This window comes from Miniopterus schreibersii (assembly GCF_964146895.1).
Source record: "Miniopterus schreibersii genome assembly, chromosome: 2".
NCBI lineage: Eukaryota > Metazoa > Chordata > Mammalia > Chiroptera > Miniopteridae > Miniopterus > Miniopterus schreibersii.
In genome coordinates, this window is record NC_138102.1 from 66160413 (window position 1) to 66304591 (window position 144179).

Consider the following 144179-nt stretch of genomic DNA (forward strand, 5'->3'; position numbering starts at 1 on the left):
TATGGAATTTTGTTCTCCTTATGGAATTAGCTTTATTTATTTATTTTGTTAATATGTCTTTGTTGATTTCAGAGAGAGGAAGGGAGAGGGAGAGAGAGAGAGAAACATCAATGATGAGAGAGTCATTGATCGGCTGCCTCCTGCACGCCCCCTACTGGGGATCGAGCCCTCAACCCGGGCATGTGCCCTGACGGGGAATCGAACCTCAATCTCCTGGATCACAGGTTGATGCTCAAACTCTGAGCCATGCTGGCTGGGCTGGAATCAGCTTTAAACTGCTTCAGCAGAAGCGAAGAAAATAGCCATCCCAAGCAACACCCTTCTCTTTCATTCCATGGAGACTCCCCCAATATATGTTCTGTTGGAACTGACTGAAGTCTGAGATAATACTCTCAGCTGCAAGAAGACACCAGCTCTGCCAATCTCTAGAGCAAAATATACCCACGAGAAGTTGGAAATATGTCCTTATGCTAAGGAATTTAGGAGTATTTCCAGGACTCCTCTTAAAACTCTGGAAGAAAGCATGTCAATCCATTTAGTATGCAATGCCCATTATCTAAACCTCAATGTTATTCACTACTCTTTTTTTAAAGCAGGGTTTTTCAACTGGACATTATTGACATTTTAACAGGAAAAATCTGGGGAGGGGAGTTGTACTGTGCATTGCAGGATGTTTGGTTGCTACTAGGTGCCAGTTGCAACACAACCGCCCCCCACACGCACACTTCTTGAACCGAAATTGTCAGGGATTTTCAAATATCCCTGGGAGTAAAAATTGCCCCCAATTCAAGACCACTAATCAAAAGTCATCATTCCCTACATTGCCTAAATAATCAATAATCACAAGCTTTTCTACTGATATGCATATAACATTATGGAAGCATTACGATAGGACATATATATCATCAGCAGCCTTGGGGTTCCTGGGACAGTGAACACAGCCAAAAAATTCTTAGTGATAGAATTATTCTGCCCAACAGAAATCACACAGCAGATACCAGGAGATGCTTGGAGGATCTGGGAATATTTTAAAAAAACAAACAAATAAACAAACAACAACATAACAATTTTCCAGAGATGAAAATCATCCATGCTCTCGATCTTCACCTATTTCTTCTGTCTCTTTTTGCTTCCCAGAGCTTCAAACACGATTACAGATTTCAAAGGAAGAATTATTTCTGGGAAGTTGGAAACATACACATAAATACTCTGCTGAGGGCTTGAAGCTGAGAATTGCAAGATTCAGCAAAGTTGGCATTGCCTTTAGATAGTTGGATGCAACCCAAGAACAAGGTGCTATTAGGCAGCATCTTATAAAGAATGGCTCACCAGGCAGCAGCAAGCTGTCCTAGTGTTATTTTCCTGAATTCATGTTCAGCTTGGCAGGCCTCTCACAGAGCTCCCCCAGCCAGTGAGCCTAATTCAGGTGTCCTCAAGTCTGTTCTTCCTTGGAATAGGCGTTTGTGTGACATCTCATCTCAGCATTCAGGACGATTTCCAACTGGACCTATCCCACCATTCAACCCTTTCTAATTTCTAACCAGAAAATATTCTGACTTATTTAAATGTTTTTGCACACACTGCCTCTCTTCTTCCTGAATGCATTTCCTGTACATCCCCGCTGCCAAAATCCTGTCCCACCTTAAATGCTCAATTCAAATGCTGCCTCTCTAAGAAGCTGTTACTGATTCCCTCAGCAGCCACCTCGCATTCCCCCAGCTGAAAGGACTTTCTCTTTCTCTCTCTCCCTCTCTCTCTCACTACAAGTTGTACTTCTCTCACAGTATCAACTACAAACTGTATTTGTGCAAATATCTTCGTTTCATTTCCCAGATTATTTTAAATTCTATACAGAGACTGCATTTTGTTAATATCTGTGTGCTCCATTGTATTAAAAAACACAATACATGCTCCGTAAATTAGTGTTGAATTCAATTGGGATGTCACATTCCCAGGAAGGAAAATCGCCAGAGAAGCCGCATTTAGCCCATTCATTTATTTCCTTTCCTCCTCTGGACAGAAAGTAAATTTTCGTTGTTATCCAAAATGAAAGTAATGATGAAATATGTATAAAAGTTGAAATTTAGAGGTGGCTGGGGGAGAGGTGCAGATTGAGATGTCATGAGCACATAATCTCAGAGGAAAGGGTCTTTTCTTATCTTCATTCAAAGCCAATTATTTCACATGATGAGATATGAAAATGGCTATTCCTTAACATGTAGTAATTAATAATAATAGAGGAAGATGATTCACTTTCCACCTTTCATTGAATTAGCTAAGCACTCTTGCATAAAGATTTTAAAAGATCCTACATTCTTACCTATTTGCCACTTTGCGTGCCTGTTATATTTTATTATGCATTTTGTTGATTTTAACACTCCATGTAGATTACATCCTAAAGATATTATTAGTTTTCCTATAGGTTAATAAAAGCAGTTTGGACACTTATCACCTTATGTAATTATTGAGCGAGATATTACTGCCTCCATAATTGATCCATAAACATGAAGACATACGAAAATATATATAAATATTAACACATATAATAGAAAAATGAATGAGAAAGACTACATAATAGTCGATATTGAGAAAAAATTATGAAATAAAGATAAAATAAGAGAATAGTCACATACAAGACAGTAGATAAATACTATAGAATGATTAATACATTAAAACAGATAAAGACAAAATATGATTTTAAAAGAGAAAGCATAAAGTTAAAAGATCAAAAGCCTTATCTCTAACCACATTATTATATTGAAGACATAGCCTTTCAGCTGCAATAGTAAGGAAGAATAATATCAAAATATGATTTAATTTGCTAAAAATGCAGTAGATATATTCAGCCGATCGACAGAACAAGTTAATATCACATCCCACCTATTTGAACTTAGATTTCAAAAATAAAAAGATAGCTTATTCGTGTTAAAAGAACTTTGGAATTTATTTCTGGATCTCTTGAGAATAGGTTGGTTTTCCATAAACTGTAAAAAGAGATATTAAACAGTGTATTAGTAAGTTAAATTCAGGCAGAATCAGAACAGCTTCATTAACCAGCCTGAGAATGACTTTAATGGCATTTGCAATTTCTCTTTTTCATGTGATCCTTGAAGAGGTGAATGATATTTTATCCAACGTAGATGAGGCAGGTTATAATTTTTTTTAAATGTGTTGTTCATCCCTTAGCCATATTACTGCTGCTTAAATTCCCTCTCTCCTTAACTTTGTGATACTAGCTTTTGAAATTATTTGACTCTCATGCCTGTAGATATGTATATTAATTCACATGTAAGGATGTACTGTTTTAAAGTCTCTTCAGTATTACTAGAGATTATGTAATTATTTCTAAGAAGCTAATTAGTAATCTTATTAATTTAGTACATGCAAAACTTAATGATATAAAGGAATTCAGTAAAGCCTGTATGACTGCTTTCAGGTGAGAATATATCAGTTCAAGGAAAAAATAATGTTTTATGCAAAAATAATATTATTTTAAAATATTTTGGAGAACATAATACCAATGTTGTGAAACACATTTATAGATGGAAATAAAAAAAGTTGAGGGCAATCTTAAGAGAAGCACAATTCTTATGTCTTTTCATTTTCTTGGAAATTGCCTCCCCTATTCTCTGTTTTTCAAATTTTTTAATACTGTTATGTATTAACATAGAGACTACCTAAATTCTATGATGTCAATGTCAATTTAAAGGGGAAGGAATATTACTAGCATAATATAATTTTTCAGATAATAAATTTAAGATACTAGATAGGGCAATGTTGCAAAGTTCAGAAAATCTGAAGCAAGTGCAGGAACTGAACTTTTAGTTCAAGTGTGGTCTCAGGACTTCCTAGCTTAACGCCTTTGAATAAGTGCATTTGTCCTTTTGAGCTTCAGAATCCTTACCTCTGTACTGTCTTATAATTTTGGGAAAATGCTCTGTAAATTGGAAAGTTCTCCACAAGCATAATTTGTCTGTATTAATTTAGATTTATGTGACTCTTCTTTAAGTTGGCCTGCCAGATGCTGAAAACCCTTAGGGAAACAAGCACGATTTTCATGTAAGCAATGCTGAACACCAATATTTTTGACAAAATATGACAATCTGTATCAAGTGAACAAAAAGAGGTTTCCAAATTTAGTTCTGTTTGTTTTTTAACAATCTTGGAAAATATTATGAAATAATTTGACGAGAAACATAACTTCAAGAAACTAGATTTTTAAATATAAATCGTAATCAAAATTTAGTTTATTAAAATGCTACAGGTAATTTAATGTGTATAAAAAAGGTTTGGAACAAATAATAAGTCATTCCTCTCAAAGTGAGCTGTTTCATTTCTAAGACAAAAATAGAATAGCTACTTTGGGCGGTGTCAACCTGTGTGATACACAGTTTGCAAAAGTTCACTGAAATCTTCCCTCCTTAATCCATTTTTGCATGCAAGATACTCATTACCATTTAAAATAGTTTGAAAAAACTGTGTAATTTTTTTATGACTCTAAAGTACTAAAAAGGGGGAAGAGTAAAAGAACTGCACCTTCTTTAAAGAATACTGAGAATTTAATCTCTAACGTACAGCAGCTTGTCCAGTATTATAGTGTCTGAAATGAGCACAAAGTGATATATTTCCTTGGTGAACCATGTGCAGCCACCTCCAAAAGCACATACTAAAGAGGTCTGAGGATGGTCCATTAACTTGCTGATTTATTTCCACGTGCCGTATTGATGAACTTTAACAATGGGTTCTGTTCATATTTTACAAAGAATTGTTGTCTGTGATTGTCAAATAATTGTAACGTGTGAGCATATCTACATTAAAAAAAAAACAAACATAATTGAAGGGATTTTGGTAGTTCATTGACATGAAGTGAGCCTGTAAGATACACCCATTCATCACTTCCTCCTGACTGCAGCATGGCCGGGTAGGGTTCTTCATTTGAACAACTCAACCCAGTGCTCCCTCAACCCTGGTCAGATGGTTCAGTTGAGTCCATGAACAGCTTGCTCTCCTCTCACTCTTGAAAGCAGCGAATGACAGGGTAGGCATGTGGGTTTTACTCTTCTTAAGAATGAAATTATTTTGATTATGAAAAAGTAATAATGTCATGGCAACATAAGCCAATTCCTACTTTAGTGTGTATGACCTAGGCACAAACTATAAGTACTCTGCGGGTAAATGTAATTGGCTTAGTTCTTTGTCCCTTAGGGTCTTGGTGAAGCATCTGACATCTAAGTGGTGCCCAATGAAAAAAAAACAAAACAGAAGTCAACAAATAAATGAGCAGAAGACTGAGGAGATAAGCCACTTAGTCTATCCCAATGACTCTAAAACATAAAGATCTCAAACACAAAAATGCAATGCACTTTTCTTGATATGTTATGCTTTCAGAAAAGTAAAATTAAAAGAAAAAACTCTAAATGGACCGACTATTATGTTGATTTATAATTTAGGAGACGCCCCTGACTGAGAGTGTGACCTGTGGGGTGACTGAGGAAAACGTAAGCAACTAAATCCAATTTACAAACAGTAATTTGTATTAGAACTCACCTATTTGTTTCTCTCACCAGACTGTGACTCAGTCATCATTCCTTGTTTACTGCTTTACCCTGGGGCATAACAGCTCAGGGCAAACACAGAACAGAAACTCAGTAGATGCTTGTTGAATGAGTAGAAAGAGGAGCTTGTTGTTTTAAGTTGCCATGATAAACATATTTACTTTAAAATGCCATTTATAAATATGTGCTTTCAAAAATCAAGTAAGATTATGAGAGGGCTTATAAAAATGATTTTTCTGAAGTCCTTTAGGATCTTGTACTAAATTATCCTTAAATCAATTATGAAAATTAAAAATCACAAGTATCCTTAGGCTATGACTGCCTGATAATTATTTGACTAGCCAACAAATCTAGGCTATCTGGATGATTGTTAACCCATTTCTGAGAAAACCTAGTGACATTGTTGTTACATAAAGTTTTTAAAAATCTCATTTTACTGGCAAACAAATAACTAGCAAAAACAGTTTTGATGCTACAGTTGCTTTTCAAATTAATTATGACCAGGATCCCTGGGGTATGCAGCGTGTAACACATCACTTGTGTGTTAATGAACTCAAGGTAAGGCAATGCCACTATTAGTAATAGCTTTTTATTCGGAGTCCTCATTTTCCAGATAGGTCACATTAAACACAGCCATTGAACAATAGCATTGAGATAAATCCATACAATGTATGCTGCTTTTGTCGTTGTTGTCTTTGTTCACCAATCACTTGGTGCAGCTAAGAACCTTATGGTGTGATGGAGTTGATATATGGGAATAGCCAACCTGCAAAACAATGGGGCCAGGAAAGTCAGGCTTTAATCAGGTCTCATTCAATTATGTTTCGAAACAACACATCTTGATAGCCAAAGCTCTCATTTGAATTAATGCTCTGATAAATGCTGTCTGTTGTCAAAATAATATAATTAGACAATAATGAGTGGGCATATATTATGCCAGACCTCAGTTTACCTGTTGACCTCAGCAACTTCTGCTCCATTAGGCAACAAACAGCTTTTAAACTGGTTGTAACAAAGCACACTGCCCTGTTACTACATGACTTTATTTTTACAGTGTCATTTTTTAAATTGAGCAGTGCCTAGATCTTTTAAAGGGAAGTCATGTTCTACAAGATCTCAGCTAATTTTGGAAAACAAAACAAGTCAATTGCCCAACCAGGAATTCTATTAATTCAGAGAGCAGTGAGACAATCTTTGTATATTGCCTGCAATACGGGTAAGTATGTCAGGTTAAGAAATAATGTGAAAGCATTGTTTGAAATTGTGTGAAATGTCCCTCTAATGTTCACTTTGGTATAGGTATAACTAACTCTGATTCTTACTACTTTTAACGTTGATGAAAAGATCTTCCATCATTAGCATGTAATGAAAAGATTGTTTTGTTAACTGATTTTTTTTAGTTCAACAGTAAACAATTTTTAAAACTTTGACTTTCATATGAAAATTTCTATAAATTCTTATTCTGTGCTTGACTTCAGTTATTTAAGAACCTAAACGAAAAAGTATCATGAAATTATTCATTTTGAGGGTGTGGGATTTTTTTTTCTTTTTGAGGGGTTAATAATTGGAGGATGTGAATTAAGACAATTTTCCACATTCTGAATTATGCTGAAACCCCTTGAAACATCACTGTTTGATCACATATCACCCCTTAGAGCAAGTTGCTCCTAAAAAGGGTGATTTTGGCATCTCATGACTTCCTTGGAAGTCAAGCACCAGAGGTCTGTGATAAAGGCAGTTGCCAGCCAAATGAATAAAAGCGAGATTCCCTCAACTCAACTATAAAAGCTTAGAGTCCTCACTGCTGAATTACCACCAACTTGTAAATAAATAATTACTACTAAATACAGATAACGTGTTAAACAGCTAACACTAGTAAATCACTGGTGACAGAGAGCCTAAAGGTAAATCCCTCACACATTGGCACAACCAATTCTTAAAATCTTATAGCATTTTAATGTCTTCAGACACATACACTAAATTGAACAACTGGTTACTCAAAGTTAAGAATGTTTTAAAAATAAACCCTACTCTCTTTGTTGATTTCATTTACATACTGCCTTAGATTTTACTAAGTGGCTATCTGTCTAGTAAGAGAGAGGCAACACTTGGTAAGACTAAATGGAAAGCCATCAAATGTCTGCTATCAAACTAAATCAACCTGTAGTCTCCTGGCAAAAAATAACATCATAACAGAGACAACACATTTCCGATACATAAATTGTCCAAAATATAGAGAGTCAATTAGGTTTCACATGTACAAGATCCCTACTTTTCTAATTTAAACATTTACAAATGATAAAAACCAAGAGTAGAGCTTTGGAAAGGCTGTTACTGGGAACCAAATACAGTTCTCGAGAGAATAAGGCTGATGGGAGTTGTTCACTCTTCCTTTCAAAGCAGTTTTGCAAACGAGGTACAGTCTATAATCTTGACAGCATTTGAAGGAAATATTTTCAGCTGAATTTGTCGAGGTTTAAAATTACAAAACTTAATTCAGTTCAATGTTTGTTTTTACTCTTGTTTTCGTTAATATAAGGATTTTATGACATTTACGCTGTTTCTACACTGGCTTGGTGGCCAGAAAAGAAGGCACAGAATTCTCCACCAGTTTGCAAATAATGCATTTTTCTGCTCCAGTGCACAGACAGCCTTTATTTAACTCAGCACCACATTTTCTAAGGTATGGGCTGGAAGCTGTTTGTCATGAAGCTGTAAAATGCCAAAAATTTTTAACACTGAAGGAAAATGTCAATCAAGGCATTTTCCCATCTGTTGCTACTTCTGCAAGTGCTAATTTTATTATTCCCAATTCCTGAAATTTGAGGTTTCCTAGCCTCACGTGGAAGTAAGTTAGAAACTTGCTAAATAACACAAGAGAAAGATGCAACCAAATGAAGGAATAGAAGGTGTATTGTTCTCAAAGGACACCAATAAAAAGAGGCAAAAGAGCATTGAGAAAAATGGAAAACATTCTGTTAAGACCCAGACGTCTTGAAAAACACTACACAATGCAAGTAACCAGGGCTGGTATCACACATGCATTAAAGCATTTTTCATGGTTTTGAAATAAATGGGAACACACATCTTGAACCACATAAGATACTTTTAAGAACCAATCAACAGTATGATATCTACAGAGGCAGAAACTGTATGTTATTGAGAAAACACGAAGAAATTTCAGGTATTGGTACAAATGCAATTCTTGTGATTTAGCGTGACTTTAATAAAAGCTTCTACAAGGACTTGCACATAACCATGACTGACAGATGTATTTCTTGACCTTTCAGATAGCTCCATCGGCTCACTCAAACACATTTTGAACAGATTATGTACTGTAGTACTTGGTAGACTATACATTAAACAAGAGACTCTGCTCTGAGGCACTGCTTCCCACACTCCACGGGGAAAAGGAAGCAGGAAAAAACAAAACTCATAGAGTTCGACAGCTACCGAGGCAACACTTGCCATTTACAATATAAGCCCAAATATTTTTGCAACACAACTATATATTAATTTAATAAAATACACAATATAGCTCTTATACACTCAACAATTTGGCTCATATGCACTGAATCTGCAATAAATCAATAAAAAATATGTCATTTGATGTAAACACATTGAATCTTCTTACATTTGCACATATAAATGGTCAGGTGATTTGTGTATGTCTAAGACATTTGCACTTTCCTGAGCTATTTTAGTGTCCACAAATGAGTAAAACACATCAATCCTGTTAATTTCCTCTGAATATTATTACTCAATGGTAACTATTTTTCAGAACCTTTCCAGGTCAAATTAAAAACATATCCATCATTATTTATATGTTTGTTGGACACTAAAATGCTAAAGAGGCATTTTAAAACTTTAAATTTCCTTCTCCTTTGATGAAGTGAATTAGTCTGTGTGTGTGCAGGACAAAATGGACTATATCTTTTTACACTTAACTTTTATACGACATGAAGTGTCTTACAAATGATCAAGTTTTTTGTTTTGTGTTTTTTTTTAACTTTTTTTCAACTAGTGATATGGAATGTTTTTTGTGTTTATATGTGTGGCAGGTAACTTTATACAGAAATGCTTACCACAAATATGTGTTAATGTTTGGTGTAGCTTGGACTACTGCAAGGTCTTTTCAGGACTTTCAGTAGAAGCCTGTGATGACTGCTAGAAATCCACCACAGATCACAAAGTAGGACCCTGCTTTGTATGGGGTTTATAGGTAAACAGTGAAGTCAGCGTAAATCACGGAGGACAGTCCTGGAGTTAACTCAGAAACACTTCAATCCTCACACCGCATACCTTCCTAACAGATTGTCAAAAGGTAACTCTTCTCCTCCTTCTTCTTCTCTGTTTTTCTTTCCTCTTTGAGCATCATTAATTCTGTCCTAATATAAGTTTGGTCAGAACAAAACCATTGTTATCTCTGAAAAAGAAATAGCAGTGAAAAGAACATACTTGTGGGCACTTCAGATGTTCATGAAAAGCCTTAAAGCGGCATTGGTCTCTCTTCATCCCTACACACCAGGTTGTCACCAGGAGGGATCATTTTTAAATCAACAGAAGAGACAAGAAAATGCCAATGCTTTTTTTTTTTTTTTCCTCTCCCCCTCACTTTCTCACAGCCACAGGGTCATTTCCCCGGCAGTCCTGCAGAAGCTTATCAATTTCTCTCACGACTTCCTCCGCATCCACCGACTCCCGGCCCAGCTCCCTGCTGGGGTGGTCAAGCTGCTCGAGAACGGCGCCCATCTCGCTGGAATCCCGGCTGGCCCTGGAGTGCACATCTGCGAAGACCCTGGCCACCTGGTCGGAAGCCATGAAGGGAGGGTCTCTTGGCTGCTTACTGGGCGACAGGTACTGACTGTCAGTGGGCAAGTACTGGCTGCTTGCTTCGGCCAGGCCTCCTGGTTTTGCTTCACAGCCATCCTGAGAGCCTTTGGTTGAGGTGCAAGGCTCCATGCATGCCTTGGTGGGGCTGCTTGATGCTGAGGGGACCTCTTGGAGGAGAGGGCTCAGGGCACGTTTGGCTTTTAAATAAGGTTTAACATTGGCAATGAGAATAGTGTGCTCTCGCTTGTCTTTTCCAAATGTACAAAAAGTCTTTTTCCCGGTGGGATTCACAGTTTCGTAAGTCTCAGTCTCAACGTTAGCTTCCACTGTGGGTACAAAGAGATTTGTGCGGTAATCGGCATTTTCAGCCTGATTGGCTGCAGGGAACTGCGGCATCCAGCACCTGTCAGAATGACCAAGCACTCGGCATTCGTCTGTGCAGTTAACACACTCCTCTGGCTCTGCAAGACAGAAAACGGCAAAGTCAGTCACTGGGGCTGCCTCTCCGTCTCCAAGGCCGCGCTCAGCTCTCAGTGGGCTTGCTTGACCTCAGGTTTCTTCATCAAAAAGGAAAAGAAAACAATAATTAAAACATTTCAGGATGGTTGCGTAAACCTGCTGGTTGAGACAATGGTTTTATTTAAGTCTATTCTCTAGATATTAACAAATTCCCATAGCCCTGGAAGAAGATGGAGTGGCCACTGGAGAATAATTCTCAGCAGAACAGAGCATCACTGTAAGCTAATTTCCTGGGGATATCAGTTCTGTATAACCCATCCTGGAAACAGTGAACTTCAAAAAGGATTACCAGGATTAATTTTTCAAATCAAATAACAGGGCAAACACTGGATTGCAAACTTCTATAACAAGTCCTAAGCTCCTTTAAAAAAAAAAGTTTTATCTTTACTTTGCTTGTAATTGTTATTTTGGTGACAGTCATAAAATAAAAGGTTTCCTTTAAAAGCCGATTTTTCCTACAGAGTAGCAAATGGAATTTTCTATCAGAATGTGTTATGAATAAGCCTGTCCGAAAGTGCACATTTCTATTTTATTAGGTATAGGTATGGATCACGTAATCTGTTTTCTTCACTTTAGCTATTTGTTTTTGGTGTAAGTAGGTGAAAATGGATTTAGTCAACAGATACAGTTCAGAGTGAATGACAAATCAGGCTTTCCTATTTTAAATGATAATGCTTTCTGTGAGGATTTTTCCTTTTCTCTTTTGCCACTAGGCATATAGAGAATCTAAATAAAGCATTCTTTAATGATCCCTATTTCAAAGATGCTGAACAAGAAAGTATAAAAGAAAGTCCCTTCATTACAACAGCTGCACACTTTCGTGACCCCAATATTTTAAACTATAACTCTGAGCTACGTCTTCTTAGTTGTCTTTTTCATTTATAAATTGCTGTTCCCTTAATGTTTAATGATCCTTTCTAATCATAAACTTCTTTTTTTTTTAAGGAAAGGATATTTACAATTTACCTCTCTGTGATGGGAATACAATTCCCTACACATTCAGGAACCCTTGGGATCGACATTTAATTGATGCAAGAGGATCCTGACACATTTACAGTGCCATGTGCGAGGAGAAAAATGAGCACATGAAGGATATTTAAAATAGGAAGCAACAAATTTAATAGTATTGGTAAATTTATACAGTTACTTTTCAGAGTCATAAATAAAATCTGAGTTCATATTTAAAACACATAAATAATTCCTTCTCCAAAAAAAATAAATAAATAAGCCAAAACTTGATTTACTTCAGAAGGTTTCAGTATAAAATCATTTCCTATGAGATGAACATTTTTTTAGAAAGTTATCAAAATGGTGTATTGACAGAAAAAAAATGCTCTGGTATTTCATAGCATTTAGCATTAACACTTGTGAAATATTTTAATGTATTTATGTAGTTTGCCTATACTTTAGTTTTGTCATGTTTTAAAAAATATATTTACCTGTAAGTAAATGAAATATGTTAAGTATATTATGTAATGCAGGTTAGACTGCTGAAATGCAGGTTCCAACTGAACTTTCAGCCAGAGACTCAAATATTATCTGAACTTGAAGTTGTTAGACAAGTGGACACAAACAGAAGCAGAAGAATAGTGGCACATAAAATTTTCTAAAACACCTTCCTATACAGATTTAGAGTAGAAATTTTTTAAAACTATTATCCTGAAAAGTTTAATATCTGGTATCTATTTTCTTTACCTATTCTGAATGGGAATTATAACAATTACCTCTACATCTGTGTCAGGAAGTGTTAGAAAAAAAATAGGTATCATTTCATTCAACCAATTGTGTCCTTCAAAGATACAGTAGAAAACTTTACTATCTTGGTGATACTTTTGAAGCTTCTAGAGTCAAAATCTTTAAAAAATCCATTTACAACCCATACACTCTCTTTGAAACATACTGACATGGTTTTATATTCCAATCTTGACTGGCCTTCAATTTCAGCCATTTAGATAGCCTACCACTGAATAAATTCAATATGAATTTAAAAAGACAGTGAAAGTGATAGAATAACGCAGATATATGAAAGTGCAAATCGACCTTGAATTTGAAACCATCATCATAAAATGATTGTTTGCACTTTATTGCTGAAAATCTGCAGCTTTTTACTTGACTCCTTTATGTCACATCCTGGGGAGCAAATTTTGAGCATTGATTGTGATACATTATAAGCTGTTCACCTTGTGATTAGACTGCAATTTTGATGGCAGCAGTTCACAGACAGTGAAGAAAATAGAATGGACACTTTTGTACAAGTAGCAGAAACTATGAGCATAAACTAAACAATAACTGCCAAGGGTCAAATACAAATTTATGAGTAAAATTATTTTTGAAGTAATAAAAACAAATAGATAAGTAAGTAGGTACATAAAAGAGACATAAGTAGTATATAATAAATGACTAGCTAGACCAAAAAAAAAAAAAGGGAATAAAAAAAGGGAAGAACTAAAGGAAGGGAGATAAGCAGAGAAGGAGGAAAGTAGGAAGGGAGGAAGGGGCAGGGGTTTAAAGAAAGGGAGTTGTATTAGGAGGATTTCTGCCATGTGTACCTCTTATTATATGTTTTCAAAATCCCCTCAATAAACAAAGTGTGTATAATAAAGAATAATAGTATGGAGTGCTTTCTGAAGCCCTAGAACTATTAAAGCAGATAAACTTCTGCACCTTAGAGAAAACTGACCCTTAGAATAGATATAATGAATTATAAGCTGTAGAATTTTTTTTAAAGCAAATTATAAGGACTGCCACTATTTGCATAAATTAGTGTATCAGAAAACAAATATTTTTATCAGAAAACAAATTTAGAGACCCTGGACAGAAGAAATCAAAGTAATAATTGATCTAAGATTTGCTTCTGTCTTCTGGACTAATCTGGGATTGTAAGGAATCATTTACCTTTATTTATATCCTTTCCTCAATACAACATGATTACCCTTCAACAGAATGCACCCTCTGCCAAAAAAATGGCATAATCCAAATGGCATGCAAATGAGAAAAATTGAGAAATAGGCATGTTCATATTGCAAAGAGAAAACAATTCTGAAGTCCAACAGCTAGAAATCTGGACAGTTCTGCCCATAGGAAGAGTTTGCAATGTCTAATTTTTAAAATGTATGATTGCCTGAGGATGATGGGACAGTCAGAAAATTTTAAATACTTGTTTAGTATTAAGAATAATTTTCTATACCCATATAGCACTATCCAACTATTCCACAAGCTCCCATAGGGACGGATCTAAATACTGTCATCTTAATTAGCTCAATTTTGCATCTTAATTTGTATTTTCAAATGACATAAAGTCAATCAAATGACTACAGTATTCGCAGTTCAGCTGTACCATAAACCATACACACACACCACAGATCTTAATCTGCATGTCTGTGCATGACAAAATTGAGCTTTCTCCAAGATATAGTCCAGACAAATTTTAAAAACTCAAATACGTAGCCCATGCATTCCTAAAAATTAACTATCGGTAATTGCCATAAGCAAAGTACAGGTGAATCAATAAAACACACAAGAATGTTCAATATTCATAATATAAGGATAATATAAAAATGTATGAAATACATATTAAATTATTTATATATAAAACCTTATATAATGGATATATAGATACACACACACACACACACACACACACACATATAACTCATTTTATTTAAAATCTATGATTGGACCAACAACTTGACTACCTCTGATTTTAGAATGCAATGCAAATTGAGAAATATTTGAATCAGAATGATGCCTGAAATATACATATTTTCATTGGCTGACATCTAAAAGCTCTTTTTAACATAGACTAAACAGTTTAACAACAGTCTTAGAGATAGTAGGCAAGCAATCATTTTGTACCAAATATATCTTCAAAAGAACTGTCATTGTGGATGTTACATGTAGGTAAGGAAAAATATTTAGGCAAAACATCAAATTACTTGCTCTTAAATTATTGGATTTTAGCAATCTTCCATAAAGGACACCATAGTTAATGTTTACAGTGTGATTTTAACATTGTAATATCACTATACCAATTAGGAATGCATAGCCATTTCAACGATGGGTAATAGGTGCCAACAATTACTATCTATAAGATTAAAATTTAAAGTCAAAACATTATTTAAACCAACAAAGATTCACAAAGATTATGGAACCCTCTGCTGAAGATGGTTATTTGGGAAAAGTCAGGGGAGAATCCTTGAATGTTATGAATCTGTGATGCTGACTGCAAAGGAAACATGTTGAGAAACCAGTACATAAAATGTCTTACTTCAGAGTAAATCTATGTCTTTATTCTAATCTGCCTCATTCTCAGGTGAGAATTTATCACAAATCAGGAGTTAAATTTATTTTCCGGGTCTTGGAAACACTAAACCACACCACCCAAAGAGAGATACTTGAGAACTAATTTGTTACCACTTAGGGAAATATTAGAAAACATAAAAGGATGTCCTCCCCTTAGTTTCATACTTGCTTGCTGTCTCTGGAACCCACATATTTGTACACCTGAAAACATGCATATAGTTTCTAGCACTAGAATTTCAAGCATGCATCGGATTTAATTTTTATAATGAGGAAATAATTGAGTGTCAGAAATGTGAAAACCAAAATCTGTAAGTCAGGGCATCAATGAGCAAGTTCTAAAGGGCTGTGGCTGTGGGGAAAGGACATTTGAGAGTTTTCTCTGCTTAATGACTGTTAACAAAATGGTTTTATTTCTGCTTTAAATAGGAATAGTGCTCCTCTATTAGTGTGGTGGTTGTTAATGTTTCTAGCAGCATCTTAAAATTAGAGTTGTTTCCAAGTAGGCAACTCTATAAATGGAAGTCCATTTTTTATTTGTTCTCATTTTTCTTTTTTATTTCAAATTTACCTTTTTTTCACTAACGTAAGCTTTCACAACACCTAATTAGCTGTCTAGAAAAGCACAGAGCAGAAAACATCTCCACTTATGGCTGGCACAAGTGTTCTGGAGATTAATGCTACAGAATGTAAACTAGGCACCAACTGCAGATTATCTACCCCCAAAGAGAGGAGCCAAAAACTCAGACTGGCAGCTCACCTATACCACTTTTCTATGAAAAGGCTCTACGGGTGTAACAACAGTTTGCTTTTACTGCCTTTTTCTTCTTCAGCAAACACACACACATTCTCTATAAGCACAACCAATTGTGATTTATCCAAATATAGTCTAACATATCAGATAAAAAAAATATCAATACTAAAATAGAAATCTCATCAGAATACAGTCTAACAAAGCCCTAATAAATTTTCCAATAAGTTGAGTCAATTTGCAACATCCTGTGAACTGACACTTTTCCAACAAACAGTTCTTTCTTTTTTTGGTGACAGTGATTATTATTCACTTACTACCCTTTACCATCTTATAAGCCCTTGTTATAATAGGGAGAATCACTCCATAAAATGGCTCCTTAACAATCTATATTCATGCAAATTATTTCCATTTATGATTTCTATGTCCCATTTACTAGCATATTAGTTAAAAATAAACCTGATTTCACTCTATCTGACTGAGAGGGGTACAAATTTCACTTTCAATATTATTTCTAGAGACAGTGTTGGAAAGTTGTCTCAAAACTTTTTTTCTGTGTCAGAATAAAAAAAGAAAGTAGTATTCTAATATTACAATTTTATCACATGCTTTTTTTCCTGCTAGTGTTCACATGACTGCCAGCCTTAATTTTAGCACAATTTTTAATAAGCTTGGTGTATCCTTTATGCAGGGAAGAAAAGAGGAGGAAGGGTAAGGGAAAAAGTCACATCTGAGAACCAGTCACTTTTTTTTTAGCTAAGTGGTGTTTCATCTATTACATTGTATTTCCTGTGTTTCTTACTGTGCAAATGGATCTATGTTGTTTTACTAATCAGGTAAATTTGATACACAAATACACAGGTGGGGGATGTGCTTTTGCTTCTTTTATTTCTTAATGTGAGGGGAATCATGCATTTTGCTACAATATGCTCATTTGCTCATTTTATGAGGATGCCTGTTCCCATTGGCAATGACATAATGGTGAAACACTAGGCATAAGACTGCAGAAACTTAAATTATTTCCTAATTATTGGCCATAAGAAGTCAAAATTTAGAAAGAGTACACATGATAAAAATGCTATGAGAGAAACATATGTATTTTCAGGTGGATGCACTGTAAATCTGACTTCCAGATTTACCTCAATAGTGAAATGCCATCCTAACTGCTTTCGATGGGCGGAGAGCACATTGTGAAGAGGAACTTATATTACTACCAATAGTCAAACAACGCAGCTTTGAAGTACTAATCCTCTAGCTGCCCCTGCGCTGCGCAAAGCTCTGAATGTATGGTCAGGGCTGCATTCAGACGCCGGAAGCCACTGGCCTATATCACAGCAACCGAATCCAACTGCAGCTGGGGGGGGCCTGGCACTCTGCACTCACCAGGCAGCGCAGCTCTACACCTTCAGGGACGGTTTCCAGTGCTTGGACCCTTTGGACATAACATGTCTACCTGAGTGAACTTTTTGGCATATATATTGACAACCTATAGATAATGCTCTGAGATAAAGAAAACCTAAATTAAATGAAAAGTTATGTTGAGGAATGAAAGCAAAATGATAAAAGGAAATTTGATGTGACAGCACCAGAAATATATTTTTTTTAAAAAAGTATCTAAACCATGCGCGTTGGGAATCTATGGCACAAACGTAATTATGTCCCATGGCACACTGCTCTGAGATCAACATTCAAAATTTAGCTGCCTGCCTCCCCCAATCCCGTGCTGTAGTTGCCGCCATCACCTGGGGCAGCAGCAGATGCTTGGAAGGGAAGGCCCAGATAAATGGAGCCATCTCTTTCTTAACAGGTGCCCCGAGGAGAACTGGCTCTGAAGCTCAATACTATTATAATGGAGCAAGTTTTTGCTTTGTTTGGTTTTGAAAAAAAGGGCTCTGAAAGAGTCTCTCAAGTGAAAATAATGCAGCTCAAATGCCCAAGGAGAGTAAGACAGCTCAAATTCAGTGGGGGCATTAGGTGTGCGTAGTTCAGCAGTTAGTTTAAAGAAGTTAGACCAAGTCATTCATTAGGCAGTTTTCAAGGAAAGGTATCTTGAACAGAATACGGTACAATAGGTGTTCTGTCAAGTCAAGATTTGTGGCAAATGAACCTATGTCTATCCACCTCTAAAATCCTCCAGTCTCTACGATCATATCTCTTCACCAAGGAGTTTACACTTTGAATGGAAACTAGGAAAAGGCTTTGAAACCAGCATGGGGGAAATAACTCACGATAAATTACATTTTATCACAGAGAAAAGTGTAACCTGTGATATTATGAAAGGCTTTGCCCAAGAGATGGTATTTGATCTGTAATTCAAAGGATGATCAGGGTTTTAACAGATAGTGGAGAGCAGGAAGAGAGTGATCCAGGTGAAGAAATTAGAAAATGAAACAATCACCACACACATTTCTCAGGGTGATAAGAAACCAGCTTTATAAGTCAAAAGACATATGTTGCCATGCCAAAAAATAAAATAATAATTTAGGGGAAATTGGCTGGGATTTACAAGAGAATGGAAAAACTCTAAATAAAGGACCAAATTTAATGTAGCAGACAATGGGGCACAAATACAGGTATTTGAGAAGTATTGCCTGACTCAGAAAATTCTTGAAACATTTAGGTGCTTGATTGGGAAGGTACTGGACAACATTTATGAACATGCAAAATTGGGATGAGCCACAGGGCGTGTAGTATTCAAATCAGCATTATTTCTAAATAGAGATATCTAGAGTTTTGGCCACAAACAAGGATATCTCCAACAGAGCACAATAGGCCCTGGCATGGTTCATTGGCTTAGTCACTCTGACCCCAATGAGACCCCATTCTGCATGCATCTCATCAGACTTCTCTGAAACTGCAGAAAGCTTTAATGCGTGTTTGTTCAACCAGTATTTTATATTAATAGTATAAATGTTTCATTTTATAATTCTGCGTTAGAAAAACATGTCTTTTCCTTACATCTAATTTATCCCTCTTCCTCTAATTTGTTATTATTAACCAAGCATAAGAATGCACATGATCACATATCTGAAAGATCAAAGAATTCCTTCAGAGGGCCAATAGAGGGAAAATCTGAGAAAAAGAAGATACTTTTAGGTTATCTAAGAGAGAGAGATAATAAATACTCTTAGAAGGCACAGAGAATGGCCACAAATAAGGTAGATATTGAATCTCAGGAACCTTTCAAAGTTGATTCTGGATATCAAGAAGAATAAATCATTAAAGTCCTGAAAATTTCCTCCGAAACAAGCATTTCTGTTTTGAATGAAGATAATGTCACCATTTCCCTATTGAATTAAATATTTTAACATGGTTCCTTAACTCCTATTACTTTTTATCCTGTTTGCCTCTCACTGAGGTCTTTATGCCCCTTGAGGATCCTTGAGTACACAGAATGCAATATTCACTCTTCTGAATTTGAACAAAGTACTGTAATTAATGTAATAAAAAACATTAAATTTAAAAAGTATCAAATACTATTGATAATCTATAATAGAAGTGACTACCCCATACAAATGATCCATTTCAAAATCATTCATATGAGGTTGTAATGTCAGTTACAACTGACATATACAGTAAAGTAACATCAGATCTGTTTGTTCAATGCCATGTTTATATAAAAATCCAAAGTTTTTTTATTTATTATTGAGGGTATCATTTTAAATAAAATAAATCCTGCCTGACATATGTCCACCTAAAACGTGGAAGTCAAAATATTTTCAAAAATTTTAAAACTGGTGACACTATTAGGCATTATTAAAATTAATGCCTATATTTAAATAATCACCTCTTTATAATTTTAAATTATGGAAAACAGTGAGTATCTTGAAAAACTACACCTCAGCATCTGTAGGTTTGTTTCTTCTCTCCTAGATTTTTCCTTTTGTCCTATTTTGATTCTACTGCATTATCATGTCAAATGTGTCATTTTCTCTCTTGTTTTAGTTTGCTGTCTTTGTCTCTGATATTTTATCTGGCAGCTACCATCAACATATGAATTAATTTAAAAATTTTGTAATTTTAGAGTCTTGCAAGGGTTAATGCAGCTTCCAAAGCACCTGATTTTATATGCAGTGAGAAACCTATGCTCTGGCATGCAATAATTAGTAAAAGCTGTTCGGTTTACAAGGACAAATTTAAAATTTAGCAACTTCACACTGTGAATTTCAGACCCAAGACTATTTAAATATGCTACTATTCTTCATCTTTAGAGAGGATATTTTCCTTATGCTTTTACTGCCTGTGTAAGCTGACCCTATCTCTGATAAGGACACCATTTTTGATGACATGGATGAATACATCTAAAATTCAAGCCATTCTCCTAGCAAAGTGGTAATCCTGTAAGGAAGGTCAATGAAAACATGCCTATTAAGCCAAACTCTGTGTAAGAAGCAAGCAAGATAGTCTTAGTGATTTTTCTCTCATGCTTGCTATCTGATTTCTACTGGGATCTTTATCTATTTACCAGGTTAAATCCCCTTGTTCATCTTGTTTCTAGCACCCATTTGTTTTCAATTATTAGAGACAAGTAAACAGAATCAAGTATCATATTTGACATTCTCAGAAAACAGTTAATTCAGATGCAACTAATCCTCCCCTGTTTATTATTTAGTAATCAACAATTGCCAATAAGATTTGGGAATCCCAGAAGATAGATTTAAAAAATAAAAAGATTTTAACATTTTTATATTTTTATGACATTCTAATCTCCAAAAGTTATTCATTAAATTTATAGACTCTACTCTAGAAATAGATCTAAAGTTTTAATTAAGTTACCTTAAATTAGATGGACATGGTTCCAAAATAACAGATAGGTGTTTCTCAGATCAGTTATATAAAAATATATTTAAAGAGAAAAGTAATACAAAATATATTTTCTTTTAAGAGTTAAAGGAGTGGGAAATATTATATATATGAAGCTATACCTCTCCATAAATGATTCCTACAAAAATTACTACAATGAAAAATAAACCGAAGCTAAATGTCCTCAATGTGTATGCAAACACATACACAAATGGATAATATGTACTTTGACCAAAAATGCCTCTTGTAAAATGAAGGTTTTTTTTTCTGATAGAACTATTAAAATTGATAGGGAATCAAAGAAAACTTTAGAATAAAATACAGAAAGTTCATACCTAAGCAATTTAGTCCTAATATTAATAAAACAACTCCTACCACTAAGCTGCTATTACTACCACTATTGTTGCTATTATAATTATTATTATTGTTATAGTTTTAAAATATATAAAGAACAGGAGAAGAAAGATAACTGACATTTCAAATGAAGCCTGTTCTGAAAGTTTTCTAAAGCCATTGTGCTATTACCTTTAGTGTACTGTAAGTTTATTGAAAGCTGATGTTTTTTATCCTGTATGACTGGGTCATTTCAAGAATGAAAATTTGAGCAAAATCAATACACTCAATATCCATGTACTAGAGTAAATATACAGAAGTGTTTCTTGTAATGGATTTTACTGGCAGTGACAAACCATTTTTCTAGTAACAGCTTTAATAATTTGTAATCATTAAAACACACCGAAGCAATGAAGAATTAGGAAAAGAGGTCAGGAAACACATATAGAAAGACAGGAGACTGGCCCTCTGGATCACCCTGCTATGTAATCAAACCAAGGGTCAAAAAGCTATTGGACTAGGCCATCCTTCAATCAGAGTAAATACAAAAATGTGTTTCTAAAGGATATGAAAGCCTACCCATACATAATGCAGCATGAAGATTAAAGGGTGTCTTCAGTGGTGTTTTCAATACTTTCTTACCTTAGAGAGTACTTTCAGTGATTTAATTGATAATCAACCACTCCCAGACAATGAGGAAACAATGAAAGCACAGTGCATTGCTCATGAGTGATAATAATAGGGAAATAAATATAATATAGAAGAACGTATTCAGACTTTTAATCTAAACCTAATCTAGAGGAAATTCATATTGACATCACAGGGAGCATTCATTGAGTTGGACATTTTTTTATCTCGGGCATGGTCTATGTGAGTACTTCCATGTAAGCATCTGCATGCTCAGTCTCAGAAAGAAGTAATCCTTGTGCTGCTAAACTTATTTTTAATAGCTGCTTAATAATTTCAAAGGTCATTACTGAAAAAGGTTGTAACCTGCACCACTAAATTTGGTGTTCAAAGCACTCCATAATCTGGTTCAAATAAATTTTTTAGGCAATTCTACCATATAAGAAAACAGTAAACAAATTCTAAGAAGTCAAATTTGTACACTTTCTTTTACAGCAAATCTCTCTGTAATCTTTAGAAAAATGGCAGCACTTTTCTGATTGAATCTTTGCATGCCCTTAGAATGCTGAAGGACTTAAGTCAATCGGAGAATGTGTAACCTGCTACTGGACATGTAGCTGATCATAAAGTATCTGCCCAAAAGAGAAAGCAATTTAAGTTGAGAAGGTGTCACGCTAACCTTAAATTATAAGTGACTTATTTTAATTTTTTAGGTTCAGATGAGTGTGTGCCTTGATCTAAAATTATCTAGTACCCGGCCGGGCGTGGCTCAGCGGTTGAGCGTCGACCTAGGGATCCAGGCGATCAGGGTTCGATTCCCGGTCAGGGCACATGCCCGGGTTGTGAGCTTGACCAATGGCCCTCTCATCATTGATGTTTCTATCTCTCTCTCTCCCTCTCTTTCCTCTCTCTGAAATCAATAAAGATATATTTTTTTTAAAAATTTAAAAACTAAAAAAAAAAAATTATCTAGTATTAAAATCCAAGGTCTACCAAGATATAGAATAAAATTTAACTATGTGATTTGGTAAATTAAAAATATGTATATTTAATATTTTTTCATTGAATTAATAAAAATATACATGATCACAAAATAAAATTATCTAACTAATTACTATTGTAAATATGGTCATTTTGGTAAGCATTATTACAAAATGGAAAAATTATTCATTTAGAGCTATGTAGAAAATAGAAACTACCTATCTATTGGGTATGGTTGTTTTATTACTAAAAACATACAGATCTGCACATAATTTTGTAAAATTACAAATATAAATGATGTGTTGTAAGATTAGGCATTTATTTAAAAAATGCACAGTCTAACATATCTAACTCATTGATCTAATTATTATCCATAAGCATAATGGTTGAATCTATATGGTTCATATGCTTGGGAGGTAATAGTGACTTAAACAAAAAAATATAGTTATTCTGATTATTTTATAGCATACACATAAAATGATTATATCATATGTAATAATTCTAGAATAATAATAATCAAAGAAATATATATACAAAAATAGAAAAAGATTACATTAAGAAAGCTCTGGTAAGTGAGTTCTAAATCTAAGAGTTTTATTATGGCATATATATTAATGAAAAGTATTCACAAGCTTCACTATCTTGATACTTTGTGAAAGATATGATAGCTTCCAATACCTCAGATAACTATCAACAAAGAAATACAACTAAAAACCATGCATATCCTTATGTAAGTACCCTTTGTACACATGATAAAACCACACATTCCTATATAGATGGAAATGAATGGAAGGAGCCTTGCCTAAGGACAAAATTCTTCTAGAACCAGTGAGTAGCTAAAAAAATAAAGGCCTAAACCTCTAACAACAGTTTCTGGTTTTCTGAGGGTCAGTCATAGCTCTCAGATAGCTTTGTGTTTCAAGTTGGTAGACGGTCATGGTAAAGCACAGGTGTGTACATGCACAGACATACATGCAAGGAGCATACACATGTATATGAGAAGAAATCAGATGTGAGATCTAGAGAGAGATTTTCAAGAGCACAAAAAATAATGTACAAAAATCTATACTCTAAAAACTAAAATGCTTTATTGGCATGGATGTTATCCTTGAGTTTAATTTCTACAGAATTATAAAATAACTCCTTTTCACAGCTGATTATAATTTAATGAAGGTGAACTCACAACTATTTAAGTTAAGTAACAGGAATATTTTATAGGGATGTGTGTGTGTGCATGTACACATCTTAAACTTTCCATGTAACCCCCCCCAAAAAATCACTAACAAGTATAACTGTCCTAACTCTAACATTATATAAGGCTTTTGCTTGTATTTTCTCCTCAATTTCCATTCATTTCCATACAGAAAATAATGCAAGCACTTCTCTTTATTCTGGCAGGAGTAAAGCAACACAGATCATTGTAACAGTGATTGTCAGATTGCTCTAACATACATGTATATATTTCAAGCACAGCAACAACCTGATACACTAGTTTTCTCCACAGGCTTGTCTCTTATATAGAGATTAAACTACTGAGGAACCGAACAAAGCCCTCTAAAGCATTCAAATGACTCAAAGGCTTGGACTATATAGTCTCTAGCCATAGAAAAATATGTGGTAAGCTAAAATTTCAGCTGAGATAGATAATACTCCTTCCTGCCTTTTACTTAATCCATCCAGTTATTTCAAATTTCATTGCGTTTTCCCAGAGTATCTGAGTCACATCCAGAGCATATTTAGAGATTAAAATATATTGGCAAAATTTATCGAGTTCGGGGATTTTAATATTGAGCTTCACTAGCTATTACAATTCATATGAATCTCGTTCTGCCCTGCCTTTAGGAATCTATATTAAGGTGGTGTGTAAAGATTTTACAAAGTAATGTGTAAAGAAGCCTTTAATACATTTCCACAAAACAACACTTATCTAATGTGGAGTGCAATTGCCTGTTCAAAAGAAAAGAGGAATTTGGGGACCCAGTTTCTCAGGTAAAACACAGTTCTCCAGGCTGTAACAGTGAAGCAGGTTGCTTTACACCCACACTAACATAAAAAAAAAATTAAAAATCACTGCCCTTTCTTCTACCAGCCCACTTTTCATTCCATCATTTTTTTCTTTAACATTTCCTGCACTGTTTCCAAAAGTAAAATTACCGAGTGCTAGATTTTTTATTAAATAATTGGGAATTGGGCCACTTAAAACTCATTTAAGAATAATAAACATGAAAAACCTCCATATAAATTAATATTTAGATTCTCTTTTCAACTCCTAACACTGAACAGCTTTCCCTGAAATACTAATAGTACCAAAGCAAGTATAGTATAATAAATTATTTATTTACTATGATATTTTTCTTTAAAAAGTAAAGTCTACAAGTTCTGTATGGCTATAGAGAGAGAGAGCCATTTTTGTGTATATAGTTTTATGAGTGCCATCATCTAACAAGTAAAATTCAGATCACAGAGAAGAAAGCTAACAGATGAAGAAATTGCTCACCTGTAGGAAGTGGATCAACAGACTGAAGTCTACTTGTGATGGTGTGTAGGGTGAGGATAGCAAAGGAAAGCAAAGTCGGGAATGCTTGAAAAATAAAATATTTTTAGTTAACAATTAGAAAAGCCAAGTGGGAAATAAAGGGCCAACTGAATCATGAATCCTTTATTGATTTCAATGTCTATTAAAATTATTTAGATTGACCAAGTCCTAAATAATTGGTATTTGCCCAGAAACATAAGGCTTAATCTTATTGGAAGAAAATTCCAGGAGTATTTCCATTTAGATGAGATAGAAACAGTACAAAGTAACTACATGAATGCCTAGGGCAATGAGAAAAATACTCTCATGATGATGATGGGTTCATTTATCCCAAATAAAAAGTAAAAACTTTACTGCAATAGTGGGTAGATGTAAACAAGCAGGCTACCAAAATTAAAGTTGTAAACTGTTTATTTTTTAATATCCCTAGAAAGCAAGGCTTTAATAAAAAAGTTTACTGAATCCTAATTTAGTTACACAAATATATGTTGTAGGAAACTTGAAACAACAGACTACTTATAATTTAGTTCTTTAATCAATCACCTAGAAACCTTCAATTTTTAAAAGCATATGGACTTTAGTAATAAGAATATGTATATTTCTTTAACAATGTCTACTCTATTTTTGCCAACATAAAACATGTATGTAATATAAAATTAAGAAAATATTTCATTTTTTTGTTTTGCTTTTTATGAACATCTATCTTAAGTGCATTATGGGTGTGTATAACTAATCAATTCCTTAGACTTTAAAAGAGCACATTTTGTTTGCATTAATTTATTGATATGTGCAGTGAATATATGAAAGTGAGTGTTGTATGCAAGTGCTGCCAAAAAAAAGTCAGTGAGCAAAATTAGCTCTATATTTTAAATGTTCTCACTTTCTTATTTTCCACCTTATTCAGCATCTGTTGTTTGCCCCTCCCCTGGAAAGTAATTATGCAGGATTTCAATGTAAAACAGGTTGAGTTAGTTAATAACAGGCAGCTCGAACATTTTTTCCGCATTGTTGGCCTACAGATGTTTCTTTCATTATTTTTCTTTTATCCCCTGGCTTCTTGTTTAATTTGTGTATGTTTCTCTCCTATTCTTAAAGTATATTCCCACAACAGATGGAAACACCTGAAAATAAGTCTGCCTCATGCACTCCTTTAAATGTTGCCTATTGTGATATTTAACATAATAAAGAGTGTAGAGAATATGCAGAATATTTGTTTAGGGGAAGGGAAATAACTAATATGTAAATTACCTTGTTACTATGCTCAATTTAAAATTCAGAAGAGACAATCTAGTTCTTGCCAAAGACATAAGAGGAATAGTTTATAGTATACAACCTACATTTCTTCTTCTTCTTTTTTTTTTATTAGACTGGTTTGTTGTTTTTGCATTTGACACAATACTCTTAAATTTTCGGTACTACCAGAAATTGAACATTTTCTATCCACTGACCATTTTACCACATAAAAGGCACTTTACATTCTCTTTAAAAACTCAGTAATCAACATCTAAAATATTTTAGACATATTTAAAATATGTCATATATTGTTTAAATAATATAACCAAAGTCACATAAGGTATAGAACTCCTTTATTCAGAAAAATATATTCCATCCAAATTGCAGAATAAAAAATGGCATAGGTTATGCATTGGGCTGGATATTGTCTCTCCCAGTAGCCATCCCTTGTAACAAAAGAATATGATCTAATTTGAAAATAGGGTCTTTGCAGATTAATTACTTAGAATGAGGTCATACTGGATTCGAGTACGCCTTGATCCTAAATTTGGTGTCCTTATAAAAAGAGTAAACTGAGACAAAGAGTTGCACAGGGAGAATGTCACATGATAATGAAAGTAGAGATTAGAGCATGGTGTCTAGGCTTGCTGGCTAGAGACAAGGGAGACTCCCCACCTGGAGCCATCAGAGAGCATGGTCCTGCTGAAGCCTTGATCTTGTACTTCTAGCCTTCAGAACTGGGAGAGAATATGTTTCTGTTCCTTTAAGCCACCCAGTTTATGGTTTTTTCCTCTGGTAGACCTAGGAAACCAATACTGATTTTGGTAGCGGGAAGTCAGGTGCTATGGCAACAAATACCTAAGGCTGTGGCAAGTGGCAGTGACTTTTGGAATTGGGTAACGGGAATAAGCTGGAAGAGTTTTGAGATGCATATTTTTAAAAGCCTGGATTGCCTTAAAGAGACTATTAAAAATATATGGACATTAAAGGTGATTCAGCTGATATCTCAGAAAGAATAATAGCTGTAGAGAAAAGTATCTATCATCTTATAGGATAAATTTATGGCTGTATTATCATGAACAGAATGTAGATAGAAATATGAATGTTGAAGGTGCTTCTCGTGAAGAATGTTAATGGAAACTGTGAGGCAGTCCTTGTTATAAAGTGGCAGGAAGCTTGGCCAAATAAATTGCTGGGTGGAAAGTAGAACTTATCAGCAATGAACTTGACTACTGAGCTGAAGAGATTTCCAAGTAAAGAGTGATATGTGAGGCTGGGTTTCTCTTTGTTGGTTACAGTAAAATGTGAGAGGAAAGAGATTAATTGAGGTCTGAACTTTTAAGCAAAAAGGAACCAGCACTTGATTTGCAAAAATTTCTGTCTATCCAGTAAGCATGCTCTGGAAACAAAGGCAAAGGTGGGCCTGCACAGTAATTTGCTATAGTGAGTAAGCCTGCAATTTAGGGGTCCAATCACCCATCTCAAGATAAGTCAGGATTAGAGAAGGGGTTATTGATGAAGGATCTGTGGAGGACACTCTTGTCTAATGGTGTGGATTACCTCAATGTCCACAGAAGAGAAAGTTAATGAGAATTTTATACTAGCAGAAACACTGCTAACGTGGACTGAGATGGGCAGTGATGGGACAAAATGAAAGAAAAATGACCCCAAGAATACTGATACAGGGACTAGGAAAGACAGGTTACTGCCCCAGAGGGTCAAGTGAGCGTAAAGGTATAGAGAATGTTAAGACATAAAGAATTACTCTCAGGCCCTGGCCGGTGTAGCTCAGTGGATTGAGCATTGTGCTGAGCACTGAGGTGTTGCGGGTTTGATTCCCAGTCAGGCACCTGAGATGTGGGCTCTCTCTCTCTAATCAAAAATCTTTAAAAAAAATAAAAAGAATTACTCTCAGGCCTTGAAACCTAATGAAATTTGCCCTGCTGCATTGCCAGCTTCCTTTAGACTAGTAACCCCTGTAACTTGCTTTCTACTTTGCTAGGTCTATGGTAGGAGCAGAATGTTGTCCCAGAGGGACCCACATCCAGAGTCTCACCACACCTGATTTAAGTGGTGAAATTTGGGACTTTTGAGTTAATATTTAGATGAGATTTGGGACTTAAGAGTTCATGCTGGAAAGAGTTAAGACATTTAGATGATGTTGGGAGGGGGGTGAATGAATTTTGTAACTGGGATGGACATGAGTTTGGGGGTCCAGAGGGTAGGCTGGGCTGAATAATACTCCCTCAAAACTTATGTCCATCTAGAAAATCAGAATGTGATCTTATTTGAAAATAAGGTCTTTGCAGATATAATTACTTAAGATGAAGTCACTTAAATTAATAGTTGGGTGTGTCCTAATCCAACGACTGCTGTCCTTATAAGAGAGGAAACAAGAGACACAGAGACAGCCATACAAGAACACCATGCCAAAAGAGAGGTTGAAATAGGAGTGTCTAGGATTACAAGCAACCACCAGAAGCTAGGAAGAAGCAAAGAATCCATTCTTAGAGCCGTGAGAGAGCATGGCCCTGCTGACACCTTGACTTTGGATTCTAGTTTCCAGAACTGTGACAGAATAAATGCCTGTTATTGTAAGCCACCCACTTAGTAGTATTTTGTTACAACAGCCCTAGGAATCTAATACAGACTGCCAAAAAAGAAACTTCAAGACATAAAATATCCAGATAGCAAAGCAATACTGTCATGAGTGAAAATGGGACAAATTAAAAAGTAGATTCTAGGAAAGTAAAACAAGATTAATGTGACTAAATTAAAATGTTGTCTTCTATATTATGATTCATAAATAAACTAAATTTGGCACAAGAGATAAGTACACATGCCAGTAAAATTGATGTTGCTGCCACTGAGCATAAAACTCAACTGATCTCTTTTTTGTGGAGCCTTGGAGGCAGTCGGCTGCCTCAGGATGAAGCTGAACATCTCTTTCCCAGGCACTGGCTGCGGGAAACTCAATGAAGTGGACAATGAATGAAAACTTCATAACTTTTTTTGAGAAGCATATGGCCACAGAAGTTACTGCTGACACTCTGGGTGAAGAATGGAAGGGTTATGGGGTTCAAATCAGGGTTGGGAACCACAAACAAGGTTTCCCCATGAGCAAGTATTTGGCTCATGGCCATGTCTGCCTATTGCTGAGTAAGGGGCATTCTTGTTGCAGACCAAGGAGGACAGGAGACAGAAAGTGCAAATCTGTTTAGGGTTGCACGTGGATGCCAGTTTCAGTGTTCTCAACTTGGTTATTGTAAAAAAACGGGGAGAAAGATTCCTGGTCTCACTAATACTAAAGTGCCTCATACTCTGGGGCCAAAAAAGAGCTAACAGAACCCCAAAACTTTGTAATCATTCTAAAGAAGATGATGTACACCAATATGTTGTGAGAAAGCCCCTAAACAAAGATGATAAGAAACCTAGGACCGAAGCGCCTAAGATTGAGAGTCTTGTTACTCCACGTGTCCTGCAACACAAACGTCAATGTATTGCTCTGAAGAAACAGCGTACTAAGAAAAATAAGGAAAAGGCCGCAGAATATTCTAAACTTTTGTCTAAGAGAATGAAGGAGACCAAAGAAAAAATGCAGGAACAGACTGCCCAGAGACGGAGGCTGACGTCTCTGCGAGCTTCTACCTCTGAGTCTAGTCAAAAGTGAGATTTTCTAAGACTAACAAATAAATCAGAACAAAAATTTAAAAAAAAAAAAACTCAGCTGAAATCACCTAGAAAAAGTGTGTATGTGTGTAAGATTGTTCCAAATCCTACCAAATAATTAGAAAGAGACTATTTTCTTAAAATACCTGCTCTTTGTGCTTATCTTATAAGATAGCTGACTTCTTTTTTCAGTTTGTATTATTTTTTATTTTATGTATATTAATTATGTTTTTAGTACCATCTGTATAGCAACCTTGCTTAAAATTTCCATGTATAGACTGGCCAGGTGGCTCAGTTTGTTGGAGCATTGTCCCGTACACCAAAAGGTTGTGTGTTCATTCCCAGCCAGGGCACCTACCTAGGTTGTGGGTTTGACCCCAGATTGGGGCACATTCAAGAGGCAACCAACAAATGTTTCTCTCTCACATCAATGTTTCTCTCTCTCTTTCTTTCTCTCTCTCTCAAAATCAGTAAAATCATATCCTAGGGTAAGGATTTAAAAAAACAATTTCCATGTATACTAGTGGGCTATTAAAATGTGTGACTGTAGGTATGTGTACATATGTGCATGAGTATTTGAATTAACAATAAAATAGTCTCTTGTAAGGAAAAAAGATATCTCCATATTTGTAAATATGGCTTCAAACTGCATGAATGTGTTTAGCTAGAAACTTACTATGGATAAAGTAGATAGATGATTCAAATGCACAGAAACTCAACATTATCTCAAGGCATATATTAATGCATTTTTTCCACTTTTGGGGGGAATAAATACACAAACATTAAAATATTCAATTTTTATACATTTAGTAGGAGACATCTGACTACATTTTTCATTTAAATAAAAAATATATTTCCCTTAAAACATATGATCCTAAATTTCACAAAAATATATTGTGCATCAGCAGTAGTTACATGCATGATTACCGAAGGCATTTCTTTTTACATTAATTTAGTACACACACACATACACACATTCATTATGTTTGCTCTGCATGTTATGTGCCAATATATTGATATTAAATCATCTATTTTTCTATGTGACACTTGTATTAGTCCTTTGGGCTGCTAAAACAAACTACTATAGACTGGGTGCTTATAAACAACAGAAATTTATTTCTCACCATTCTGAAGGCTGAGAAAATGTCCAAGATCAAGCCACCTACAGATTCCGTGTTGGGAGAAAACCCACTTCCTGGTTCACGAAGGCTGTCTTTCCCAAGTACCTTCACATGGTGAAAGGGAGTCACTTTTATAAGGGCACTAATCCCAATCTTGAGGGCTCTACTCTTATGATATAATCACCTACCAAAGGCCTCACCTCCTAATACCATTACATTGGGTTGTACCTTTCAACATATGAATTTCAGAGGGGTGCAAACATTCAGTTAATAAAAACACTCTGCTTAATATAAACACACTACTTGTTAAAAGAAAATAAATGCTGTTGAAGGGAGAAAACTCAATGTCAAGTAGTTCTAAGAAGAAATGGAGCCAAATCTCACAGCTGGCCTGTTGTAGAAATACCTAAGACTGAAACAAACAAGCAAAGAAACAAACAAACCTGCTACATATTACATATGTATATGTGTCTGTGTATATATGTACATATATATAGGTTATTTATTAGTATTTATGTGCCCTTTGCAAGTGCAAAGCTTAAGGACCAATCCATCCAAGTCACACACTAAATCTATGTATAAGCACTGACAGGACCTTATACACAAATGCAAGAAAATGTCTCTCATTGTTTTGTTGTATTGTTCACAGTAGAATTTTTCTGCCAAGTTATTTCAGTTTCTTTAAATGAAAAAAAAAATCAATTCATGCTTTATTGTAGCATAGCAAATTATCTCTTGTCACTTTGTTTCAAATAATATCTTCAAAATGCCATGCCTACATCTTAGGTTTCCATGGGTTCTTGGTAGGGATTTCAGTCACCGAGCCAGGCTTTACAATGGGAAACAGCTATTAAATTATTTTTTTCTTGATATTTAGCTCTCAATCATTATGCTGACCCAGAAAAATAATGCAAAGTTAGATTCTAAAAACTGACATAGTATCAGAACTATAATCAAAGGGGAAAAATGCTCAATACACTTTGGGTTTTATACAAAATTTCTGCTGACTACTAGACTGCTTTAATGAGCAGATTTTGTAATCTGTAATGCTTACCAAAAAGTCAGGAAGACATAATAAGCCCTGTAATCATCATTATCCTTGACGATGGCTACAGAGAAGAGGGAAATCATTTAATCCATATTACTTTGATGTCAAAACAAAGTGACAAACTGACAGGTACAGGCTGGGTGGTGATTAAATTTCTAGAGATTACAAACCTCTACAGCTGAATTCTCATTCATTTTAGACTTGGAATCAGAGGACAGGTATCTAAGAATATTAAAACATCAAGCTAATTCAGAAATAAGTCTTATTTGAAATTTTTTCTGTGAATGTCCTTAACAACAGTAACAATAACAGAAAAAAGATAAGTCACTATTCTTATTACAGAAAACAAACTTCACTAGTGGTCTGTACAATCAAAACTACCAAACATATATTTCACAATCACCAATGAGTTATGTTCTATAAGTTTTTTCATTATTCTGACGCTGGAAATCCAAAATAGATTTTATTACTTTAAAAAATCATAGTGCCCTAGCCTGTGCGGCTCAGGTGGTTGGAGCACTGTCCCGCACACCAGAAGGTCCCAGGTTCAATTCCAGGTTGGGGAACACACCTAAATTTTGGGATCGATCCCAAGTTGGGGGCACATGGGAGGCAACTGATTGATGTATCTCTCTCATTGATATTTCTCACTTTCTTTCCCTTCCTCCTCCTCTAAAAAAAAAAAAATCAATTTTTAAAAAGTCATAGTAAAATAGATTCTTTTTTTAATTTACAAAAACCTGCTAAACTCATAGGGTGGCTCACTATAGTACTAAGAATACCAACTTGGCTTTAATATGAAGTCCTACCAACAGGTAACAATAAAACAGTGGCAGTGTTCCCTCCCTCCCAGACACAGCAGTGATTCTATGAATATATAAGAAATAAGAGTTTGTTTTACTCCAATCTCCTTTGCTCTCCCTTCCTTATGTTTCCTGCACTTAACACTCTTTCACCCCTCCCCCTGTAGTTCACTATGCTCCCAAATCACCTAAAGATTTTCCCTCCCTCAAGAAAACTTTGTTTTATGCTAAGCAGTTCTCTGCTGTATGTTATGGATACAAGCATGAAAGCAAGGTGATTAAATCACATCCAAATTCATGTGACTTAACACACCCAAAATTTTCTCAAAATTTAGATAAAAATAACGCACCTTTTATGCATTTTCTAATGAATTTCTTGGCCAAAGAGTCCACATCTTCACAAAACGGAAACATTTACAAAACGAGTTAACTGTCTCAGTTGTGAAATTTTAAATAAACTGATGATATAAAAACACACTTAAGGCAGAATACACAAACACACACGTGCCTCTGCACGCACACATGCACGCACACTTCTGCAAGGAAACCAAACGACCAGTGTCACGCGGGAGCCTGCCAGCATCCTTCGCTGTGCCTGCTTCTACTAGCTCCTTCCTTTTCCTACTTTTTGAAGACACAGTGAGCAGCAGGGGTTTGGAATGTGTCAGACAATGAGGCAGGGAGAGTGTCCTGGGTATGTGGGTCATTTATGAGTCAGACACTGCCTGTTTTGCTACACACAGCTGCATATTGTACCGTCAGAGGCCACTGGAGGCCATGAGAGAGTAGTCATACCATTTTTTTACTTTAGCTACCTGCTCTGTCTCGGGAGCTGAAAACTTCCATCTCTAAAGCTGGATCCCTACAAATATCAATAATGTTGGGCAGTTAGAATATTGGGGAAGCAGAGATTGAATTTAGCAAACCTCATCTCTGGATCTAAAACCTCACTACATGTTTTCTAGGTCAAACTGTGTAACTTCTGTATCTTTCACTTCCTTATTTTTAAAATGGAGATATTCTTACAAGGCTGTCGTGGGGATTAAATGAGCACCTACATGTAAAGCACTTAGAACAGTTCAAGAAAACCACTCAATGAATGCTACCATTAGGTTATGCTAGGGCAGAAATGGCAAGTCGAGGAAGCACAATACAATTTGGACACAAACTCACTTTGAATACATAGCCTCTGGCAAGTGAAAGCTACTCATTTTGGGATTCTATGTTTCAGCATCACAGAGCGAAAACCATAGTTATTGCTGTTGCTTTTTTTAATATGCTCAATATAACATTTCTCACCCACACTTAAGCATATAATGAGTAACATATATAATCTTTTGGAGGTTGTATTAATTTACAGTCTAGGTTACAAGGTCACAAATATACTATTCTTTCCTTCTAGGGTATTTTTGTAAGGAATGGAATCAGAATTCCTGAGCTGTTGATTATCTATCTCTATGCTTTTCTTTCAGGAAAGTGTGTTCAAGATACACAAAACTAAAGGTAGACAGGACACATTTTCCTGAAGAATAAAATTACTAAATGGAAAATAACTTAAAACATTCCTTTCTGTTAAAACAAATATTATTATAAAACAGAAAGAAAAAGTATGGGTATCTCTAGCAGTTGTTAGAAGACTCACAAGTATGCATTTACTACCCAATGAATTTAGGGATCATTTAGTGGGAAAACCTGAGAAATATCAAAATGGTAAGGCAATTTGACTTGGGCCACACACAAATCAGAAATAAATTAGGGCCCTGGCCAGTGTGGCTCATTTGGTTGGAGCACCGCCCCAAACACCGAAAGGTCTAGGATTCTATTTCTGGTCAGGGCACATACCCAGGTTGCAGGTTTGATCCCCAGTTGGGGTGCATGCATGTAGGAGGCAACTGATCAATGTTTCTATCTTTTCCTCTCTCTTCCTCTCTTTCCCTCTCCCTAAAATCAATTTTAAAATTTTAATAAAAAAAAAAAAAGTAGGATTAGAACGTATTCCCATGTCTAACATACAGATTCTTTTACCACCATCCACTTCTACAAATTATGTAATAAAAATCCCAGAGGCAAAGAATAAAGTAATATTGTGACAAGGTAATTTGATAAACTGAAAAGGGATGCTAGCTTTTGTCTTTCTTTGATTGTTTTACTAAACTAAATTCCATTTTTAAAATTTTTCCATCAAATCTTAATACTAGAAGAGAAAAATAAGGTTTATTTTTAGATTGCCTTCTATTCATAATTTACATATGCTTTACTGACATTCTAAGAAATGGTGACACAGAAAAAGCACATCTTATTTAACTCTTAATTGAACACTGTAGAGAAACCCCTATTTTGAGAACTGTTTCGCCTGAACTTTTCTTAGAGGTTCAGGTTTCCAAGTGTGTGACTCACTGCTCACACAAATAATAGTTATATTAATAAATTTATTTTATATTTTCTAAAAGTATTTGGACAATAGCAACATAACTCCAAACAAAAGAAAGCAAATATTCACACAGTCAGGTCATTTCTTAAATCAAGTATATCCACCTAAGCTTCTTTACTTGCAGCTATTGTTTATGTGCATATACAGTCTTTGCGTAGTTTGAATCTCAAAAAAGATGTAATCATGTCTGATACTTTATATTTTAGGGAAGAGAGAAAGTTTAAAGACCATGCAATGCAAAGTCTTTATTTTCCAGGTAAGAACACTGAGGTCCAGAATAGTGGCAAAACAAAAATTATCCCCCTTTTCCCAGGTACAGTTCTTTTCCCACACTACGTGTGTCTAAATGTATTTTTTCTTTTTATGTTTTTTTGTTGTATACACCCACAGCAGGATGACCACATAATGTATTGTCCAAACAAGGGTCTTTTTGAAAATGATAGGGGCCACTATTAATAATTATGCCTGGACAACAGGTGTAGACAGCTAGTAAAAACAATGCATAAAGATAAAAGGATAAAAGACATTATATTCAGAATCAATAGACAAGTATGCAAAGAGACAGTGTGAATTAATCATGCAAATCAGAAAGGAGAAATACAATGTGCAAATTTAATGAAGGGATTCTGGTGGTGCTCACTTGAGTAATCAAAGAATGACAGATCAATAATTAAAATTAGATAGATAGCTGAGAGAATAGTTTGTTTAAAATTCAGGAAATTAATAGAAAGGAACTTTCACCCTATTTTTAATTTGGGGAAGAAAAAACCAGAGATATGAAACATTTCTCTCTCACACACACACAAATCAATGAAATGTCACTAAATATAGGCCTTCTAATACCTCTTCTGACACATCAATGCCTCCAAGGGAATGCACACATTATAATAATAAAAGCCGAAACCATTCAGATTTACCATGGCTAGTAATTATCTAGGACACTAAAAGATCCCCACAAAAGTTAATCTAATAAATCTGCCATTATCTCTAATACTTCAATTCTGTGCCTTGAGCTAAGCAGTTGCCAAAATGGAGCTCTGTTTACACAGAACTGAATCTGAGTGGGGGGGAAATGATGTCGAAGCTTTCCTAATTATTTTCTTTTTTTTTTTCCTTTCAACTGTGGACATGAAATGGTTAGCTGGTATTTTCTGATTTTCCACAAGGTTCCAAAGACCACTTGAACAGGAAGGTTGCTGCTCACGTGAGTTCCTGAGCTCTGAAAGCTGTCTGGCAGGGTTCAAGGCCATTCTGCAAGGCAACCTTTCCGATTATTATGTCGCTATGACCTGAATGGAAGCTGAGTCAGCTTCAGAATAAGAGACAATCTTTTGGAAGATTTTTGAAGGGTTCACATTATTCAATGATTTCTGCAAAATAAGTGAATTCATTTTGATAGATGATCAAAGTTAGTAATTGAAATTGCAGAACACAATTCAGTCACATGAGCAGGAAAACTTGCCTGAATTCTATTATGTGTTTCTCAGGAAGATTAGAATAAAGCCCTGTGATATTTATAAACCACTGAAAACCAATGTTTGAGCCCCGATTTTCCTTCAGAACTGTGACTCTATGCGTGTATGTGCTCTGTTGCCTCAATTTCTCTACCAGGTCAACTTGATCTTTCCCGTGACTATCACCCAGCAATGACACTTAAAATAAGCACATAAACAAAGGATCTTGTGTTATTTAAAAACAAACAAACAACTAAATAAAACAAATAAAAAGCCTTCTCTTCTTCCTACATGCATCCCTCTATAGCTTTTTCATATTTATATATAGAAATGCAATCAATTCAATAAATTCAGAGCATTTTGTAAGGCCTATGACACCACAAAAGATACCAGGTCAAGCTAAAAACTGTAATTGATGAGATCTTTGTACACTGATACACCAAAATATACATTTTACTACTTTATCAAGATTATAAATGTTCACTCTCATTGAATTCAGACGCTCCATAGCTATGACGTGGCTCTCCATGGGAGACACTGAAGAGTATCTGGGATACTAGAGTATATTTTAATTTATTAGAAAGAACAATGGAAATCCTAAATAGATTATGATCTACTTGATTTCATATAATAAAGGTAATACAAATTCATTTCATGTGAAGTACATCGCACTCAGAGTTTTGGTTCTGCTTGTTTTTGACCTCCTTTCAAACTTGCTTTGTGGCCTTTAAAAGAAATCACACTTCTTTTGAGCTGTAGGATGAGACTCTGTATATTGTATCATTGTTAGTGTTCTATGATCTTTAAAAAAAATGTTCTAGAATGTCTGACTTTGGAAGCTATATATAGAGCATATAGAGACAGTTATTCTTATCCAAGCAGTACGATTTGGTAACAAGTGGTTCATAGTTCACTTTTGGTAGAAATGTGGCATCATAAAACCTAAATAGCAGATAACATTGTAACAGAGCTATTCATGTTGGGTATGAGAAACAATTTGACTTCTTAACATCATTCTCCTTATTTTGCTTATTTGGCAAAATCTCTGCATTCTTTTTTTTTCTCTATGAGTTGTATATTGTAGAAGTAAAACATATTAACATAAATCTAAAAAGGTGATTTAAAAAATTAATATCTCTTTAAGTATAAAGAAAATCATAGATTTCTAGCACAATACACTCAAGCAGAAATTTGCTAAATCACTCTTATGCAAAATGGCTAATACTCATAAAAACCATTTTATTTTATTAAGAAATAAGAGGTACTCTGAATAGCCATGAAGGGCTAAAAAGAATCAAAAGCCAGCCTGAATTCATGGGGTTTACTTAATGAAAACAAGTGCAAGCAGTTCAATGGAGAGAAAGGCATCTGAAAATTTAAGCAGGTGCTGAAATGAATAGAAGATTGTTTCTATAAAAAGCTGGATCCCCTACCATAAAAAAGTGGTGTCTCTAAAAAATTAAAGTTTCAATAATAAATAAATACATACGTACATGTAAAAATAAAAGATAAAAAAATAAAACCCAACAAATGATTCCACTTGATGCAAGTATTTCCTAATAATTTCTTCAAATCTACTTCAAAAATCTCCAAAATTTATGAATTATTTAAAACAAATTAAGTGGGCAATTATCAGTTTGTTGAGAGTGTCAATCAACAGTAAATGTGGGAGGAATTTAATAGATAAAAGAGCTACCAACCTTTATATTTGACTTCTTGCTTCTACTGACACAGATAAAACTTCAGCAGTTTCACTGCCATTTAAAGCAAAAATGATTTTTATCTTATTGTGAATTTGAATTTATAATTCTTTTCTAATCTCTATTGTTATTACTCAATATGTGTGAAATCTCATACCTGGCTTTAAAAAAAACCCACTAACTTCCTCTATTCAGTATAAATGATAAAAATAAATTTTAATCTCACTATTAATGCTTTGAAATATGTAATATTTTGCTGCAGACAGTTTAAGCTAGAGTCCAAAGAATTAATTCTAAGGAGTTTAAAAACAACCCAATTATTTTCTTCATTTTTTATATGCAAAAGAGTATATATCTGTATTTTTCTTTGTTAAAGTAACCTATTTGAAATTACATTGACATCTTCTACTGATATTATATTTTAATAAGTTTCTCTATAAAGTAAACTGGTTTTAAAAATCAAAGTAATAGTTAAAAATAAAATATAAAAGTCAACCATCTATTCCTAGTTTTTGTTCAGAACAACTGCTATAATAATATCATACATGTATAGAGTTATGGAGTTTACATACTTTGCTCACATATCTCAATACACTTCACTTTATCTCTAAAGAAGGTAGGATTTACACGTAAGTTGTTATCAGTTCCTGATTTCAAGAGTATACTAACATACAGGGTGAAAAGGGCAAGTGGCAAAAATAACCCAGAACCCTGGTTTTCTGCTTCACTGTCTATTTCTACATGAAACAAAATATCTTAAGCAGACTTAAAATCAAAAATATGTGCTAAGCGATAATCATGTTTTGAGTAATAAGGGAAAAACATCTAGATTGCAGGGATTTTTTTTTTTATCTTTGAGGACACTAATGATATTCGTAAAGAGTTGATACAGAATAGAAACATGGTAAATGGCAGATAGGTATTCCACCACACAGTAAGTCTATGATACTTAAATCTGGCCCAAATATCCTATCCACAATTAACTTTACTTCAGAAAAGCTTAGATTTAGGGGGAATATATGACATCAGAAAACTATAATTTAAAAATGTGTTGGTTTTCATTGAAAAAAAAATGAGTAAATATAATTTCCCTTTAAAACATAATTTACTTTCAAAAACAATGTTTCCCTTCCTTCCCCTCTCCTTCAGTCCTTCCCTTTTTCTTCTTTCCTAACTTGTAACTGAAATTTTATATTGTTTTTTTATATGAAAGCTTTGTTTGTGGCAGCATCTCAAAAACAAGCTATTGCTTAACAAGCAACAATTACTTACAAGGAACCTAAATGTGGTGTCCTTCCTTTTTGAGAAATACTTAATTTTTTAACATATAAATTATCAACATACTTGCAGCCATTGTTTTATACCAAATACTTTGCAACAGAGAAAAGATAACTCAACTTTCTCTTCTTCTCCATATAACCGATTTTAATTTATTTGAAAAGGAAAAACATAGTTGATTTCATTTCTTGAGGCTGTGGGAAACTTTTCTCAAAATTATATTAAATTGGAAAATGAGACTTTCACTTTCTGGAACAAAAGTGTGTCCTACTTATCAAGTACACTGAGCAGCAATCTAGTGGTTAATAAAATACAAAACACTGAAGTTTATATAGCACAAAAGACCAATATCTTTCTATTCCTCATAAGGGAATTATAGAAACATCCTGACCCAGCTCCTTCAACACACAGGAGTTACCATCCTGATTCAGAACCTTGATTAATATACTCTAGAATGATACATCTGGCAATGGCCTACATAAGATCTCTCTGAGGACTGGGGAAAAAATAGACCCTATGAAAATGGAACAATTATACTACCTTATACTGCAACTGTATTTTTGGTTTTCTGCAAAGTAAAATAAAACAAAACAAAGGTTACAAATTTTAAAATAATCAAATACCGATCTCAAGGGAAGAGACTTCACCTCAGGATAGTGTTAAATAAGGGGAAGATACTATCTTTACATAGTTTATTTTAAAGATTGACACTAATATCAGGTATGTTTATACAATAATAAGTGAAACCACAGACTTCATTTTGAAAGTTAAAGTTCTAACTTCTGAATTAGCTTATGCTTAATAACATTTTTCCTAATGCCATTTCACAGGAAAACCTCTGCATGTCAGAGGAAAACTCAACACAAGATAGTCCTTTATTCTCACCAATATCTTTTCATATTTATTACTTATTGGATTTTCACAATTGCTCTCCATGATAAGTATGCAAGTCACTGCTGACATAATTTTACAGAGAAGACAGTAGCTATTATAATGAGGCAATTTCATTGTGCCCCCAAACCTAATGCAGAGATACCCCCTCCATGAGGCATCTTTAACAAACACATTTGGCTAAAAAAACATAGCATACATCTCATACAAGGGATGGTTTAGTTACTTCTAATTTCACATCTTAATAACTACGTCAAGATTCAACTTTTGCCACATCAAGGTAAGATTGATTTCATTTTGTCTCTTACTTTATCCAGAAAGAAAATATAAAATTTGGCTATGAAATAGCCGAGATGTGTTGCCATCAATTATCTGGACCTCCTTACTCTGGCATTCTTTATGTAGATTGCCTTTAAAAAATACTTCACTGAATGCTGCATTATGGTCTCTAAAATTTATGTATCTACAGTTTATAAATTGGAGGTATTCTTACAAATTACTTTGACTTTAATTGGTCTCTGAAGACATGACTTGAATTGTTATAAAAGAATATAGGACATAAAATTATAAAAATGCAACAGTTAGATTTTTCACTTAAATCAGAGACTTACAAAACTGTATTAGTTTTTTTTTCCTGACAATATGTATACCCTCTAAAGACAATAAAAGATCATAAAATGTGAGAAAATAACATAAAAAAAACTTATATAATTAAGAAAACTTATTAGACTGCAGAGAAGTGCTGTGTAACAATTTAAGCCTTCATATAAAATATATTTCTGTGTAGCTAAACATTAAAAAATAAAGCAATGTTGAATTACTGTGTCTCTCACAGCAATATATGAAAAATAAGATCCCAGTGATTTTAAAATAATTTCATTTCATTTACCATTTCCAAATAAAATGTATAGGATCCATCTCCACTCTGATCTACCGGCAGTTCCTCTAATAGCACGCTGAAAGTTAAATAATAAAGTATTAAAGAATAATGCAAAAAATATTAGTGGATATTAATCTCAAAACTTGAGTATTATTTGAGAAAATATATTTTGTGTCCTGACTCCCTGATATATCTTTGAAAGTAAGCAAATACATCATGTTCCTTTAAAAAAAAAAATTACTTTAAATGCTATTTCAATTCACAATGAACTATCACATTGAAATAAATAAACTGTTGATCTGCACTCAAGTGTTCACCTTCACTACTTCAAGAGCAGTAGCTTCCTTAGTATTTGAAAATTGTGGAAATATCTTAAAGAGGAAGTGCTGACAACAGGCACATCTCTGAGGAGTCAGGAATTACAACCTCCCGTCCAAGCTGTGTCATGGATTTCTTTTCAACTATGGAAAAGTTGAAAAATGCCAATGTCTTTATTTCTTTACTTGAAGAAATACTTAAATCTTATAAAATTTTTATTTATACGAGAAATAGACATTTAAATATTTGATTTTAAAAGACGTTCAAATGAATATAAAATCAAATATTGCATCACATAGATATTACTGCCAAATATGTTTGTATGTGCTTGCTTTTTAATTGAAATGGAAATCTGAAAAATGAGATTTACTTTTATACCCTGAGCTGGAAAAATTAAATAAGCAGTTTGTCCCCTACTCTTTGACAGTGACAACATGAAAGAAGACTAAAAAGATAAAGAAAAAAAAAGAAAGTAATCTACAATAAGTGAATGTTAAATACAATATGTGGTTTTCCTTTCTGTGCTAGATTATATAAGTTCATCTACAGCATTGTCTTATTTCAATACAAGTAAAATTGCCAAATATTAGCTTAGTTAAGCTCTAAGCATATTACAATATTAAAAAATATTGATGAAAAGTTTTATTTTATTAAAAATAAAAATGAAAAGTTAATTCAGATATAATTAACTATTGGTAAACTAAGAGAGCAACTAGCTAAAGTAACATTCAATCGATGTATAAAAATGAAAACTGCCAGTATGCTTCCTGGGCAGGGATGAAAAAATGGAAAAATCTCTCACTTATTTATCTATAACATTGCAGATAATTTAGAAATAAGTATAAAACTGTGTTCAAAGCATGAAAATTCTAAATATCAATGTCTGAATTCCAGAAAATAGACAATTAAAAAAAAAAATGGTAGGAGAGAATTTTATCAGTCTGCACCATGAAACACTATCAAGTTGAAATTATCTTCCTGAATTTTATATTTTAACTTTATGTTCTCACTGGCATTTATTAAACCATAAGTCTCCTTAAATTGGTTTACTTGTATTAAAATTTAATAAGCTCTAGTATACATTCAAAATAGAAAGACATAGTCTGATATGCATTCAAATATGGGTTTTTCCATTAATTCAAAAATCAATTAGTTTATTAATTGGCATATTAATAGATTTATTGATTTAGACAAAGACAAATATGTAAAGACAATATACTTTCATTTTTGAAGCAATTAAAATCATTCTAGATAGATTGTTTATCTATGAATTAAATTTTAAAGAATCTTCTTTCTCATGGATTCCATTTCAAGCAACCCATTTCCACATCTAATTACACAGGGGAGATGTGCAAAGCCATCTGTAAAGCCATTAAACTTTTAATTGATGTGTACAAATACTATATCTGTGAGTAACAAAAATAGCTTGCATTTTTTAAAAATTAAAATACAAGTGTTAGACACTGTAACAATAAAAGATAATCGCAGAGAGGCCCAAAAGAACAATATTAACTTTATTTATCACTTTTTATCTCAATTGTACTTATGTTTTGGTTTAACTGAAAAGTCACTGTTTATTCCATTATTTTAAAAATTCCTATACTAGGCTGACCATAGGTTTAGATTTGCCCTGAAAAATCTGTCTCAAAGTGTTTTCACCCTAAAACATAAGCAACTTTGGATAATAAATCAGGGTCAACCCACTAAATTCTGTCACTAGGTGCTGTTAAAATGGTTATGAGGTAAGGAGTTAATGAAGCTCATTTCAAATGACAAAAAGTTTATTTCATATTCTTTCTGTACATATATTTTCATTTAATAGGATATTAATAAATCACAAGCATATTCAGTAAGATAATTAAGCAGGAATTGTGCCCTTTCCATTGTCTCTGACTATATGGTCCTATCTATCTATCTACTACCTTCTTCCTTCCCTACCTGGTGCCTTCTTCTCTCTCAAACTCACCTCCTCTGCTCCAGCCATGCTGGATTTTGCTCTTTTTATTCAGTATGCCAGACAAGCAGGGATGGCACTGGGAGAAAGAATCTACTTGGGACCCTCTCCCATAGAAAACGGCCTGGCCGTCCCTCTCATTGCATTATGCGTTAACCAGAAAGCCCTCTTCTCCACAAGGACTCCTATCTATGCTTTCTACAATATATTTCGTTTGAAGTGAATGAATTTTATTGCTCAGAAATAGTTTTAATTATTAATATATCATCATCTTTCTTAGCAACAACAGCAGGATTGATGAAAATTTGAAATGATACAAATAAATTCCCTCTCTAACAAATTCTTAGGTTTTGGTATTACCTATGTAGAATGAATCATATTGCTATATTGAAAAATCATTGGAAGAACTGAGTAGAGGCTGCAAAATCAGTCTTACAATTGGAAACCTTTTCAATTTTCATATATGTGTAAATACACAGCATGATAAGGTGGTAAGACATTTTACAGATAATATGGCTTAGTCTTTTTGTTTATAGATAAGGCATTTAAGACCTAGAACATTAGGGTCATAGCCAAAGAGGTAGATATGTAACTGGTATTATAGTACTGAGCCAATACTAGAGCCATGTCTACTAATTTCAGATCTAACAGTTATTACAATGGTGTGGAAAGTTTCAAGCTTTCTGTGTATATGATGTTACATTAAAGCAACTTTATATAAAAAATAGCATTTCTGCAAATAATCATGCAACTGATTATTAAGCTGATACTTAAATGTCAGTAGGTATTTGTAAAAAAAAAAAAAAATCTTAAAGAGAAAAATCAACCTCAGATATAACAGCCTTCTAATCTTGCTGTTTTCTGACCAAAACAATAAATAAAAAGCATGTGTTGGTTAGTATAAAAATGGAAATTTTGTTATGCTTGCTATATACAGATACAACTTTTCCCAAATTTTTTTTAAATGCACCAAATGTCTAACTATCCCAGAAGGAAAAGATCCATAACCTCTAAAGATTTCAGAATAAAAGTGGGGGGAGAGTAGGGGGATAGCTGGATTAAGCTTTTTTAGCAGGGGGAATTATTTTCAAAGATGCTTGTATCTCACTGTACTATGACTGATGTAAATAAACAGCCCCTCTCTACACAGTTTATCCTAACCAAACAGTCTTAGAAGATTCCAGTCATCCTGAAAATATTTTCACTGGATGGGGAAAATAATCTATCATGTTCCAGGACTTTGCTCCCCTGAAGGAGTGTCTCCACAGCTTAAGACTTAGACAACACTGGCAGTGTGGTAGGAGAAAACTGTTCATCACAGGAAAGGCGGTGATATCCATCCTCTTGTGTGAACAAAAATTCTATTATTATTTTCAGGTATTCATGGTCAAATTGGTAGTCAAATGTATACATCTTTTATCTATTTTAATCATAAATTATTATAAGTCACACTCTACTGAATCTTAATGAAAGGCACTGTACACAGCAACAATAAACGTGGGTTCCCTTCCCCCACCCAGTGAACTACATCATAGCTATTCTTTTGATGACGTAACTTAATTTTTTTTTAATGAAGAGCTAGTTTCCTTAATAAGAATTACCCCAAAGAGCCAGTCAAGTCTATAGAATACAAATTTAAATGGAGTTGAGATTGTGTTTAATCTAACAGTTATTTCTAATTTGAACTCGTCAAATCGCCTATGAAAACATTCTAGGAACTTCCATCGACATCATCAGCTCTCGCTTTCAAGTCATAACTGGTGTTTCATGGGTCACTTTCAAATATGATAATTCTAGCCATTTATTCTAATTTAAAAGTTTCAAAAGTGATTTATTTTTCACTTGTAAAATATGGGACAGAAAATTATTTTTAATAATCAAAAGTATACATGTAAATGAGAATAAAATAGAAGTGCCTAAAATTTCATTTGATCAAATGAATTTGAGATTGTAGCCATGTTCCTTTTTTATACTTCTATTATCACCATTAATTAATATTCTGAATACATATTAGTGATTACTGATTAAGTGATAGTATGGCAGCTGACAATTTTCCAGTTTTACCTCTTGTTCATGCATTAAGAGGATATGTCACACAATGTGCTTATGAAAAAATGTTAATATTTCAAATAAGAACACAATAATCATAAAAAAAAAATTGTGAAAGAGACCACAGTGACATTCTAGGCTCAAAATTTCCAAACATTCCTTATTCACTGGTCAAAAGTTTCAAATTATTAACCCTGGGACATTCCTGGAGGATATGATTAAAATTTCATTTAGCTTTGGAAATTCAAATATATCTTCTTTACCCTATTTTAGCACCACCAGCAACTGCAGTTTCTAAACCTAAAATTATATTATTTCCCTATTCTATATCGTTAATTATGTTGTATCTTTTCTACATCACCCACACTTTGTTTCTCCAGTAGACTTTATATCCAATAAATTGCCAATATTGTTAATTATTTATACTGTGTGAAACCTTAAACTTTCCATTCACACTAACCACATGAATCCTGGTCTTTATCATTTTATATGGAAGTTTATTGACCAGATTTGCTACCTTCCCTTCCCTTCCCTTCCCTTCCCTACAATTTGTCTCTGCAGTCATAGAAAAAGTTTCCTTAAGTAACCGCATTAATTATGCTGTATTCCTGCCCACACATTCTCAAAGGTTTCCTACTGGTCATTAAAATTGCTCAAATTCTTAGTTTAACATCTAAGGTTCTGCATAATTTGGTCTCAATTTCCCCCCCTGCTGATTTTACAATTTTTAAATAAACTTTAAAATTTTTAAAGTTTTAGATTTAGAAAAATTGAGGAGATACTACAGAGAGGTCCATGTATCTTGTACCCAATTGGCTCTACATTAACATTTTACATTCACATAGTATATTTGTCACAAATAATTAAACAATATTAATATATTATTATTAACTAAAGTCCATGTTTTATCCAGATTCCCTTAGATTTTATCTTATGTTTTCTCCTGTTCAATGATTCCATGTAGGATATCCTTCATTCCTTAATATTTTTATTTAAATAGAGATAAAAAGTCCATTCCTACAACTCTCACAGCTACAGATAAGGTAAATTTTTACCCCACCCTCTTTTAAAAGTTCACTCCCATATTCATTGCATGCTAGATCTATCGTATCTTTTTCAGGCTGGTAGTCTTCACTGACCTGAAGTCAAATTAAATTTTTGTAACTTTGTATGGTAATGGATGGTAAGTAGACTTTGTTGTGGCATTCATTTTGCAATGTGCACAAATATCAAATCATTATGTGTATGCTTGAAACTAATATAATGTTATATGTCAATCATAATTTAATTTTAAAAAGTCAAATTAGATGTTGATCTAAGAGCTTTCAAGAACACAAAACTCTACTGGGGTAAACTTACAAGAGATCAGGACTTAGGTTTGTTTTGTGCACAATTTCATTCCTTAGTGCCTTACACAGTCAATGTCTGGCAAAAAGAAATGTTGAATCATTTAATGCAAAAAATATTTGTATACCACTTTGAAACATCAATAATGCTTTATACATCAGTATAATTATTACTGAGTAGATATTTTCCTTTGTCCAATATCTTTAATAGATATTTCTCATTAAGAGCATAAACATAATTATAAAAGGATACTTACAGTACTAAGGGAACAAACTACTTTTAGTCTCCCTCAAATCAATTAGAAGCAAATTATAGATAACATAGTAATTACTATCTAACATATCTATTCATCTTTGAAGATTTTAAAAAGGATTTATATGGCAACATACTATTGACTCTTTTTGAATTTCATACATCTTTAAATCAAAGCAAAATAGAGATCTAACTTTTTTAAAGTAATTAATGATGCAGATAGGTCCCCCCTGATAGAATTAATGACTGTGCCATGTTATTAAAGTGAATTTGAGTACTGCACTGATAACAGAGAAAAAACTGTTTACATTTGAAGAAAATAATATAAGTCAAACATTGATGGTATTAACAAACATACCCAGAGTGTTCAAATAAATTGGTAATATGTAAGCAATAAATATACTGAAATGAATGTACATATGTATATTCATAACACCATAGTTCCAAAAACTAATTAAGCAAAATATAGAACCTCTATCAGTAAAAACATATCATTCATAACCTAGAAAATAACTTGCCCTATGACTTAAAAGAAAGCTTTGAAAAAGCTTTTTCTTTCATTTTTTTCATCATTCAAAATTTTTTAAATAATAGTTAATAAAATATTCTCATGTAAATACCGAAATAATTAAGTTGTTTGTGGGTTTTGAATACTAGTGCTAAAAATTCTATGTAAAATGCATTATTATATGTTGTTTATATATTCTGTAATTTTAAGGACAAGTCTTTAGTAACCTGGTATAATTTCCAGACACAATCACAATACATTTGAGAAGTTAATGATATCCTGGTGCATATAAGCTAAGTGTAATTTAAAAAATAAAAAGAGCTTTTGCTATTCAAATAGTGAAGATAAATGTAGGTGTACACATAAACTCAAGTATGTTTTCACACTTATATGTGTGAGTATATAGCAAAAAATAAGCTTAGTAATCAAAATATTGAAAGTCAGTTATAGCTCATAAAAACAAGTCTCATAGATGTATTTTCTAATCTCTAGAGTTTTATGGAGCCTTTTTTGTTGTTGTTGTTTTAATCTCAGTATTTCATAGAAGAAAACAGGAACCAGAAATATAGTAATGTCATCCTCGGTAAAATGCAAAAAAAGAATCTGGGAAACTTTGGCTTCTAGAGAGTTGTTTCTTTAATCTTTATTATTTTAAATATATATTCTTCTAAGTGTATAAACTCAAGGGGATCTCACATCATGCTCTGATGAGGTACACTTATCCTTCTGTTTAGAAACTATTTAATATGTTAGTACTTTCCTGCTATTGTTTTATTTAGTGTTGTCTATTATCCATTTGGACAAAACTTTCATTTTCACCGTGCCTCCACCATTTTAGATGAACTTATCTAAAGTGATGATTTTTAAAACCAGTATATATGTATGGTGAATTGTATTGTTATTTCACAAATAACTAAACACTACTCTCTGTGTATTCAAATCTAACTATTTTATTGTAAACATGGCTTCTGGGTCCAGTAACGTGAAAGACCACTTCTGAGCCCTGTGGAATCTTGACCTGCCTTATCTAAGGCTCTGTATTAATTTAATTGCAAGATGCTTTAATTTTACTCATTTATCTTGTGTGTTTCATACTAGCAATTTGCCTTACTCTTTTCCTGAATGTGTCAGTTTATCCACTTGCTCTAAATTTTGTACATACTTTGTATAACCCCAATTTATCAATTTCCCCTCAATATTACAGTATATTCTGTCTTCAGTCATATTTCAAATGTAGCTGTCATGTATTTCAAACAGACTGTACTCACTCTTTGCACTGTCCCATTTCTTTTCACCCTTTCCTATTGCACCACATGCTTACTCTACATTTCACTTTAACTAGCCAATTCTACTCAATGCCCCAACAATATTCTTAAGGCCTGATAAAAGTTTTTAATGTTCAAAAATTGATGACTCTCTCTCTATGAAGATGTTACAGTCTCTAATGTTCCAAATAACTTTGTTAGAACTTAGTTATTTCTCATGTAACTATTGCCACTGTGAAGCAATGAAATTAGAATCAGATACCCCAGGCTAAAAATTTTGGATCAGCCACATAGAAGCTCAGTGACCTTAGACTGTTCATTTTCTCTATTAAAAATGGAAATGGCAATGTCTGTCTTATAAAATTATTCAAAACTGTGTATGTTAAATAAGATAACAAGTAAATGTGCATAATTCAGCTATTTAAAGTTATTAAATGTTTGTTGGATTGTTTCTAACTGCAACAGAAATGGTTTCCCTATAGATTAATACAATATCATGTTCTTTGCCTGATCAAGATCCTTTAACATTTACTCAGTGACTTCAGTTCTCTAAAATCTTCTTAATCTGTGGTTTTCATCTTTTTCACCCTTTTTAACTAAACATTGGGAATAAATTGGAGAATACGAGAACTATCTCCTTTGCACATGCAGTGTGCAGACTACTGAGGGAGACGAGTTAGTGCAAAAGGTCTCAGCACTAGAAACTCTTTCTTGAGGAAGAAACGAAGAAACTGCAGGACCCCTGGCAGCTGGTGTATAGTGAGCTCGCAGAGGAGGGTGCATGGGCCGAGGTTAAAAGTTCAGATATTTTTTCAACCACACTGTGGTTTTAATTGGGGGAAAATTATTTAATTTCCGTTACAAACATGACAACAGAGAAGCAGATAACCACCTACCTGGAAGGGCGCTGTGATGAGAAAGAGAGGTAGCCTCAGGGATGGGTAAACACACTGGAGGTAAGTGAACTGAAGAAATGTCAAGTAGAATTGGCTGGTGTTAACAGCAGGATTTAATGACATGCTGGGATAAGGGAAAAAAGGCAGAAGAGTTCCTTTGTTTCTAACTGGATTGATGAGGTAGATGGTGATACCATTTACTGAGAATAGAAGGGAGCTGGCCTAGAGGGCTTGGGGAAGTGGAGAGAGAATGTTGGCAGGTTTGGGATGGAGAAATAAAATAAGGGGAATTTAGTCAAGTTTTCTCACCATTTTTATTGTACAAAAACTTTGATACCTGGAGAACTGTGAAATGTATATGGACCACAGTGTCTTGAAAATGAAATTAAATTTGTGTATCCAACTTAGATATGTCTGAGTAGTCTGTCATAGTTCTAAAAGTAACACTAACTCTAGAGCTTAATACATACAGCATTTACAAAACAAAATTAATTTTATTTATAGCTTAAAAATAGAAGTACCATTCGTCAAACTTGAGAGGCAATGATTGGGGGAATAGAACACATAACTAGAACTGTCTTACATCCTATTTTTACCAGTGATTATACATTAATAAGCTAGACAAGGATGACTTTGGGGAATATATGGAAAAGAAATTAATTTCCAAGTGGTATCAATGTGTTAGCAAGGGAAGTTTTGTGCTTTATGTCCATTTTTAATAAAACAAATTAGGGTTAACTGAAAAATCTGTAGCAATGAGATAAAGGTTATGATTGTGCGTAAAGATCAAAAAACAATAGTGTTGGTACTAGATGCTGCTGCAGAGCAAGTCAAAATAATAACAACAACAGTAATAATAATAATTAATAATGGCAACTAATCAGGTAACTATATGTGGTTCTGAAAACCCTTCACAACTCTATACACTTAGATGTAAAGAATCAGATTCAATTCTAATTTCAAAAGTAAGAAACCTACTTTCAACTTAGAAATACTAGTATAACCACCTTGCAAACTCTCTGTTAAAGACTAAATAAGGAAAAGTGACTAGAGTGGAAAAAGCACAGACATTGCATCAGGCAGACATGCTGCACTGCTAAGGTCAGCAACCATGGGCAAGTTAATTCAGTTCTCTGATGCTCAGGCTGGTCATCTAATAAAAGAGATACATCTGTAATATTTTCAACAATAAAGATAATTTTTTTAAAAAAAGAGTGATAACAGTCATCTCATCAGCTTGCCATGAGGACAAATTTGTTTAAAAGTGCTTTGTGCAGTGATTGAATTTTAATAGATGTTTAATAAATGTTATTTTCTTTTTAATTCCTTATTACTACTAACTGATCTTTTGTTATCTGATTGAATAAGTTCACACGGTCTGTCATACATTCATAAGCTTTCAAGAATTTCATTAGAATTTATATTTAAGGTAAGGCTCCTAGCTCTGCTTTAAAATAAAAATGAAAGGAAAAATCAACTGTGATCATTATCAACAAATATAAATAGGTGATACTTTGAAGAGTAATATTTCTTTTGAGTTATGTTTATTACTCAGAATAATTTCAGTAAAAAACTATTGGGCACAGCAATGAAGTTACAAGACATTATGATATACAAAAAATTAGAAAGTGTTAAACATGCCTCTGCCTTTTTGAAACTTAGTGAACGATCCCTTTGGACATTGGTCTCCTCTAGTCTATTATTAATTGATACTAGAAATAAACTCTAATCAGGCAACTCCAATCAAAATAATTTTTTGTATTACCTATATAATTATATTCAAACTCTTTAGTATGGTATTCAAGGTCTTTCGTAATCTGAACCTAACCCATTCATTTGGTCCAATTTCTCTCCATTATAAATCTATACCGAATATTCCAATAAAAATATATCTATTTACTTGCCATTCCTGGATTATACTCTGGTTTGCCACATCTCTAAATCTTTTTTGATTATGGAATTATCCCAGCTTCTAATATTCAGTTCACCCTGTATCTTGTAACCCTATTCTACTTTCAAGACCCTATTAAAAGCACATTTGATTTGTGAAGTAATGCCTTATTCATGTCTTTAGCAGAATTAATTTTACTTATATCATAGTATTTAACTAATGGAATTACAACTAGATGGACAGAGGAGTGACACCTTCAAAGATAAGCACCTTGAAGGCAGAGTGTCATCTACATGAGTGCTGAAACAAAACTTAGTGAATTAATTTATTCATGTATTAATTAATGGTAATGAGATCTGCCCTGAGCAAGAGCCACAATATAACTCCATGAGTTAAAAAAAATTATCAGACATATTTAGTTAAGATTCACTCTATTGTCTATTGTTTTCCTACAGAGTAGAATAATTCTCATGAACATCATGAAGTCATCCTGCATGTATTAAAATTTTCTATAGTTTTATTGCCATCTTCCCTTAAATACTTAAAAAATGTTAGTTTGTAGGGGTTAAATATCAGATGTCTATGTAAATTATATCATGTAATAAACAATAATTAAAATTAGACAGGAAATGACTCAAGACAAAAAAATAAATACAACAATTTCATTCCTCAATCTGAATTCTCAAAACCTCAAAGAAAATAAAATCCAGGGCAGACAAATCAATATCCATGAAATATGTATTGTGTTTCAAAACTATACCTTGTATCAGATGCAGGGGTGCATTTGTTATCAGTCTGCAAATCATAAAAGTACTACTCAAAATGATCTTATGAACTGATTAAACATTTAAATGTTCCCAGATTACTCTGGGTTTCCAAAGTAAATATTTATAATATTAAAACTATTACAGGGATAATAGACTTTTTTTTCTATATTTGGCCTAAGGCAAGAGACCAACTTCAAATTTTTAATCTGATTTAATAGGAAACTATTTAATATCACTTCTATTGGTGGTAGATATTTTTTTCATAATGTTACTACTTGAATCATCATCAGTGCAACACATTGTCAAAAATTTAAGGGAGCAAAAACCACAACGTGAAAATTAAGTACAAGTCTACAATTCCTTGTCCATATTTTTTAAAACCCCAAAATCCAGATCTGGCAGTTATTTACTTACTTGATGGTAAAAACTGACTTGCACTGACACGGCCTATTTAAATTATTCTTTACTCCATTTAGTATGAATATTTAGCTTTTCCCTATAAAATCGTCACTGCATTTGATTGTGAGTACTGCCACAGATCCTAGTAGAAATCTTACATAATATATGGTGAATATATTACATCACACTTGTAAAATCTGAAAAATTATTAACTCTGGAAAACTTCTGATTCTAAGAGTTGTAGGCCTACACACCAAAACATTAGCTTTCAAAAGTTCAGGTGGGCTATGAAATTGAAACGTACTGGAGGAGTTAATTTGAATATGTTAAATGTTTGATTTGATATAGTACACATTCTTGTATCTTGTGTCTTAATAATTATGAATGAAATAATGGTTATAACTCTTTACGACAAACATGCACCTTCTACCTCCTGACTTCTCCAACTGCCATACAACTTCCAGCTGCCTCTTCTAATGTTCACTTAAACTCTTCTTTTACTTCTCAAATGTTCCCCTTGGTGACCTCACCCTGTCTTCACCACTTTAGTAAACTGAACTCAGTCATAATTCTAAGATTCATTATCACATAATTTTAAACTACCTCACTACGTTCCTGAAGTTCTCTCAAAGATCTGGTTAACTAAAGTTTTTGTTTTTGTTTTCTCCTGGAAACTTTGAACCGTAAAGTTTCTTTAGTAAGTCAATTCCAGTATGCAAACAAGCATTAGTCATTTAGAGAAAATGATAAAAGTTTAAATTTCAAACATATATGTGTTAATTTAATATATGCGGTATATAGGTACTACATAAAAACTTAAAGACCTTAGACAATTCAAGTAATAGTCCATTTATTTCTATATAAAATAATTTTTTCCTTTAGAAACCTTTATCTCAAAATCAATTTTAAATGAATACTAAGCAATTTATTATCATTATAAAAGTATTGGTATTTAGTAAAAAAAGTTTTCAATCTTTCCTTGGTTCTATTCTTATAACCTCTTTCCTACCCTGGGCCTTATTTTATCTTGTCCTGAATTACTTCTCCAGCTTCCTAACTGTATCCCCATCTCCCCAGACATTGGCATAAAAACCATCTCTTTAAAATGAAACTTTGAACCATTACTTCCTGAATTTCCAATGGTTCCCTCTTAGTCAACCCATCACTGGTTTCTCATATTCTTGCCATTCACATACCCACCAATCCTGGTCTCACACATCACTATTCGCCTGCACCTAACAGCAACTTGCCATACAGCGCTTCACTGCCTTGCTTCTGAGAGTGCTTTTTCTCCCTCTCCCAGCTGCACTCCGCCAAGTGAGCTAATCATCATCTAAAGGATCAGCTCAAAGGCCTCCTGCTCCAGAAATTTTCTTTGATTACCCCAAATCTGGTCTGGGTGTTCATTCTCATGATACCATTAGTACTTAGGGCATATCTCCCAGTGCATGAAACTCACAGTTTGTATGACAAATTCTTTTAATACAGTCTGAGCCCCTTGAGAACCCACTCTGTACCTTAGCTTATGTTTTTATCCCTGGTACAGTTGTTTATTAAAAGAAAAAATAAGTGAATCAATAAATGAACAAATGAAAAGCTCTCCTAGAACTACCGTTCTTTAATGCACTAAAAAATTATCAGGGAACCACAGTTAAGAAGTCAAGAGTATTGTAAGTAATATGCCCAGATTGAAGATTTTTTCTTGTGCTTGGTGACAACACAGCAGTGTCAATATCTGCACTTGAAATGACACATTCTACTGACCTATTGAAGCTTTTATTCAATATATATAAAGTATATGAATATATTAAATATTTATTCAAAATATATGAAATAATCAAGAATCAAGCTCTCAAGCATGCTGCTGACATCTTCAGACTAATATGGAAAGGAAATGTGAGGACAAGTCTAAAGTACCTGTCCTACCTCTACCACCAACTTGACTCTGTGGAAGTCACTTAATCTGTCTGCTTTTATCTATAAGATAGGGGAGTTACATACTTCAAGGATTCTCCTTACCCTAATGTTTTGTACTATGGCTTTCAAAAGAACAGAGAACCTGCCATTTTAGAATATGCTATTAAAGTAAAATAATGGAAAATTTCTGAGAGAATCATAATTTTCTTTAAGTTCTTAATTAACAGATGAGCTAATAATCACTCTAGATTTTTATAGTTTACAGACATACTCCTAAAATAAGTGTGCTTCATAAAAGTGTACATAATTCTAGTATAGTAGCATTTTATTTATAAAGTGAAATATATATAGCCATTAAAAAAAAAAGACACAAAAAGGAGACTCCTCTGATTGTGTTTGAGAACTAACGATAATGCCAAGTCTGGGACGGTTCCTCTGCTCCCAAGAATGAGACAAAATGAGTTCCAAAAGTTTAGGAAATACTGTCCCGGCATTTCCTAATTGGGATGTTTTAGCAAAAGTTATTGCTGTGCTTACTAAAGGCAAGAGAATCTCAAAATCACATCGAATCTATAGTAAATCATGCAACACTTGTTAGGAAGGTTTTACGATGAGCAACAAATGTGAGGGTGATAAAATCTCTATTTTCATGATACCAGCTGCTGGCTTCTAGAAGCAGATGTTAGCGCAGGAGAAAAAGATATCATTGAAACTTTTAAAGTTAGGTGAACCTTGGGACAGTTGCAATGTTTGGTAAGCAAAAATAAACAGAAGCTGCTCACAATTTGTGGACCATTTTATCCAGTAAAATAGAAAATCAGATGAATTCTGAAAGTCCTAAAAGACAGCACAGGAAGGGGGAAAATTGATATTAAGATGCTCTTAGATAAGTGCAGTCCAATAAAAACTTACAGGGCTTGAAAAAAATAAAAATTCTTGGCAAATAATACAGTTTCTTAAATGCCACATATGTGAATCATAAAGCTTCAGTGCCTTTAAAAATTTGTAAATGATTTCTTTATGAAATTAAATATTCAACAGTTCCTTCCAGCTCCGATATATGGCAGTAATTTCCCATTTTCTTCCCAAGATATATTTACTATTAATAAATTTATAGCAACATTTCTTTTAAAAATTATTTTCAGAGGTTGCCAGGTGACTGCTGAGAGGATGGACATCGTTGTTATCTTCGTGTTCTTGCTTATGGAAAGGTGGATTTGCTCTGCCTGTTAGGGGAAGGTCTGGGAACAGACAGTGCTTGATTGAAAGGGTCATGCTGCAGTAACCATAATGAAGAATAGGAAACAAAGCAAAAGCTTGAGGATATAAAAGTACTATCCTAGTACTTTTCTATTCAGGGTCAGTTGAAGAGAAAATTGCAAAGTAGGTCAAGTTTGTGTTCAGTGTCCTAATCCTCTGTCCCACTGATTTCCTCGCCAGTCCTGAATGTGTGGCTCTACCCTCACTGCAGGGGACAGGAGCCTCGGGGAGATTTAAAGCAGTGGGGCTCAGAACCTTGCCAGATTCTGAAATCATATAATAAATACTGCAGTCGTTTAGACTAACACAACCATCTTTTGAATAAGGAGTACACAAGCAACATTTAAGCACTGACTTAAAAAAAACAAAAATAAAAAACTCCAATAACTTTAGTTTTTATAGTTTTCTAGAATGTCCTCTGGGAAGATGGAAGGCAACCCTTAAGAATGTAAGTTAGTTTTAAAGTTGAAATTCATTGGAGCAAACCTGGCTCATTTGGAATTTCTATTATTCTCAATTTTCTATTGATTTAATTTTTACTAGATTTTAATCAGGGATTTCATTGTGAAATGTTTTGAACCCAGAATGTAACTTAAGGAGTCAGATTTTCTAGCAGTAAAGAGAAAACAGTGGAAGCAAAGAATTGAGTAGAAAGGGAAAAAAATGAAATTATATGGCAATTAAATAAAATGAAAAATAAAAAGAACCTGAATGGAGCAACATCTGAGGATCAGTAAAGTCCTGGAATCCGGAGAAGGGACAGTCAGCTGGCCACCCAACACAGGAATTAGATTCACGACGGTAGCTCTTTCACTGCGATCCCTGGCATGTGTCGTCAATAGTCATAATGTACAATGACATTCCACTAACTTCAAGCCTCAAAAACCTGGTTTCGGTCAATTACAAAGATATCGAGAAAACTGGTGATCCCAGACTCATAGATAGAGAGCAGGCAGACAGCTCTGGAGGGGGAGTGTTGGGAGGACAAGGGTGGAGGGATTGAGCAAAAAAGAAAGAAAAAAAAAAAGGAAAGAGCAAGAACTCATGGATAGTGACTACAGTGTGGTGACTGGGGGTGGGGTGGAGGTGGAAGAGGGTATAGGGAGGCTAATGGAGATGGAAAAAAATAAAATAAAAAATGTTTTTTAAAAAAAAAGGAAAATTGAGAACTATCACTTGATATCAGAAGCAGCTCAGAGAAATCACCAGTCAGCATTTATAAAAATTACACATTTATTACTTTTGGAATCAATAGAAACTACTAAGTTTTAGGGCAAGTTTACTAAATTTTTTAAAAGGAGAAACAGTTATTGCTAGCAATGAAAATAATTTACAGGCTTTTAATAGATAGAAATTCAAAGGGGCAGTATTTTCTTAAAGAAGTCAAAGATTGAATAATATACTGAGGCATAAGAAATAAATTAACTTTAAAATGTTTGAGTTTTATTCTTTATAAAGCTGTATGTGACTTGTATTTAAATAAATAACATTATATGTATTTTTTTAGTTCTTGGTATAAGTTGGGTTCTCTTATTCCAAAATATAAATTCAGCAAAATAATATCAAATGTATTTTGGTCAATTTCTGTGTCATTTTCTGATAAACAATGCTTATTAGATAGAAATATATATTTGCATTTCTAACTAAGTAATGTCCTACTATGGTACCATACAAATTCCAAAATATTTGGGTAGTTTTATCTATTCACCTGCCTATCTGTAATACTCAGGGAAGGGAGAATAGAGAAAATCTAATTGAAAAAATAAAAAGGACACAAAATTGCAATTAGAGCGGGGGGGGAGTATATTCTTTGGGAGTTTTGTTTGTGTGTGTTTGTTTGTTTGTTTATCACACTAAGGGAAACTAAAATGACCTCTTTCTATTAAAGGGCTTATTAACATAAAATCCTTAAATCTATCTTCAGCTATAGCACAATACACTATACATTCATTTAACTACTGAACCCTTTCAAATATTTTTACTAAAATAATGGACAACACACACATATGCTGTATATTTGAGATGATTAAACTGGAGGTAGCAAAAAATAAACAAATATCAGGAACAGAACACATGGAAAAAATCTAAGTGCACAAAAGAGGAAGAAAAAGTAACATTTGAGCTAATAAAATGGCTTAGTCATTGGCAAAGGAAACCATTATTAGCACAAAAAGTTCCACTGAAAATGTGAAGATTACTTGTTGAATTTATTCTAATTTTTAAATTAAAGAAATATTTCAATTTAGAAATAGAACATTAGTTGTTGTGTGTGTGTTTTTATTGAGATCATTTAAGTAGGGATGGAAGCCAACAAATGTAAAATATAATATGCTCCTGATTTTTTAATTGAAATCTATTAAAGCACTGCTACAAATTTTTAGTAAGAGAAAAAACTGATAAACAGGTTTCTTTTTGTTTAACTTTTAGTTTCTTTCCCCTTAGAGGAAATCAATTTTGTTCTTTTATATATTGAAAGCCTTTAATAAATATTTATTAAGTGCAATAATGAATCAAATCATTCAATCAATGAAATACTATTTTAGCTAATCCTTCAAATTCATGTTTTAAAGTAGGAGCCGGTCTCCTACATAATTCATAGATTACCTAAGTGTGGCTTTCAGATTCATAATTTTACCATATCTATTAATAAGAATATGTGAAAACTCTTTTATAGGAGACATTTCTACTGGCATTCTCACTCTTAGACTAGCAATATTTATGTGTCATATTAATTAAAATATATGCCAAACATATTTTCTTTTAAGAATAGTCACCTTTTTAAAATATTACCCTTTGATATCAAATATTTTTTTAAAACCATCTTTTCAATATAAATTATATTTTCAAACTTAAATAAAACAACTTTCTTTTTCTATAGAGGTCTTTTACACGCCCGTCAAATATATTGCTCGGTTGGTTAGTGGATGAAAAGGAAGTATTAATGTGAGCAGCAGTGTAGTTGTTTTGTGTTTTATTAAGAAAGTGCCTCATGTAGATATGACAATAACTGCAAGCTCTTTACTTACTATATGCAACTTTACAAATAGTAGCCCAAAAATTATCTGTTTACTTTATTATACACATAGATGGGTCTATCTTATACTGCGCATTGACATATCAAGATTCAACAGCCCATTATTCAAAATCATTTACGTCACTTTCAAGTAAACATTCAAATATGCAGGAACTGTGAATATTAGGTAAGTATTTAAATACCTTTTGTTAAAAATAAATTTTTAAAAAAACACAATATTGCACTTACACAGAAAATTGTAAAGGTAAAATGTCAGAAAAAAGCTATCTATCTGGCACTTATAATTAGTAAAGAAGGTTTGTAGGAGATCAACCTTAAAATAAATCCAGCATAATTATATTCAGTGCAGAAATATTTGTATCTATTTTTATTTTTGTATTAAATATGTTTGTGCATGTATATTTGTATTAAAATTTCTAAATGATTAGAACATATTATAAATATTATATCCACTAAGCTACATGTGATAGGACAGAGTACACTACAGGCAAGAATTTGCTATCTATGAACCATCAATTAATACATGACTTAGCAGTTACATTCATATAGTATAAATGTAGTATCTCATTAAAAAACTGAAATGATAAATGTTAAATATTTAAAGTGTTACTATTTTGAAAATTAATATTAACTAATATAACACACATTTGAAATTCTTAAATTCAATTTATAAAACAATTTTTTACACTTATTATAATTGGACATTAAAAAACCTACTTATAGTCACTAATTCTTACACATGAAAGTATCTGAATTCTCTTTGGGTAAATCATTAGCAAATATTCCATTGTGCTTGAAACAATGAAAACATAAAAATTAATAAAAAGGTATGTCAAATGAATAAACTGAAGATAGACTTTTAGAATATATGCATTTATTAAGAAGTACTTCTTTATTTTTATCAGAGTAAACACGTTCATGCTTATTTGATATCCATGAAAACTTTGATGTAAATCAAAACAAAGGGAGACACAACTGGCTTAGCTGTTATTTGACTATTTAAAAGCTACTTATAAACTAAAATTCACACTAAAACCAACAAGCTAAGAACTATACAATTCTAACGAAGTATTCATTTCACCTGAAAGTGTTGAATTTACAATTTCAATCTGAAAAATGAACAAATCTCGTGACTTTAAACAAGTTCTCAAGTTAAGAAGTTTAAAGACTATTATCCAAGGCCTTCCTTTTCCTGTGGTTACTGAGGTGCTTGAATAGTAGCTTTTTGCCTGGGACAAACTTGGGATTTGCTGTTTCTTTTGATACATTATCAATGGTCCATTCCACTGTAATAAACTGCAACTCTAGCACTAATAGGTTCATAATGATTGCTTAAGCTTTACACTTGGTAAGCATCGGAAGGCTTCACTCACCTTGTTCAAGTGGTTGGCTTTTAGTTGAAGTCGTTTTCATCTTGAGTGCCTCCCTAACAGACATGTCACAGCAGGAGCCTTTGTTAGTGTCTTGGTCACTGTCAGCCTGATCACTGTCCCCGTGCCCACTGTCTCTCAGGCTGGCTCTTTCTGGGTCCTTAAACGTGGAGCTACTGGAATACATATAAAGAAAAAGAAGAGAAAGTGTTGTCTCTACGAGTTTGAATCTGAAGCGTAGTCTCTTGCAAAGCAATTTTGACACGAATGCAAATGGGGAAGCTGAGAAAGTTATTTAATAGGCCTTACCTTTGAACAAACTGCTGCCTGCTGCCCATGTAATTGGGCTCTGCGGGAAAATTGTCTGTCTGCGAAAGAGAAGGAAAAAAATACGTATAGTTGTACACTGGACAAATCTCCTGCAGAGCAACAAGATTTCCTAGTGGAAAAATGATTAATAATGCAAAAATTCCCTTAATCTTCAGATGGGTACATTTTAATTAAATTGGAAATTGCTGACATGTAATTATGTACTCAGAACAATTAAATGATTCCGGTCCACAAATTACCTGTTAAAGTAAACAATGAGCCTGTCATAACTGGCATTCTCTGTTAGCACCAGGATGGATAACACTGTTTTGTTTCATTATTTAGATATTAAGATGGAATATTTGTGGGAGGAGTAGAAAAATGACCTAATTTCTCCATATTAAAAGTGTGAATTATTTAATAATACTCATTTTTAACATAATTACATAATCTGCTGGGATTCTATGCCTTTCTTGATATCATAGCATTTTAAAGTCATCCACTCCTCAATTAAGAGATACAGGCCCTTTCATTCAAATTACCAGAGGGCGGGAGGAGCTAGAAAAGGTTAAAGGAGAGATAAATGGTGATGGAAGAAGACTTGACTTTGGGTGGTGAGCACACAATGCAATATACAGAAGATGTATTATAGAATTGTACACCTGAAACCTATTTAATTTTATTAGCCAATGTCACCCCAATAAATTCAATCATAAAATAAATATATAAGCAGGGCACATATAATTCATTCTCATCTACATCCATACTATAAAAACTGTACTCAAACAAGACATTGGAAAGAGGTGTTACTTTCTGGTTATTAATAACAAAGTAAAAAAAAAAAAAAAGAAAGAAAGAAAATGTTACTTAAAACATTGAGGGTAAAGACATTGAGAAACCAGGCTTGTTTTTGTGGTTGTTTTTACTGCTTCCAAACTGACATGGAAATCTGCCAAAAAGAACTGAATTCTCCTTGTATCATTGAACAGAGTCTTTTGGGAGAAAGAGACTAGATCTTTCATAGATTTCCCTATACTGTACATTCATACACGTTACTTCTGCTCGCAGCTGACTTCAGGACAAAGGTTCTCCTGTTTTCTGCATCGCTTCATATCACACCATTATGCTCTGAAGCAGCTATGGGTTCGTACACCACCATCCAGCATGCAAGTATCGGTGGCACAGGAGCATGCAATTCATGAAGCAGAGGGCCCAAGGTAAGGCTTAATGCAGTGCAATATGTGTTTTCCTTATAAATAAGGCTAATTTAAACTAACAGTACTCTTTTTTTCTTCCCATATAATAATTTAAATTACTCGGCTTTTCAAAATACTACTGGAGGGAAAAATCATGTTAGAGTAACAGCTTAAAACATTAAGTTTCAGTGTCTCTTAGAAGTTTGGGGACAGAAAGAAACCCTCACAAATATCTTAATCTGTAATCTTCTGTTGTTGTTCAAATGAATTTTATCAAAACAAATGTAAAATTAAGGGTAAACAAGGTAGATTTATTTCTCACTCCTAATCTGCTTTCACTAGTAGTTGGTAGCACACATTTTTCATTAACATATTTTATGTTTTTCTAGACTCTGTGAAGCACCCTTTTTTTTAAAAAATAACAAATTATCAATGTTTGAGGGTAATTTAAAGATCAAATAAAAATAATAATGGAAACCAACACAAAGGGCAACAATGTTTGCAAAAGAGTTTTCCAATTTTTAAAACTATAATTAGTTGAAACTCCACATTTTAATTTCATAAAATCTAGTTCATGTTTTTTTTAAAAAATATGTTTTTATTGACTTGAGAGAGAGAGAGGGAGAGAGAGGAACATCAATCAGTTGCCTCCTGCAAGACCACTACTGGGGACTGAGCCTACCTGGGGCATATGCCCTGATTGGGAATTAAACTGGTGTCCTTTGGTATATGGGGTGGTGCTCAACCAACTGAGCCACACTGGCCAGGGCTAGTTTATAATTTCAATTGGTCAAAATATGTATCCAACCCGGTATTGCTAGCAGTTAAAAGCTAAGGATGAATGTCTTAAAACATTTCAGAAAAAGAGAATCCTGGGTATTACAATGAGAGTAAAATGTAATCTGAAAAGTGGAAACTCTACTTAGAAAATATAAGTGCCATTATTAGTAATCTTATGATTTTTAAGGTTTTAATTAGGTGGAGCCTTATAAGAAGGAGATCCCTACTCAGGTTCACACAGGGAGACACATTGGGGAAACTTTTCTTCCCCTATTCTAATTGGGATAGTATCTAAAAATGTTTGCAAATTATTAAAGTTCTAAAGAGTTTTAATAAAACAGACTTAAAGTAAAAAATAAAATACATTTTCTCACTGAGTGAAAAGCTGCTTTTAAATATGTGTGTGCAAAAGCATGTGTGTATGTGTATGTTTTATGTATCAGTGTCTGATGAATACTGGGAAATGGTATTACTAAAAAATACAGTTTAGATGAAGATAGAAAAACAAGAGGAAGTTAGAAAAAAGGGGAGTTTTGAAGGAAAAGTGAGAGAAGAAAAATAGCAATGAGAAAGGCAAGAAAAAAAATAGAGAAAGAGAAGAAAGAGCGGGAGTTAAAAATGCAAAAATAAAAAATGTAATTGGTTTATTATTGTAGAATTCACAATGTGCAATTTAAAAAATTTGCAACTTAATCAGTAGCACAGTATCAGAAGTTATTAATAATGCCTGTGTTTATCCATTCAAATACATAGAAATGTAAGAGATTTGTGTGTTTATAATTATCATAATGAAATAGCCATTTTGCTTTAACAAACATATAATAATTCACTATTTTAAAAAGCAACAATGCTGGCTTTATTATAGAAAATAACATTTTCATTATCCAGCCTCCAAGGGTGTCAAAAAACTCATTTAAAATAAACTGAGTATAAAATAACAGTATTTGCATAGAAAAATTAAAAAAAGAGAAAAATAGCCATATGTACCATAACATCATTTAATTTAGAAGTAGAAGGGCTTTCAGATATTTTCCAACCTTGTACTCTAAAAATAGAGTTCTACCTAGTACATGCATAAATTATCTTTTAAATCTAAGAAGAAAGTAAAATTTGCAGTCACACACTTGTAGCTTTTTAAGGCTCAACAGAGTAATTAAATGTGAATATTTATGACTTCTGAAAACATGATCTTCCACACAAACTAATCACTCAAATGTTTTCCCTTCAAATTCATCTTGAACACAGTTTTTACTATTATTTTAAAATATGTGATTTTCTATTGAAATATGTGTTCTTTCAATTGGTGGGCAATTACAGAAAAGCTCTGAAGTTGACACTTTAGATACTATTTAATTTATTTCAAAGTCAGGGTTAAAAGGACAGAAGTTTGGTGGGTTTTTTTTGGTAAGTGATTATTTTCTCATAACAGAAAAGATCGGAATTTATAAATCTGAGTGTGCACTCTTATTTTGATTTTTTTGTTTCTTGTTATTTTCTTTGATGAAGATTATAAAAATTTAGATAGTCTTTATTTTACTTTCTATAGAAAACAAAGAAATAAGTTATCAAGCAAACCTACAAAGTGGATATGAATGGTTTCCTTAATTGTTTTTCCCTACAAGTATTCAGCAAATTATAGTAAATTTATAAATTATATTTAAAAACAGAACTTTTATCAGCAGTATCTAATAGTAAAATATGTCATCTTCTACAGTTCGCTCATCCTTCTAAAACTATAGAAAAAAACAAAACACATCATAATTTTAAAAATGAGTGTCTTTGAAAAAGTGGAAAAGAAGCACCTACTAAAACTGAACCAACTTGGCTAAACTTGGAAAGCTCATTATTTGTGGAAGTAGATTAATATGATACATCCATTTACATGTGCCTAAAGAAGTTGAACTGAAAACGGATAGTAAAAGGAGTCAAAATCGTTTTCTTAACTAGTAAAATAGTAAAAATAGAAATTTTAAAAATATATCAAGCACTTGACAAATTCAACATCTATTAATGATAAAATTCTCAACAAATAAGAAAAGAAAACATCCTCAATTGTATAAAGGACATCTACCAAAAAAGAGGTATAACTAATATAGCACTGGTGAAAGACTGAAAAAATTCACCACTTCTATTAACCATTGTACTGAAAGTCCTAAAATGTTCAATAAGGCAAGAAAAATAAAGGACACACAAAATTAGAAAGGGAGGAAAAAAATTTATAGACAATGTTGTATTCACAGATAATATTATGTAAGTAGAAAATAGGAAGGAATCAAAATGAAGGAAACTTCTTAGAATTAATAACTAAGTTGAGCAGTGTTGCCATATTTAAGGTCTTAGAGAAAAATTAATTGTATTTCTATATACTAGCAATGCACTACTAGAGATCAAAATTTCAAAAGTACATTTATAGCAGGTCCCTAAAAATCAAAAACTTAGCAGATAATTACTTTTAAAAACAAGTATAGAATCTGTATTCTGAACATCACAAAATCTGATTAAATAAATCAATAAAGGCCTATATAATGAAGAGCTATCTCATGTGTATCATTGGAAGACACAACATGCTAACGATGTCAATGCTTCTCAAATAATTTATACATGTAATATAAATTCCATGCAAATTCCCAGCACAATTTCCTGTAGTTATAGACAAGAAGATTCTAAAATATATATGGAAAAACAAATAAACTGTAAGAGCCAAAATCTCTTTAAAAGAATAAAGTTGAAGTAGTTACACTACCCTGTTTTAAGAGTTACTATGAAGCAACGCTATCAAGACAGTATAGTAGTGTTGATGGAAAAGACACATAGATCAATGAAACAGAAGAGACTGTCTAGAAATATTCCACACAAATATGGTCAGTTGATTTCTAACAAAGTAGCAAACAGCAATTCAATACGTAATTCAAATAAATGAACCTCAACCCACACCTCACACTTTATATTTTTAAAAAAGCAAAAACAAAAACAAAAAATGCCTCAAAATAGATCATAAATATGAATGTAAAACACAAAACTATAAAACTTTAGAAGAAAGCCTAGCAGAAAATCTTTGTGACCTTGTGTTAGGTGTAATTCTCAGACTGATACCAAAAGCACAATCTATAGCAAAAAGAGAAAGAAAAAAAAGGACCCAAATTAACCCAGAAATTTTGAATTTACCATAAATGAAAACTATGCTCACACAAAAATTTGCATATGAATATTTACAGAAACTCTCTTTTCCGAAAGTAGATTCAGCCCAGGTATCTCCTAAAAGGTGAGTAGATAGACTGAGGTACATACATACACTGGAAAACTATTTAGCAATAAAACATGAACTATTGATGAAACAACTACTGATGAATCTCAGAAGCATTATGTTGAGTGAAAAACCTATTATGAAAAAGAACAGATTAGTGGTTGCAGCGGTTAAAATTGACTACAGAGATACAGCATGAGGAATCTTTTAGGGTGACAGAACTGCTTAGTAATTTTATTGTGATGGTGGTTTCATGATGCCTTACATGAATAAAAATACACAGAAATCTACACTCAATAAAAGGTTCATTATACTGATTATTGATAAAAGGTATTTCCAAAAAATATATGCAAAGGTGTTTCCAAAAATATATGTAAGGTGACCATCTGCATCTCACATATGCTGAAGATCCATCTGTCTCGTAGAGACTTATAAAACTATAAGTTCTTTTATTAAATATTCTCAATAAAGAGTATTTCTGAACTTTGTCCTTCAAAATTATACTCAACCAACTTTTAAAACCCATGTAGGAATCCCATTTTCATTTGGACAGACTACAAATGGATTCAAGATATAAAGATCCATTTAGCCACAGTAGCAAACCCAAGCAACAGCTCTGTAAGACAGGCACCTTAAATATGAATTATTTAGCTCAAGTTTCATTTCTTCCAAGGATGTTTTTCTTGTGTGCAATTCCCATTTACCCAGCCATAGAGTAAATACTTTAAATAAAGATTTCAGACTGCATTTATTGCAAAGGAGTAGCTTTCCCTTTCAGTGCAGGAAACAAACGTGCCTACATCAAGAAGCACGGGGAGCCATCCTAAGAAATGGAGAGTTTTTGAATTTAGAAATACCTTGTAAAATTGATTCTGCATTTGAAAGTAAGTAAATAGCATATCTTTGTAAAGTCTCTAAAGATATTTAATATGAAATGATTAGCATCTAAGAGGTACCAAATATTGTCATAATAATTTTACAACTTTGAGGTAAAATTAGGATAATACTATCTAAAAATGTGTAGGTTTATATTTCACATGAGATAATACAGAAAAATTTCTTAATTATATAATATAATTTCTGTCATAACTGTTCAATTTTTTAAAAGTCCCATATGCAGCACAGCAATGATTGTGAAATTATGATAACTGGACGGAAGTCTGGTATATTTTGAAAAAATGCTTGGATTTCTAGAAAATGAGACAACTGTGGGACGAGAAAAATAAAGATGTCATCATTTTGAATATTGTTTCCAATGAATTTCTATGAAAAAAAAAATCCAAATAGTAGTCTCCAAATGTATCCCTGCAAAAGGAAGAGAGACTAATGTAAACATTAGGAAACTGGATTCTAAGTTTAGTTTTCACCACCATAAATACTCTTTAAATAAATGTTGCTAGGATTCAAACTTTGATCAGTGCAACCCCTATGTGATAAATATGTACACAATACCTTGGTGCTATTTTGCCAGTATTATCTTATATTTCCCAGTATAGAGCCATGAAACACTCAGGGAACATTGTATGGAAAGAACTATTTTGGCATTACCAGAATCATTGTTGTGAAAACCTAGGAGGCAGAAGTTTATAAACTGCTAGCATTCTTGATATCCTTTTGCCTTTCTATGTCAGTTCGTTTACCTAAGAGGACACCTTTGGGATAGAGGCCCAATGGATAAATTCATTCCACAATATACCCTTAGCTCAGATCACAAGCAATATTTTAAAATCCAGCATTCAACAATGTAAAATGCACAATATCTGAGATACAAGCAGGAATTACAAGGCATGCCATAAACCAGAAAAACATAACTCCTACCTAGGAGAATATCCATCAATAAAAAGAAAAAAGACCCAGGAATGAAAAAGATAATGTAAATAGTCAATAAGGATCTTTAAAAACCTATTAGAAATACTAAAAATATGGCCAGGAATGTAAACTATGTTCCTGAGAATAAATGCCTCCTTAAATTTTGAACCCTAAGTGCCTCCCTTGTGTCATCTTAATCTCAGGCCTTAAGGAGAGAAGTAGAAGATTTAAAAAAAAAAAAAAAAAAAAAAAAAGAGCTAAATGGAACTTCTAAAGATTAAAAACTACACTATTTCAAATTTTCAAAAGCAATGAATAAGATTGACAACAGGTTAGACACTGAGGAAGAAAATACGCAGCGTTTGGTACCAAATTTTAGAAACATTTGCCTCAATATTATATATTAAATCTATATGTTTATCTGTATAAGCTTTATTCACTATTTGTCTCAACATTGTCTTTATGAATTTGCACTGTACTAGAGAGTAAGGACAGGTAAGTCAAATACAAAAGAATCTCCCAAAGGTTATAATAAAACTATGAAGAAAGTTTTAAATCTAAAGATATTCATCTAGAATAAGAATTATTAAGGAAAAATGAAAGTATGTATTTGACTCTGAAGTTATCATTAAGAGAGCAACTTACTTCTCACAAACTAATTTGGGGTTGTATATGTTGTAATGGTTTTAAATCATATCATTTTAACTTCGGTTATAATTAGATCATCAGTGTTTTCTTAATCCAGGGGTACAGGGGAATGGAATTTTGAAAATGTCTTTGAATTAGGGACATCAGGTTGATTGCATATATTGGTGCCATTGGGTTGAAAATGAAACAAGACAAGTTGAACTTTACCCTTAATTCAATGGCACTGATTTTCACATTGACAACAAGCATTTTCTTTGTGGCAGACTAAACACAAGGGAGCATTAAGAGGTGAATAATTCACTGTAAGCTTTTCATACCGACACCGTTTCTGATAGCTTTGCCTTCAACAGAATATATGGTGTGGTTCTTTCTACATTGCTGAAGTAGGCAGAGTATTTTAAGCCACCACTTATAAAGTTATCTGACAGCACCTATGGCTTTGGAATTTTTAAAGTGCATGAGGTATGGCAATAACTGTATTTATCAGTGATTTTCAAAATAATATATTTTATACAAGTATAGTGTGGCTGACATTTGTGTTTTGTTATGAAAGGCACAATAAAAGCATAAGAAATTCATACCACATTTAGCAAAAACTAGCATTATTTTAAATTTAAAATAAGAAGACAAAAATGTCACATCTTTAAGCAAGAATTTTAAGTCTACTGCTCAATTAGGATGACTTAGTTTAATTTTTTCTTGTTTTTCATTTTACTTTATTTATTTATTATTTTTTAAATCCTCACCCCAGGATATTTTTTCTATTGGTTTTCAGAGAGAGTGGAAGAAAGAGAGAGAGAGAAACATCAATGTGAGAGAGACACATCAATTGGTTGTCTCGTGTACACTCCCCGACTGGGCCAGGGATCGAGCCTGCAACCAAGCTACGTGCCCTTGGCCTGAATCGAACCTGCAACCCTTTAGTCCCTGGTCCAGTGCTCTAACCACTTAGCAAACCAGCTAGGGCTTTACTTCATGTTTTATTGAATTTACTGGGGTGACATTGGTTAATAAAACCATACAGGTTTCAAGTGTACAACTCTGTAACACATCATCTGCATACTGCACTGTGTACTCACCACCTAAAGTCAAGTGTCCTTCCATCACCATTTATCTCCTCTGTGCCTTCTTCCACCTCTCCCATATCTCTTTCCCCCTGGCAATCACCAAACTGTTTTCAGTGTTTGCTTTTTATTTTTTTTTGCTTAATCCCTTCACCTTTTTCACCTAGCTCCCCAACCCCTCTCCCCTCTGACAGCTGTCAGTCTGTTCTCTGTGTCCAGGAGTTTGTTTCTGTTTTGTTTGTTTATTTTGTTCATTAGATTCCACATATAAGTGAAATCATATGGTACTTATTTTCTCTGCCTGGCTTATTTCACTTAGCATAATACTCTCCAGGACCATCCATGATTTCACAAAAGGTAAAATTTCCTTCTTTCTTTACGGCAGAGTAGTATTCCATTGTGTAAATGTCCCACAGCTTTTTTATCCACTAATCTACTGATGGGCACTTGGGCTGCTTCCAAATCTAGGCTATTGTAAATAACACTGCAATGAATATAGACATACATATATTCTTCTGAATTAGTGTTTTGGGTTTCTTTGGATATATTCCCAGAAGTGGAATTGCTGGATCATAAGGCAGTTCCATTATTAATTTTTTAAGGTACCTCCAGTTTTTCTCAGTGGCTGCGCCAATCTACGTTCCCACCAACAGTGCACAAGGGCTCCTTTTTCTCCACATCCTCAACAACACTTGTTTGTTGATTTATTGATGATAGTCATTCTGATGATGTGATGTTAATATCATATTGATGATAGTCATTCTGATGGTGTGATGTTAATATCATATCTCATTGTGGTTTTTATTTGCTTTTCCCTAATGCTTAATGATGTTGAGCCTCTTTTCATGTCTCTTGATCATCTGTAAGATTTGGGTGATTATTAAAATCTCTTACAAATGTTAACTTTTTTATAAATAACACTGATGACTTTAATAATAATTTCTGTGCCAGAAATTAATTATGTAATTTATAAATCTTGAAGAAAATCATCTTTGACAAGAAGAAAATTGAGATAAAAGGTAAGATGAGCTATCTGTTAATACACACAAAATAAAGAATGGTACACATTCTCTGTATTTTGCTGAAGCTTGGAGTGCAGAAGCCACTGGGTGCCACTGAATGCTAGATGTGCTTTCTCATTGGCAATGGAAGAGCATTATGCCATGAGTTGATGTCTTCTGATAAATATCCAAACTTACTTCCTGGCTGCTAATTCCCACCTTCCTAATTAATCCATTCTCTTCAGTGAGGTCAGCCTCTCCATTTCAGCGCTGTCCAAAAACCAGTTTCATGTTTTTCTTCAACGGTGGTAGTGGCTGGGGAGGAGCTTACAGCTCTTTTCTCTGCTGATTTTTTTCTTACAGTCAGGTATTTCTTTTTAGGAGTGTTTCCTCTTATTGTGCTCTTTTTCTTCTAGATTAAGGATACTAAAGGATTGCCCAGTTGGGCATGGCTCAGCAGTTGAGCCAGGAGATGGTGGTTCAATTCCAGGTCAAGGCATATGCCCCAGGTTGCGGGCTCCATCCCCAGTCGAGGGTGTGCAACAGGCAGCTGATCAATGACTCTCTCATCATTGATATTTCTATCTCTCTCTCTCCCTCTCCTTTCCTCTCTCTGAAATCAATAAAGACATAAAAAAAAAAAAAAAAAGAATACTAAAGGATTTTTCTACTGGAGGAAATATCTAAAACTGGATTCTCTGCAATTGGGCCCCCAAGATTAAAAACTGAAAGATTATATGTAGCCAATTAAAATTTGTAACAGGTCTGAACTTTTAGAATCCTCTATATGAAAAGAAAAAGAAAATGGAAGGAGACAAATTGGTGACAAATAATTTTACTTATGCTGATACATTTTATAAATATTTTATTAATTTTAAGGGACTTGCTAATTAGAAAAGAAAACTTTTACAAATTAAATATTTAAATTTAAACCGATTTTTACTCTGCATGTCTATATTTACAAAGCATGTCTATATTTAGCTAATATAGACATGCTTTGAAACTATATTGTACTGAATCTAAATGTATGTAAATAGTGTCATTGTGTAGATTCTGTGTTAGGTAATTTGAAGGATGCTGTCATATATTAAGATCTATAAAACAGTACTATTGATATTTATTATTCATTCTTCTCATTGCACTAGGACACACAGTAGTGTTACTGTCCACATTTTTTAAAACAGACAAGATACAGGTAACAGACTTCCACAGAGTTGCCCATCATATACCTGATTCATTGGAGAACAGTAACACTTGCCACAGACTGCCAGTCAGCTGCTGTACTGACTCTCTGAGTAATAAAAAAGAATAATGATACATCCCCACATTTTTAGAAATAAGTTAATGAGAAATTAATGTAACCTGTCTTGAAACACTTTTAAAAATTATTGTCAAATACTAAGCAAAATCAGTACTACTAACACCCTAATAACAAGATGGCTCTCTTTTACCTTTCTATATTTTATGTTAATTTATTTTAATAGGCTGAACATGTTATTTGTATATATAACTCCAATAATTAGATATTTCCTTTGGTCAATAACATAAAAAGGTAATAATGGCCATTTATTATCAAATATTCTAATGCATGCAGTAGGCTTAACTGTATGATTACTTATCATCTTTATAGTCATATAAATTGTCAAAATAGGCACTTCTGAAAAAAAACCTCTCAAAGTGCAAAAGAAACTTAAGGTATTCCATTTAGTCAATCATTATGTAACATTCTCAAATAACTACTTTAAAAGGTGAACCAAACTGTATATCTGTTATCCATTTCATCAGTTTATTTTTTTTACCATACACTAAAACTAAAATTTTATGAATGCAATGATTTGACAAACACTATTCACCAGTCTTGCTCCTCAAAATATTAAATTGTTAATCAGAAGATAAAGTAAATTATCTACCTAGTGAGTTAAGTTTTTAAATGAAAGAAAAAATGATCAATAAGATCAGTTTCTTGTCTGACTTTGCATCAGTCTTTCAAGTCATCACCTGTATAATAGGTGTATCCCAGTTCTTCACAGGAGAAAAAAATGGAAGGAATTTAAGGTGAAATTGAATGATGCTACACCTTCCTAATTTTTTCCCTCTAACTCTTGATAGGCACAGAGAATTTTTAACTCTTTATAATAATAAACAACATTTCAGCTAACCAGCTAAACAACCAATGTATTTTACAATTATTAGTAAATACTTTGGGGAAATTTTTAAGTCCCTAATCTTTTGCCTGAGTTTCAAAGGCAATTTATTAATCCTTTCAAAAATATGTAAAAATTTAAATTTCTAAAATAATTTACCCATTGGATTTGAATTTCTGGCTTGAAAACAATTGAGAGTTCAATTATGAAAATTTAGGAGATAATATGCAAAAAATTTGGAAGACTTGTCCTCAAAAATTACTAGTACAAAAAGAGGGTACTCCTATATTTGATGAAAAATAATTATTAATCAAATCCTTGAGTATTAGATTACCAGAATATTTATTTTTTCTCCTCTGAAATACAAAAATAAGTGTCACATTTAAAATGTACGATTCAACGAAAATAGTCTATTTTAGGTTGGCATTCATACCTGAATTAAAATAAAGCTAAGTGTCTTTACTAATGTTAACATATTTTTAATTAAACATTAGCACAAAATGAAACGAAATATCTTTCTTACTCCTTATCACACTGTCACTTAATACCTAATTCAAGCATTGCAGCTCTTTCTTTGCTTGAAGAGTTTAATTATAAGACTGTTTCTCTTCTTATGAGAGAAGCAATCTTACCTAGACAATCAGTTCATGAGACAATAGGCCTGCATTCTTAGATCTCTAGCTTTGACACAGCAATCACTTTGATTTTATTAGAAACTGTTTATAATCTACATGGTACAGATTTTACAATAACACAAATGGGAAAAAATAGAGATATTGTTAAGATGCAGTAATGCATTACAAAAATGGTTGGAGAACTCTGGCCCATGACCCACTATCTCTTTTTGAAAAACTTTTATTGGAACTCAGCCATGTGCTTTTATTTACACATTGCCTATGTCTGCTTCCATGCTTCCATGGCAGAGTTGAGCAGTTGTGACCAAAACTGTATGGACCTTAAATCCAAATATATTTACTGTCTGTCTCTTACTAGAAAAAGTGCAGGCTCCTGGATTAAGAAGACTAAGTCTCAGTTCTTAACTGTATAATTAATTTTTTTTTTTACTTTACTCACTCCTGTAGATAAAATACTAATGAAGCATTTTAATATATACATTCTGCTTAATTAGGTCATCCTTTAGAAAAAACACAAGCCATTTTCATCCTCTGTAGGTAACAGACTTCCTTCACAGAGTATGCATTTGAAGGGTACCTGATTAAAAAACTGTTCATATTTTTTTAAGTGGATTTTAGCGTTAAGTGATTTGTAGCATGTTTATGTTCATTTCCAAACTACTTAAAAAGTGGAAACAGTACCGTCATGGGAACACCTGAAAACAAAATGCACTTAGATGAAGTACATTACAAGTCCCTTCAGAGTGTATTAGGAAAAAAGTAACCCATTTTTTTCCCAGAGGAAAAAATCTTCATTTCTTGGTCCTTTGTCTCCTGATCTTCCTTATATATTTTACAGGATGACCTTGTCACTATATTTCAACTATCCAAATCTATCATTTCCTTTCAACCTCAGCAGCTGGGGCTATCATAATTATTTCTATTTCATGAAATGGAAAAACTGAAGCCTGTGGACTTCATGAAAAGCTAGCTGTAGGTCCCTGTATGAGTAAGTAATATGAACAAGTTTCCTTTTGACTCAAAATTTTGCATTCTTTCAAAATAAAAAAACCTGCAAGTACTATGTGGTTCATCTTGCTTTTGTGTGTATTGTTACTTGCTTTTTATTCTATTCTATTTATCATTGTTTGATGTATTTTACAGATTATTCTCATTCTAATTACTAATCAGTGCTCCCTACGGAGTTCTAATACCAGGTCACACCCCCTTGAATGGCTTTGTTCCTATAACTGTTAAGTCCTTAAGTAAATTAAACACAGACAAAAGCAATGAGGTCCACCGGACAATTTTGGTTAGCATAAAATAATCGAATCTTAGTTCTATGATTAAATCAGAATCCTGGGTTGTTGTAGATTCTCCAAAATTTGGATATATTTTCACTATGCAGGGCCAAGCTATAGACCCTCTTAAAACTACTGCTAGTTTCCCAATTGAAAGACCCTATGGCAAGACCCTATGTGTTATACATAGGTCCCAGCAGAGTTTTTGATGCTTAATGTGTGGAGGTCTTAAAGAATTCTCTTCCAATGGGCAGTACTTTATACGGGAAATTATTCACACTGTCAGATGTTCTTACACTCTATGGATGCCACAATAGAAATGCATATGAAACATGATATCCCAATTGGTGTCGGAGCAAAATACCTAAACTTTGGGTCAAATAAACTTAGTTCTCTATTCCTAGCTAGCTGTAAATACCTGGGTAACATTTCTGTGCTGCAATTTGCACACATGAAAAGAAGTGTAAATGAAATAAGATGCTATCATATGTCTAACTTTCTAGTATTAATCGTCTTACAACACTTCTGTATTTTTTGCTGAAATTTTCTTTTTTTAAATTTATATTTATCACTGAAAATATTACAGATGTACCTCTTTTTCCCCCCATTGATCCCCTCCACCTGAAATTTCTCAAGTTCTCCTTGCCTAAAAGAGCATCGTTCTTATGGAAGACTTCATAAAGTCTTTCTACTTCAGAGTTTACTTTGGAAGTTTAAGAAGTTTACCTGGAAACCAATGTTTTCAATATAGTCTATCAAAAATTGGTCCCCCCTTTTAAATGTCTATTTAACATTAAAACAAAACTGTCCAGTACTCATTTAGAGATGTCAAAATAAAATTTGCCATAAAATAAAATTGCATTCCAGTAAAATACTGTTTTAGAATCATAAGTACTCTGGAATGGAATTGTACTCATATAATTACTAACATTTACAGGAAATATGTCTGCATTACCTGTACCCTAAAGTTTAACTGCTCTAGAATATTTTATGCAAAATGCTGTTAACAATAAAATAATATGTGTTAATACTTATTCAGCAAAGAATATTTGTTATATTCTTTATATGCATAATAATATTTCGTCTTTAATTCTCATGACAACCCTATGAGTAGCAAATATTATTATACCTGATAAGAAAAAAGAAAAAAATATTAGCAACTTGCTCTGGACTGAGCTGGTATTTTAAAATCCAAGAACCGCCCAGCTGACACGGCTCAGTGTTTGAGCATCAACCTATGATCCAGGACATCGAGGTTTGATTTCCAGTCAGGGCACAAGCCCAGGTTTCGGGCTCCATCTCCAGCGGGGGTGTGCAGGAGGCAGCTGATCAATGATTGTTTCATCAATGATGTTTCTATCTCTCTCTCCCTCTCCTTTTCTCTCTCTAAAATCAATAAAAAATATATTTAAAAGAAAACAAACAAAAAAACACCAAGAACCATGGGAAAAGCATCTCAGTGAAAAAAATCTATCAATCAGAGAGTAACTGATTAAATGAATTATAACATATCTATTAATTGCCCCAGCATTCCACCATTGTTAAGAGAAGAGAGGGGAAAAGATAATATGAAACTACATCACTGACATGAGAAAATGTTTATGACATATTTATATAACTTAAAGCAAAAAGCCACTTAATATATTATGTTTAGTATATAACACTTTTTGTAAAACAATCTAGTTTGTGTGGGAGGGTGCACAAATGTGCACACAAGGAGATAGAAAGATATACAGGTTCACAATCTTTCATTCAAAACCCTTGCATCTAGACATGTTTTGTATAACTTTTTCATATTTGAGAATGACATTTTGGAGTTTATGTCATGCATTACCCATCCCAGCAGGGGCTGGTTGGAACAACACCTCATATTAAACATATTAATATTTCTTCAGTAAAAAAAAATGTTAATATTAACACTAAGTGGAATAAATCCAGATTTAAAATAGCCTTAAATCAGTTCAGGTCTGAATTCTTTGTATTTTATAATTAGAAAAGGATGGCAGATCTGAAAACAAAAGGTTTACAATAGCTACCTCTGACTATTAAATTGTAAGCAATTACAATTTTTAAATGTAACTTTTTTTTTTCTGTTTTCAGTTTATAACTATACAATGAGTTCATACTACATACCAGGTGCTGTTTTAGGTATGGGTTTTTAATAGAATTTTCAAACTAAGTAAGAATTCCTCTTTAAATTAGGGAAAAAATATAATCATTTAATTTTTTAAAAAATTAAAAAGGGGTGTGGGGGAGCAGGGAAGAGATTGACCAAAGAACATATATGCATATATGCATAGCCCATGGACACGGTGAAGGCCTGGGGTGGAGCAGGGGCTGGGTGGAGGGGGAAGAAAGGGGGAAATGGGGGACATCTCTAATACTGTCAGCAATTTAAAAAATGAAAGAAAAAACAACAACAAACTTAAGAAACACACATAATGATAAAATTTGAAATTCCTTTAATGCCGAAAATTGGATTTTTGCGTATCAGGGTTTTGCAATAGTTGCTTTTCCCAAGAGTCAAGTATCTTCTAGGGAAACCATCAACTCACTAAAAATCAAACAGGAAAGGAGTAACTGGCCCTGCAGTAAAATGTAGCCAATTCATCCCTGGAGGCTGACTACAAATTCCCAGTTCAATGACAGAGTGGTTGAAATCCAAAAGACACCAGACTAGCAGTGCCTGAATCTCAACTACACAGGTCTAGAGGCACAGTCTCAGTGGAATAACTTCATCTTTGGAATATCTGTCATGGAACAAAAAAAAAATCAAGGGTTTAAAAATCTCATATATTTGTATCTCAATTGTTCTTGAAGAACTTCTTTATAGATTACCTAATTCTATACTTTTATAAAAAATATTATGTCTTCTTATTGGAGCATTAGACACATTTTTATACTAATGTAAAACACAAAGTTGATAATTATCTTCCAAAAAAAATGAAAAGCAGACTTCTCTTCACTGATAGCCTTTCTCCTTCCTTTTTTTCAAAATAGGGAATCAGACTGTCATATGTAGTTGGAAAAACAGATTTTCCCTTTCTGTGAAGGAACATGACTTTATTCAGGCAGAGTCAGGTAGTTTATAGACACTACCCACTTAACGTAACAATGACAAAGTATAAAACTCTTCCTTAAGTCGAATTTGATTTAAAGACCTCAATACCCTTTTTCTTGAGAGGACAGAACATCACAGATATGAAATGGTGCACCTAGTAGCGCAGCATATAAAGAGCTCAAGCTGAAAAATAACAATAAGCTCTCCATCTATTATTGCAGAACAAATAAATAAGCAAAATGAAAATCATGACACATTATTACATTATTCTGTATTGTCTCTATTCATTAAAAAAAAGAGATGAGTGCATCTGAAATAATTTTACATGTCAAATGACAGTAAGCCTTGCAATTGAGATAATACTGAAAGGAATATCCTTAAAAAGCAGATACATAGTCTTATGTGGCTTATATCAAGGTTATGGTAGAAAGTATGAGGAATCTGAGAAATAAGTACTTCATACCAAAATGGTCATAGCATAGTATCCAAACATTTACATCATTCACCTGTGGTATGTGTTTTTGATATTTTATAAAGTCAATAAAAATACATTAAAAAGCTTTAGAAAAAAATTTCTTGTCATTTAGGCCTTAGATGGATTCTACTTTTCAGTTCCTCTGTTGAATTAATATACTAGGTTAGATTAACAGCACTGGCTTGTAAATAAGGAAGCTCTGAATCCTATTAATGAAGATATGCTGCCAAAATTATCAGCTTCATACTTAGCAAGTTTCCAAGTATCTGGAAAAGCTGTGAAATAGGATTGTAAGGTTAAGCTGTGTACATCTGGCTCGACATTACATAAATATTTCAGAAATTTGATCTCATAGGCTGAAGAAACACCTGTCTAATCATGACTCATTTCCAAGTTACATGAACTTCAGTGAACAGAGCAATACACAAATGCTGACAAGAAATCATGTCAATTTACATAATGTACTTCTTAGGTGTATAATTTTATCATACATCACCTTTCTTGGTAAAGATATAAGAAATATTTTAGGAAGATTCTGTGGTATTATACTAAAGGTGTAAAAATTTTTGAAACTCAGGATAACCACCTGAAATATCATATATTGCTTTTTTCTTATGTCATGGAATGTAATTTTAGTGTAATTAGATGCTGTAAGTATAAATGTGGCATAATATGAACCCAGAGAATAATTAATAAGAAGCAAGAGTTTCTGCATCAAATAGCAAGAAAAAGTTCAGCAGCCCTTGTAGTTAATCGAAACCTTAATGAAGTTGAACATTAGTTACTTTAACCAGATCTAGGATTAAATAACTACGCTGACTCTTTGTCAAATATGCACCAGTTCATTGAGCCTGATTTTATTTTTTCAAATTTCGTTTAAATGGTAATTGGGTTGAAAGTGTACTAAATATGACTCTTATCAGATTAACTTCAAATGTTCAACTTAAAAACATAGATTTTTGAAACTATGGTCCAAAATGGCTGCTAAAGGTCAATGAATCAAATTTCCAATTATATTTCCAGGGAGCAGATGGGTGCAATGAAATCCAATGATTGAATTTTAAATGCTTTCACTTCTCCTTTTATCTGTTTCCCAACATGTTGATTCTACCTTAATGCTCTAACAAGATAACAGGTTTATTACAGTTAACCAACAGAAATGATATCTCCATTTCCCAATTATTTATATCATGTTACCTGGGGATATTCAATCAGAGCTACTTTCCTTCTCCCACCCCCAGGGCCTTTCCATCACCATCACACATTTCCACCAAACAAAACCCAAACTATAATATCATTAAATAACACATGTGGCCTTGGAGATTTGATTTCTCTGGTAAACTAATGAGAAAAATAAAGCTCAAGTTCATGGAGGCTCAATGGGAAATTTCAAATGAAAATAATTTTAAGGAATTCATTAGCTAAGTTTATAAATTTCTTTTTCTTATGTTATGAACTGATATGTTGGTTTATTTCTCTGACCCGCATAGGCATAAACATGTAAAGAAGGTATATCAAGAGTAAAAAAATTAAAGTCTATTTTCAGGAGTGGCAGATGGGAGATTTTACCTCTACTATATCTCAATAGAGCACAATCTTGCCCAAAATATAAAAAGAGGGCATAATATAGAGAGGTTTATTTTAATGCTTTTATATAAAAGAAAATAAACATTTTTACCTATTAAAATATATACTGAAGTTTAGATTAAAGGAAATCCAAGAAGTTTTTATTTTAACTAATAAACAAAAATATTTCTTGTCTATTAAATGCATTTAAATAATGGTAAACATAATACTATTCAATCCAACCCGTCTCAAATCTAATTCAATCCTAAATAGCTCCACTGTGTAATATCAATATATGACTATCAGGTTCAAATGTGCATATAGTTAAATATTAACCTGGTGGTAAACACCGCCATGGTCTCATCAACATATATATCTAATATTTTTTAATATTTACATTATATGTAAATATACAAGGTTCTTAAGGTATCCCTGTAAAAAATATATTTTCTGAATAGATATCACAGAGGAGATTAGGTAGCAAGAATAAGAAGAATTAGAACAAGTCAGTATAAGATGAATAATTCCTGTTTTTGTTTTTTTTTTTGCTTCATTCAAAGTATGTGGTTTGTGATGTATTTCAAATATTTAAACAACTTTTTGAAGTTTTTAAACAATGATACATGTTTAGGTTATATGGTTTTCTGTGAAGACTAACGTACATGCATAAAAAACTGGTATATTTGCAAAACATTAACATTTTTAGCAACATTGTTTGAAAGTCATATTTCAATAGATTTCTAAACTGTATTTAAAACTTGGATTTTCGACCTATTTGCCACAAGAAATTTTAAAACATGAAATACCTGACTATTTAATCAGTGCACTGACCTCTTCTACCTTAGATTGTCAGATAAAACAATGACAACAGCCAACACAACAATAGCTGTTGGGTGCAAATGCCCTATCTTGAACAATAAATATATAGGTCATATAATAGAGTTGCATGTTATTGATCATGTCGCGTAATAGAGTTGCATCTGATTGGTTAATTCAAGTATAAGCACCTGATTTTTTTAAAAAGTCACCTTGCAGAAAAAGGGTACATAATTGCTATTATTTTTTTAGCAATCAAAATTATACCTATTTTTTGTCAGATTGGCAAAAATATATATTTTTTTGGTGTGCTGCAGAATTTTAGTAATTACTTTATGTGTGCCATGAGATGAAAAAAGTCGAAAATCACTGCTTTAAAAGAAAGCATGTATGATAGTTCAAGAAAAAGCATATTCAGAGAAATGAGTAAAATTCAGACAAATTATGGAGTATTAGAGGCTGTCTGAGGGAATATCTGCTCCCAGTATGCAGGCCTTTTGCAGTGACATGAAACCAAGTCCTCATCTGGCAATCCACCTAGAGAGAGCAGCACCCATGGCTAATCTGCCTTCTTTCCCAAAATGACAAATATTCCAGGGTGAGTTTACAGGTGGACTTGAACTATAATGTTTAGATAATTGTGGATATAAATGAGAACTTATTATTTATTGGCTAATCACATAAGATATTTATTTTAATGTTCTAGAAACTCACTTATTTTTTAATGTTAATTAACAATAAACCATAAACTTCTTAAGTTTACGTTTCTATGCTCTTTTGTATTATATTTTCCTTAATTTTGTATCTCAGATACTCTGGCAAGTGGGAATAACTAAACTTTATACAGTTTGAAACCTCATTCTGCTTGAAACCTTTATTCTATCAGCACCCCCCCATATTGTTTGATATAGATTTTGCAATTAAAATTTTAATTCAGATATATAATAGTTAAGTACTAAAATAGTAGTAAATTATTTTAATTAAAGCTTTTAAAATTATTTCATTTTTATTAACTGTATTAGTGATTATGGATTGAACAACCTGCAGGTCATAGATGTGTTTTAAATAACAATACTAAAATGGGCAATATATTGCTTATATGAGTGCTTAGCTGATGTTTCCTCAATATGTGCCTGACAATTTCAGACCACCTACACAAGATGGATGCTGAAATTTTGAGAAGACTTTTGTATGTTGGGATATTATTATTACATACATGTGATAATTATCCATGATAATTTTACTTTCCCATTATCAGATGGCAAATCTGATAATCACTTGGTACCAAAGTGAATATACCATAAAATCACATGTCAACAAATACAAAGAAGTGTAATCCCAAAATAACAATTAATGGTTTATATATAATTCCATTTCATTAAAAATTGTATAGAAAATAAGCACTTATTTATGGAAAGTCTTCATAAGAATAAGGATCTTAAACTTAAATATATAAAAAGGATGACATTAACGGCTTAATAATTTACTAGAACTATGTGTTCCTTAAAGGCTTAACAAACAGAGCATCTGAATTGCAGTTTCAGTACTTTATTAACCATTCCAAGGAACAGAGCAAAAGATAAAAAAGATGCCCTTTACCAGTACTATTTTCTCTTGATATACCCCATATACATCTATGTGTGTGTGTGTGTGTATATATATATATATATATATATATATGTATACACACAGATATATATATCTTATTTATATGTTATATATATATCTGTGTGTATATAACAAATTCTGTGAAAGCTTATGCTCATAATTATGAACCTTGATGAAGTTTCCTTCATGAACTTGTAATACAACCAATAGAATTCTATAAGAATTCTCATTGTAGTTATTTAAAAAGTAACTATAAATAATAATCAAAATATGTCACCTTCAAATCAATTGTTTAGCAATATGTAATTAGTTTACCATTTTTATGTAAATAATATCTCAGACGTTGGCCTTAATAATTTCTGGGTTTGAATTTTAAGCTCTGGCTAGTATTTGATCAGTGGTCACAGGAAATTATAAAGGATTTTTAAGTGTCTACTACGTATAGGAAACCATGCTAGGTTCTTTCAAATACAGAGATAAACAGGATGAATGTGGCCCCTGTCCTCAAGTGTCCTGCTATCTAAAATGTTTGGTGACACATTAACTTTGCCAATAGTTACAACACTGATTCAGAGGTTTAAAAGTGTTCAAGCTGAATTACATGCATTATTTTTGTGTAGATCAATTATGTCTTTATTAAGAATAGAGGTTATATGCCACAACCCAAAGAAGGAATAAATGGAAATTGGTGGTGTGTTAAATCAACTGTTATCCAGTCTTAATATGTTTATTAGGGCTCTTTAAAATTCTTATGCATTAAGTAGCTTTAGAATCAAGCATAGAATGGAAATAGTTTCATTGATTTCTGCTGATTAGATATCACTTTACACTTCAAAGAACTATGCTTTTCTTTTTACCTCTCAGTCTAAGTCTTTCTTTCTCAACACTGCCAATTGGTCTTACTACCATTTACTTCAAACTTAACCAGGCAATAGAGGAACATAATGGAAAATATTATCTAATCCTTTACTAAGACTTTATGTGTCAACTTTTCGCCTAAGGCAAATTTTAATAGCTGACATGTGTATCTTTATTTCTAGAGATTTACTATAGAAACACTGACATAACCTTTAACCACAGCAAACAGAGCCACTCTAATAAGCAGGCAACACCAAATCCAAAAATGCATGAGGAACAGAAGATCCTAGCAGGAATTAATCTGCCATTTTCACACATCTGCCCAAGGGAGGTATTGTAATTGCAAAAATTTACTCTAAGACTGCTGAGACTCATAGTAATTATGTTTCTTTCTCTTTTTTTAATAGAAATAGCCACAGGTAGTGACAAATTGGGTTTTGAGATGGGGAATTGGGCATGCATTCTAACCTAAATTACTATGTAATTGTCTTGATTATGAAAAAAATCATGGAACGTCTATTGCTCAAATAAAATAAAAAAAGTTTCCTTAAATGTATTCCTTGTCTTTTAGTTTATCTCCAGTTAGGCATATTGCTTCATTAGTTGGTATAGGCACATCTTGTATTAGGGCCACACTGTAGAATAGGCTTTTGCCAATAACCCTTACAAATCCCTGTGAGTGTGATTTCTTTAATAGGATACTTCCCTTATTTTCTGCCTTAGTTTCATCTAAGGATAAATAGTAGCTTTCCTAGAAGGTCAAGATCTGGAAGTTTAGCTAATAATTACTACTATCTGTGCATCTGCCAATACTAAACCTGCAAGGTTATAGACTTTGTTTTTTCCATCTGTGGGTTGTATTAAAATGTTTGCTATATATATATATATATGGTCTCAATAATGCTCTATCTGATTACAATTAGGCTCATTCATTAACAACAGCATATTTTAACTGTTTTTTTAAAATTACAAACCATGCCCAGCCAGGCGTGGCTCAGCGGTTGAGCGTCGGCCTAGGATCCAGGAGACTGGGGTTCGATTCCTGGTCAGGGCACATCCCCAGGTTGTGGGCTGCAGCTGCTCAATGACTCTCTCATCATTGATGTTTCTATCTATCTCTCTCCCTCTCCTTTCCTCTTTCTGAGATCAATAAAGATATTTTTTAAATAATAATAATAATAATAATAAAATTACAAACCATGCCAAGTAAGAGTCAATGTGTATCACCAATATTTTTTTTAAATCAGGAAATTCTGATTTAATAAACCAAGATTATAATAAGAGATTAGGCATTGGTTTAAAACAAAAAGAAAAAGAAACAATTTGTTAATGTAACACAAAGTGATACAAAGATGAAAATAATAATAATAAAGCAATCAAGTGTTTTGCCTTGATGTGAAGGCAAGATTTATGTAATCTTTAATTCTATCTTAATGATAATGATAATAAAGATAGATCATTGATTCTCTTTTATTTTGCATGACTTACAACTCCTCTTATTCACATTCTTAATGCAATAAGTTGATTTGGAATAAACTGTTTTAAAATAGATGTAAAATTGAAAAAGCAAAATAGAAAGCAATAATTTTGTGCCTCAAGAAGACATTGATTAGAATTCACCAATATTTAAGCAATTGTCAGTTTTGAGCTTGAAAATAATTCCTTTTGAAGTTAATTCCTTTTTCCCAAATATATTAAATGACTTTTTTTTTCAGTAAATTTTGCTAATATTTTAAGCATATTATTTCTCAAACATTCTAATTTCTTACTGTCATCTCATCTACTAAAATGGGGACATCAGTAAAAGCATATAGCAGCCACTTTACACTGTACTTAAATAATCCTTTATAGTAATCATAGATGAATTTTTTTTTATAAATATCTGTTTGGCATAAGCAATTGCTATGGTGAAATATCAAAAAGAAATATATCGAATATTCAATCATAACATAATTTCAGTATACTCTGATAAATTATGCTGTGTGGAAAATAAAATGAACAGCTTTCAGCAAAGGTATTTATACTGTGGTCTGTGCCTTGAAAAACAATATTATATCTATAGTTTTAGATTTCAAAACTGATGCATGTGTTCATAGTGCAAATAAACAAAAATTTAAAAATTTATCTAAGCCACTGATATTCTAAAACTGGGTTATAAAAGTAAGGAAGATACTTGGATCCCCGGCCACTTCTGCCTACAATAAAATTCCTGTCGCATTTCTGCTTTATAAAAGTAAGCTTTTGGAATTTAGGATATATACGTATATTTACATTTGAGTTTTATTGAATTGGAGGGATGAAAATTCTAGGTAAAAGTATAATACGTCATTAGTTAGCAATGATTATTTAATGACTTATGCTTAAATTACATTTTTAAAAATTTATCACTAAAAGAAGTTTAAGAAAATATATCTAAAGCAGCAAGTTGTTGGAAAGAAATTATTTAGTTACATTGTAAATTAAATCTGTTATTTAAAACTATATATATGTGCCCTGGCTGAATGGCTCAGTCCCTTAAACCAAAAGTCTGCAGGCTCTATTCTGGTCAGGGCACATACCTAATTTGTGGATTGGATCCCTGGTGGGGGCACATACAGGAGGCAGCTGATGGATGTTTCTCTCTCACATTGATGCTTCTTTCTCTCTCTCCCCCTTCCTTTCTCTCTAAAAATGAATAAACATATCTTCAGGTGAGGATTAAGGAAATATATATGTGTGTGTACACACATATATGTACACATATATATACACATATATATTATTAAAATAGTATTAGAACATTTCTACACATGAAGTCATTATCTATATTATGTAGCAATATAATTTAAAAACATTTACCATGTGTCTCTTAAAAGTAGTATATATCTACAAAACAATTATGACTATATAGCTTTGAAACTTGAAATAGAGTTTTAATGCTCTTACTTTCAAATTCCACAAAGGCTGCTTTTAGTTGATAAAGAGAGTGAACAAGAAATTGTCCTTTAAATAGTCCCTTTAATGCGTTCCACCAATTAAAAATCATTCAAAAACATTACAAGTTTAAAAAATAATAAATATTGCTCAGATAGGGTATATTTCAGAACCAAATAGAAGCTTACAAGATTACATTATCTTTACCTTGCTCATTTTTCATCCCAAGTAGATAGGATTCAGGACTATATTATTAAATAGAAACATAAAGAAAATAACACAGGTCTTTAAATATCTCAAAATGACTGATGTAAAATGCATTTCTAATACTATTAAATTATTTTAATATATTCCATTTCTCTAATCAGACCAAAGTCTATTTATGTAGATTAGTTACATCTAAAGTCTCATTTATCCAACCTGTATTTACCCTTTGATCACAAAGCTTGTTAACTTAAATTGTCTTTTATTGTTATGATTCGTTTTCCCATAATTATGCTGTTTAACTGCCTTATTTTTTGAATAAATATATGCAAACGTGCCAATCATATTCAGCACAGTTATGCTAGATGTTCAATGAACTGTAAGAGCCATTTCACTACAATAAAACTGCCTGGAATAGATCCAGGGCAAGGCCTACGAATACCAGTAATCAGAATGTCACCAGGACCAGAATAGACAAATAGAAGTATGTCACTTGTGTGTCAATAGATCCTTTCAAACACTGTCTGAAACCAATTTTACAGTCTATCCCTGGAAGAACCTGATGCATACAAGTGAAAGATGCTACCCACACAGCCACAATCTGCATCTCTATTTTGTTGTTGTTGGTTGTTTTGTGGGGGTTTTTTGCTTTACCTTACAAATATTGAACTTAAACTTCCGCAGTGGCAAGGAGGCACTAGCACGTTTCTGCTTATTCACAGCAGGAAATGTTGATGTCATTAAGGACTTCTTTATTATAGATAATTTATTTCAGGAGTCCAAAGGATAGCAATATATCACTGTCAAAGCTAGTGGAGAAAGCTATGACTAACTGTAAAATACTGTGTGGCCATTAAAAGAAATGCTTGTCAACGTCTTCTTTACTAAAATAGGTTGACAATAGATTAGTGAAGGTCTGATGAACTTTAAAAGTATTTTGTAGGTAGGTGACAGAAGTCACACTATCTTCAAATTGATAGGCAAAATGAACTTTATGGTATTCTCTAACAAATATACAGATACAGTCACTGGTTGAAGGAATTCAATACCAAAAAAAAAAAAAAAAATCCTTCCCTAATGGCTTGACTAAAATACAACTTTAAGATAATGCCCTGTGGGATTTATTAAACAGAAGTATCACTGAAGGGAATACATTCTGGAGCAATGAATAATGTCATAATTAGCGGGTGCATTTGTAAGAATTTACCCAGTATTGAGTGTATTGCAAGACTACTCAACATAAGGGAGTTAAGTTTTGCTTCCTAACTGGCATGAGCCCAGTTCCAGTGGTTTCATCTTCCTCCTACTGTTTCATCATCAAACTCACAGCATATCTTCTCACAGCCACTCCAACCATCCTACCATCCTCCAGGAGAATCAGAAACTAGCATGAGATTTTTTTTCTCTTAATCTGCATAAGGTCCACTGAGGACCAATTGTTCCTTAACTTCTATCTCTTCTCTAGAATGACTGGCTCTACGCTAAGGAACTTCAAGCTGTTTGAAGATTTAAAGGAGTAAAATCAACAAGTTTTAACATATTTTCAAAGAAAAATAAAGATTTGAGCTCATCCTTAAAAAAAGAAGTGACTTTGAACTAATAAAGTATAAAAATGGGCTAATATCTGTGCTTATGTATTTACATACATTATACTGAAAATGTAAAGCCATATGTACATGGATATACACACTTTAATTTTGCCAAGAATTTTTGTTGTTCACATTTCCATAATTATAGGCAGAGCCAACCTTCACTGTGGTAAATGCATGTTAAACTTTATTAATCTTAAAAATGCAAAATATTTTCTTAATTTATACCTTGATTTTATAGATATATTTCTATTGTGTAATATTACATAAGCAGCACTAACAGTAAAAATTTTGAAGCCTGGCAATGGTAGTGAATTATGATAAACTATAAATATTATATTTTTAAATAGTATTTAATACTTATCTGGAGATTTTAAAGAATTTTTCTTTTAAAATATGTATATTTCTTAGTCACTTAATAGAGATGATATTCAGAATTATTTTAAGAATAATTAATTTATTTTAACCTCATATATAAACCTGCGTCTATGCATTGTAAAAAAAAAAAAGGAATAATGTATATTATAACATAAGAGAGAAAAGTTTCTGGAAAATATGACATTGAGTTTTTTAGAGTGTGGTTTGATCAGTATAGTCATGGGTAACAGAGAATGCTTAGAATATATAATTTTTTTTTCTTGACTGTGTTCAAGAAGTTCAAAGAGGAACTGTAGGGCATACTTTCCGATAACCTGGTATTTTTCATGATTGCACACAGCCTTAGTAACGTGAAGATACCAAGAATAAAACTCCGAAATTCAACATGTAGACTTATATACAATAAAACTCATTTATAAAATGCAAGTAAAATTATAGGATTCACTCATAGAGCCCAAGTAAAATAAAAATATATATTACTTTTACATTTATAACAGACTGATGGATTATCATCAACTCAGTGTAAGAACAAGTATTGCCTAGCTGGTATTTTGAAAATTTTATTGAAAACTAAAAACTAATGGATGAAGATGTTATTACCTTATGAGTAATTATATCAACTAATATTAAAAATAAGGTTCTCAGATTTCTAGTTCATGTAATTAAAAAGTTACACTTTTTGTGTTTTTGTTTATTGTAATATTGAGAGATGCACACAGATTTACATTGGAGCTCAGATTTTTATGGGCATACACAAAACTAAGTGTAAAAGTAACACTATATTAAGAATGATAATAATTTGCATTTTAAATTATTCTGTAAAGAATGTCAAACCACCTTAATGGCTGATTATGTTTTTAATTAAGTGTACTTGTACTTTATTTGTACTAATTTTAATATACAATAAAACAGAAAAAAAGTTTTATGATTATGTAATCAAGTTAAAGTAGGAATTAATCCTATCTTTTAATTTTTTTTTTTAAAAAGACACTCCTGGAGGCTAGTAGTAAGAAAAAATATTCCCTTTTTAGTCAGCCAACCATAAACCCTAAAAATAGAGATGTATAGGAAGTTTATGGAAATGATTGCATGTAACTAATCAAACTGTGCCGAATTAGAATAATGTTGCAGGAAAATATTTTCAAAATTATAAACGAAGAAAAATATGTTCACACACTTTGCGTTTGTTACTGAAATCGGTAACATACTGGAGTGTAAAGTTTTGAAGATCATAATCTAGGGAACTCCTCTGAGTTCCTATTGTCAAGAATCTCTTAGAGATTAGAAAAGTGGGAATAAAGGCATACAATGAATAACGTTCCCAGTAAAGATACAATTTTCCTCTCACCTTTTCACTCTAAAACACCAAGTTTATTGTCTATGCTATAATACTTTATTCCTCTATATCTCAATTTCATTTTTATAGATTTACCATGTGTTCAATTCCCTTTTATTAAAAATACCATGCATGTATAGCAAAAGGATTTTCTCTTCTAACATAAAAAATCTAAAATCAACCCTAATGTTAATCTTTCAAATTGAACTGCAGAAAACTGTGTAAGAATGTATTTCTTTTAAAAATTTATTTTAGTAGATACTTTTCTTCTGGCTTAATACATTTTCTTCTCTGAAAGCATATTAAAATGACTTGTAGTAATGCTACCAAAAAATCTGAAAACACAGATGTTCAAACAAAACTGGAAATACTCCCACTAGTAAGAAGTTCCCAGTCTTCCCCCTCTTTTCAGCAAAGCCTTCTTTGAAAACACCTGTTGAGAAGTTTCTCTGAGACTTAAATAATTCTTGATATGCCACAATAAGCAGTTCCTTGTGACAATTAGTGATGATCTCTACTTGATTTTAGATTCTCATATTAACATATGAAATAATTCATATGGAAATTGCTCCTAGTTGCCTTACCCACCACAAAAGCTGTACTCCTGTTTTTCCAAATAAATTGTATAGCTTTAAAATAAATAAAATATTTTATTACAACAATCTTTTATTATGAGTCACACGACTGAGGATATTTTAATCACTAGTCTATTGTTTAAACATTTCATAGACAGACTTTACTTCAGCTGAGATATTTGAAATAAAATCTCTTAAAATCCTGAGATAAAATCTCTTCTCACAAAGCCCTCTTTCTACATTAGCCTACATAATTGTTCTGCATCCATATGCAATAAAGATAACCTTATGCCCAAGAACTTACACATCTTAACCTTAAAATTTTAGGCCCTGTGACTGACACAAAATCTTTTGATACTTAAATCTTAATTTGAGCTGTAACATGAGTCTTATAAATCCTAAAGTTTCTAAATTCTAAGTCACCACTCTCTACCAGTGTATCTCAAACAATTATGAAACTCCATTCCATCAATAGAAATACACTGTACACCTTCTAAACAGTGCAAAAAATGCTGGAAAATAAGATAGGCCAGATCTAGTAGCTGCTAATCCAAGTGAATGTTAATGCACTCTGATGGATTAAAATTCTTCCTTCAGAAATACAGGAGATTAATAGTGTGCTTCCTCAGCAAGCTGTGTTAAATACACCCACTAATAAATGTACTTGAAAGAAGATTATGAGATACCTGAACACTTTAAACATATCCCTTCAGCCCAGAGTATTTGTAGCACACTAGTTTAAAAAAGAAATAAAAAAGAAAGGTCACTGTAGTCAATTTACTCTCTTCTCCATAATAGGTTTTGAGTAAAACCTGATACATTTAAAAGGAAATTAACTTAGTAGGGATTTTCAAAGCATCCCTTATAGGATTGCAAAAACTCAATAGAAAAGAAAGAAAGAAAAAAAAAGAGCCTGTTTTAACAATTTATATTGAGGATGTTTCCAGGGTACGAGCAATATGGGAAACTGAGCCACTCTGGAAAAAAATTTCAAGAACTTAAAACATTTTTTTCTGTGTCTTTATGGTATAGATTAAGATTCTAGAAGAAAAGGAATGGCAAGGAAATTTGTCCTTTTGTTTTCTGTTTATCTCTCTCCCTCTCTTCCTGTGTGTTTGTGTGTTTGTGTGTGTGTTATTTGCTTTACCTCAAGTTTTACTGCTATAATGAGAGGAATCATCATCATCGTCATCAACATCATCACCATCATCCACCCATCCATCAAGCAATGACCAGCTTCAAGAACACTATGATGTAAATATAATATGGGCACCCCAACCCTCAAAACCTTCTGAAAAATTCCACCCAAGATTCTTCCTCACTAATAGAACAAGGAATCAGGTTTGCTGAGAATTCGACTGCACCAACTTCAGCTTTACACAGACCCTAAATAAAAATTCAACTGATAGAGCTTGAAGGAGAAGATCAAGCATTAACCCTCTGTGATATCATTGTAATGTCAATGGTAAAAATATAAGGAAGGTGGATACATATGTGTATTTGCAAAATGACTGTAAAAGATCTATAAATTTGTATTTTAACATCTCCCTTCAAAAAGATTATCGTAAATGCCAGTTTTTTGCAGCCACAGAAAGACTTTCATAGAAACCACAATTTTTTTAAGGGAGGAGTTTCTTGTTCAGTTTCGTATAAACCTCGAGAAATCATGATTGCTGGTATACAGCAAACACTAAAAAGTGGAACTTAACATTACTGCAATTTATACTTAAGTATATTCAGTGGCATTAAGTACAAGAGTCTGTTTTACAAGGACATTATACTATTATAAGAAAATAAGTTTTGCTAAGTTTTAGTATTCGCTACATTTATCTCAGAAGAGATAAGATTACGACAATTTAAAACTCTATTTTCGTAATAAAAACATTACTTAGTCAAGTGTCATTAAAAGGTATTTGCTTTTGAAAGCATAAAATAATGAACAAATTATTTTCATTTGCCCCAAACTAATCTTCCTCCCAAAGTGTCACTTACAGTTAAACTCAATTTTGAATTTCAAGTGCTGCTCATTCAGAGTAATTTGTAGTAACACGCATTCATAATAAGGAAGAATTGAGTTTTCCTATGACACAACTCAATAGTGGGTAAAAGAAACTAGGCAATGACTAGACAAAATACAATCACCTGCTCTTGTTAGACTCTATGACCATGCTGGGTCAGTGTTTTACTATATCAATAACTTCAAATGATACTATCTAATACATATTAAATATCACTTGGATATACAGAAAATACACAGTATGCAAACTAAATGCATCCTGGAATTTTTTTTGGCAATTGCCTTTAGTTCAACTTTACTTCTGTTTTCAACAGCTCAGAATGAGTCTGTAACCCTTTTGTGAACTTTCTTAATTCCTCAATGACACCAAAAAACAGATCAGGAAAACCACAGGAACAAAATAAATGTAAACTTTTCATAAATAGTCATTCATCATTATCCAGAGTCTACATTTATTCAAACTTTTGAAAGATCTTAAAGGCATATGTCACATTTCCAATACTTAAGCAACTTAATGCATTATGCTGCAGTTTCAGCTAAAGAACGGATCATATTCTTGCCCTTTAAAACACTTTTTAAATATACAACTGACTTGAGGTGGTGGTGAAAACTAGTTTGGCTCAGGCTCTGGAATTCTGGCTCATTGCTATGTTGTACTTCAAGCAGTTAAGTCCTTAATATTTGGGTACACATTTCTTTCATTTGGCATCATATTTTTTAATGGAATTAAATTCACTTTTAAAGTGAATGAAGTAAAACAACTTTTTTTTCTACTCTGAAAATCCTTTTTTTACAGGGAAAAAAAAAAAAGTAGACCATCGAATAAAAATAAAGTAAAATAAACTATGAGTACTGAACCCCGCTAACATTTTTAAACCTATAAAAATAAACTTTAAAAACACAACAAAAGTAAGGCATTTACATCTTTTAGATTTTAGGCTATTTACAAGGCAGGGAATATATATCAATAATGTTGTACACTCAGTGGCAAAAGTGTAAACCATTTTCATTAAAAAATAAGAAAATCCCCTCTCAGTGCTGTTGGCAGTGTGGCTCGTCCTGTGCCAAAGGTTTCAGGACAGCTCCCAAACCAGCAACAAAAGTGAAGTGCCAGTTACGCTAAAGGTCTCCTACCTGAATTATGGACATCCGAGTGGCCGGGGTCTCGCTCGCGTTAGTCCCTTGTCCCGTGAAGCTGGTGTGGCAGCCCGCGTGCCCCTGAGGAACAGTCAGGTTGTTGGAGGCCGGTTTGAGATACATCACCTCGGACCGGGGCGAGCTGAGGGGCAGGCGGGTCTGGTAGTCGAAGTACATGGGGGAGGTGGCCAGGGAGGGGCTGCTCACCACGTTCATGACGTTCATGGCGTTCCTCTCTTCCACCTCGCTCTGCACCAGCATGATGTCGTTTTTGTTGATCTTCTTCTTCTTGCCCTTGCCCCCGCCCAGCTGCGGGTGGCTGTACTCGGCGATGCGGCAGTTGTAGGTGCGGATCTCCTTGTTCTCTCGCTTGCACTTGACCGCGATGGTGATCATGGCCGCTAGGAGGATGATGGAAATAGTGCTCAGAGTCACGATGAGAGGCAGCGACATGTCCCAGTGGTGCTGCTCGCCGTTCACCCGGGGCACGCCCTCGGGCAAGGAGCCGCTCACCGAGCGGATGATGAGCTTGGCCACCGCCGACAGGGTGGGCTTGCCGTGGTCCGTCACCTTCACCACCAGCTCCACCACGGGGGTCACGTCCTCCCAGAAGGGGTGCAGCGTGCGGATCTCGCCGCTGGACGGGTCTATCTCGAACAGGTGGTCGTCGTTGCCGTCCACGATCTCGTAGGTGAGGCGCCCGCTCTCGCCGAAGTCGCTGTCCAGCGCGCGCACGGTGCTCACCAGGTAGCCCAGGCCGGCGTTGCGCGGCACCTGCAGCTCGGCCGTGTCGTTCTGCAGCGTGGGCAGCACGATCACCGGCGCGTTGTCGTTCACGTCCAGCACGGTCACCCTCACCGTGGCGTTGCTCTCCAAGTGCGCGGGCGCCCCTGAGTCCTTCGCAAGCACCTTGAACTCAAAAGCCTTGGTCTGCTCGTAGTTAAAGGAGCGCAGGGCGTAGATGGCCCCGTTGGTGGGGTTCACGGACACGTATGTGTAGATGGACACGTCGCCGATGTGCGAGGGCACGATGGAGTAGGACACCGTGCCGTTCTGGCCCAGGTCGGGGTCCTGGGCGAGCACCGAGCCCAGGTACTCTCCTGGGATGTTGTTCTCGTGCACCTGCAGCACGTAGAGTCCCTTGGTGAAGCGCGGCGGGTTGTCGTTCTCGTCCAGGATCTTGACGGGGAACGACTTGGTGGAATTGAGGGGAGGGGAGCCCCCGTCCCGCGCCACGATCGTCACGTTGTACTCGTCCTGTGTCTCCCGGTCCAGCGGGCGGTCAGTCACCACGGTGTAGAAGTTGTCGTAGTTCTCCTCCAGCTTGAACGGCACGGGGCCCCCCGCCCCGCCCAGGCCGCCGCCGCCGGCCGGCCCACCTCCGCCCAGCACCCGGCACTGCAGCTGCCCGTTCTTGCCGGAGTCGCGGTCAGTGACCCGCACCAGGGCGATGACGGTGCCCGGCGGGGCCGCCTCGCTCAGCGCCCCCTGGCGCACGGAGACGAAACCGATGGACGGCGCGTTGTCGTTGCGGTCGATAAGCTTGACAGTGACCTTGCAGTGCGCCGGGATGGGGTTGGGACCCAGGTCTCGGGCTTGCACGTCGATCTCCAGCATTCCGTTCTCCTCATAGTCCAGGTTGCCTTTGACACGGATAAGGCCGGTCTTGGGGTCGATGGAGAACAGCTCCCGCACGCGGTCGGGCACATAGCTGCTGAAGGAGTAGAGCACTTCGCCGTTGGGACCCTCGTCTGCGTCCGTGGCGTTCAGGTCAATGACCACGGTGCCCATCGGGGAGTTCTCAGGCAGTTCCACCAGGTAGGAGGGCGCCTCGAAGACCGGGCTGTTGTCGTTGGAGTCAATCACCTTCACGTTGATCTGCACGGTGGCGGAGCGCGGGGGCTCGCCGCCATCCAGGGCGGTCAGCACGAGCGTGTGGTGGTTCTGCTGCTCGCGGTCCAGTGCCTTCTGGATAACCAGCTCTGGGAACTTGGTGCCGTCGCCGCGGGACTTGACGTCCAGCGCGAAGAGGCCGTGGTCGTCGCGCGTGAGGAGATAGGTGCGGAGCCCGTTCTCGCCCGCGTCCGGGTCGTGGGCGCTGGTGAGGGGGAAGCGGGTGCCAGGGGCTGCGTTCTCTGAGATGTCCATCTCAATCTGGTCCGAAGGGAAGGAGGGCGCATTGTCGTTGATGTCCTGGATCTCCACTTTGATCATGCAGATCTCCTTGTCGTTGGCGAAGACCTCGAGAGACAGCTGGCACTTGGCGTTGTGGCGGCACAGGGACTCACGGTCAATGCGCTGCTTGGTGTACAGGAGCCCGCTGTCGGCGTCCACGTCCAGCAGGTGCGGCGCGGAGTTCTCCAGAACCCGGTAGCTCCCGGACTTGCTGCGCCCACCGCCGCCGCGCTCTGCGGGCGGACTCCCCGGCTGCAGTCGAGCATCCTTGCCGATGTTGCCGATCACCGTGCCGGCCCCCTGCTCCTCCGGCACGGAGTAGTTGAGGTTTTTGAGCGTCAGGGCAGGGGCCCATAGCAGAAAACAGCAACAGATGGACAGGTACATCCCAGACCGGTGGGGCGGGGGCAGGAGCAGCCTGACGGTAGGGGACAGCGGACGGGTGCGCGTCGGCCGAGAGCCCCCGCGCAGCATGCGCGCGCGACCCAGCCTCAAGTCTGCGGGTCCTTCCTCCCCTTGGCTCCGGGGCTGCGGCACCGGGCGGTCCCTCCTTATTCCGCTCAAGTTCCCGAACCTGTTGATCTACAGCATCCGCACTGGGCGAGAAGCAGAGGCGCAGCAGATCTGCAGGAGCACGGACCCAGGCGGCGGCTCCCTGCGGCTGGGGCAAGCCTGGGGCTTTGTCTCTGCCGCCCGAACTTGAGGCGACTCAAACTTGAGCGACGACGCCGGCGATGAGATGTAAATCGAGTCTGGGAGGGATGGTAATGAGCCCAGAATCCGTGGGCTCTCCTCGCTCCCGCTAGGACTCCGCAGATCCGCTCCCGCCCGTCGCCTCTCGGAACACTCTTCACGGTGGGTGGGGGAGGGAGCGGGGAGGTGTGTCTCCAGGCGGGTGGGAAAGTGAAATCCTTACTAGTTTCTGGTCGCCTCCAGGGATGAAATCGGCGGGGGTGCGGAGCGATGAAGAGAGGCAGATAGATTTTGAAGCTTCCCCGGAGCGCTGCGAGGTGCCTGCCGTCCGCGTGTCGGGCCGGTCCGTTTTCAGGCAGTGTTCTGCTGCATTTAGAGATCTAATCTTGCTTTTCTGGCTGAGGCGGCGGCGGCGGCGGCGGCGGACTGCATCTCCCAGCCCAGCGTGTTTTTTTCTCTCTCTCTCTCCTTTCCGAGCAGCCAAAGGGAGGGGAGGGTGTGCGGCGCAAAGAACTAGTGTCCCGATTTGTAGTTTCCTCCCTCCGCCAAGCTCCTCCCTCTCTTCCTCCGAAAAGGCTCTCCCCCGAAGTCAAGAAAGCCACAGCCTGATCGGCGTTGGCGGTGTAAGTCTATCGGGGGGCGGGGGGAGGGGGGGCGAGGTGCCGCCGTCTCCCCGCCTCGCTTGGGAGGAAATCACACACTCTGCGCGGAGCCAGTAGCCGCCGTGACCATCCCCTTCTCTCGCGGCGAGCAAGGACTTCTCTCGCTGCAGTTTAATTCCAGTTTGCTTCTCAGGCGAAGGGAAATCAACAGGCAACTCAGGGTTGGATGTGCAGATTCGAAGGGGGTGGGGGAGGCGGAATAAAAAGGAAGGGGGAGCCACCTCCCCGTCCGCGCACACACACTCTCCCTGTCTCTCTCTCGAAGGGAAACAGTCTCTGCATTCACAAGGCTGGGCCGTCAAGTGCCTCTCTTTTCTTTCTGTTCAGCATCTCCTTCCAGTGGCCCTGTCTCCCAGCCCTCTTCATCTAGAAAGGAAAGCCTTGGCGAGGAATAAAAGTGGTGGCTATCTGAAGCGAAGAGAGTGCGGGTATTTGCCTTTAAATTTTTTTCTTTTTTTTTTTTTTAATAGTAGGAGTGGGCCGGATGGAAGAGACACATCAGGGTTTGGCGCGATGCGTTCTGCAGTCTCGCTCGCGGTCTCCGGGCGGCTCAGGGCGGGCAGGGGGCGAGGAGCTGCGGCCGCGCGGGTGCAGCCGGGGGCGCCCCCCGGGGAGCTGCCTCCCTGCCTCCGAGGGGGGACCGGGCTCAGGTCTGTCTGCACCTTATTTCGGGGTCTCGAGGCGCCTGGGCAGACGGGAATGACACATCCAGAAATGCAGGTGTTCGATCTGCCGGATGAGTCAGAGGCAGCGGAACGAATCGTCTTCCCTCTCGCCTCACGGTCCTCCCTTCACAGGCATTAGTTGCGGCTTCCTCCTAACGCTTTCTCTGACTCACTCCACAGAAAAGAAAGCCAGGTTTACGTTTCGGGGAAAAAAGGAAAAAGCGAGAGGCAGGGAGGGAGGGAAGGAGGAAGGCGAAGCTGAACCCAGCAGCACTTTTACTCTACCTCTGTCTGCCGGAGTCCAAGGCTTGGGAAAAACAAGGCGTCTGTTTTGCTAGGTGTACTTATTTGTTTATTAAAATAAAAAAAATAAAAAAACACCAAAAAAAAAAAAACAAAACAAAAAACAACCACGTTTCCTTTGCTTAGGCGTGAGGAACCCCCGAATCTTTCAGAGTCTTGGGGGAAATCAGGATTCCAGGGAGTGTGCACAGCTTAGCCCCGCATCATAGTTCAGGATTTTCCTCCCAGTGTTCTCTAGTCACAAAGTCCAGCCCCGGTGTGCATAGTTAATTGTGCAGTCCGTTGTGGAGGGTTTTTTTTTTTTTTGGTTGTGTTTTTTTTTTTTCCTCCTTTTCTGTCACGGGTGGTCTCTTTCAATCTGGTGTCTGTCAGGATCAGCTCACAGCCTGCGAAAGACGTGCGGATTTCAAAGCAAGTAAATCCATCTCCGCAAGCAAAGCATTGAAGGAAAAGAAAGACGAAAATTCAACAGTTGGAGTAACGTCTCCCCAGCCGCCCTCCGCGGTTGCCGCAGCCGCCGGGCTCGCAGTCCCAGCTCTTTCCCCAGCGCCTCTAGCTGACTGACTCTATTCACCTCACGCCGCCGCTTAAACACCGATACTGATTCCCTGCCAGCCAATCGGCGCGAGGAGCAAGGCCCTGCCTCCTCGGCCGGCGCCCAATGACAGGCAGAGAGGAGACTGGCGGGGGCGGAGCCGGGAGCCCCAGCGCCTCGCAGTCATTGATTAGATCAGTCGGATGGGAGGCCGGCGGGGCCGGCGGGGCCCTGCGCTCCGGGTCGCGGCCGTTCCCCGGGCCTCGCCGCCGGGTCTCCCGCGTATTAGGCTCCCGGGGAAGGTCCTTCACCGCCTTCCTCTGGAAAAGGGAGGATGGAAAGAGAACAAAAGTTTGACAGGGATTTAATGTTTTTGTCCGATGCACACAGGAACCGAAATCGCAGCCTGCTTGCAGAATAAGGTAGCTGCGGTCTCCCGGCGGGTTTCTGTACACATACCCCCCCCCCCCGCACACACACACACGCACACACACAGATACACACCAGCGCCGCAGACACACCCATGCCAAGGGAGGCGCGGACCGCCGGCTGCGCGTGGACCCGGCTGAAGGAGGTGCAGCGGTGTGCGTGCGTGGGCGTGTGTGTGTCCGGGGGGCATGGCGTGTGTTTCAGGGAGTGTGTGAGCGCGAGGGCGCTCGCGCGCCCGCTTCTGCCCGCGCCGGTGCCAAGGCGCCGCGAGCAACAGCGATCAGTACGTAACTTTCTGCGTCCTCAGAGGGACGCCAGCCGTCCCAGGCACCCATGCAGGGAAAGTCACTTGATTATGAAAGTGTCTCAGAGGAAGAGGAGAAGCCCAGGGAAAGGGGGGCCGGGTCTCCCGCGAGGAAACGCGCCTCTCCCGCGAGGAGAAGGCCCGCTGTCCAGCCCTCACGCTCCGCGCGCGCTGACTCTCGGACCCGCTCGGCGCCACCCGGGGCGCTGCCCGCCGCAGCCTCGGCCAGCCGCCCGGCGGGAGAGGGACGGCGCCCGCCCGCAGCGGAGGCGGGGGCGCGCGGTGCGACTCAGCCCTGCTATTGGAGTTCCGTAGGGCGATTTGACTCTCATCTCCGTAGGCCAAATTTAAGTGCTGACAACCGCATTTGCCTAAGCTCCTACGCACAGAAGCTGACCCATAAGCATGAAGGCAGATCAGGGAGGGATCTGTTGAGATTCCTGTTTTGTAACTAACACCCCCCCAACCACACACACACACACACACACACACACACACGCACGCACAGGGGGTTGAGGGGAGGCGGGGAAGAGAGAGGGAGAGAGGGAAAGAGGCTCCTGATTGATGTACTTCTCCAACTCCAGTGCCAAAGCTCAGAGATCCTTTCTTCCCAGACTAGGATCACAAGCATCCACAAGTGAGGACTGGCTTGCCCGGGATCCAGCAGGCCTTGGAAAGAGTTAAGAAGAACAAAGAAATTGAAATATTGAAATAGAAAAGGTGAGTGTTTTGATTGCTAGAGTATTGATCAACATTCATAAATACTAAAGTTAAGCTGCCATTTATAAATTGTGAATGACTAACGTACAAGTCTGTAACATGAATCATTCAGGATTCAGAGAAAATCAAATCCAGACCAGTTACAAGAAACTTTTGATGATTATTGTTGGGGTAATTGCTTAAACATTCAGGTTAAAAAAAAAAAAAAAGTTTTTTATTTCCCAGTGGATTCAATGCTATAACCTATAGTCTGAATTTGCAGTCAGATCTGGTTCCAAAATTCATCATCCTCTTAAGAGTCTATCTTTAACAGCTGAAAATTTTAAGGAAGAGCTTTTAAGTCAGACCTTCACATCCTAAAGTGGCTTTGTATTTTCTCCAATCAGTGGTTTGTCATGCCTGTACCTTTGCTAAGCAAGGGAGGTAGAGCTTTGTAGAAATCTGGATTGTTTTGTGCTCAGCCAATGCTTAACCATGCCGCCTTGTGAAACCTGATCACATCTCTTTGGGGCTGGTACCTCTGTCCTAACAGGTATACCTTGAAAGGTGAGGCTTTGAGGCTTTAAAAGCAGCGGCTAACTTAAAGAGTAGTGATTACACTCTCATTTATTAATCATTACTTTTTCAATATGATAAATCTATGCCTTTTTTTGCATTGCATACTAATTCAAGGAAAGTCATAAAATACGCTTACTTGAGGTTTATGAGAAGGCAAAAGCAAGAGAATGAAAAAATTCCAAGGAAAGGGTAGTATGGTTTATTGATTAGCCTGAATTATGCAAATAAGGGGAGAAACAAGGTGTCTGAGAGGAGTGATAGGAAATATATTCTCCTAGACATGAATCTGCCCACACCCTTCTGGAGTAATTATGTCACACCTCCCTCTAGTGTACAGAAAAAGAACTACCATGCTTAGGTGCATACCACAGGGCTCCTGCCAAAGGGAGCAAAATAGAACTACATCACATAACTTACTTCTATTTTATATAATTTGTAGTATCAAGTTCTGTTGTTAAAGACTAACATGTACCCAAAATGATTCATTTTTTCACTTTGTCTTATCCTTATTTTTAAAGGAAATGAAATTAATTAATACTTCTAATTGTTTGGCTTCCCTTTAACCAGACACAATTTTTTAAACTATAATCACTCCTAAGTTTTAACCATCTCATAAATTCTGTCTCTTTTCACCAAATATATTTTTTCTGTTTACAATATAGTTATTGAGGTATTTCTTTTAGACTATACGTAACATATTGAGCTCATTTTTTTTCCCTTCAAAACAGAGATGGTGTAAATATGGACAAACAGTTCAAAAATCCGATTGGTTTTTGTACTATAGTGGGCAGGCTATGAACATATGAGACCTAGTTAAGGAATATCAAAGAATGTAGTGTTTTTCATAGCTAACGATACCTGCAATCTCCCATTTCTCCAGAAAAGAATGATTCATAATCACGGTTTACAATGATAAATGATAGTCTTAACTTTAAACCAAAATTATATTATTCCTTTTTATTTACACATATATTGAATAACCAAACATCTTGTGTAATTTAATAAAAATACATAAGTATGCACACTCAATGAGAAAACTTACTTGGAAAAACTTATATATACCTAAAATGTTTAATTAATAAAATATTAGTGCTGAGTGAGTTTTAAAATAAATCAATATATTGAAATAGTTTCAAACAGAAGTATTAACATCTATTTTTATAGACTGATAAAGACTGATTAATATTGCTACATTAAATCAATAATTGAATTAATATTATTAAGGAATAGTCTTCAAGATGCTTTTAAATGAAATTTTATGTTATTGAAGTTATTTAATTTAGCCTCTGAGAGATTATTTAAAATTTATATTTACCAGTCAAAGTCATAGTTCAGAGAGTTTATGCGCAGAGCTATAATGGCAGCAGTTGTGATATTCTTGTAAAGCTTGTCCTGCTTGCCATATCCTTGTTCAATAAAATGCAGTTCTTAAGAGATTTTTGATGCTATTTTCAGCACAGCCACTGTTTATATGAATGGAAATTCTTCCCTCTTTTCTTCTTCATCATTTTTACCATTATTTTACTACCAGGTTTCATATTTATTTGTTAACAGAGGGTTTTTAGAGATAAATTTAATAACTAAACTGTTTTAAATATAACAAGTACCAAAAGTTTCCATATCATATTTAAATCCTCAAGTGAACGATAGTGTTTCATTCACAGCTAGTTCTCCTCATTTTCATTGTCTTTTACAGATATTAATGGCTCACCTCTAACACACAGCTACTGGCTACTTGGTGACTTTAAATCAAAACTGTCATTTTTAACAAGTGACAAATTCACACTACTAATTGGACAATTACTAAAACATATTTTTATCCTTTATGAGAAATATGAATTCTAATAAAGCAACACAAATTAACTATCATTTTTAAGCTCCACAGGAAATGTTTATAAATTTAAAGGTTTTTGAGGACTTCTACATAACAACAGAATTTAAAAAGTGTAAAATATCTCCAAAATAATTACTATTTTAATTGAATATTATTAAAATTATTAAATTTTGTTATTAGAAAAATAGTTGTCAAGAAATAATGCATTTTATTTTTTTCTATATTTATGTATGTTGTGTTACAATATAATAACAGGATTAACCTTACAAAAACTGGCAAGTTCTATTAATCTGAAACACACAATAAATGAAATAAATTTCTAAGTGGAACAGTGACATATTTCAAGACATTTTAATGTATTGAGACATTTAAAAGTTAATTTCAGATTTGTGTATTTCAGTTTTTACAATGGAAGGCTATTTGGTGTGGCTTAAATAAATTGTTTACTTGTATGCAAAGTACTTGAGAGAGAGACCATATGAAAACAGAAATTGTCAAAGCAAAAAAATGAATGTTACATTATATCTTATCATAAATGTATTAGCATTTGTTAAAGAGGAGTTGGATTACTGTGCAAAATGAGAAACTTACCTTAAGCTTTATAAATTCCTAGTGGCATATTTACCTCTTCTTCTGACTTAGAAATAAAAGGGTTCAATTAATTATGAAACCTCAACTCTCCTGCCCCATAAGAAGTTACATGCTAGCTCCTCCTTGTGGTCACTTTGATAATAAACAGAGACATTCAGGCGTTTGTTTTAGAAATTTCCTTCATAAGACAATTAAGTTTGTTTAACTTGTATATTACTTTTTAAAACAATGAAAAGTTTGTGAATGAAATAATTAATTTATAAATGTGACCGCTGGATCATTAAAATAAAGTGGCTGAAGCTGGTAACAAAAATAATAAGTATTTCATGCATGGTGCAGCAATCCCATAATTTCTTATCCTAAGCATGTTAGGACAAGTCTAAAACCAAGAGACTAGCCCTTAGAGAGAACCCAGGAAATCTGATTCAGTAGGTGGCACTCTTTCCTCAGAGTCAGTTTTGCAATGTTGACCTGAAATGGTATTTCAAAAAGCTATGTCACTGGAGGTCCTGCCTTTCAGGTGAGGCAAAACCCTTATAATCATTTATGGTTATAACAGATCACACATTTCTTTCCATTATTCTTAGGCATTTAAACTTCCTGTTATGTAGCTATTGCACAGAGATCAATGAAAAAAAATATAAAGAAAGCACACTGAGCTATTCAAAAAGCAAATTCTCTGCATTTTAATTATCATCATAATCATTAACCCTCCCAAGCCTCAGCAACAAGGTCTTAGTTGGATAATTATGTTCTACTTATGTAAATCCCTCTTTTCAGTCAGCTAGGCATATTATTTCCTCTTATCTTTAAAAATTCAGAGCAGTTCAACTGAAAACCAAGCACTGTTAAACAGCTATTGTCTATCACCCTGGAAATAGCTCACTTTTGTTTTAGGTAACACAACTTTGTTTAGTTTCTCCCTCCTATACATACCTAAACAAGTACACATACAATAAAATCTTTTCTGTTTTTACTCAAGTGATGTTTTTGAAATCAAGTAAAATGTTAAGTAAAAGGAATCACTGGAATGAATCATCTTTAAAATTACCATGGCCAGAATGATCTGTGGAGCTACAGAAAACTAATTTCTAACTTCAGATTCTTAGAGAGTGCCCACAGCTTTCTGAGTCAGTGTCACCTGTTTCCAGAAAAGATGAGAACAGAATTTACAGGGGGGAAAAAGCCATAGTCATTTACAAATTGCCAATTCTAAAGTAGGAATATATGATTTATAACATTTTAATTAAAAATTAAAGAGCTTTGAGGAAATACATCTCTAGTAGTAAATTAATATCTTTATTTTTCACCAAAATCAGTTATTACAGTATGTTTAATATGTGATAACCATAAATGTAATATTAAACAAAAATAATTTAGAAGCTTGAGTACTTATTTAAATATTGGCCAACTCATCTAAGAAAATCACAGATTAAATTCTGAAACATATTGGCTATAATAATTAGATGAGTTGGGATGATCTATTTTTTCCCTTCTAAATGATTTGTTTGGGGCATAGGAATCAGAGAAAAGCATAGAAAATAATTTAACATCTATTGCACTGTTCACCCGTTTATACAAATATAAATTAACAATATTCTGAAGGTATATCAATAAGGGACTGAAGTAATTAAACTCTTGTGACAAGGATCTTTTTAAGAATCTGCTGAATGCTACAGAACCCCTTTCTAATAAAATTGATGGTAATCTACAAATTCCATTTGTATAAATATTTTCATAAACATTTGTAGGAATTGTACATACTTGATTAACATACCCATTGTGTACAAACATTAAAGTAACTCTGTTTTGGAAAATTATCTAAAATTGGCTTTGCTCTAATATTAAATGTTAAGAAAAGTGAGATGAATTTGTGTGATGCACTGCACTATATGAGATATATTTTAATAATTGAAAAATACATTGTTTTAAAAGAAAAAGCTTCCTGTGCTTTAATCAGAAGCTTGATTTGCAGTAGGAAGCTTAATTGATTATAATTATTGTGATAAAAATGAATCTCATAGCCAGCAGCAAAGTAAAAGATTGCTGAAGGAGCAGCCTTTTCACTTTACAATTCAGGTTTAGCAGCAATAAGCCCATTGAGATATAGAGATCTTTCTCCCTCTGACTGGTGAAAGATGGACATATAATTCTGTCTAGTTAGAGGTAAAGGGCACTGCTGATGTGAACAGGCAAGAGCAGTCAGAGAAGGGCATAAAAATGGTGAGGGCTTAAAAGTTTATTTTATGGCTCAGTCATTTCAAGAAGTATAAATTAAACAATATTCTAAAAGTGGTAACTAGACTCTTGAGTCATAGACACTTCCAACAATCTGCTGAATGTTTTGAAGCATATTTCTAATATATTTGCTTATAAGAATATAAATTTAAAAGATTACATCATTTTTAAGGGAACATATAAAGAAGAAACAACTCATAGTATTCCTGTCCTTCATGAAGTCCAGGTTAGAAGAATTTTGAGCATTTTGGACAGCATAGCATATCACTCCAAGAAGTTTAGGTGAAGAATAAAAACTATTAAGAAAGGAAGCCAAAGTACTTGGTTTTAAATGCATGCAAACCTTAAAATAAAATAAAAAATGTTTATAATTAATCAGTCTAAAATCTTGCCCTAGTTTCAAAGTGAATTGGTGATATGTATAGAGATATCACTTATTCCTCCCTGGCCTCAAACCTTGCTATATTAACAATAATACTAGAAAAATAAATTTAGATCATGTGCAGATCGCAATAATGACATATTTGAATAACTAACAGTGCTTTATACTTGAGATGTAAATAGATTGAAGGAAACTTTTCAAGTCTTAACTCCCCGGAGCCCCTTCCTGTAAATAAAAGTAAGAGACCTGCCCAGCTGGTGTGGCTCAGTGGTTTAGCATCAACCTATGATCCAGGGGATCATAGTTGGATTCCTGGTCAGGACACATGCCTGGGTTTCGGGCTCCATTCCCAGCAGGGGGAGTGCAGGAGGCAGCCGATCAATGACTCTTTCATCATTGATGTTTCTATCTCTCCCTTCCTCTCTCTGAAATCAATAAAAACTTACCTCTATATATAGTAAAAGTAAGAGACCTGGAAATATATAAATATCATGTACCCTAGCTAGAAGAAGTCAAAAGAATGGGATTATAGGGAGAGAGTTGTTGCATATTTTGTTTTATCAGTTGTTTTGGAAACTGTACCAAGTGACAGAGCCTTTACTTTAGTCTGAATCTGATCAAAATCTGCACAATCTCTCAGGGAAATGCCTCTACATTCAATGATCCCCCTCTGTGAAGATGAACAGGGTAAATGGATCATTCTGAAGCATAGGTACTGCAGAAGAGAGGTTCAGGACCACAATGAGGAATCGAAGCATATATTCTCTTGTGAAGTGGAATTAATGAAGAAACAGAAGAAAGTCTTTCTAAAATCTCAGTTCATATGCTCAAAAATATTTTTGGAGGTAGTGAATCCAAGAAACTTGACAAGGTGACCATGAACAGGAAATAACATAAAATTTTAAAAGTCATGACCATGAAATGTAAAATGGTAGGTGCAGTCAATAGCAGAAAGAATGTTGCAGAAAACAGTGAAAAGCATGGAAACAGTTCAGCTCTTTTTCTATAACTCTGAGAAAAGGGGCCGTTGAAGAGATAAATAAAATCAAAGAAAAATAAACACAATGACTAGTTCAGAATATCTATTAAGAGAACACAATAATAAATAATAAACAGGAATTATAAAAGAGAGGGCAAAATAAATGGGAAAAATGAGGAAAATCTATAACCATAAAAATATAGGAAAAAAATTTTTGAAGGTGGAAAAGAGGCCAGCTTTGTTAAGTAAAATGGCTCATTGACTACCAGGCAAAATATAAAAACAAACACAGAAATAGTTCCTTGATTTTTGAATTTCAAGGATCATGAAAAAAATATTGTTGTGTTAAATCCCAATTATGCTCCCCAGGGCTGCTTTCGGTGGGCTGCACCCTGTGGGCAGAAGGAGCAAGATAAGCAGCAACCTGCTACATCTGCCCAAGTCCCAAACCCACGGGTCAACAAGAGTGGGCATCTACCATTTTCAGGGAGCAAAGTGATGAAAACAAGAGCAAGACAGCTTGACTTGTAGGCAAACCATGGAAGAAACCACACTTCTACAGTACCCAGATGCTCTTTAGCATTTGGATTCCATTTAAGCTTTTTATAAATAGTATACATTTCTCTCTTCCGTGACTTTATTATTGAGCACAAGGAGTGTTGCTTCAGTCTTTAATAAAATCTTGACCCCATCTACTCAAAGTCCTTCTGCATTCTTTGTTTTATCACCTCCTGTACCAGAATAAGTGGGCAATTTCCACAGTTCTGTCTGTTTTTTCTTCCTATTTTGCTTCTTTTTCTATAAGATTAGCTAAACAATGTAATGTTTTCCTAAATTGAATTTTTTTTTTAGTAACTCACTTTGGTGCATTTCCTTTCACCTATCAAATAGATTTCTCTTGTAAATTGCTCATCGAAACAATATTATATATTTAATACAGAACTTGTAGCTACTACAAGTCGAGAAAATTAGAATCATCTCGAGAGAGAAAAACACACACACACAACTTTACAAGTGATATTTAAAAACAATTTACAAAAGTAGAAATATAATCCATTCATTTAGTCAGTCATTCATTCAGCACATGAAATGTACATTTTAGGTTTTAGAATTATAATGGTGAGCAAGGCAGGCCAAAAACATCTTTTGTCCATGATCCAGGATTGATGACCAAGTTCAGTTTTGTGTGACTGTAGAAATGAGGTCCCATTTCCGTGCTCATTGTCAACCAGAAGATTTTCTCAGCTCCTTAAAGCTTTTTACATTCCTTGTCAGGCTGTCCTCTTCATCTTCAAACTGAAGTGGAGACCTGTCACGTGCCCTTCCCCTTTTTAAAACTTGCCAAGCAGACTTCTCAAACTTGAATCACTCTGACTTCTGCTGCATCTCTTTTGCCTCCAGCTGGAGAAAAGTCTCTGCTTGTAAGGGTTCATGTTATTAGACTGGCTCCAATCAGACAACTCAAACAATCTCCCTAAATTAAATTCTGTAACTTTATTTACACCCGAGAAGTGCCTTATTCAATGAACTGTAACATATTTGCAGATTTCATGGATTAGGTTACCGGCACTTTTGCAGGGACAATTCTGCCTACCACAGAGGGGCTGGATAAATACGTTGCAGAATAGCTAGCTATATGTTAGCATTCCATTCAAATGTTAATGTAAGAAAAACTAATAAAATGGAACAATGCTTGAAAATATACATTAAACAGCATTTAATAAGAGTATACAATACCTAGAACTTTAAAAAAAATGTGTGTATACACATTTATACATACAAATTAAGTGGGGAGATAAGCATCAAGCATTTATAAGGATTTACCATAAGCATTTATCACTGGGTGATAGGGTGGTGGATGACTTCTTAAAATCTTTAATTTTATAAATTAAAGATTATGAGCACATAATAATTTATGTTAAAGAAAATATATAAATAACCTAAGAACACCATTTTTGCTCATCAATACCTTAATTTCAACCACTTCACTATTTCTCATATAAGCAATATTACTCTTCATGTTTGCTTTTATGCTAATTCTCCTAGACAAGTCTTTTTTTTTTTTTTAGAGAGAGTGATCACTCGGTTTTCTAAAACTCTACAGTTCCACAAGAAACAATTGGTTGCTTATAACTGTTTTCTCTTGTTTTCCATTGTTACATTCATTATAAATACTTTATCCCTCAAATAGAATAGCAGCATCCTTGGTGTAGATCCACGACTAACATTCTTTTTTTCTTTTTTTATTTTATCATATTGTTGGGAAATGAGTCAATGCTAAAGAGAGGAAATAACATATAGGTAAATAAAATAAGAATCCATTGACTTAGTATGCCATAACATGACATCTCAAACGAAAAAGATTTATCAATACTTCTCACTTTTATTTATATTACTTATCTCTTTATATAAGGCATACTAAATTTATGTTTCAATATCATTGAATATGTAAAGTCCAATGTCTGATAAATTTCTTTAAAGAATCAATTAGATAAGTGTCATATTAATAAAATACTGTTTTTCATATAAAAGTGTAGTTTAATTCCTTGAAACACAGTTGTCTACATTTCTGTCCAGTTGAATACACATATTATTCATCCTGATGGGTTTAAAATATCTATGAAGTAAACAAACCTAATTGGTTTATATGAATTTAGTAAGTATTTTCTTCAAAAGCATTGATAAGTACATTTATTCAACAAAGCATTCTTAACTATAATCATAGTATATAATAAAATACATGGGATCACTGACAGTCTTGATTGTGCCTAAAAGTTTCTGACGGTCTTGTTGTGGGGCAGCAGTGAGCTGTTCAGGATAGGATGTGGTTATTAATGATGTTGAAAATGTTATTGGAAGACCTTGGTTTCATCTGCTCCAGTAAGAAAGTTAGTCAACTTTCCAATGACTAAATTTTATCACCTCAAAAATGCTAATAAAATATCTAATGATCTTTCCTTCAAAGTTTGTAGGGACCAGATGATATATGAGATGGATTTTGTTAACTCTAAAAAATAGTTGTCACTATTTATAGTATCAGTCCATTTGTAGCTAAATTATGACAAAAATAGATATAGTGAGCATTTAAGAACTATAAATTTGTCTTAAAATGCAGTAATTGTATTTATTTATACTTACTACCTCTTGACCACCTTACAATGCCATTTTATTTCCTCCCAAATGTTCCAAGTGTTTAGAAATGTACTACTTTGATATTTCATTTTATTAATCTATTAAATATTTTACATGGTTGAAATTAACTTGCTTTTGATTTATATGTTTATCTGTAAATAGCTAACTAGGTCACATTTTTGCTTTGTTTACTTTTTCATTTGTTTGCTCCTGAATGTGTGCAGCATAAACACAACTGTAAAGAGCACAGATAAGCTCTCAAAATGTTACATGGCATTTTACCCAAACATCTGTCAAGTAAAAGGTTAGAATTTTCACTTCTAGAAGAAAAACATATACCAATTAGCACCAATATTCTGCTGCTTATTGCATGATTTTGTAGGGAAACTGACATGCTTGGTGAATATATTGAGGGAATTTCTACATGGGGATTTCTCTGCTGAATATCTACAAGTTGATGCAAAAAATAAGTTCTGCACGTCATTTAGATAGTTATTTGATACATATACATTTAGACATTTAGCTTCAGCCTGTAATTTGACTATCTGCTAATTAAACATGTTACCAAAAATTATCAGTTAAATTAGTTAATAATAACCATACATATTCCAAAAACATTAGTGGATACTGTTTTTCTGAATTTGTAAAGAGAATTTTCTATTAGAAGTCTCATATTAAATAAAATACTTGAAGATATAATAATATTTTTAGATGTCACTAAAATTCTTATGTGGTAAATCTAATAAGGGAAAACTGCTAAATAATTAAATTTCTAAGACTTTTTTAATAAGACAGGTTTTAATTATTTACATTATTATTAAATGTAATTTGAATAAAATTTGTGTGTTTGTTATGAAATAACATTTAGTATAAAATAATAGTAATATATGGTTCAATCATAGATGGAGCAATACTCTTATCACATTGGTAAGCTATAAAATTATAGATAAGACATGAATGTATGTGAATAGAGTACTAATCACACTTATGTAATTTATTTTTCTCCCAGTATTGATAAATTAAGCACATCTTTCTATACCTGAACATTATGCTTTTGAATAAATATGTAGGATTGCATAGTGTAGACATATAATCATGTATATAACTAATTCACTTTTAATAGGTATGTTGATTGGTTCTGGTGTTTTATTTTTATTAATTTATTTTTTTTTACATTTTTCCCCATTTTACAGGTGCCCCATTTCCCCCCCAACTAACCCCCTCCACCTCGCTTCCACCCCCTCCCCAGGCCTTCACTCCATCATTGTCTGTGTCCATGGGTTATGCATATATGCATATAACTTCTTTGGTTAATTTCTTCCCACCCTCCACCCCATTTCTCTCTTCCCTCTGAAATATGATCATCTGTAACATGCGTCAATGTCTCTGGATCTTTTTAGTTCATCAGATTCTTTTGTTCATTAGCTTCTTGTTAAAGAAGACCCTTCAACATTTTCTGTAGTGCTGGTTTGGTGGTGATGAACTCCTTTAGTTTTTCTTTGTCTAAGAAGCTCTTTATCTGACCTTCAATTCTAAATGACAGCTTTGCTGGGTAATTTTTATTGTAGTTCCATGTTTTTCATCACTTTGAATATTTCTTGCCATTCCCTTCTGGCCTGCAAAGTTTCTGTTGAGAAATCAGCTGACAGTCATATGGATGCTCCCTTGTAGGTTAACTAATTGCTTTTCTCTTGCTGCTTTTAAGATTCTTTGTCTTTAACCTTTGGCATTTTAATTATGATATGTCTTGCTGTGAGCTTCTTTGGGTTTCTCTTGTTTGGGACCCTCTGTGCTTCCTGGACTTGTAAGTCTATTTCTTTCCCCAGGTAAGGGAAGTTTTCTGTAATTATTTTTTCAAATAGATTTTCAATTTCTTGCTGTCTTTCCTCTCCTTCTGGCATCCCAATAATACTAATGTTGGGCCTCTTGAAGTTGTCCCAGAGGCTCCTTATGCTATCTTCATATTTGTGGATTCTTTTTTCTTTTTGCTCTTCTGGTTGGGTGGTTTTTGTTTCTTCATATTCCAAATTGCTGATTTGATTCTCAGTGTCCTCTATTCTACTGTTGATTCCCTGTAAATTATTCTTCATTTCAGTTCACGTAGCATCAGTTTTCTCAATTATTTTCATCATACTCTTACTAATATCCTTGAGCATCCTTATAAGCATTATTCTGAACTCTGTATCTAGTAGCTTGCTTGGATCTATTTCATTTAGTTCCTTCCCTAGAGATTTTTTTCTGTTCTTTCCTTTGTGACATGTTTCTTTGCCTCCGCATTTTGGCTGCTTCCGGTGTTTGTTTCTATGTATTAGGTAGAGCTGCTATGTCTCCTGGAATTTGTAAGTGGCTTTGTGTAGTAGGTGTTCTGTAAGGTCCAGTGGCTCAGCCTCCCCAGGCACTGAGCTGGGCCTTCTAGGTGCTCCCTTGTGTAGGCTGTGTGCACTGTCCTGTTGTAGTTGAGCCTTGGTTGCTGTTGGCGTCACTGGGAGGAATTTACCCCCAGACCAATCAGCTGTGTGGACTACAGCAAGAGAGCTGCTGTGCTGGAGACACCCCTATGGAGCAGGATTTACTTCAGTGGACCTTTGGTGTTCACCAAGTGCCCCCCTTGAGTGTGTCACTTGTGGATGTGGTAGGGTTGTAATCCAGCGTGGTTGAGTCTGACCACCAGGTGCACTGTCTTTGAGGCCTCCCTGGAGGTGCAAAGTCAGCCTGTGCCAGTGCCTTGCGCAGGGCCACCCAGCTCAAAAAGAAAAGGGAACAGATTCCCTCACAGAGCCTCTATGAATAACTGCTGTCTGGTTGGCACCTTGATTTTCGCTCAGTGAAACCCATTTGGTTCCGACCTCCAGAATTGTAAAACAGTAAATTTGTGTTGCTTTGAACCACTTAGTTTGTGGTAATTTGTTATAGCAGCAATAAGAAACTGATAAAAGGGCATTCTGGAAAATGATTGACTTATGTTCAAGCATGCTAAATTGAAGGAAGTCAAGGAGAAACTAAAGGACTCTTCCAAATTAAAGGACTTCAACAAAGTACTCGCTGCAATGGTGATTCTGAATTGAATCTGTTATGACAAAGGACTTTACTGAGAAACCTGGGCTTGCTGAATGAAGGCTACATGGTAATTTTTGCACTATTCTTGCAATTGTATTTTATGTTTGAAACCATCAAAATACAATTTATAAAAATAAAGTATGACCAAATTAGAACCTCACCACAGTGTATTCACTGTTTACTTCTGCATGTGGTTCCATTAGGGATATTATCAAATATTTTTCTTTTTTACCAAACTAACAAATGATAACTTATAATTTGATTATTACCAATTTAAATTTTTATACATAAAGAGATACATTTCTAAAAATCAATTATATGCTTGATTTTTAGAAATCTTGTTCTTTGTTTATTAAAAAGTTAGTCTGTGTAAGATTGAATATCTTGATAAAGTAGGAAAACACAGTCTAAATAAAATGTTCTGCTTATATACCAATACATTTATTAAGTTAAATAATAAATGTATTAAGTTAAAAAATATAATATAAATATAGGAAAACTTTAAAGGGTTCAAAAACAGGTTGTTTAATTTAACTTAAATATATATTTAAGTGCACTTATTTAGTTTTTATAGCCAAAATAAAGCATGTCTTCTCCAATAGAAAATTTGGGGTTCAGTTGCAATTTTCTGGATCTAGTGGTCTTTTCTTAAATATACCTAACATATTGAACTAGTATGCTATCTTGCAATTTATAGAACACTTTATATTTCTTTTATTTCAATTATGCAATAAACATCCTTCTAAAATATGTATGTCAGAAATTATCATTCTAGTGTTTCAAAGAAAAAATTAAGTATCATAGAGATCAAATAATTTTCCCAGGGTCACAGAGCTATTATATATTATATATAGGTGGCAGAGTTAGGACTGACTGTATTGAGGAAGTATGATTCCTTTAGTATCATGAACCAAAGGGTTCATGATCTTTTGAATCTATTTTATTTTTCTTCATTATGTAATAATGTAAAACTGTGAATACTTGACAAGGCAGCTGAACTTTGCATTTCAGAGTGAAGTTATAAAGTCAGATTTCCTCAGTTCAAATCCTGCTTCCACCATTTACTTGCTGTGTTACTTGCTGTGTTACTGTGTTTCCTCAGTTCAAATTCTGCTTCCACCATTTACTTGCTATTTTCTTATTCTGTCTGTGTGTTCTTTATGTAGTTGCTGAACTAAAAGATGTAAAAGGCTTGATCCAAATCTTCAGAAGTAATAAATGCCAAATAAATATTCTTATTAGTACTATTATGATTTAAAATAAAAGTAAATGGCATTAATCTAATGAAATATATCAAGTCAACACCATTGGGAAAAATAGCTTATGATGATATTTCAATGTTAAATCACCTATCCCAGGATGTATAATAATAAATTCAGCTTTCATCATCATCATCTTTATCTTCATCATTACCTATTATCATCTTTAAAGATAAGGTCTATGCCATGGCCTAAAGCAATGTGTGAAATTAGTACAAAGGAAAACTTTACACACAAATTTAGGTCTCTTCTATGCTTTCTGTTTTCCACAACAAAAATAAAAAACAAAGCCTCAATTTTATTCATAGTTTATGCAAAGTCCATCATTTGAATGATGCTTTTACAATGAAGCCCAGAATTATATTTCTTTCCTATGACCTGGGTTTGTATCTAGGCTCATGCAAATGCTGTATGTTTGAGTAACTGGGGCAAGTGACTTAAACATTTCTCAAGTATAAATTGGACATTATAGAAAGGCCTACTTTTGGGGGTGTTATGAAGATTAAAAGAGTCTATGACAAATCAGTATAATACATAAGCTAGTTCAGTGCTGGTGTCATATTTTCCAAAATCCTGCTATTTAAGATATATTAATAATGAAGAACTCATTGCAATCCAGAGTCAAAAGTAGAAAAATTAACAAACTATTGTTAGTATCATGCTTCACAAAATGTTCATTTTATTTGTTTATTAATTTATTTTATAACACTTTATTAAATTTATTGGGGTGATAATGGTTAATGTGAACATATAGGTTTTAGGTGTGAGTTTCTATGTTACAAGATCTGTGTATTGCTCTATGTGCCCACCACCCAAAGTCATATGTTTTCCTGTCACCATATAAGACCCCCTTCACTCCCCACCTTCCCCACTCCCTTCCCTCTGGCAACCACCACACTGCTGTTTGTGTCCATGAGTTTCAGTTTTATATCCCACATATGAGTGAAATCATGTGGTTCTTAGCTTTTTCTGACTGATTTATTTCACTTAGCATAATATTCTCAAGGTCCATCCATGGCACAAATGGCAATATTTTGTCTTTTATTTTATTTATTTATTTTTAAAACTTTTTTTTTAAAACTTTTTTTTATATGTTTTTATTGATTTCAGAGAGAGGGAAGAGAGAGAGGGAGAGAAAGGTAGAAACATCGGTGATAAGAGAGAGTCATTGATCGGCTGCCTCCTGCACAGCCCTACTGGAGATCAAGCCCACAACCCAGGCATGTGCCCTGACTGGGAATCGAACCATGACCTCCTGGTTCATAGGTCTATGCTCAGCCACTGAGCCTCACCAGCCAGATCAAAATGTTCATTTTAAGTAAAAGGTGAAACATCATCTGACCAAGGTGGTCTTAACATTCCCCTCAGTTTGACTAATGTTGAGACAGGCTTCTTCCTAACTCTAGGCTCCTGACCTCCTTTTTTCTTAGAGAATTTACTTTAAAAAACTTGCAATTGTAAATTCTTTATCTGCTCTTTAGAGATGTAATCTTCTACAACAGAGGAATATCTTCCTCAAGGACTTGGGAGTCATCTCTTTGAAATGCAATCATACAGAAAGATAGGGACCCTGTCTCCCAGTTTCTGTGGGAGTATAAGTAAGTGCCTAACTTCCATAAATGAAGATTTGCAAATACAGATAACCACATTGACCAAATCTCCCCACTAATGTCCTCTAGTAATTTTGCATTAGCTCACCACAGGTTTTAAACATTCTCCTGCCATTTGTTTTAGTGGACTTAAGTTTAATTTTTTTTCTCCTATTGTACCAGTCTTTAATAAAGTCTTCATTGCTGTTTAACAGATCTGGTGGAATTTTTATTTTTTACATCTTATCACAGAAATTGTCTCCAGAATTAGAGAATTTATTACATTATTATGTATAAAATAATTATAGTAGCCCATTAAGTTTTCAAAGAGTCATCAACATTCCATAAAAATTTATATTTATACTTTTGTTTAGGTTGAAAGTCATCAATTTTGACATCATATGTTAAATACTTGACAAGATTAATTTTGAGATCACTTTATGATGTATTTTTTAACTTGCTTTATTATTCCAATTATCCATATGAAGTTAACTCCATATTTTACTGAAGTGTCAGATCCACAAATTTTAGCAAACTGCTTCACTCATATAAGTAATACATACAAATGACTTGATGTTATAGTTTAAGATGTGCTGTGATAATTAATCAAGGACTTAATTCTACTTTAAGATGTAGACTCAAGAAAGCATTTTTACTTCTTTAGTCATTATATCTAGGATTAATAATAATTTATGAGATACCAAACTGTCATAAGCACAACAGCTTGCTATTAAAGCTTTAGTTACATTTCATATGTTTTAATATAATGAAAAAAAGATTTAGATATTCTTCTATTTTCATACACAGTCCATGTGATAAATATATAAAAGGATTTTTTTTTTAATTTAAAGTATAGATGGTGAATGATTTGGTTGGTAGGTTAAATGAAATGGTATACATTAAATGCCATACAAAGGCAGTACTAGGCACAGAATGAATGCCTTTGCTCTCTGTCTCCCTAGATTTTCTTAATTTATTCATTCATATAGAAAAATTGAAAAACAGAATGACACAAGATAGATTCAAATGGCACATTACATTGGCATAAAGTAGATTGGATATAGATAAACACAATGACAATGTGAGTTGAACAATGACAATAAAACACTGTATTAAAAATGAATTTGTAAACCTATAATATTAAATTTTGAATGAGCACTGTGTCATTGGATTGAATATGGCTTAGTTTCTTGTCATTGAAATGCATAAAAAAACATGGCAATAAGTACCTTCCAGAATAGGCCAACAAGCTTTTGTCTTTGTGCCCATTTAGTATTATATCTACTTTTTAATGAGCTAATTAAAATAATACCATATGTCCAAACTTAGGAAAATTATAAGTAAATATAACACTACAATCACAAAATAAAATAAGTGCAATGGAAAAAATATACAGAAGAAAACTGAACAGTGATATTAATATGCAGTAATAGACAATATGCCTTAGAAGATGAGAAGTATAAAAAACAATGTACAGCCCTGGCCAGCGTAGCTCAGTAGTTAGAGCATCAGCCTGCATACCAGAGGACCTTGGGTTCGATTCCCAGTCAAGGGCATGTACTTAGGTTGTGGGTTAGATCTCTGGTCTCAGTCTGGGGGCATGAGGGAAGCAACCAATAGATATGTCTCTCTCACATCCATGTTTCTCCCTTCCCCCCCCTTCCACCTTCTCCAAAAAAATAAATAAATAAATAAAAAATAACAATGTAGAAATGTTTTTAGATCGTGTAGATTTTGAAATATTTCTAAATATTAGCAAAAAAATGCCATAATGATTTGTATTTTCTCACAGCTTTTCTATTTATTTTAGGAGAGTAAGGTTATTCTCTTTAGTTTCAACTTCAAAAATGTAGCTGTTCCAAAATATCCTTATTAACAGATTTTTAATAAATCATAGGTAAGTTTACTTGACCCTTTCTATTTCTTAGCCAATACTTTATTTAATAAAAAAAAAAGCTTTCAATTATAGTGAAAAAAAGAGTGAAACAATCAATAGAAAAATATGAGTCAAGAATAATTTTTAACTTTTAAGCAAATCATAATCATTTTAGATAATTTGAAGGTGTCATTTTAGAGAGATAATAGACTATGTGACCAATTACATTCTTTTTTCAGACAACAGTTTGCAATCAGAAGAATGTGTGATGAGGTTTAATCAAAGATTAGAACCTTGTAATTAAACAGGGCCTTTTGTTACCAGTCATTTGACATTAATTACTGTTTTAGTTGGATTCCTTTTGATTTGTGAAGGGCTGTGAGCACTGCAAAAATTATATCCCATCACAGAAATTGTTGATAATTAAAGCAAAAGCTTGTCTTCATCAGCCCATCACACATCTTAAAAGGAAAATCATTTTACCTTATTTTTTAAAATATGGTTTTATTGATTTCAGAGAGAAGACGGAGAGAGAGATAGAAGCATCAAGGATGAGAGTCATTGATCGGCTGCCTCCTGCCTACTGGGGATTGAGCCCGCAACCTGGGCATGTGCCCTGAGGGGAATGGAACCCTGATCTCCAGGTTCATGAGTCTACACTCAACCACTGAGCTGCACCAGCCTGGCAGAAACATCATTTTCAATGTTAATTGGCTGCCTTAGAAAAACAAACTAGAAGCTTTTAAAGGAAAAAAATAACAGATGGCATGTCAAGCCAGTTGCTTTGGAAGGACAGTCTCAACATTGTTAATTGTAATGATTTATAAGCTGTTTTAATATGTTCAGCCACACTTTTAGGTGCTAACTAATGGTAAGAGGTGTATGCGCAGTTCAAAAGCTCAACACCTCTATGAGAATCATAAACCTAACTCACACCACTGCTATGAGGAGAAGTCATCAATCACACTTAATGGTAATACAGAAACTGACCTAAAAGTTTAAATAATATTTTATTTGTGGACCCATGGAGAATGAAATGTAAGTTGAAACTATTTTTGTAAGATTGCAACTCTAATCCATACAGAATACCCATAATAAGATCCACCATTTATCTCTCTGTGATTCAGATATACATTCAAGGGTTAATAAAAATAAAAGGATTTAAAAATCAATAAACTAATTTATTTCAAAAGAATCTTAGAAAAAATGTAAGAACTTATACATGTAAAGGTAATTGAAAAAAATAATAATGCGCTGTGTTTATATAAGACTATAGTGATTTGACTTGTACAGACAGATACCAAATTGTTTTTCCAATTGGAAAAAAATCACATTTTCTCTGTGCTAGCTGCTTTGTAATGGAGGGTATTCAATTTTAGTACAATTTGCCTTAGGTTAGGGTTATGGTCTGTGGACAGAGTAAAACTAATTGGCCTGAAAACAGATGTCACCCATGCCCTCAGCTTCATTAGCAGCATGCGCTAACCACCTGAGTTAAATGGACATGGTAGTACTAAAACAAAACTTTAAAAATGGTTGTGTGAACAAAGGATGCACAGTACTGAGAATGGAACATGTGATTAATTTTGCCTTTTTAAAACCATGCATAAAAGTTAGTCAGCTAAAATGTGTTCAATAGAACTGTATTTAAGTATCTTAAAGATAATAATTTCTCACAACAGTAAAAACTATGTAAATAATATCAATAATCAAAGCAACTTTAATCTCAATTAAAATAAATATTATAAATATAAATTTATAAGAGGAGATCATCTATGTTGATTTATTGAGACTTTTTATTAGCTAACATTTCAAGTTTATGTTTTAGGCTATTTTCATGTCTAATGGAGACTTAATATGAAATACCCAAAAATGAAAATTAATTGCTCATTATGCTGAATATCTTGAGGGCGTTGAGAAGACATCATTGACCTTGCTCCTCTCTTCTCCAGCACTGAGATAAAATAAACTGGCTCCACAGCAAAGGACAACTGCGGAGCCAATTTTCCTAGATAACTATGAAAATGGGCTATGTCATGGTAATATGCCCAAAATATCACTAAAACCGATATTATATCTTGGGATTTCTAGCAAGCTGCAGAATTAAAGAAATGCAGAAACCAAAAAGACTAGACAAAATTACAATTAATGATAATAATTATCATTTATTTATTGCTGGCTATTTACCAATTTACATGCATCGTGTCATTTAATCCTCTCAACAACATTTTAATGTATGATTATCCCCATTTTACAAATGAGAAATTCAGAGAGGTTAAAAGTTTCCAAGATTATCCAGTCAGTTACTAATGGCCTAGTTAATATTTAAATCATGCCCAGCCTGTGTGGTTGACCCATGAACCAGGAGGTCATGGTTCTATTCCCAGTCAGGGCACATGCCTGGGTTGCAGACTTGATACCTCTCTCTCTCAAATCAATAAAAACATATTTTTTAAAAATGTAAATCATGGTTATATTTGGAAAACAAATCTAAAATTAAAAAATATGACTGGAAAAATATTAACTTTAAATGCTCCACTTGCTATTTAAATAAGTGGATTCCATTTCTTTTAAATGTTGAGCTATCATAAAAGATATAGAAAACTAGATAGAAAAATGTGGGACAAGAAAAGAAAATATGGGATTAAAATGGGGATTGCAAATGTATTGAAGTTCCACAAGTACAGACCAGGGATTCTTATCCTGAGTATTTATCTGTGTATTTAGTCATAGTCCATCCAGCCCAACCTTTGCCTCAGTAATTTCTAGCCAATTTTAGCTCTCAGATTTTTGGTCTGGTATTAGAATCAAGGGTGTACTCTTTCAAATCTCTCTTACTCACCTAAACAAAATTACTTTTGGAAAAAAACAAGCCTCTAGTTCTTTCACTCTTAACAAAAGAATCCCACAACTCAATTTGGTTAAATATAGACAGCATATAAAAAGAATTCTATTTTCTTGGGTTGTCCAGTTCATCCTGAGGTCGAGACTCCCCCTCCAGGTATTACAAGTTCCCTTTGTAACCACTTACGCAAGTTCCCTTTTGTTGAAACAAAAGCAAAGCTTTTAAATTAACGTCCCTTAAGGCTCTTTCTCTGTGCTAAAAACAGTTTGTGGGCCTCCTTATGGGCCTTTTGGTCTCTAGATTGATAAACTATGCCACAAGAGAAACAAACTCTAAACAAAAATGCCTGTGCAACTTACCAGTTCTTTGGGTCCTATTGTCTATAGGTAATCTGTAGTTTGATATTTAGTCTTGGGGTGCAGACCATTCTTATTTCTGTTCTAAGCAAAGGGAATGATGTCAGAGCTTCACCATCAGACCAAGGTTAGAACCTAAGAAAACAATTCTCATCTTGGGGTTATACTTTACTACTACTCTTTATTTTTTATAATCAAACCAGGACAGTGCTGTTTACCTTGAACTTCCCCTTACATTACTGCTCAACAAGTGAAGAAAAGCAAAAAGTTAAGAACGATAGGAGTTGTTTTTTAAAAAAACTGTAAATTCATATTCCTAAGAAGACCTTGATGTTTGTTTGTTTTGTTTTTTGTTTTTTTTAAAATATATCTTTATTGATTTCAGAGAGAGGAAAGGAGAGGGAGCGAGATAGAAACATCAATGATGAGAGAGTCATTGATCGAGCCCGCAACCCGGGCATGTGCCCTGACAGGGAATTGAACCCCGATCACCTGGATCCTAGGTCGATGCTCAACCGCTGAGCCACACCTGGCCGGGCGACCTTGATGTTTTAAGTTATGATTAAAGTTAATTTTATTCCTTGAATTCATGAGACACAGTTTCAAACCTAATCCAGTGATGAGATCTAGATCAAACGTGACGGAGTTAAACTTACAATTCGCAGGTTGCACTGCATTGAAAAGAACAGAGGTGCTAACATCTTTCATTTAATGTTTTTTAAACTCAGATAAATATAATATCAATAGTATCATAAAAAGCTTGTTTACCATCGAAATGATTAAATTATTTTCCCCCCAGAAAGTGTTTTGGGAGAGTGTACAATTAAAACTGTATTTGGTATTCTTTGCATTACTTCTTTCCCCCCAGAAAACCTATCAATTAAAATGATAAATTTAACCTTTTTCATTTCTCCCAGAGAACATTTAATTCATATTCTTCAGGCTTTTTGAAACTGGTTCCCCATACTGATGAAGAAATTATTGTTTTTACAATATTTACTAAAGCCCAGTTACTGAACCTTCCTCAAGGACATTTAATTTGCTTTAAATGTGTAAATCTCTGAGAATCATTTTGGGGAAAAGGGCAGGCCAAACATATTAATATATGCAGCTAATTGTATGATTAAATTCATTCAAATTAAGTCATAATATATTAAATATAATGCCTGTAGTGCATAGAAAATAAGGTCATGGCATTCAAGAACAGTAGGATCAAAAACAGAAATACAAATGGATCAAAAACGTACCCATGAACCAGGAGGTCATGACTTGATTCTCCTTCAGGGTCAAGGCACGTGCCTGGGATTGAGGGCTCGATCCCCAGTAGGAGTAGTGCAAGAAGCAGCCAATCAATGATTCTCTCTCATCACTGATGTTTCTCTCTCTCTCTCCCTCTCCCTTCCTTTCCCTGAAATCAACAAAAACATTTTTTAAAAATGTACTGTTCAAATATTTTTTACTGAGTCCCAATATTTTTTTCCTAATTGACTGTTCTTAACACTACACAAAAAAGTCAACAATGTGATTTTTTTTTAGTGTTCTGTGACTTCAAGAATGGATAGGATTATGTTATACATTGAAATGTGTTAGTTCCAGATATAGTTCTGTCATAATATTCTGAACATTAATCATCTAAAAATGTGCACAATAAGCTATAATTTAAGAAAAACAACTTCTTGACTCTCTTTGCAATGACAGACATGAAATACATTGTACAGAAGACATTGACCACCTAATGAAAAGAACCATTACTTAAACACCTGCCTCTGAATAGTTACCTTAAAAAGGTATATTAGAACTGTGATAGCTGGAGTGGATCCACATGACTTTTTCTAGTCTCTTCCAACCTAAGGCAGTTATAACTGAAGACTAAGGAGAGAAATATTATCTTCAAAATCTTTGCCCCATGATCCTTCTATTGTATGATTTAAAATTTTCTAATATGTATTTTAGTGTTATATACCGATCTACATACATTAATTGTTTTCTTTAAAATCACTTTCATAACCTTACTATGGTGATAACACTACATAATAGGTGTTAGTTGCTCTATTTATAAATACAGTTTGGTGATGTAAATTTAATCCTGGAAGTGAGTTTAGAAATTTTAAATATTCCAATTTATTATCCAACATGATGATGGTCTTTCCTGGTTTCCCTTGCTGATTTCTCCTTTCCACATAGTGGTACGAATATGGACTCTGGAGACATCCCTTACTAGCTATGTGATCTTGGGGAAGTTATTTAACCTCTCTGTGGCTTGGATTCCTCAACTGTAAAATGTGGATATTAATATTAATAATACTGTAAATGGAAATTCTTGGTACTTATTTGATAAAGAAGAAAGACAAATCTTACACAGTTGATATAGTTTAGCTGAAATGAAATAACTAATGTGAAATGAGAAATTTCTGGTCAAAAATTAGTAAGTAGTAAAGCCAGGATTTGAAAACAGAATGAATGGGTTTTTTTTTATTTTTGTTATTGGTGAAATATGTTTTTTAATTTTACAAATGAGTATAAATTCTTCAATAGAACTCCTCTTCCTATTGTAGTATAAACAGCTTAAGAAGGAATTAATTTATATTCAAGTAATATTTAATTTTTATTCAAACATATTTGTCTCAGATCCTTCAGAGTAAGCCACTCAAATCAAGACCAATTTTAAAACCCAGTGGTCTTTAGGAAGTGGGTGGTGGACAAACGTAGTGGTAGTTATAGCAGGTAGAGCTTTGTCTCTTCAACCACCATCTTTTGTCATTGTCCATCCCAGATATGACTGCATGTAATAAGCAAATACAGGGGTAACTTGAAACTTCTTTGATGTAACCTAATTTTTGGACCCTGCAGAAGTAACTGAACATCAAGACTTAAACACCTTAATGATCTCTGAATGATCCTACACTTAACTTTGGCCACTACTTTATGAGGAATAAGAACAATGGTAGAGTTCTAAGTCGCCTCCCTTGATTACCAAAGTCCTGTCCTAGGTAGTGGTGATGGAGACTATAGGTAAAGATGCTGCCCTTCAATAATGTCCCGCACACACTCAACCTCTCAGATACCCACGAAGGTTCCTAGAAAGTAATTGGAAAATACATTTACATAATTTATTGTTTATTTCTTTGGAAAATTTGTGAGAAGGGTTGATAAATTGTTGTTACCATTTAGCATGGAAGCTGTATCAGAACATTGCATGTTTATTTGGTTATTTCAGGGTCCTCGAACTTACATTTAAGATTGGCTTTTACACACACACACACACACACACACACACACACACACCCTAGAAGATTGTAGTCATGGATTATAGTCATGAGAATGGATTAGGTATCTGGTCCATCTTTCCCAGGTTTTGTTTCTCAGATGGAATTTTGTTTCTGTAGAGCCAATAGTGATAAACAGTCAGACAGTGAAAAGAAATGATCAGATAATAATTACTGTCTTACATATATTTCTGTCTCTAAACTAGTTGCCATTCCTTAAAAATGCCTTATGTTTTCCTAAATATTTTTCTTATAATTAGAATGCCTTCACACCTCATCTTTACCTGCTGAAATCACATCAACCTTTTACATTTACTATATTACATAAGGTTAACCCTTAATATCCTTGTAAGCCCATTTAAAAAGCCTACATCTATGTACCTAATCTCTTGATTCCTTACAATTGGATGTGATTCCTCCTTTCTTAGACTATATGGAAATTTATTTATAATTTCTTATGACACAATTTTATTTTGTTCTGTATTATCATTTCTGTTTAATATTTTTATCACTCTTCTTCATCTGAGAATTATAAAGACCTAGGGGATAAAGGTGATTTTCCCACTCCTGTGTACCCCAGTGTCCAGCACAATGTTTTGCAAATAGCATCCCCTCAATGAAAATGGAATTAATCATTCTGATCTGTTCTGATACTGTTTGTAACAGTGTTATGTTCCCTCTGATGGAATACTTAGTTGAACATCTGAATAAGTAGGAAGATGGCTCTAGTTATCTTAGCATATGATAAATACAAGAGAAGAGCTATGCAATTACTGACTCTCAATTGGCTTTAGTTAGTCCAGACACCAGGTCTAAATATTGCTTATTATAGCTGAGTTAACAAAGACTGATGAAAAAATATTTAATAGTTTTTGTGTAAGTTTTAAGCCTATAAATTAAGAAAGAAAAAAAGTATGCAGATATTATCATTTATAAATCATCATAAACAAATGGCATGAAATAAATATATCAAGATATTTGTTTATTTATTTATCAATATTTTATGCATGTATATATGTAGAAAACTGTAAAACACATAAACAAATGATATATACAGTCATCATTAAGAACCATTTCTGAAATCATGGCTCACATAACCTTTATTTTGCATGTAGGATGTCCTAGATATTACTTTATTGTCCTAAAATTATTGCTTAATTGTAAGGGACTTCATTTAAGCTTCTTAAAATATGACATGGTGATCATTAACATAATTTGCATGAATAACAAATAACAATAATGATACTGCAGTTCTTTTAATGAAATAATTCGTTATTTAAGCTGTCTAAGCATTATGCATGACAGCTACCCTATAAACAGAGAAGTTAATTCAGTGCACATGGAAGAACAGTTTAAATATTAAGCAATCAATCAATCATTCTTTCATCCTAGTTAATGAATAAGACTATTACTTCAGTTGTTTCTTCTCTACTGAAATGAAGAACATAATAATCAATTTGGAATTTTATAGAAAAAGAGACAAATTAACATACTCCATATTCATATATGCTTATCATGGGCTAGAATTACTTAGAAACAACATTAACTAGATCAATGGAGACTAAAACTTATAAATATTATTTTAGCTTTAGTCAGTCTTTGGTAATAATTACTGAAGCTGTTAACATGATCAAAGCATTTAGTTTAAATCATTTGCATGTATTTTATTAACATGACAGGTTCCTTTCAGGGCTAACAGAGAGGACATACTGATTTTCACAAATAAAGTTTCTGAGAAATTTTACTGTGTTTCATACCATGAAAGAAAAATCTGTTACTACTTGACTATGGGCCTCTGCTATGGAAAGATTATATAGAGAGCAAATATATAACAAATCCATCTGTATAAAAGTAGGTTATGAAAATAAAGTAGCCAAATCAAGAGCTTTACTGCACTCTTGTAAATATATAAGCAAGGAACACCTATCATAGGCACAACATGTACTTCAATGAAGGAAGAGCTAAAAAGATTTTGAGAAAAAGAGATAGTATGCAGTTGTTTCCCAGTCCTCCTGAAAATGCTCAAGAAACCAGCTTAAAGAAAGTAATAGACTGGTAAGGTACTAGAACTTTTGTTAATTATTGGTGGGCTGGAATTAAAAAGTCTTATCATGGATAGGAAGCTTTTACAAAGGAAGCAAAAAATCATTCAGGTCTTAAGCTATTAAAAAGAGCTGATGATAAGGAAATGTTCAGGATTCTTTTCAATAAAACAACATCTTAGTGTGTGTCTCTTAGGGTGGTTTAAGTTAAGTATGCAGTAAAGAATATTTGTATAGCAAAGAAGGGAAATAGGAGACATCTGTAATAGTGTCAACAATTTAAAAAAGTATGTGAAAATGTAAGTAATATACAGAAATTGTATAGAATGAATATTGATGATTAATTAATTAAAATTAGGAACTACTATCTTAAGGGTTTATCTATATATTGAAAACATATCATTTGTTTAATTTGAAATAGCATTACAAAAAGAATTGTGAGAAAAAATATTCAGGAAGATTTAGATATTACTAACTACTTACTTAGTAACTATTAGAGATCATTGATTTTTCTGGAACCCAGAAAACAGAATTTGTAATATGGAAAAGAGAAAAATTTCACCCCCAAATTTGAAAACAAAAAATAAAATGTATTAAGAATTTTTGATAGACCTTTTATTCTATTGAATTGATGGAATATATATACATGGCTCCTCCTCCTGAGTCTTCATTGTTGAAGCCTCTATGAGGCTGCATGTGAAATCTGAAGTTGTCATTGCAAAGGTCCACTTATAATACAACTACAGCTATTTTTCTCATTTAATATCAGCTGTTCTTTGGTCTATTACCTCAACATTTTGTCAGCTATTTTCTCCTTCACAATCCTACATGTCAAACATCTTACAATACAATATAAACATAATGCATATTTTTAATAATCAAAATCGAAATTCTGAAGAAAAATGGGAGAATTTAATGAAAGCAAAGCAAGTAGCAGTACAGAAGTGCAACTGCTGGAATCAAATGGAAAGTAACACAGAAGAGTTCAGTTTTAAAATAGTTAAGCACCAAGGAAGAAAACATTTGCTAGGTATCTTAACAGATTTATTATTTATTTTTAAACTAATCTCCCAAACCTTGGCGTGTCCACTCTTCAGATAACATTTTGGTTTTTGCTTTAAGTGGACTTACTTTAAGTGACTTTTAAAAATATTCTGGAACTGATTATACTTAGATAATAAGTTCTTATATTTAAAGAAAATAGAATCAGTCATAGCACGCTAAAAAAAAGAAAGGTATACAGCAGTTGATTAGAAAGTTCCTTAAATACAGAAAATAAAATCTGGTTTGGGTTAGGAAGGTGAAACAAGAATTCAACCAGCATCTGCAAACACCAGAGATGAAGTTCCTTCCCAAGGCACCTCAGATAAGCTTTAAGTTCATAGTCAATAAATACAAAGAGCAGAAGATGAGAAGAAGAAATTGTCTGAGTAATTTATTACAGAACTTTAATTAAAATGTCTGAGGGAGCCTGAGCTTCCCTTCTCCCATTCCTTTGCCCTACATACAAAGCACAGGAAGCAAGTGTGGCCAGATTTAAAACTGAGACCCACTCTTTAAATTAAGTGACAGACATGCCATAGGAAGCTCCAAATATGGAAGTCAGGGCCCCAAAGAGAAAGAAATCAGAGCTTCTCAGGAGAAAATTTTAAAAATCCCACAAGACCACCTTTGCCTAGTAATAAAATCTAAGAAAATATTGCAAAGAGTAAAATCCTTCCTACTTTGACAACCTGTGCTATGTTCAGGCATTCTGCAGGGAAGCGTCCTGACCCGTGGCATCCTCTTATATGGAGCCCCACATCGGCCTTCCTGTGGAAGTGATCTCCTGTGGAAACACATCTATGGAACTGAAAAAGAAACTTATACCAACTCCTTATGTTAAACAACATGATCTTTTTTGTAAAAAATGAAACAAAAAAAAAGATTACCAGACATACATAGAATAACAAACATATGAAAAAAAAAGGTGTTGGTAACAAATAATTCAGGAAGCAACATTTAAAAACCAATCATAATACTACTTTAAAAAAATTATGTAGAGATTTGTTAGGCTAAAATATAATTTAAAAAAAAACAGACCTGGATGTAACAAAGAGCAAAGAAAACAAAAATCACTTAATTTTTGAAATAGGAAAAATCAATGAATAAAATGAATTAGTAGGGCTAAAAAATAATTTCTTGATAAAATAAATGTTTACTTAGTAATTATATAGCTTAGGTACAGTTCTACAAACTTGATATATTCTTAACTCATTTAACTTACATCAACACTATAAGTTTGAGACTGTTGTCATTTACAGTTCACAAACTAAGGCAGAGAGAGGCTGACTAGCTAACCTAAGACTATATAACCAGAACGAGCAGCCACACTTTGAATCCACATGGTCTTGTGACAAAATCCCACACCTACCAATAAGGCTTCAATGACCTTAAAGACTAAGTTAAAGGAATATACAAATGTTACTATAAAGAGTTTGAAAGAACTCTTTAAAGTGTTTAAAGACTTCTAATTATAAAATTTAAAAGAGTTTAAAAATACAAAAGAAATAAAATATGGAACTTAAAAGTACAAAAAAATATGGAGAAGGGACCAAGAAGGTCTATTATTAATTCTATCAGAAAAACAATGCAAAAAAAAGATCCCTGAGTGGAAAATACATATGTCTTATATTGAAAGGTTTCATTGAATAAAAGCAGCAGAAAATTATTGAAGACTTACTCTTAAGTATACCCAGGACAAATTCCAGAACACTAAAGAAATTGAAAAATCCTAAAAGTATCCAGAGACAAAAGTTAGGATAGCTACAATACAATAAAAATGAGAATGACATCAAATTTTTCACCAAAACAATTGTGTCTGAGGGCAAAATGGAATCTCTCTGAACATAAGAAAATTTATGAAATGTATCGATAGGTTTAGCAATAAACACATACAACATTTTATGTTTTTGTTACAAAAGCATCTGTAAAAAAGGTCAGAAATTATATCAAAGTTTGGCAATCCTCAGAAAAAATACTGTATAAATAGCTGTGTTCAAACTTTTTCTGCCAAATGGACAGAGACAAGCCTCTTAAACCAACGTCAGTAAGAAAACAAAAATATTTAGGGATATCTTTAAAATAAAACCACCAACAACAGTGAATGGCATTTAACAAATGCAATATTAAACACATTATTAGAGGATACAAGTGCTAACACTTATGTCAATAACAGGCATTGGATTTAGAATAAAAAGGGGACTGAACATTCAAGAAACAAAAATTCTGTGTGATCTAGAAGAGGTAAAATAAATCACGGTATAGTTAAAAGGGAATAATTTGAGTCATTTTCTGTAGAAAGCAGTTTAATCACTTGGGCCTAATCCAATTTCTTTTCTTTAGGATCAGTCACACCACCTAGATCTGCAATAACTTGATCTGCAATAATTTACAGAGATACAGTGCTGTCTCTTCTATGTAAGTATTTTATAATTGAAAATTGACCTGTTAAACATTAATAACTATAGCTACAGAGTTACATGCATTACTGATGAACACTAGAAACATAAAATTACTCATCTTTCTGTAGAAAGACAATTTTCAATCACTATTTCAATTGAAGCAGGTGCTACATTAATGAAAAGTTATGTACATATGTATCATCTAACTGTACATATTAGACTTCATGAATTTTACTTATTTTTCATATATTTAGACACAATACTACATAACACATATCTATACTTTGTTAATTATTTTGGGTATGACTGTAACATTACTATATTTTTCAAAATATTGATGTTAAAGGATTTTGATGAGCAGACACTGGAAAGAGCTAAATTGGTAGTTAGTTTAACTCTGGGGCATTTTCATTGGATTGTAATTGCTTCCACACCCTAAATTAGGCTACATTGAGGTAATGAAAACCATGCATATGAACAAATTGATAGAAAAAGTTATTGGTTTATGTGTTTGTTTATCATAGTCCTAACTTCTTGAGTAAATTATCTTAATTATCTTTAACTCTCCAAGTTCAATGCAGATACTTGAGGTCAGGAAGTTCTCATTCTATTTCTATTTGTCACTATCAGTGATTTCTCAAAAAGATATATCTGTAGTTGAGGGATTGCATGTAGTAATGGAAGTAATTAATATTATTAAAATGGGATAAATTGTTTCAAGAAACCTAAAAAGGGTTAGATGATAGAAGGAGAAATAAACCTAATCATTCTATGGTTGGTCACCTCACATTAACCCAAATTCAAGACTGTTGTACCAAAAGATAATGTGAGAACTGTGCCATCTTTTGGTTGTCTTTTATTTTCAGTTCTATTTGTAAATATGAAGTCTGTCTAACTACCAAAATGAGACGTTCTTTGTATTTCACGACTCTAAAACACTAGGACAGAAGTAGGGTTCTGTCAGGTAAAATAAATGTAGGAATAAACAACAGGTTCCACACCTTCTTAGCAGCTACATATTGTGACACTGAGCATTCCAGAGCATCCATTTTACTCACTCACTGACAGCTGCAGTTGAGTTTAACATACCAAAGCCCTTCAGCTGCCAGAGGCATTAGAATTGCTCTACTGAAAATACTTTCAGAATCCTCAGGGGGTCTAATATGAGGTGGGCTCCCCAGTGGTTGCTCAATACTTCGTCTCCTAAAATATTGCCAGGTTTACACGGTGTTTATACTACCCATTCCACATATAACAAGGCAGAATCAGCAAAGAAGTTTTGCTTTGACTTGCTACATCCACTTGACAACAGTTGTCCTGACGTGTCTCCTTAAAATTTCAGCAACCAACAATCTACCACGGGGCACGATTCCATTCACAAGTAAATGACATTAATTTGTGTTTGTTTTGCTGTTGTTTACTTTGGCGACATAGGAGACACTGGGAGAAGCTTTTGTGAGAACCACTAACTAGAGTATAACATCTGTATTACCAAATGTACCTATAACCATTTATATTGAGAACTATAATTCTCCTGTTGTGGTGTGAACACAAACTGTAATTGCAATATTGCTGTAACAGTTTTCAACTATATCTTGTTCCAAAATTGAAATTTAATAAATACAACTCCAAAGCGATGAATGTGTTTGGTACTCTATGTTTCAATATAATGTAGAGAGGTTCCTATGTAGGCATCTTAATGTTCTTTTATCTAAGAAAATCATGTTAAAATTTGTGAATATACTTTCCTGTCAAGAAGAAAAATTAAAGTTATTTTAGGCGAAGAGATTCACGTATACTATAATAACATAATAAATTCCTCATTAGGTGTACTGCATCTATATGAAAAGTAAAAATTTGCTTTGGTTTGCTTTTTCATTTAATTTTAATTCATTTGTTCTGAGGAAAGAAATGCTTGTGTGTAGTTTGAAAAGGATTTGTAGCATTCGCTAAAGATGTGAAATTTCCCTAATGGCATTACTTTCACAGCAACACCACTCTCTTTGTTAAATCATGTGATTCTCTTAACTTCCTAGCTGCAGATGGAGGTCATGGTTTTCATAAGAGTAAATCCATGCATGTTCGCAGCAGCTGATCAATTGAATGGCTCATAAAAATATTATATTGTTATACCCAGTATTCACGAGATTAATTCACACAGAGAGCGAACTGAGCGTTTGGAGATTTATTATGCTGGCGGCTGAGAGGGGCTCATGCCCTAAACAGACTCACAGGCCCGAACAGTCTTTGCAGGGAGGATACAAAGGCAAAACCCACATTCTGTTTGGCTAAGGGGACAGGTGGGGGACTAGCGAAGCGGCAGACAGAAGCTAAAATAAGTGTTAATTAACATTCTTGGTTAACTACTCCCTGGAATTTACTCCCTGGAATTTACTCCCTGGAATTTTTATGGCGGAAACCTTTTACAAAGTTTACAAAGAGCCAGGAGAAGGGGAAGAGGTCATCCTTTACCAAATTTTGTTGCTCTTGTTTATCTTCAAAGTAGCAATTGTAAAGGCTGAAATGGGAGTGCTAGACTTCAATATGTGCACTATTTTACAAATCAGTTTAGGGTAAATTAAAAATGGGGTAATTATTGTGATTATTTATTGTAGGAAGGGAACTCTCACTAAATTTAAAATGTGTGAGATACAGAATTTGGTGTATACAGATGCCTTGACAGTTTATAGAAAAACGTGTACAAAAACAATTAACAATAATAATAAATGTCATTTATTTAGCACCAGCAAGTCTCCAAACACTTTGCTTACCTATGCCTTTATACTAAACTTCATTCAAATAGATATAAAAGAACAAAAACCAAACAAAACCAAGATTCACTGTCCCAATATGGTCTAATGCAGACATAGTTATGCATTAGATTTTAACTGTTAAAGGGACTGCAAATTTAAGAAGTACGGTTGGAGTTTAATCATAATTTGAACCCAAATCTTCTCATACTAAGTCCAACTTTAAAAACTATGTCATACTGATATTCCACAATACAAATAAACATAAAGGATAATATTGTAGCTATTATTGCAGAGCATTCGACTTTGGTTTCCTTTTAAGCACTCCTAAATTAAAATGTTCTATTCTTTATCAAGAGTGCTATCTTAAGAGACGCACCTCTGCAGGTGGTAAATAAACCCCTTCCAGTTTTATAAGATACACTTGATTAAAAATGGTTTTTAATTCAGAGGTTTTGAACTAATTTAAATTTTGCTAAATAATACAGCTGTTTTATACTAATTTTACTAAAATTTGTCAGATTCTTGTCCTTTTTTACAGATCCTTAAAAAAAACTGATTTATTTTCTAAGTGTTTGCAGATAAGACTTTTAGTGCACAATTCTTTTTACAAACAAATGAGGTTAACTCAAGGAAAATTCCATAGAATCTTTCTCCCACTGTTGGCTTCTTACAATACTCTTATTTAAAGCATTATTAGCTAATAATGTAAATGTAAAAATTATAACCTGCTAGTTTCTAAATATCAGCTACAATACCAGTGCCATTCTGCCACAGCCTAACTTGTCCATAATCAGCCTTTTTCATATTTCCTATAGCAACTATTCCACAAGTTGCCTTATTCAACTTGGTCCAAGGCAAATAAACAGAGCAAATACAGTCCTCAAACCTTTAACTTCCCTCAGAGCCCTCAGATCAAACTTATCTATAACAGAATCCTTTTTTATATTCTTCTTGCCTCAACCTTCTCATTTTGTTTCATTTGCTTTCTCTTCACTCCCAGACTTTTGAAAATAACAAGAACAAAAACTAAAAGCTTTCCAATTACCCAAATCAATTCACATCGCAATCCCAGCCTTTGACTTTCACTCCAAAAGTATATTGCTGCTGAAGTCATCCATGCAAAGGCCCACTTTATGTTTTCATTTAATCTGACCTACTGTGAGCTTTTGACATTGCTACTCGCCCACTGTGCTTGTGGAACTCTCCTCTCTCTTGCATCTCCTGAGTTTGCTCTCCTATGTTCTTCTCCTATCATGAGTATAACTACTCCTTTTAGGATTATTAATGGATCTCTCTTCTTCTGCATACTTAGGAAATTTTATTGCTCTCTGTTATTCATTGGCCAACCTCTTGCTCCAGATCCTTTCCTGAGTGGAATCATCTTCACAATCATGTGTTCTTACGATTTCCAGTCTATGGATGATTGCCATGTCCAGACTCTCCCTCTGTTCTGAGATACATTACCGTCTGTATATGTCACAGACAGCTTTAAATTGATAAGGCTCGATCTAAATTAATTAGCTTTGACTTCTAAGTTCTACTCCTCCTATGCTCACTCTCTTGCTTAATGATATCATCATTTACTTATTTTATAAATAAGAAATAATAGAATCAACCTCAGCTGCTTTTTTCTCTTCAATCTCCACTACCTGTCTCACAATCAAATCCATCAATGTGCCATACTGTTTTATCAATTAAATAGATTTTAGGATATAGCTTAAAATTGTCATCTGGACATTGTCTAGATATTGAATTCGATTTAGATTTTAGAACAAGATTTTAGTCAAGAAAAAAACAAAATAAGAATCATAAACTTTGAAGAAAAATCCATTATGCATTTTTATTTGTCTTGTAAAGAATGAACATGAGATTAGATAAAAATATTTCATTAATCACAGTCACTTATTTTATGACCCTTATTAAATCATAAAGCCATATTATTAAAAAATAAACATACTAGAATTCATTTTAATCCATCTCTTTTTCATTACTTATACTGGATTTTTTTTTTTTAATTAGGATTGTCATCATAATGTACCAAAGTTCCTAATTTTTCCCCCTGTCCTAGAAATGTCCCTTCTCTGCTTTTTCTCCCTGCTTTTTGTTTTCATTTCATCCAGGATTAGATTTCTAAACATTAGAATTGCATAACCTATTACACTATACTGAAACTACTCACAAGGGCAAAGAAAATTTAGCTTTTTTATTTGATGTATAACTGACTCAATATTATAAGTCTTTCTGAACATGTAATAAAAATAATTTTAATTTTTAATTAATTTTTAAATAATTTTAATTAAAATAAATTTAATTTTGTAATATATTTTTTGGGGGGGCTGGGTACAGTGAACTTTATTGATGGTGCAGGACAAGGTAGGGCTCCCTAAGCCCCCCCCTTCTTTAGGGGGTCTGGGATAGAAACTGTGGAGGTCAGGAGATGGTGTGTTGGGGGATCGATTTGGGGTAAGAACTCCCTAGCAGCTGAGGGCCTCTTTTCCTCTTGCTGGGGCTGGTGGTCCAGGGGGCTCTTACTCCTTGGAGGCCATGTGGACCATAAGGTCCACCACCCTGTTGCTGTAGCCAAATTTATTGTCATACCAGGAAACAAGCATCAAAGGTGGAGGAGTGGCTGTCACTGTTAAAGTCGCAGGAGACAACCTGGTCCTCAGTATAGCCCAGGATGCCCTTGAGGGGGCCCTCTGATGCCTGCTTCACTACCTTCTTGATGTCATCGTATTTGGCAGCTTTCTCCAGGCAGCAGGTCAGATCTGCAACTGACACATTGGGGGTGGAGACACGGAAGGCCATGCCAGTGAGCTTCCCATTCAGCTCAGGGATGACCTTGCCCACAGCCTTGGCAGCTCCAGTAGAAGCAAGGATAATGTTCTGGGCAGCCCCTCGGCCATCACACTTCCCAGAGGGACCATCCACAGTCCTCTGGGTGGCAGTGATGGCATGGACTATGGTCATGAGTCTCTCCACGATGCCAAAGTTGTCATGGATGACCTTGGCCAGAGGGGCCAAACAGTTGGTGGTGCAGGAGGCATTGCTGGCAATCTTCAGGGAGTTGTCATACTTGTCATGGTTCACACCCATCACAAACATAGGGGCATCTGCAGAAGGGGCAGAAATGATGACCCTCTTGGCTCCACCCTTCAAATGAGCCCCAGCCTTCCCCATGGTAGTGAAGACACCGGTGGACACCACAACATACTCAGCACCAACATCACCCTATTTGATGTTGGCGGGATCTCACTCCTGGAAAATGGAGATGGACTTTCCATTGATGACAAGCTTCCTGTTCTCAGCCTTGACTGTGCCTTTGAACTTGCCATGAGTAGAGTCATACTGGAACATGTAGACCATGTAGTTGAGGTCAATGAAGGGGTCATTGATGGCGACAATATCCACTTTGCCAGAGTTAAAAGCAGCCCTGGTGACCAGGCGCCCAATATGGCCAAATCCATTCACTCCGACCTGCACCATTGTGTCACTGGTTTGCAGCTGGTACTGCGAGGGAAGACGCGGCTGCCTGATGAACAGGAGGAGCAGAGTGCCTAATTTTGTAATAATTTAAATAGTCTATTTTACATGTTCATTCTTTTGGGGGGAAAATTATTAGTCTCTTAAATTTTAGTTATGCAAATCCTTTCATTTTCCCTCTACCCTGCCTCATTAGGTGTTTCAGAATATGAAACACCTATTGACTTCTGCAGTGGTGATTCTAATAACTCTCGTCTTGCCCAATAGCTTCTCCACATGCTGGTGGTGCTTCCTGAATGACACAGTTCTACCTTAGCTGACACACTTTGTAGACTTCTCAGGATGTCTTCCATGTCCTTCTGAACTCTCAACTCTTCTGATTACTATGCAGTCTTGACTTGTGGGTAAAATTTCCCTTTGAAACAGCAGGCTCCAGGAAGGTTCACTAGCCTTGACCTCAACTACCTTCCCAGTCTCCTCTATGGAGCGCCAGGAGGCTCTGCAGGCTATCCTCTGCACTGGGCACTGAGGCAATCAGGAGACTCAAAACTGGATTCCAACTAACCATGATGCATGCACCACTGAACTCTAATGGGGCCATCCTCTGCATTGGGGGAACAGCCTAGAAAGTGATCACCTCCCAAAGTCTCAGACATGTCCTTAGCATAATGTTCCTCATGGAATCCTGGAGCTGAAGCAATTTGGCTTTTTTATTTGTGGTTTTTTTTTTTTTTTTTCTGAAAGTGTAAGGGACACATTCTGAACATCTTGCTCTCCTGTTTCTCTCTCTTTTATTTTTAACACAAACCTCCAAAACTGGAAGGCTAGTTGTTCTATTTTCTACTTCCTTATCAAGTTTGTCAGTTCAAATCGTTATTTGATAAAAAAGAATGATAATGAAATTTAGCTTAGTCACTTTTTTGTTACACTGATAATAACCTCTTCCTTGAGGTAATAAATTTCATGGTTTGGTGCAGGTGAAAGCCAGCAAAAGAATGTTATTTAAGGGTTGTAGTGAAGCCCCAACAGTTGATTTTTCGTGGTTTTTTTTTTTTTTTTTTTTTTTTTGTGAAAATACACAATTTAAGCTTTGATTGCCTGGGCTTCCACTTTCAAAACAGTTATCTCTAATAAACAAGTTGCCAGCCACTTGAATAGATAAAAAGCCACTCCTGGATCTTTTGTCCCCAATGTTCCTTTGTCTGATTTTGATAATTGATTGTTTGGGTCCCTTGTTTTTCTCTCCCTGTGTTTTAAATTTACACTCTTATGTTTTAAATTCACCTATAAAGAGTGAGTCCCTCAAATCTAGGTCCCCACCTTCCACTCCAACAAAAGCAGATACCAAGGCTTGTGCTCTTTCTCTCCTTCTCTACTTGTGACCTCACTGTGTGGCCCCAGGTGTATTTATTTTATTACAAAATAAAACCTTGTTGTTGTTTTCTAAAAGTTCCTTGATGGTTATTGCTGAGAGTGTCTTACTCACATCATAAAAATCCCTCTTATAAAAAGCGTTTATCTTTGCGTGTGTTTTTTAGCACACCATATTCCTTTATACCAGCATAAGTTGTTTTTGTTTTTTTTAATTATTGCACTTTTTGCCCAAAATATCCTTTACCCTCTTCCATGCTTATGCTCTGAAATATATTCATACATCAGTGGCCACTGTGAAGTTTTTCTCTGAGACTTCCGGGTGTTGCCAGTGGAACTAAGCTTCTTTCACAAAGTAACAAGAAATGTATTTTGGGAACTTGAGCATTAGGAGGACTTGAGGCATTGTAGTAACATTTATGGGAGTGAAAACAAAGCCTTTCCCCAAGGTTCCCAATGCCTCATCCATGACCAGGTGGTTCAGCTCTGCTTGCTGCAGAAGTCAAGTGCTCAACAGGTGGGTCCGGATCCAGAACTCTAACGCCGTCACCCTGGACTCCAGAAGTCCAGCATAGTCCCTGCTCCTGGCTGCACTCTGGCCCATTGGGCACCAGGCTTTAGCCAGACATTCAGCTTGCACTTGGGGTGCACAGCTGCCAGATCCGCACAGCTGCTGCGTGGAGAGAGTGCAGATGGATGAGCCCTGGGCCTTTCTTAAGCTTTAATTATATCTCCTTGGGTTTGGAAAGGGTTAAGCTTTCTTTCAAACTAAGCAATCTTTTTCCTAATTCTTTGGGGCTTGTGCTAGGCCCTCCCTTTCCTAGCTCTACTGTGCTCTTATCCTATCTGGTCTTTTCCTGATTTTCCTGGGCTAGACTCCTCCCCTTTATAGTTGACATTTTAGCTTCTACTGCACAGGCCTCAATAGAGGAATTTACGTTTCTCTTTTATACACCCCACCCTGGTAATCCCCCAAAAGGGCTGGTTGTTCAGGGAGATGGAAAGCCGGTTCTTCCAACCCCCTTGTGAATTAACTTGGGGAGAATGCAGCTGTTCCCTGGGGAATCAGAGAATGCCACAGCTTCCTAGTTAATCAGCTTTAAGGTCTGATGAGCTCCTTAATCAGCCTTACTGTCTAGTTCTATTTGCTCCTTTTGTTTATTAATAACTAACTAGCTATCTACACTAACACAGGTATAGTTAGTTGCTTCTTCTTCTGTGCTTATTTTCCCATCAGGGAAATTTTAAGGTTTTTCACAATATTTCATCATTCCAAAAATAATTTATCTCCCTCTATACTATGTCCTCCTGGTAAACAGAGACTGAGTCTAATTTATCTTACCAATGCTTGGTAGGTCCTTCCCAGTGCAGCACAAAATAAACTTCTATTTAATTAATTAATCATTTAAGAATAATATTGACTTAAAATAATAATGACCTATATAATTCAGTTTATTAATTAAAACAGAAATTGTTTATTTGCTTAAAATTGTTTCAATAAACTAATCCATTTAACAAAATGTATCAAATGTCCATCATAAGTCAAGCATTATAATAAGTCCTGGGGGTCTAATAAAAAATGAGGTTTCTTGCTCTAGCAGGCTTACTCAGTGGTTAGAGCTTTGGCCCACGGACTGAAGGGTCCCCTGTTTGATTCCTGCTAAGGGCATGTACCTCTGTTGCAGGCTTGATCCCTGGCCCCAGTTTGGGTGTGTGCTAAAGGCAACCAATCAATGTGTTTCTCTCCCTTCCACTCTCTCTGAAAAAGCAATGGAAAATATATGCTTGGGTGAGAATTAAAAAAAAAAAGAGGTTTCTTGAGAAAATGTAGACCTTAACCCTGAATAGGCAGCAATAACATCATTTTTGTATTCTCAATTTTTACTTACAACAAATCGTTTCTACAGCATGACTCTTTGTTCAGTGATATAATTTAATCTCCAAACCTCAACTGTCTAGATTAGAATTTATTTATGATCACTCATCCAAATAAATACAGATTAAATTATTATATGATAAAATTGATACTACTATAATAACCTGGTTATTATTTAACAGGAAAGGCATGAAAGGGAAGGCTAAATATAGGGACGCCGTTTATACAGCTTTGCCAAAAAGCTACATTTAATACTGTCCAAGTCTGTCCCCACCCCCGTCCATTCCCCTGTCCCCCACTCATCTGTGGGGAACGGGAGTAGACAAAGGAGGCTGAGACACATGCCCAGCAAGGTCTGAGTGACATGGGAAAATGCTTGTCAGTCAATCACACCTGGAAACAAGTCATTGGCCAGGATGGGCACGACCACTGCAAGTGCACAAAATCTAAATATGTAAACTTCTAGACACATATAAAGGAGCCACACTCTTGGCTTCAGGGCACCGGGTCCTCTTGAGACCCCTGCTGCAGGGGCTGCATTCCCCTATGTGTACATGTTGCACAGCCAGATTGGGCTCCACACATGACTAAAAGACTTGAATCTGGCCTGAGCAGTAAACTACACCCGTCTGCAACACGGAACGGAAGCTCTGGGCACAGGCCTTGTTTCTGGCTCTGCTGAAGTCCCAGCTGCACCTTTTCCAGGACTGGCTTTTCCAGGAAGGTCAGGGGACTTTGGAATCCACGAAATGTAACTTTATGCAAATAAAGCTTGTTTCCACATTCCATCCTCTTGTGTGAGTCTTAGAAATTTCATTTTCTGAAGATACTGAAAAAGCCTCATTCCCACTCATGTCTGTGAAGCCTGGCCCATTAATTTCTCTGGCATCAAAATGAATGTTTCCATGATAAATTACTTAATTTAACTGATACGTATTTTTATGTCAATCTGTACATGGATAATCTTACATGTTGTAAGTACTTAATAGAATAGAATATGCAGTAATATCATCTTCTTACTGGGGTTACTTTACAGTTTAAGAAAAACCTGTTGATGAGAGAGAAGCTAAAAAATAAAAATTTTTTATCTCTTTCAATAATAAAAATAAGAGGCAAGCTATATTACAATTTGTAGTTTCTTGACCAATAACACTCTGGTCTTTTAATAACTATATTCATTAACTTTTTAAATTTAATTTCACATTTTCACAAGCAAAACAATATTCTTAAAGATATTTTCTTAAATTAAGATACTTTATTGCTAATACATATATTTCTTTATAATATTGGAATGCAAGATTTATCATCTCCTTAATTCTCATGATTAAACACATTTGTAGGTTATTTTCACAGGAAATTTAAAAATAACTTAAAAATACCTTTGGTGAAATATAATTAGAATATCCTTTTTTATGGTTTTGTTCTCACTTCATTGTTCTTCATGAAATTCATAGGAATACTTAAGAAAAGCCAATTTAAAAGCAAAAACAAAAAACATCAATAAAAGCAGTTTGAGAAACTTATCTGTTTTGATTAATGTAAATCAAATTTACATTGTGTATTAAGTACACAAATTTTCCCTGTTTAAGTGTTGTGTTGTTCGTAATAAATTGAGTTTTTGATAAGCAGATCATCGTTTTACAGACGTGTGTTTTTTTCTAAATGTAGTTATTGTCTACTATCTGCCAACATTTTACTCAGTATGGGAGATTTAATGATAAAATGATAGATAGCCTAAAGAGATGCACTAAATAGAGTTGTAAACATGGATAGAGTAAGACACCCAGATCACAATAGTCTCCTTACAAACACGTGAAATCGCTAATGTACTTTAAAGATTTATGGAGTTTTCTCACTACAAAACACTACCAGTTTAAAATCTTCATTATGGCTGTATCATATAACTCTACCAGTGATCTTTTTCTAAACCCTGCTTACTGTTAATTACTAGAATTGAGTCATCAACCAGCAAAATATTCAATTCTACTCTAATGACAATGCACTGCAAAGTAATTCTACTAATATTAATGCTGTCTTTCAGAATACTACTTACTCCCTAACTGCCATAACCAAATTTTAATAATAATGATTAACATTAATTCAACACTTGGTATATGGCTTAAATATCATAATTCAGTTAATTTTCAAACAACTCTGACGTATGCAAAATTTTAACCTGTTTATGAATATTAATTTGACTGAAGATCTGACTATTAAGTACCAGGACAGGGACTTGACCCCGGTCTCTAACACTGATATTTCTTTGAGCAGATAGCACTCGGTCCTAGATTATAGAGGACCTAACCAGAGAGCTTATAGCATACAGTGAATGAAACTGTTTAATTTATTTAGTAGTTTTCAGTGGCATACCAGGTACTAATGATGCAAAAGTGAATGAGATGTGATCTCTACCCACAAAAGGCCTACATTCTAATTGGAAAGATAAGGTATACAAATATATTTCATATAAATGACATAACAGTGACCCTATGGATAGAATGGTCAAGTCTACCTGTGTAATGATAGTAAGGTTGTTAGGTAAATAATAAAAAAGAAAAATTCATAAACTTAGTTTTAAAATATTTACAAATTACACTTACCGAAAAGTATATATATAATCTAGACATACACACACATAAAAAATAGAATATCAACCATTTCAGTTTTAAAAACCAAAATGTAAAAATGGTAATGTATAGTGTGTCAATTTTTAATGTTAGCAATGATTAGACACAGCAGGTTAGTGACTAAACAAACAGAAAGACGGGAATAGGAAATATACAGATACTGGACATCAGGCCATATAAGTGTTAAGGGTCAGTCAAAAACACTGAGATTTGGAAAGTTACATTAAAAGAAAAAAGAAAAAGAAAAAACAAGCTGCTAACATTTTTCCAAAAATTGCTTTATTGAGTGTGGCAGTGCTTGCTCATTAAGGGATGCTAGACGAGTAATAAATGTTTGAGAGAGCAAGTATAAGATTTGTTCTGTAATGTGTTTCCATGTTTTACATGATAGTCTAATACATTTAAAGTGATATATTTTAAATTTTATCTTTCTGGTGTGCAAAAACACACATTTGTGAAAATTTGTGAGATTACTCTACAGTTGATGAGTATATAAAACACAACTCCAAGTATTTGGTCTTAAGAAATTTAGAGGAAGAAAACTTGCTTAGCACAAGTCACAAATTTATATACAGTAATACATGCTACAAATGGCTGTATAACTTCAAATCAAGAACTTAGTTTGGTATGAAGTCAGAATTTTTATTGCCTACCCATTTCATCTTCAGAATATCACTACATCATTTTTTATTCAAGCAAACAAATTATGTATATATGTACTCAGAATTATGTTGAATTCTGTGAATGATTGAAAAGGTATATAGAAGAGAATTTTGTCCAGACAAAGCTTTTGTTTTTCTTGGGATGACAATCATCACTAAAATAAAAATGTATATTTATACCTCCCTGCCATGTAAGCTTAAAATCAGAAAGAAGTCTAACAGCAACCAAGGCACAGAAGAATAATCTTACCTTTTATTAACTGAATATCTGTGTTTTCCTCAAATTCATATGTTAGAGCCAAACCCCTAACTTGAAGTATTTGGAGAAGTGGCCTTTGGGAGTTAATTAGGTTTAAATGAGGTCATGAGGACGGGCCCCTCAGAGTGGGATTAGTTTCCTTAAAATAAGAGGAAGAGATGGGAGCTTGCTCTCCCTGCCAAGTGAAAACACAGCAAGAAAGTAACTGTCTGCAAGCCAGGAAGATATTTCTCACCAGAACCCAACAATGTTGGTGCCCTGACCTGTCAGACTTCAGGCCTCCACAACTTTGAGAGATGCATTTCTGTTGTTTAAGCTACCCAGTCTGTGGTATTTTGTCATGCAAGTCCGAGCAGATTAAAACAGTACCCTCCTGCTTGTCTCCAAAATTGCTGTCTAGGCTTGAATATTTCTCCACTTCACTCAGGTTGAGCAGACACATAACTATTCTCTCTAATAACAATATGAAAACTAAATAATATAAAATAAGACATGTTGGCATCCAAAATAAGGAGATACTTTGTGGGGATTACAAAGAAGAGAAATATATATTACAAGTCTGCTTTTTTTACTAATTAAATTCAAGAAAATGTGTTCCATGGTTGGAAAAAAACCGAAAAAACATGTAATAAGAATTAGTAAGGTAATAAGTGGAATTAACTAATTTCCCACATGAAAAGAAAAGAGATTAATAAAAATAATAACAAAACACAGCATCATAGTAAAAGTAATCATGAATGGTGTAGATAACAGAGTCAGTGGTGTATACCAGGGAAAATGTAAAACATAATCAATTTGCTGGAGAAAAGAAGAGAATAAAAAGAGCAAATGAAGAAAAAAATTTAAAGATGTTATGAAAAGCAGAATATTTTGCATAAGACATTTGTATAAATCAAGATTGTATAAAAGAAAATAAATTGGAAATAAATAATCATATATAAATACATTGAACTAAGAATATTGCCCCATATATTATGTCTTGAATAAAAGTAGATCAACCTAAAGAGCTTTTAAGTGGAAAAATATAACTGAAAATAAACACTAAGGCCACTTGTTCTTCTTGTAGGAGTGATGGTAGTAGGGTAGTAAAAGGATTTTAAATATATATGAATTCAACCAGTGAACAACAACATAATTACCTGTGTAACAAAATACCCAGAAACCAAACTAGTGAAAGCAAAAGCCAAAATCAAGCTTTTTTAAATTCACAGAGAAGGAATTATAAAACTAACCAAAAAAAAAAAAAAAAAAAAGGAAAGAGTAAATACTAGAGAAAAAAATTAAAAATTAGTAAATAGGATAGCATAAAATATCATTAAAACTTGAAATAATAGGTGATTTGAGAAAAAGATAAAATAAATGTACAAATTTAAAATCAAATTTTATAGAATTACAATTTAACTATTTACTAAATATATATATTCAGAAAGTATTTTTAAATACTTTATATATATATAATACATGTATTATATATATACACTCAGGAAGTATTTTAAAAATCAGAATACAAATCAGAATAAAAGGACAGATTGCTAAAAAATATAAATTATCAGTAAGTCTTATAGAAGAAGTGGAGAATAAAACTAGACCTACCTTTATT

The 144179-nt window shown here is 34.4% G+C and overlaps 1 protein-coding gene, 1 long non-coding RNA gene and 2 pseudogenes across 5 annotated transcripts; 2 read left to right on the forward strand and 2 right to left on the reverse strand.

The window, feature by feature from the left end:
* Positions 1 to 6128: 6128 nt before the first annotated feature.
* PCDH17 (protocadherin 17) lies at positions 6129 to 97555 on the reverse strand. Of its 2 annotated transcripts, none has more exons than XM_081129761.1 (4): positions 93613 to 97555; positions 61282 to 61340; positions 60976 to 61145; positions 6129 to 10849 (listed from the first exon to the last, which is right to left on the reverse strand). In XM_081129761.1, exons 1-4 carry the CDS (start codon positions 96262 to 96264, stop codon positions 10167 to 10169), a joined length of 3564 nt encoding a protein of 1187 aa, XP_080985887.1. In that variant the 5' UTR covers positions 96265 to 97555; the 3' UTR covers positions 6129 to 10166. The 2 variants fall into 2 exon arrangements, with proteins under 2 accessions (XP_080985887.1, XP_080985886.1); XM_081129760.1 differs by having other exon boundaries at positions 60976 to 61148.
* LOC308552837 (small ribosomal subunit protein eS6 pseudogene) lies at positions 29400 to 30140 on the forward strand (annotated as a pseudogene). The gene has a single exon. The product of its transcript is annotated as a small ribosomal subunit protein eS6 pseudogene (transcript).
* Positions 97556 to 98864: 1309 nt separating the features above from the next.
* On the forward strand, positions 98865 to 119306 carry LOC308553220. Its single transcript, XR_013998212.1, has 3 exons — positions 98865 to 99070; positions 99996 to 100101; positions 118114 to 119306. It is a non-coding gene; the product is annotated as an uncharacterized lncRNA (long non-coding RNA).
* A 15453-nt stretch (positions 119307 to 134759) lies between these two features.
* On the reverse strand, positions 134760 to 135829 carry LOC308550484 (glyceraldehyde-3-phosphate dehydrogenase pseudogene; annotated as a pseudogene). Its single transcript has one exon. The product of its transcript is annotated as a glyceraldehyde-3-phosphate dehydrogenase pseudogene (transcript).
* Positions 135830 to 144179: the final 8350 nt, after the last annotated feature.

What these genes read in the sequence shown, in the direction of transcription:
- PCDH17 (XM_081129760.1), bottom strand. Translation starts at nt 96,264, where the DNA reads ATGCTGCGCGGGGGCTCTCGGCCGACGCGCACCCGTCCGCTGTCCCCT. An exon ending in AGGCAGCAGTTTGTTCAAAG is followed by an intron (nt 61,149 to 61,281) that starts GTAAGGCCTATT and finishes TATGTATTCCAG; the next exon opens with TAGCTCCACGTTTAAGGACC. An exon ending in AAGCCAACCACTTGAACAAG is followed by an intron (nt 10,850 to 60,975) that starts GTGAGTGAAGCC and finishes TCTGTCTTGCAG; the next exon opens with AGCCAGAGGAGTGTGTTAAC.